This window comes from Scaptodrosophila lebanonensis, unplaced genomic scaffold (genome assembly GCF_003285725.1).
Source record: "Scaptodrosophila lebanonensis strain 11010-0011.00,11010-0021.00 unplaced genomic scaffold, SlebRS2 tig00000080-arrow-pilon, whole genome shotgun sequence".
Taxonomy (NCBI): domain Eukaryota; kingdom Metazoa; phylum Arthropoda; class Insecta; order Diptera; family Drosophilidae; genus Scaptodrosophila; species Scaptodrosophila lebanonensis.
Genome location: NW_022060561.1, coordinates 1,509,432 through 1,617,800, shown reverse-complemented (window position 1 = coordinate 1,617,800; position 108,369 = coordinate 1,509,432). Strand labels below are relative to the sequence as shown.

Here is a 108,369-nt window from a genome sequence, read left to right as displayed (position 1 = left end):
GCTTATACGAACTTATGTAGGTAGCCTATTCAGATTCTTGAGATTTATACGAGTTAAGGGTTTAAGCTTTACATCTTTTAAGAGTATATAACTTCATTGTTGCATTTTACAGTCTCAATTTTGGGTTTTGTTATTTTGGTTATTTTGTGTGTTTTTCTCTTTTTTTTCATTGTTTTTCCCATTTTTGTCTATTATTAAACTACATACGTACAAATTATTACTTTTGTTTACTATCTCTGGTTTATTTACGCGTTACATACATTTTAAAATTACCATATACATACATACCTTGTGTTTTAGAATTTATATGTATGCTTAAAAACCGAAGTAAAGGTGGAAAGTACAAAAACAATTTGCAGGCGTAACAATCCATTAAACGACTTGACTTATGCATGTAGATGTTTTTTGTCTTCCTTAATCAATGCTATTTTAAGTATTTTACTTTAGATTACTCCCCAACGAAACGTCTCTAATTGTAATTGTATGTATGTATGTTGTACGGCTTAAAAATTGTATATCATCATTAGTTACATAAAAAACAAGTAAAAAACATGCGCACACGCCATGTCACCATACATATGTCCTAACTCTTACCCCTCTCTCGGTCATTTGCCCTTATTGTGTTTACTTTGGTTTGGTTTGTATGCCTTGCCTATAAATTTTTTACGATTATTCGTATTCATTACAAAAGGTGTCTTAGGTGGAATCGTTTTGTCTTAGGAATTTAGCTTAGTTATCTGTTAATTTTTATTTCTTATTTCAAATCATTCTAGTCTTTAGAGGCTAATGCACTACGTTACCTAAAATTTTTGGGGAAACTGCTGGTTTCATTATCCAACAAGCAAACAAAATTCAATGTCTTAAGTTTTAACCTTTTAGAAAGTCTATGTGGTGTGAGTGTATCGTGTGTCGTGTAATGTCTTATAGCTTAACTATGGTACCAGTCATTTGAAACAAATCATCATAAATGAATGTTAATGCAAATCAAAATTCGGTTTACTTGTTCTCTGTCTACATTTAGTTATTCAGTGTACACAGCTTATAAGTATTTAAAACGCTATTGAATTCTCATTGGTTTCAGCTATTTTTCTTCTTTCGTTTTTTTCTTTTTAACAATTTTCATTTTATTCGTCTCATAGCTTAGTGTTTATGCTTTTGCCTAAGTGTATATATAAATGTATATTTATTAATTGTTATTAAGAAACCCCATAAAGATAATCAGCGAAACAAATCCTAATTAATACAAAATAAAATTCAAAGTAGAGAAATTTCATTGTAGGCTAACTGAAATGTGAATAAGTTATGCTACATTTCTGTGATCATGTTTTGTAAAGTGTAAAAAATGAAAATGTTTCCAGATATTAGCCGAAAACACATTTGAAAAGGTAGTTTACTGTTTCTAAATTGTAATCAAATAAAAAATGAAAAACAAAAACAACTTAAGAAAATAGAAAGTATATTTTTGAAACCAAATAAAAAAGACAAAGTTATACATGGAAACTTATGACTACAAATAGCTACATTAAATCCACAATTTTTGCAAATATTTAGTAATAAAAGAACATTTTTTGTTGTCGTGCAATCAGTTGACAATTAACTGTAATCATTGAATTATTGTTAAAGCATCTCAATGCGGAAAAGTTAATAACTAAACATATTACCTGTAACTGAAAAATGGATAAAAACATATAAAAAGAAGCCATAAAACACCCGAAATGACATCAAACCAAATAAAAACTGTGTTGCTGCTCTTCCGCTCCGTACATACATATATGTTTGTATGTATGTATGTGAGTGTGTCTGGACAATATTCGGTACAATGTTGCATGTGGACTTTCTCCAATTTACCTCATTTTTAAATATTGTTTATTATGTGCATTTGCATCGTCTTGTTTTGTTTCTTGTTCAAAGTGCAACACTTCATTTGTTTGTTTTTATTTTTTGTTTTTAGTACAATATTAAGATTTATTCTTTACTGTTAAATTGATATATGTATGTATATATATATATAGTGTATATATAATTGTATATAGTATAGTATTCATATATTACGTTTAGATACATTTATGTAATTCATTTAATAGGTTCCAGTTCAGAAATTTAACTTTAAATAATAATTCGTACGGCATTAAAAAGAAATTGTTTTACAATTAACAGTCAGTGTGTTTGTTTTAAATAATTTTTTGTTTACGTTTACTTGCCATTACTTTAAACCTTGTTTTAACTATTAGACTTCGCTTGAATTAGTAATTACGTTTACTTATTTCAATTTGTGTTTATGATTAAACGAATTTGTTATGGATTTTTTAATTTTTGATTTTTCGTTTAAGTTTCTTGTTATAATTTTGTTTCTGTTTTATGCAAAAATGTAGTGTTATAACCAAAAGTATTTACGTTTGTCATATTTTCATAATTTCAGCTTATAAAATTACATCAGGTGTTTTGTTTAACCAACATTTACTTTTAATGCATATTTAATATATATTTATAGACCGACCTTACATGTTCTTTTCATTTTTCACTGCTGTCTGACATTAATTGTTTATTGTTTAATGTTGTTCCTGTTGTTGCTGTTAAACATATAAGTTATACAAATATAACCATTGTAGTTGTTTTTTCATTTTTTTAGCATATATACTATATATATATATAGTTTGATTTAATTATAAGCTAACATTTTACAGTGCCTGGAAACTGAATTATCAAAGCAGCGCACAGTTGGTTCTTGTAGTTGTTGCTATTGTTACGTTTTTTGTTATTGTTGAAAATGTTTAATACATTCTCGCACAAAATAACGCTGAATTACAAGCGGCCATGGACAACGGGCTATGGATCAGTTTTGATGCCCCCCACCAACAAATTTTCGATGTTCGGATCGACAAAAATATGCACAAGTGCTGCAAAAAATAAACCACAACACGCACGCAAAGAAAAACTGAATGAAATTTAAGGCAGAAACAGATAGTTCTTGACACAAATAAAAAACAATAATAAATAAATTCGCAGTTTTTTTTTCAAATTTGAAACGCTTTTGATACGTTCACGCTTTACTTTTTACTTGTTCTCTATGTGTATTTTGTATGGTTTGTTGTTTCTTTTTAGTTTTTAAATAAGTATATAAATTTTAAGCATATTTGTAATTTTAAACAAAATTAAATTAGGCATTTATTTTTTAGGATCATTGTTTTTGTATTGTAAGTATTAATAAAAATTATACGAAGAGCACTATGTAATAAATCACCGAAAAATAAAGTATATTGTAATTAAATGTATTGTAAAATTCTTTAATAAACAAATTAAAAATTAGTGTATTTAATAGAAAAAATTACTTCATATTTATATTTATTTATGTTTATGTATGGTAAATGTATTAGTGTAAAAATAAATGGTAAAATCGCAATCTAATCATCATCATCATTTAAAATAGTTTTTTGTGGGGTTTCTTTTTAGTTTTTGCTTTAACTTTACATATGATTCTTGCGAGCCATGTGAAGGAGTAATATAATGTAAAAGTAATTAAAGAGATATATATAGAGTATATATATATATATATATATATATGTATAATGTATGTATATAAATCGTTTTAAATTGTTGCTGCTTCTCCCGCTTTGCTTGTCGATGTGCGTGTTGTGGTTTATGGTGTTTACACGCATGCTGATCAATTGTAGATGTTGTTGTTGGCATTGTTGGTATGATTGGTTGTCTGCTTGGCAAACGATGAAAATTTGAAAAAAAATGTGCAACGCAATTCTAAGCATCGTTTTTTTTTCCTTTCCTTTACATTAGACAGTAGTTAAATTTACGTTTTGTTGTTTCTCGCATATATGTATATGTATGTGTAAATTTATATATATGTATAAATAAGTATGTATATAGCTTTATTTATATTTGTTAAGAGTGTTTCGTATTTTTTGTGGTTTTATCGTTTTTTTGTTTTTCACATAATCATTTCTTGCTTTAACTAAATAATAAATCCAACGCACTATATAATTCTAGTTTCAAGTTCAACTTTCGCTTACAGGCAAACGACGACATACGCTTATTATTTAGGTTTCTTTATATATGTAGTTTAACTTTTAGCTAGTTGTTTACTTTAAATGGTAAATTTTTAATTTTGTAACGCTTTTTCGCATTTGTTGCAACTGCTCAGCGCTCGCACGCTGCCGGCTTTCTGACTAAGGCAAGCAGTCCCAGATATTTTGGGATCCAGAGGTCTGGCCTTCGGCTGCTGTGTCTTGTCGCCAGTGCTTTCTTGCTTGCTTTGTTTCTGGCAATGCGGCATGCGCTGTAACAACTTATCTTTTTTACTTTAAATGTACAATTTCGAATTTGTATTTACTAATTTTAGTAATTAAGGGATTTGCATCTTTTACGTTTTAAATAAAGTATAATTTCTTATGTTCTTGCTTGTTTGATTTGTTTTTTTTTTTTTTTATGTTTTCGCACTCTTTTTCTTGTCTCTAATTAGCTAAACATTATACTTGTAAAACTTTACGTTTAATCTTCACAAAACTATTTTGTTAATGCGTGTGTGTGTGTGGGTTTGTGTTTAACTACTTTTTAGTTGAATAGGGGGCTAGCATACAGTACAATGTCTGAGGCTCATGAAAATGTTCTTGTTGTTGCTGTGTGTTAGTGTCGATGTTGCCTATAAATTACATACTCATTGCTATAGTATTTATATGTATACATCTATGTAACTGCCTTGCCGCTAGGGATTTTGTTGCTGTTTTTTTTGTGAACAATTTTTTTGGGGCGGTTTTTTTTTTTAATTATAGTAGTACACAAACATTTGTTTATATATTAATTTCAACAACAGATCAGTGAGAAAAAAATTACGAACAGACGACGCTTTAGCTTACAATTACCACCATCTTTTGTCTTCTTCATCATTCACCACTTGGCCGCTGGACAACGCTTCATTTTTAAACTGCCTGCGAGGCAGCATATGGCGGCTGTGTGGAGCTGTCATTTCCATATGCCGATCTGGGCCCGGCACCATAATTCGATGTGCCCTCCTGCTTTACATAGTTGCTATAGTCATAGTCATAGCCAGAGCCATAACCGCCATAATCGTATTCGGAACCCGATTTCGATGCCGAATTGCCGGGACCGGTTCGGGGCATACCACCGACGGGGCCTGTTGTCGAGGGACCACCCGCAGCCCAGGTCTGAGCTCGTGAGTACATATCCGTTGCTGTACCTGCACCAGCGCCTGGTGCGCCCGTAGGCCCAGCAGAATTGGGCGGCATGTTCCATGAGTTCCAGCTACCACCACCCGATGGACCAGATGGTGCACCCGTCGATGTAGAATTGTACATATCATAACCGCCATAACCTTGAGTTTGTTGGGGTCCCGCATAGTTGGACCATTGCGGTGGTGGACCCTGGGGGCCTGGTGGTGCACCCCATCCTTGATATGAACCGGGTCCACTGTTGCCATAGCCATAACCCTGCTGCTGCGGTGAAGTGCCCCAGCCTTGGTAACCCGGCATCATGTTGGGCGCACCTATAGGCATGTTCAATGGCGGTCCACCCATTTGACCATTCTGGCCCTGCATCATGTTAATGGGAGCATGATGTGGTCCCCAATGGCTGCACTCGTTGCCCAATTTGCCGTAGGCACCACCCACTGCGCTGTTGTTAGAGTTCTGTCCACCAGAGCCATCGCGTGGTTCGGCCTTCTTGATTTCCACCTGAAAATGATCAATAATCACTATGATTAATGACAATTCCGTCTTATTATGTCTTTATTTTAACAGGATACGGCCTTGTTATAGACAATTTTGTAAACAATCATCTATGAGAAAGTATTCATAACAAAATAGTAAAGATTAACAAACCAATTATTTTAGTAAGGCTTTACACAAATCTATCTTTGAAACAATCAATTAAATATTTAAACGACAATCCAATATGGATAAAAAGAGGAAAAACAAAGAAGTCTTTAGTAATTCTTAGACATTTTTTGTCATATTAATGTTGACTTCTTTGTTTCACGGCACTTTTATAAACGGTTCTAAGCCCAATTTCAGTGTCCGTACTCACCTGCTTGCCATTCAGATTTATGTAGCGCTCATTGGTGACATGCTCCACGGACGATTCTTCCTCGAACGATAAGAAACCGAATCCACGTGATTTCTTTTTTTCCTGATCGTACATGATTACTACTTCGGTGACCTTGCCATAACGACCAAAGAACGTGCGCAAATCCGTTTCAGTGACATTCGAGGGCAAACCACCAAGGAATACCTTATAGCCACCACCCTTTTTAGGTTTCTGAAGCGTGCGCGGATTGCACGGCTTGGGATCGATGGTTCGACCATCCAAGGTGTGCGGCCCGTTTTGCAGCACATGATTGACGTTCGTGGGATCGGCAAAGGTGACAAAGCCGAAACCGCGCGATCTGCCGCTCTCGTTATTCTTCATTACCACACAATCGATGATATCGCCGAAACGGCAGAAATAACGCGACAGATTCTCCTGCGTGGTCTCCCACGACAGGCCGCCGACGAAGAGTTTGCCCCTCTCATCTTCCTCCATAATGTTGTTTTGGTGATTATGAGCTATTGCGCCGGACAGGTTATCAATAATTGACGTAATTTTGCTGCTGTTGTTGGTTTCACTTTTGTAAGTTTAAATGTTTGCTTGTTTTTGTGTGTTTGTTTGGGAGGGGGATTGTTTACACTTTTGTTTTACACTTTCAGATTAACTGTTGGCTGATCAAAATTATTGTATTTTGTTTATGTTGTTGATTTAAGTTGCCAAAGTTTTTTGTTTAATTGTATTGTATTTTATTTTTTGCTTGAACAAAATTAAACAAAAGCCACGACGTTAACACGTAACTTTCTAAATATTTTTGAATATTAGTTGAGTTTAATTGGTTAATTAAAACCAGGGTGAACGCGGCCATTAACACGACAGGATTTGCATTGAGTTGGTGGCATCATCGGAATGTTTATGAAAAAGAAGTTAGAAATATACAATGTGAATAAAATATCGTCAAGAACTTAAGCTAAAACGTATGTATGTATGGCTGTGGTACACATGTAATTATGAAAGACAGGTATGAAGACACCAACCGGCCGGTATACATACATATGTATACATATACCATATGTGAACCTTTTTTATGTGTATTTGTGGTGTATGTATGCATGTGTATGTTGTCTAACTTCTTTTTTATACATTCACAAGTTTAGGTGGCGTTTGCAACGCTCTGTTAGCGCTCGTTTATACATACACACATATGTATGTATTTGTCTTTTCTACACTTTGCTACGAGAAAGTAAGCACGTATGTACATACATACAAATTGTTTTCTTTTTGCAGCGTCATAACATGGGAGCTACGTTTACAGCGTTGGCGTATAGCTGTCCACTGCCAGCCATTCAGTTCATGCACGACTACAAACATAATATAGGCACGTATGTATATATGTATGTATATCTATAAATGTTGAGAACAACGAACTTTTCCCAAGGCAATTTCTTTGGTTGGAAATGGTGAAAACACAAATACTATGGCGAGGAGAATCACAGCATAAAACAAAGTGCCGGTTCACCACATTTTCGCGCCATTTGCCAACATTGCCAGACAGTTAAGCTAATAAAATATAAGCAAATTTTTCTAAATAACATTTGCAAGAGGAAACGTGGTCTACATAATTATTGTCCTAACCTATGATAATTGAGTTTTTAAAATATTTTTCAATAAACATTTTCATCATTTTATCTTAGATAAAATATATAGTAACTACTGTGATAAGCTAATCTCAATCACTAGTTTTTAATTGATTTCCATTCCGGTATTACTACCTACTAAAAACTGCTTACGTGAGTCAGACAGCAGGCGGCACACAAGCAATAATTAGGCAAAAGGCGCGTTTTATATACATATGGCAACGCTTGTGATATGTGAAAGCGAATGTAAGAGTAAAGAGAAGATGAAAAAAGCAATGCCCCCAAAACGTATGCAAAAATAGCGCAATATAGAACGCAAATTCCTTAATTTTCCAACAGATTTATAATTGTTGGACACTTTTGTAATTTAATAAAGAATAAAATATGCACAATCAACATAAATAGAAATTAACAATAAAATGCACTTATTGTAGAAAATTCACCACAGCAGACGTGCCGACGTCAATGGCAGCTACAAATGAAAAACAAAATGGAAGACGTGCCGACGACGATGGCCAAAATGCGTTCAAGAAACCCCATTCATTTCTTTTTATGCGGACGACTGATTTGTTACACAATTACATATTTTAAATTCTGTAGTGCACAGATATACTTTTATTACATATTGTATGAACAAGCATGCACACATATGAACGTTGTAGTTATTAACAACCCCATGTAAGCCGGCAAAAAAGCGACACGCAGCCAAATTCAATGCTACGCCTATTTGTTTCACTGAATAAGCAACAATTGCTATAATTTCTAACTACGCAATTTTTAAATTTCGCACGTTTCCTTCTTTTTGTATTTTGCACCGCAATCTCAAGTATATACACGCAGTCACATTCACAAACGCACATGTGATTGTATGCGTGCGAATGGCCGACCGACCGTATGGATGTGCACACATATGTATGTATCTGTGGTTATGCATGTGTTGGTGTAGTGTTATACATAGCTTTTTTTGTATGTATAAAATATGAAATTTTCCACTTTAATAGGAGAAAAGCAATTTTTAACTATCACAAACTGTAAAATTACATTTTTGGCGCACAAATTAAAAGTGAAACAAACACGATCGTTTATATGTTTGTGTTGTCCTCGACCGCCGCAATTTCACAAAGCAAATAAAAAATTACACCAAGCTGCTGCTGCTGCTATCGAGCATTTTTCGAAAGGCAAGCATTTTTAAAAGCACCGTAATTGTTATGTAAAATGAAAATTTAATTTGTTTTTCATTCTTACCGTTTGCGCCAAGTGTTCGTCTGTGGTTATTAAAGATTTCGCACTGCAAATTCACTAAATATAAGTGTTTTTTCCTTAAAAAACTAGCTTATAAATAATTGTATGATTTGATGCATACGATATAACCTAACTTATGATAAATGTGTACCGAAAAACTCGCCACGTTTAATGGTGGCCATTCACCGCGACATAATCCACCATAGGTTTATACATCATTCCCAGGCCGCCATTAATTTTCAACGGCGTTGTAGCTCATCTGGTGATGCCACATATTTGTTTGCAGCTTTCAGTTTTCGAAAAGCCATTGAAGGGAAAAATATACATTAATTCATTTTGCTTATTTTAATTAAAAATGTGGCAAGAATTACTTTAATTTGTGATAATTTTGTGAAGGTGATTTGGTTGGCGCTGCCAGACTGTTTCAAGATTGGCAAAACATCGAAAACCTTTATTAAAGGGCCATCTCTATGGGCAAGTAAAAACTCTACCCGGTAAAATAAATATCTTATGTTTGTGCTGATGCAAAAATAGTGCATGTGTAACTAGGATATTTTCTTCATTACGTCAAATAATGACCAGTGAGACTCAACAACAAGATATTTAACCCAGTGCGCTATTAATAAAGCCATTGCACGGGATTTTCGCTACGCAAATCGATTTTTTCTGCGCTGCGGAGCTGCCACATTTGCAACGACAGCGACGCCACCACAACCATGTCGCGCCATCCGAGCGATCGAAAGGTTTATGTTGGAGATTTGGGCAATAATGCACGTAAGAATGATTTAGAGTATGTTTTCGGGGCCTATGGAAGCCTAAGGAGTGTATGGATCGCTCGTAATCCACCTGGTTTCGCATTCGTGGAGTTCGACAATGCCCGGGATGCACAAGACGCTGTGCGTGCCCTAGACGGACGGACAGTATGTGGTCGTAGAGCACGAGTAGAATTGTCAACAGGAAAAAATGCTCGGTCTGGCGGAGGTGGTGGAGGAGGAGGAGGACCAAGGGATCGTTCACGCGGTGGGCGGGGCGACGATAAATGCTATGAGTGTGGCGGCCGTGGCCACTTTGCCCGCCACTGCCGGGAGCGCAAGGCCAGGCAACGACGCAGGTTAGTATTCATCCGTATTATATATCTTAATTGATGTTATAAAATGGAGGGAACCAGTATATTGTCCATATCTAGCTTTAAATTGAAAGTGTGTACATATAATTGTGCCGGTGTGTACACATACGCAAAATCGCGCTTGCTAAAGTGGCAACGCCTGCCATACGTGCACGTGTTTTCGCTTCACTTTGGATTTTTCTTTCTCAACGCGGCATAGACACTGAAAGGTTAAGTTTCGCTGGATAGGCGCGTTTTGAGTTAATAAAATATATTTTTATAAATTCTCGCACGCATTGTTAGTGCAAATTGAATAAATTAGAGTGCAGAAATGTTTGTGCTCTATGAAACGCCTGCGGGCTACGCAATTTTCAAACTACTGGACGAAAAAAAATTGGAACAGGTCGATAATCTGTACAAGGAGTTTGAGACACCGGAAAAGGCAAATAAACTGCTTAAATTGAAACATTTTGAAAAGTTCAATGATACCACCGAAGCGTTAGCCGCCGCCACAGCGGCAGTTGAGGGCTCGGTGTCGAAGCCTCTGAAGAAAACATTGAAGAAACTGCTTGTTGACGATGTACAGGCGTCGCTGTTGGTCGCGGATGCTAAATTGGGCAGCGCCATCAAGGATAAGTTGTCGGTGCAATGTGTCTATAATACGGGCGTGCAGGAGTTGATGCGTTGCATACGCCAGCAGGCGGACAGTTTGCTGGGTGGTCTGCCCACTCGTGAGATGACTGCTATGGCATTGGGTCTGGCACACTCGCTGTCACGTTATAAGTTGAAGTTCTCACCGGACAAAATCGACACAATGATTGTGCAGGCGCAATGTTTACTTGATGATCTGGACAAAGAGCTCAACAACTACATAATGCGTGCACGCGAATGGTATGGCTGGCATTTTCCCGAGCTTGGAAAAATCATCACCGACAATATAGCGTTTGTAAAGACTCTGAAATTGGTTGGCACACGCGAGAATATGGGAGCATCTGATTTGTCCGACATTTTGCCCGAGGAAGTCGAGGAGAAAGTGAAAGAGGCCGCTGAGATTTCAATGGGCACTGAAATATCCGACGAGGATGTACTAAATATTCAATGCTTGTGCGATGAAATCATAGCTATCAATGATTATCGTGCTCATTTATATGATTACTTGAAGGCGCGAATGATGGCCATGGCACCCAATTTGTCGGTTTTGGTTGGCGACACAATCGGCGCTCGACTGATTGCTCACGCCGGCTCTCTGATCAACTTGGCCAAGCATCCTTCCTCGACAGTGCAAATATTGGGTGCTGAAAAAGCATTGTTTCGAGCACTGAAAACCAAAAAGGATACACCGAAATATGGTCTCATCTATCATGCTGAGCTGGTGGGTCAGGCAAGCCAAAAGAACAAGGGCAAAATGTCGCGTTCGTTGGCCGCTAAGGCGTCCCTGGCAACGCGCGTGGATGCGTTTGGCGAAGAGGCTACGTTTGAATTGGGCGCCACGCACAAGGTGAAGTTGGAATCAAGGTTGCGGCTCCTGGAGGAGGGAAACCTACGAAAATTGTCTGGCACTGGCAAGGCAAAGGCCAAATTTGAAAAATATCAGGCCAAGAGGTATGTGTTTATTTGGAACTCGGGGAATTTTGGTGTGTAAAGCTCATAATATGATGATAAACAAAGGTTTCGCAATTTTCCGATTTAATATTGTGAAGAAAAACCTTGGCTGTCTGATTGAGCTCATCATCACCATAACTCCAGAGTTTCTTCAGCTTATAGTTTTCCCTGTTCTTAATAAAATTTCTGATTTCAGTGAGGTGTTTACGTATCAACCTGATGCTGATAATACGCTTAATGTAAAAAAAAAACGAAAGCACTCGGAGGCTGAAACGCCGGTCAAAGTAGAGCCAGTGGATGTTAAAGAAGAAGTCAAAGACGAAGAAGAGACCGAAATTAAGTCAGAAAAGAAAAAGAAGAAGAATAAAAATAAGAATAAGCATGGGGATGAGGAGGCCCCACAGCAGTCTGTAGAGGTCAAACAAGAAGATCCTGAAGATACGCAGCCACCGAAAAAGAAGAAGAAAAAGTCGAAACATCAAGAATGAGCACCCACAACTATCAAGTTTTAAATATAGTTTTAGATTTATGTATTTTAGGAATTGTAAAAAATTACAATACAGTTTCCGGAAAAGCTTACATCGGTTACGTTGTAGCCTTTTATTTTATTTTTTAGAAATAAAATATACCTAATATCCAACTCAAAAGGCCTTTTGATTCCAATCGCTACTTAATCTTCTCGATTCTAATACTGTATATATACTGTCCGTTTATAGTAATTTTATTTTTTCTAACAAGTACCGGTACATTTTGCTTAAAATCACTTTTTCCAGCATTACATTTATTAAGATTTTAAGTCTTAAAGACTAACGGTTGCTTTGGAGTCTAGTGTAAGTTGTAAGAAGTTCAATTGCATCGTGCGATAAAGCAAAACAACAAAAAGTACAAGTGAAATGAAGCAGAAAATTTTCTCACCCCAAAGACTTGCATCATAGATGGAGCCAAAGATTTTGCGGTCAAATCGAGTGCCACAATATAAAAGCGAATCGAGCAGCTGGTAACTACGCCCAGTCGTAAAATGAGAGGGCAACTAAAGGTGTTGTTGGTTTTGGCGTTGCTGCTGACATACGTGGCGGCCAAGAAAAAGGAGGAGTCCTCGGAGGAGGGTGAGGATGGTGGGGAGGAGCATGAGAAGAAGAAATATGGCCATGAGGAGCATAAGGGCGAGCATGGCAAGAAGGAAGAAAAGGAATGGGACGAAGGTGAAAAGAAGCATCATGAGCTGGAGGATCACGAACATCACCATGGCGATAAGGGGGAGAAGAAAAAGAAGCACTACAGTGAAAAGGAAGAATATGGTGAGAAGCATGAGCATGGAGCACACAAAAAGGGGGGCAAACATCATCATAAGAAGAAACACAAGAAAGGCCACAAGGAAATGGAATACCACAAAAAATTCAACAAAGATGAATACCACAAGGAGAAAAAATTCTACGATGATGAGCACAAGAGTGGACATCATAAGAAATTCGGTAAGGAGCACAAACACCATGGAGAGGAGCATGGCGAGCACAAGAAAGGAGAGAAACACGAAAGTGGCAAAAAGAAGGGACACAAAAAGAAGTCTGGCCACTACAAAAAGGGTCATCATGATGAAGATCACAAGAAATATAAAAAGGAGCACAAATTTGGCGATAGCTATGAGGAGAAGGAAGAGCATGGCAAAAAGGGTGGCAAGAAACATGAACACAAGCACCATAAGAAGAGTGGAAAACATGGCTAAAACACACTTGTTTGGTTGTTTTTAATAAAGTTGCTTGGTAGTTGTAGAATATTTGTCTCTATAAATACATCAAACTTGTAATAATTCATAAAAACACAATAAAAATATTTCAAATTTATTTCAATATTTGATTTATTTGATTAAAGTACACGAGAAACAACATAATTTCTATTTGCAACTCCTTAAGGATCAACTGCACAGGCCTGTTCCAGATAATGTTTGTGGCCTACACTAATTTAAATTTTTTCTTTCTTACTATTTCTAGAAGTAATTCACTGAGCAGATCACGCAGTACGTCGCGGCGTCGTCGTACTCGCTCGAAATCAGCAACACGCTCTCGTAGCCGATCGGTGGGCTCTATCGGGCGCCGTTCTGCTGGATCTGTGGGCCGTCGCTCGGCACGTTCGCGTGAAAACGGACGTGGCGTGAATGGCTCAGTGTCACGTTATAGTGATCATGAACGGAATGGTGGTGGACCAGTGGATTCGCCGCCACCGGTGAAGAGGCGCTATGACGACGAGGACGATGACAGGGTCAGAGGCAGGGTTGGATCACCATCGCCACCACATCGTGGATCACAGTCTCGGCGTCGCGGCGGCTCATCGGTTTCACAATCACGCCGCCGTGGTGACTCATCGGTTTCACGTTCAATGTCCAGAGACTAGCGACAGAGTTCACATTAGCGGCACTAAAATAACTCCTCCATTCCCAACCGATAACCCAACTAAGTTTATCATGCAGTTCATATGTACTTCCTGGTTGGTCACAATTATATAGTTTAGTGTATTTTTTTCCCGTATTTTTAGTTTCATATGAATGGGTCTAATTTTAATTTCTAACCGCCACGGCGCTTCGCAGAATAAATCGCGTATTGAAATTAAAATTTGATTTGAGGGAGATTTATAATTATTAGCGACCGCCTCGAACTATAGTATATAGCACATTTTTAAATCTCATTTGCTTGCATTATATGTCTCGTGTAACCTTCAATTTACATTTAAACTGTGCAGAAGATTTATTTTTTTGTCGCCATAACATTTGGAATATTACAAAGGTGTTCCCGATTCGTTTAAAAATTTCTGTCCTAAAAAATATTGGATGATTAATCATGTGGGCACTCAATAAACATCGCATCATAGAAATTATAGTGGTAACATAAAACATTTTTCATAAATCTTCACGTGCACGGCAGTTACCGGCTTTAGGCCGTTAATTTTGTCCCCCTTCATTTGGGTCCCAAAACTTTAAATACTTTCTCGAGTTCGCCAAATTCTAAAACTTATTTATTAACCCAAAGCTGCTCCATTTTGAGAACCATTTAACGTAAAATGCTCGTCATTTGAATTTCTATTATTTATAAGCTAAGTAACAATTTTGGATTATACCTATGCCCTAATTTCATAGTTAAGTACATATAATTTCTTATGAATGAAATGCGTATTTTACCGTCAAAATGCGCTGAAAAAAACTACAACACAAAAGATATTCAATCAATAAATTTAATGCCAAAAGTTTTTACTTTGCAAATTTTCAACGATAATACACAGATAAATGTATGTCCTCTAAAATATTAAGTCCGTAGATGCAGCTCATAATAAGATCAATATTTAGTTAAGGTATAATGTGAAAACTAAATAAATCCAACTCTAATCTGAAGCGCAGAAAGCGAGACAAATTCTTACAAAAACGTGACTAAGTTGATCAACATGTTGATGCACTTAGTTAAGGTAACTATTCTTCGATGTAGTAGAATCAGATAGAGTATGCTTCTTGAAAGTTTGGTATGGGCTTTTGGCGCTCTACTGGCTATCCCAGGAGCTGCGTATGCTGGCCCAGTCGTTTATAATGTGATCGGATCCAGACAGCGGCTATTTTCTGTTTATGGCACAGACTACGCACTTGGTACTGAGGTAAAGATTGGCTTGAGTGTATTTTTCTATAAAACGTGTTAGCTCGTGTGTTCTGTTATAGATGAACTGGTTTGAAGCATATCGAATTTGTGAGAAATTTCACATGAAGCTGGCCACCATAAAGAAACCTAGTCATTATGCGGCCCTTATAATATTTCTCGGAACAAATATGTGTAAGTGGTTTAGAGCTGACATTTAAAAATTAGCATAATATTGGCTTTCAGCTTCTATAAGGAGCGACGTTTGGGTTGGTGCTACGAATTTGGGTTTTAATATAACAACATGGTATTGGATGAAAGATGGGTCATCTGTATCTTACTCAAATTGGATGCCAAATGAGCCATGTCGAATCGGATGCATGCGATTGAGTCACAAACACAATTTTACGTGGAATGATGCCGAATGCAGCAGTAATAAATTTCAATTTGTGTGTGAGCATACAAAGTTTTGAAAAAAGGGTGGAAATACAAATATTTATCGCCTTATCGTTATTTTATGGAGTAATGTTAGCCTTTTGGGAGCCATGCCTGGTTTTGGTACAGCAAGCAGGCCGTTAATGTAAATTCAATTTTGCAGGTCGATTACTATTAGTGGATGGGCAAAAGTTGGCACAGTATAGCCGATTATTGGTCAATCGAGTAGTTATTCGATTGTCGATAGCACAAGATGCGCTTGTTGCGTGTATAACTATTTAGGGTGACCATATTGTTTACAGTTCGCTTCGTATTGCTACTCATTTTCAATTTTGATTTACGCTCGTAATTTCAAGAAACAACAACAATATAATATATTAAATAAAAAAGAAAAACGGCGAAAGAGTGCAACGCACAAACAACGGTAGTGGCAATGGCCTTTCGCACGTCTAAGCACGATTTAAGTGCGGGAGACACTTCAATGGAACAGGAGCATGAAATGGAAACAAGCTCACCGACGCCAACATTTAATCCGCGCAAGTTGCGCTTCGCCGACGATGATTTTGACAAGGATGACCTGCAGGATAGTCCGCAACAAAAAAAGAAATGGAAGGATGCCCCAGCAATTTCACCGCCTTATCAAAAGGTGCGCGCTTTGCGTCTCTTCGATACACCAGCCACACCAAAAACCATATTGAAAACGTCTACAACGTCCAACTGCAATCATTTATCTGCAGCGGCTGCAGCCGTAAATGCAACGCTAAGAGATGAAGTCTTCAGGACGACAGAACGGCCGCGTTCCCTGCCACTGCACAATCGAAGCATGCAGCCGCAGGACACGGCCAATGTGAATCCATTCACTCCCGACAGTAAGTGTGCAAAAATGTTATTAAAATGTATCTATTTCACTAACTTAAATGCTTGCAGGTCTAATGGCACACAACAAAAAACGCTGTCGTACCCAAATTGGACGTGAGAATCTCACTGTACACTCTGTGCAAAAGTTTTTGCTTAGTGATAGGAGTGACGACGATGCTGTCTGGCTGCCAAATGAAGGCGATCCTATGCGTGAGATACATCAGCAAGCGCCCAAGCGCCTGGCACTGCACGATACAAATATCAGTCGTTTTAAGCGCGAATTCATGCAGGTCAGCCTCATTGGTGTAGGCGAGTTTGGTGTGGTTTTCCAATGCGTAAATCGACTTGATGGCTGTATTTATGCGATTAAAAAGAGTAAGAAGCCCGTGGCCGGCAGCTCCTTTGAGTAAGTTTTACGATTAGTTTCCATAAACGTTACTATTGATATTAATAATATTTGGCTACTTGCAGGAAACGCGCTCTGAATGAGGTTTGGGCGCATGCTGTGCTCGGTAAACACGATAATGTGGTGCGCTATTACTCAGCCTGGGCGGAGGATGATCATATGCTGATACAAAACGAATTCTGCGATGGTGGCAGCTTGCAGGCACGCATTAAAGACAAATGTCTAACCGAATCTGAATTAAAGATTCTGCTTATGCATGTGATAGAAGGCCTACGATATATACATTCCAATGATCTGGTGCATATGGATATAAAGCCGGAAAATATATTCTCAACGATGAATCTAGTGGCAAATAAACTAGCAACGGATGAACAGCAGCAATGCAAAGACGAGGATGGCATGGCCAGCGTCTATGAGGAGCTGCAAAATTCGGAAAATCTTGTTACATATAAAATTGGTGATTTGGGACATGTAACATCAGTTAAGGAACCGCACGTAGAGGAGGGCGATTGTCGGTATTTGCCCAAGGAGATATTGCAAGAGGACTACAGTAATCTCTTCAAGGCTGACATATTTTCGCTTGGCATCACTCTGTACGAGGTAGCAGGCGGTGGACCCCTGCCAAAGAATGGACCCGAATGGCATAAGCTGCGCAATGGTGAGGTGCCCGTAATAGCATCTCTTAGTAAGGACTTTAATGAACTCATTTCCCAAATGATGCACCCTGATCCAAATGAAAGGCCCACTTCGATGTCCATATTTAATCACAAGTAGGTGTCAAAATCTGATTCCAAGTGTCGCCACAACTATATCTTTAAACTTTGTTATAGCATCTTAAGCGCTGTGGATTCTAAAAGCAAATTGCAATTGGGTTTGGAGTTGACAGTGGAAAAGCGTAAAAATGAGATACTTATCAACAAATTGCGCGACGCAAAGAAACAAATCAAATTGCTCGAGCAACAAAGTATGTATAAAAAATTATATTACTTTTGTGGTGGTCAAATTTTAATAGTCGTTTGTACATTTCAGTTTCCGTGCTTGCTTCTACAAACACATCCGAACTTAACGATGGTAAACGCTGCCTTCGCTCGTTTACACGGCGAATGCGTACCCCATTTCCATCCCATTCAAAATTCGAAGGCTTACGGGATCGGAACAAAAATGTCATTGCCAATATATAAGAAATATCGATTTTTTGTCGAACGTGAACCAAGCTCACAGCGTGTTAAATTAAGTGTGTATTTTTTTAAGATATCGTTTCTATTTTTTCTACTATTGTTATCTTTTCGAATTGAAGACCGCAATTTTTTTTTATCTGTGGATGTTTTTCAGTTCAAACAACTGAGCAGCGTCTATGTTTTGAACGCACACTTTTTCTAAACTAAATTTTTGTACATACATATTGAGTATTATCTGTATAATAATGTTAACGGTTTTGTTAACGCCAATAAACTATTTATTGTGTTACTTTTAAAGATAGATTTTCAAATAGTTTATATGCCAATAAATTAAGGTGATTTTTGATTTATTTACACATTGTTTTAAATTAATATAACTGTTAAGGAAACCCACCTCAAAACAGAAATCAATTTTACAGGACTTTACAGACTTTTAAGGAATGTGTAAACAAATTACGGGTGCAATCGGTGGGTTGCATACTTCGGGTTTGTTCTGTCTAATATATTCTGTGCCAGTAAAAATCTTTCAAAGCATAACGCTCTGAACAGCCAGGCAAAAATAAGACTCTTTAACGACCGTTATCACCATTCATTGGTACGGTAACTATCTGATTGATACGCCGGTTACTATTAGAAAAACCTGCAGTACAAACTTATATTGGAGCTGCAGCTCGTATAAGTTAGCATTTGATTTAAATGCTAACGTGCACGCATGATTGTTTTTGCAGTCGATAAGTCTATCGTAAACGGTAAAAATCGATTGTACGCACGTACTTTTGCTCATCTTTATAGCATGTGGTTGAATTCGTAGCCGCACCAAAATTGTGTTTTTGAATAAAAAATGGCTAATATTGTTCAAAAATACATAAACTTCTCTAAGAAGGAGCTAGAACAGTTTGCATCAAACTCGGATTCGTGCGTGCGACACGTCAACACAGACATGCACCTCTCCATGGGGCCTTACGGCATGGCCGATTTCAAGCATGCGTTGCACGAGCTACTTATCCGCACCAAAGTGGGCATATACGATGCCAACCTAAATGGGATTGTGCTGGGTATTAAGAACATCAAGTTACTAGGTAACTCAGCTGCTTTGCGCGCCGACGATCCCTCCATCCACCTGTTAATCAATGCCGACTTCTACGTGTTTCGGCCCGAGGCGGGCGCTGTGCTCAGTGGAATTGTGCGGCACATATCGAAGCATCAAGTCAGCGCCGTTCTCTACAGAGTGTTTAATACTAAAATTCGGTTTACGAACCGAAAAATGCATGAAGGCATTACTATGGAACAGGATATTAAATTTCGCATTAAAGATTTCGATATAAGCAATGTTATGCCCTACATTGAAGGCGAGCTGTTGATGGAGGAAAATGAGCTCCTGGTAAGCATGTTAAATGTTTGGAGATGATATACAAATATTAATCTCACTCTCCCTTTTCGAAGAACAACTGCGTAAAGTCTGAGAGTCCAGAACAAGCCGAAGAAAATCCTAATCTGGAGTTGAACGGACTGGTTGAATTAATTAAGGCAGAACCACTACCCAAGGATACAGAGAAGGCGAACAAAAAGAAGCGATCATCAAAGCGAACAAAAGCAGAAACGACGGTGCTTGAATCGCCAAACAAAATGAAACGAATAAAAATAGAGCCGATTTAGTCTCAAACAAAAAAAAGAAGATCATTCAAAGTACAAATCCAAGTATGTTTCTAAAATGCAAAGCAATGTTTTCAATTCAATTGATGTCTTCCAAATGTGGAAAAACTCACTTAAACCGAGTATGATTTGTTTTTAAGTTCGTCGGTATAAACACAAAATTGTCTAATTTCAAAATCAAGGACTTAATGGCGCCATGATCCCTCACACTATCCACTAAATATTCCAGTCTGGATAACTCCAAGAAAACTGATTCCCCCGATGCATCTTAGAAGATTATTTTTAGCCCAATTGACTCCAAGCTGGAGTCGGAGTCTCAATCCCATGCAGTCACTATGCAAGTCATTGGCATTGCTTATGCTTTTAATACTTAACATATTGGCGCGCACTACACAACATAGTGGTGGTCTGGCGAACACCCAAATGTACATTCCCAATGAGCAACCGGACAACAAATACCCATTGGGCATATACACGAGGGCAATTGTATCAGAACCGGCACCGTATTTTGAAGGCACAGCCGTGATCAACAAGGAATTAGCCCGCATAACGCTTTCTCAATATATCGGACGTTATGTTGTGCTTGTGTTCTACGCCCTGGACTTCACAACAGTGTGTCCCAGCGAAATTGCGGCATTCTCCGATCGAATTGAAGACTTTCGAAGACAGAATGCCGAGCTGATAGCCTGTAGCGTCGATTCGCCACACGCCCACTTGGCCTGGATGCAATTTTCGCGCAGGGAGGGTGGTCTGGGCGATGTAAGCATACCTCTGCTTTCCGATTTAAATCATCAGATCAGTCGGGACTATGGCGTCTATATGCCTGACCTGGGTCACAGCGTTCGTGGACTTTTTATCATCGATTCTCGCGGCATATTGCGCCACTCGACCATTAATAGTTTGAATGTGGCACGTTCAGTGGATGAGACATTGCGGTTACTGCACGCCTTTCGGCATGTCGATAAAACCGGCGGAACTTGTGGTGCAGATTGGAAACCAGCGGAAAAAATTAAAGCACCCGCCGCTGAGAAAAATCGAAAATATCCAGCAGCAAGAACAGGTTGGTGCTAAGTTTATAATTTTTAGCTAGCATTTTTGGCAATAATAAATGTGGATTTGCAAATATACTTCATTTAAATAACTGTTATTTCTAATGTTTACTGCTGTGGCGTTGTATATAACAGCCACAAATGAACTTAATATAATTCCTGCCAAGAGGAATTCAAATCTATGTCTATCTGCCTGTTTCAAGCCTTCTTTTTTGACATATGTCGAGACTACAAAGGGCAGACACTATATTAAACACTATATTAAAAAGACACTATATTAAAAAAATATAGCTGTCATAGAAGAAGGAATTTTTGCATAAAACAGATAGATAAGATATATATAATTCGCTGCCCATGATATTGAACGAATAAAGTTATTGTTGTAAGGCACATTAAGGTAAATACTATATCCTAGTCCTATAATATGTTCGCCATAATCCTAAGTTTATTAAAATTGGCTTGCCATATTTAGTTCCAGACTCTAAAGTTGGGTATTGAGAACAATCTAATAAGGTCTTTGTATGAAAAACATACTTTTAATAACAAGAGAGTTATTCGGCGCTTCCTATAAGAATCGTTACCCTTCAATATCGAGGAGAAAGAGTCATTTGTCTGTATATTATTATATATGTATGTATTTCATACAAATAGAGTCAATATTTTACAATACATTAAGTACAATATATGTATAATAGGTGTTATAAATAATTAAAAACTTGTTACATTATTTTGATTTCGCTAATTATTAAATAACAAGCAAATTTAGTTATTTTTGAAATCTTATTCATACATACAATATTAAAGAACATAAAACTATACACACGCAAGAAAATAAATGACCTGTAAAACAATTTCAATGAATTGAATACTCAGATACATACATATATGTCTCTCTATAATTGTCTTTATAAACGCGACATATACGACTACAAGGAACATTTACATAATGTACAAACATACACCTTTAACACATTTGAATTATCTAACTTTAACAGAGGTTTTTCATTTTCCATAAATGAAGTATTAAATAAATTAAAGGGAAATTGAAATATATATAATATTATTCGGCAATAGTCGATATCGGATAGAAATGTGTCATTAAAGAAAAAACTAACGAAAATGGTAAAAAAGGTTCAACTGTTGATTAGGAACACATAATTTCGGTTTTAAAGAGAGAGCGTTTTTTTATAAATTAAAATTATGTATCCCCGATGGTTTACGGATAAACAGACGACATATGTACAAAGAGAGAGCAGACATTAATGAGAGTTTTGAAAGCATTTTCCTATTCAAACCTAACGACACATTGAAAAACAGCGCGAAGAACATAAAGTTCACAGTTCGTAAAGCCTGAAAATTAAATAGAGAAGGGAATTACACGCTAGACAGAGATTTCCTGAATATGTACACGTTTTTTGCCACTTGTCGAGGAGGTCGCACCACCGGGTCCGCTTGTTTGACGAAGTATGCCGCCCATTTGTTGTTGTTGTTGCTGGGCAGCCAAGAAGGAGCGAGGTGGTGGCGGGGGCTCTGGTATATCATCGTCTCTCATTATCTCGGAGTCTACAGTCACAGAGGCAGCCTTTACTGCCTCCTCAATGGCCTTGAAGGACATTTGATCGGACGATTGCACGGCATAATCAAACTGCTGGTTCAACTGGGTGCCACTGTTGTCCACAAAGGAGCCCCGCTTGCTGGACGCTGCCGAGGTGCTGGCCTCCAGCACGGTGGTCAGGGGTAGAGCAGTGTACGAGACCATTTCCTGTTCAACTCCTCCACCACCACCGCCACCGCTAACTCCACTGTTGTAGTGTGTTAGGCTTTCAGTCCCATGATGCTTGGTCTTGAGCAGGTCCAGTGTGCTGGTGGAACAGGCCGCCCAGGTGCCCACACTGTCCATAATGAGTGTGGTTTGTGTCGAGGACGGTGGTGGCAGTTCCACCAGTAGTTTCTCCTCCTTTATCTGCTTCGTCTTCTCATCATAGCAACTGTATTCGCCAAAGAGGACGCCCGCCTTGCCGCTGTTGCCGCTCAGGGTATACGCATCGCTGCTATTGCCTGCACCACCAGCACCACTGCCCCCATCCATTCCCAGCGCGTTCAGCTTGAGCATGCTCGAGTTCTTGCTGTTATCACCCTCCTGTAGCTCCTCTTTGGTCTTGGCATCGCGTGCGCGTTTCTCCCGCTGGTGATAAATGCCCGCGAAGATCAATACGTTGAGTATGAGGAGAAAGCAACCGACAGCCACTGTGGCTATCAATGCTGTGGTATAACTCTGAAATTGTTTGCCACTCAGTCGACGCAACAGCTCCAGGTTGCCTATGATGCCCGTCGAAGCGGTGGCCAAGTCCTTTTGGGTCTCGACGTGGATCTGTGTGCGATTATCCTTGGGCGCTTGCGTGGTGGTCAGCTCAGACACGGACATGGCTCCATCGATTCCGCACTCTGCAGAAAAATAACAATGAAATGAGGTGTTCTGTTTGGCTAATCTGGCAATGTTTTGGATCAGACTATTCCCATTGCTTTATAGGACGTAGTATTAAGTGTTAGTGTGAGGTTACCTGTTGTCGTGGTTCCTGTGGTGGCTGCATTCAAAGCAATCGTTGAGTTCTGACTATCGTTCTTATTGGGAGCAACTGTAGCTCTGGCTGTTTGCACCAAGATCGCACTATCATCGTCTGGTGGTTTCGTTTGCAGCTGGGGACGCACCACTCCTGGATTTTGAAGAAAATCGGTTGGAGGAAAAATTGCATACAATTGTATTGTGGTTCGCTCCTACCTTCATACAGATCCCTGTTGTTGATGTCATCCTGAAACTGGTGATGGCGCATGGACTGATCATTTATGTTGAAATGCCTATGGAGCTGTGGTATCAGATTCAGCCACATGGATAGCTTATGGCCTCGATAATGACTCTGAATGTTCGCCTTGTTACCTGATGGTGGGGCATGAGAATGAGCTTAGGATAGAGTGGGAATTACGAATGATCTTACCCAGTTCGATGTACAGCTGGTTGACCACATCGTAGGCATCCCAAAAGGGCAACTCGTCGCCGTCGTAGCTGCCCACCTCGTGCTCATTGCCCAGGCCCAGTTGTGTGTAGGCGGCGGCATCGTTGCTGCGCAGACGTCTCCGGTAAAGGGAGCGCTTCTCGTGCATCGCATTGCTGCGTCTCTGGTTATAGAGCACGGCCAGACTTAGGGCATCATTGTAGGTCTCAGTTGCTCGCTTCGCTTGTGGATGAGTTGGCAATGTGGCTGCTCTGGCACTAGCTGTGGGCGATGTGGCCTTAATTGTCGATTGGTTCGGATTGCTGTTTGAAATGTGGGTGGATTGTGAAAGCTGCAGTTAAAGTTTTGGGCTAAGTGCAATTAAAAGTTTACCCAGTTTTGGCAAAGTTGGCCAGATAACGGAGCATTAGACGACCGATTTGCCTCTCCTGAGTGGTATAGTTGTGTGGGAATAGCGGTGAAACGGGTAAACCTAACCAAAAAGGCACATCTTCGCCATGCACGGAACCAGTGCGCTGCAATTTCAAACAATTTTAAACTCCTTAGACCACATTTTGCTCTGCAGTTGACTGACTACCTGTGGATATTCCTCTTCTACAGTTCTGTGTTTAAAGTGCAGAAAATAGGTGCGTCCTCCACGCAGACTATGCATATAGCCCAACTTAATAAGCGCAGAGGCCGTGTGCCCGTCACTTAAAAATTGTAAAGTTGCATCTCTGGAGCTCAATGGATTGCGTATGGCTTTCTCCCAGTCTGTGTACTCGTTCTGTGAGTTCGAAATGAGAGCAATTCAGTAAAATACAATAGAAAATGGGTGTTGCACCGGAAATTTGAATGGGCTAATAAATGGGCTATATAAACGTTAAATGTACTTAACAGGCAAAAGGAGGTGTGGTTGACCCCATGTTATAGGTAGAATTATTATAAGAATAGAGAGTCAAGACAAGCAAGTCTGTCCGACTGCGAATTTTTGAACCGTAAAAGCTAAAGGAAACCAACTAAAAATATACACTTTAAAAAGCCTTTTAAAAGTTATGAGTTATGTATATTTATGGAAGACAGTTTTAAAGTCAACATTGTAGTAGCAGTTTCAAAGCCTCTCTCCTTTCCAAAAGCTTCCTTTTCCAGCCATCTCCGGATTCTCTGACCACATACGGTTAAGAGACGGGGAATAGCTTGCCGGACTAGCTTAAAATTCCCCCTTCTTAGCTTCTAATTAATTTCACCTAATTTTTCCTTTTATTTCGAAAATTTTAAGAATAAAACCGGCTTTCCTATAAGGCTTTATTTTTATAACTTTTATATTGATTAAAAAAAACAAATTAAAAATATATAAAAAAGTGGGAATTAGCTTCTAATTAATTTCACCTAATTTTTCCTTTTATTTTGAAATTTTAAAGAATAAAACCGGCTTTCTAAGCTTATAAAACTTTTTTATAACTTTTACATTGTTAAAAAAAAAACAAAGATAAAATATTAAAAAAAATATATATGAAAAAGTAGGAATTAGCTTCTAATTAATTTCTCTTAATTTTTCTTTTTATTTTGAAAATTTTAAGAATAAAACCGGCTTTCCAAACCTATAAGGCTTTATTTTTATAACTTTTATATTGATTAAAAAAAGTTTATATGAAAAAGGGGGAATTAGATTTTAATTAATTTTCCTTTTTCTTTTTATTTCAAAATCCAACATAGGCTTTCCTAGCCTTTTAACATTTATATTGTTTTTATTGACAATGTTTGTAAAAAAAAACTATATATACAAAAGTGTATTCAAAAATTAGCACATCGATTTATAGATTTTATATAAAGAAAGAGTATTCAAAAATCTGGTTTATAATAAAAGAAATTATAGAATAGCTGCTTCGTCAATATGAAAACCCTACCTTTAAGACCGCAAAAATTTCATTTAAATGGTAATGAAAATTGTTGCGCACAAATGTCCGTAAAATGCGATCCCTTCTTGTCTCATTGAAGCCAAATTCCAAGTCTTGTGCGCTCAAATCCAGATACGACTCCACAGATGTAAGGCAGAATATGAGGTCACGTTTTGGAAAGTTTGCATATTCAATTCCTGAAGTACTGCAGAAGGAAATTAGCGAATATTTTCATGTTTTAGTTAAAGTCTTACCTAACAATAGCTGAACCCATGGGCAATGCAGTGGGGCCAATGGATTCCACGCTGGGCGATATAACAGTGCCATCGACAAAAGGTGCAAAGCCCACGAGGAAACTGGAAGATAATAATAGTGGATTATTTTCAGTTAATCTCAAAAAATACTAATATTAGAGCTCTAAAAGTCTACCCATTCTCTATTTATAATATATTTAGTTTTGATCCCCAATTAAGTCGTTATAAGGTTTAAAAACATATTCATAATATAGTCTTGATCTTCATTTAAGTCGTTATTAAAATATTAATATTCGAGCTCTAAAGGTCATTCATAATATAGTTTTGATCTCCATTTAAGTCGTTAAGTTTTAATTACTTGGATATAGGTGTCTTAAAATAATCTGCACAATAACCTAGTTGTGGATTAAATTAATTGTGACAATGAAACGTGCAACAAGGACGCATTCTAACCACAGATTGTTAAGGAGGCTACCTCGTAGACATTCCATGGATTTAGGCATGTCCTTTCGTTTGTTTGAATGGTAATAAAGGACTTGCAAATAGCTTGAACAATTGATCTTATCTTGGAACTAATAATAATTGAATTCTCATTTTAATGTTCGGCCAATCTTTCTGCTTGATCTTAGTGTGCATTACTAAGATATAGAATTTATTTATTTTAAAGAAAATCTTTCTGATTATTTATGCTTACCGCGGATGATCGATTTTCACGGCCAGCAGGTCGGCCACAGTTTTGGTTCGCAAACAAGGGGCCAGATCATCGTAGAGCATATCACCATGGCAGCCGGTTTGTTCGGCTACGCGTCGTTTCACAAACAAAGGATTCTTCTGAATGGCCCAGGGTGATAGGGCGGCTCCGCTTATCAGAACCGTACGCTGTATAAGATCTGTAATTAAGTCCATCTTTAAACGCTTCAAAATAATTCCAAGCATCAAGTAAATTCTAACCACTGGCCACGGGGGATACCACCAATATGTTGGCTAAGACGGCGCCTGTCCCATAACCCATTAGCGTTATGCTTTGCGGATCTCCTCCAAATGCGGGCAGATTCTCTTTGAGCCAATGCAGACCGGCCACCAAGTCCATTAGACCAAAATTGCCTTGGGCGCTTTCCTTGCCGCCGGTTTTCAGGAAACCAAAAATGCCCAAGCGAAAGTTGATTGTCACTACAATGACATTACCGTGTGTGGCCAGTTCGGACCCATCGTAGGGGTTCCCTGAGTTCCAGTCGTATGATTCACCGTGAATAAAGACCACGGTTGAGAGCTTCGGACCAGTATCAGCATTTGTCGCTTCGCCGCTATTAGGGGTGTAACCTGCAATTAATAAGGGGCATAAATAAAGCCAATCAAAAATTTAGAGCTTATATTATTGGTTTACTTTTCACAGAGTCTAGTATACTTGTATAATACCTATATATGATTATTTCACTTCGAATTAAACTGTTAAGAGAATATACTTGTGGTTATGTTTGTTGGGGATTCTTTTATGAAACATATTTTTGTTTACTCATAATTTATTTTAATGATTTTAATTATTTTTTGTTTAAAAAGTTGATCGTATTATTATTCTATAGAAAAAAAAATTTGTATAATATTTTTTCTTCAAATTTATTTTATTATTATAGAATTTTTGTTTAATAACTTGCAACGATCGGGATACCATTCTATTATTGATTTTGGCTTAAATATTTTTTATAAATTAAAAGGAGCTTATTTTTTTGGATTAGGGCTCGTCTAATTCTTTGTAGATTAGGATAGCATTCGGATAGGATATTAATTTCCAAGTGTTTATTTTGATATTCTAAATTGTATAAATAAATTGGAGACACTTGATTTGCTTGAGTTCTGTGAGTTATTTTCGAATTTCCGAACCATATACAAACTTTTAACGTCGGGTTATTTCAATTCCGAACTATTTCCGGGTTTAATATGATCGCTCATTGAAATAGGTGTATAAAAAGCGTTGTCAAAACCCAGAACAGTGTTGGGATTGCATTTTAGTTTTAAGATGATTTTTGAAATACTAGCACGACACGAAACATATTGATGGAGACAATCAAACGAAATTTTTGGTTTGTTGCTCATTCTACAGTTCAATTATCAAACAACTTTACAAGTTTTTTTAAAAAAATATATTACATCTTTGGCAGATATTCACAAATCCAAAAATTCTTAAACTATCACGAATTAGTAAACAATATTTATCCAACAAATCTTTCAGTTGCCCATATTTTTTTTTCATTCACTTATCAGGATCAGTATAATAATAAACCAACTTCAATAACTAGTTACAAATTATTTAATTGAAGTTAATTGCTGTTGGGGGCTGTATAGATGCCGATTCCGCAGCGCTTGCAGTGCTTTTTAAATTTCAACTGCAATGCACTACGGAATTGAAAGCTGTGCAGCCAGCTGTGTTCCAGGAAAACTCAGATGTTTTGTGAAAGATTGTAAGGGACTTACGTCTGAAGCGCCGCATTTCGTATGGCACATAGATATTTAGATATAAGCAGTCTTCCGATTGGTTCTTGAGCAACGGCAGCAGACGTCGCAGTTGGGCGAGACGTGCCCGTGGCACCTCCAGGAGGGCCTCTGGTCCATTTGGCGGGATGGGCACGGTCTGTGGGCAGACGGGCGAGAATCGATCCGCATTGCGAACGTTTTTCCATGTGGATGGCGTTATGGGTGGCATAAATCTGAAAAAAAGTCAACACAAGCACAAAATCAACAAGCATTCACACCAAACATATCTACACAAGTTCATATACTATACATAGTATATATATACTATATATTTAGGTGCAATGAAAGGAGCTGTAAGGGAAAAAGGATTTGATTCGAGCTGAGAAGATTTGTGCGTCCTGTGCGCTCGTAAAACACAACAAAAAAGGGAGGAAAACTAAGTGCAGCCCATCAATCAAAATCGGTACTGTTTTTGATTAATTGTGCATTTTATTGTTTTACGTCGAAATCCATCGATCAAAAGAATCGACGCGACGTCGCTCCAAGGCTCGTATGTTGATTTTATGACTCGATAATTGACGCGAAACGTTTTTATTGTTTTCCGATTTTACGCTCACTCGTCTGCTCGGCTCCCAGTTTGCTTTCAGCCTGAAACAATGGACCGGTTGACAAAAAGCTTACATTTTGTGGCATAGCAACAACAACAACAACAACAACAAAAATGGTAGCAATTTTTCAGCATTATGCTGCCACTCCGCCCAGCCCCAAAAATACCTCAAATCAGTTCCAGGCCTGCCGACAGTCGCTGTGTGAAGCACAATGGCGGCAAATAGGATTTATTGTCAAATAAATCAGCAGGTTTTGCATTGAAAAAAAAAAAGAACGGGCTTAGATAATATTACACCCCTGCCTATGTATGTGTGTGTGTGTGTATTTGTTTATAAGTGTTGGTGACAGACTATCTTGGGCTTAAATCTGAAAGAGGGTAATCGATGAGGCTATTGAAGATATCAGTAAATGGATATGGTATAAAAAATATCTGTTGATACCTAATACATATATGTACACTTGTAATGCTCCACAAAAAGGGGGAAATGAGATATGGATTTGATTATGCTGATCGATGCCTCTTAGTTGTAGTGTTTAAGGATATCATTTAAGTTGGAAATGTGTGTGTTAGTTTTTATCATAAATCAGCATTCAAATTACTAAGCAGCTGAGGAGTTTGACAAATTTGCAGGGACAGCAAATGATGATAATTTTGTTTCTTTTTTTAAGAAAAAATAATTTATATATTTTAAATTTGAGAGGCCAGGAACTTATTCTTTTTTAAGACTATCTATGCATTTTCACCATGATTTAATGTTCATTTTTATTCATTGCCTCAAAATGTAATGATTAATTTTGAATTCTACTTAACAACTTAACTAATAATCAAGCAAATAAAAGTAATTAAATAATGATAATAATCATTATTTTTGTGCAAAAAAATAAAAGTAATAAAATAATGATTAATAATATTTTTGTGCAAAAAAATAAAAGTAATAAAAAAATGATTATTCTTTGAGCTTTATTTTGTCTGAAAATATTTGCTTAGTGATGTGTTTTTTAGCTTTACCATAGGGGTTTGTCTTGGCATATTGTTTACGGATATATATATGTTTTGTAATTATTCCTTATGAAAAAGGCAAGGATAAATACAGCTTGAGGTTTATTTGTGATCAAATAAATAAAACTTAAAGAGTAATCACTATTTTATGAGTTTTATGTTTTTGCTCGAAAATAATGATTATTGAAATTAGAAAAATGCAATATTAATCATTATATTAGCATCCATTATATATAATGATTATTGAGTTTACTATAGTTGTAAAGAAAAACTCAAAGTTAATCATTATATTATGAGCTAATGAATTAAGTTAAAAAAAAACACATTATTTTGTAATTTTTATAATAACTCTTGAGTTATAATGATAACAGTCCCTGCAATTTGTGTTGAAATTATTGTGTCTGACCATGGCTTTGAAGCAATCTATTCAAAACATATTCCCTATTCTCTATTCCCAAGTGACGAGCTTAATTGTTAATCAACGAATTATATCCCTTTATTCACTTCACTTGAAAGCTTAAGGTTTAAACCAAACTACGAAATCTAATTCTTTTTAGAGCTAATGTTTTTAATTGTGCCCGTGGCGTTCCAATGTTAACCAATTCGGCAAGCACAGTTCTACTCCAGGTATTGCGGGGCCTTTTTCTCTACTACCCTGGGGATTCCAATCTAATGCAGCAAGATATGTTCAATCCATCTCCATCGTCATATTCTGATTAACAGTTACAGCAACAGGCTCTTGATTAAATAGCAATATAATAGCAATATAAAAACGCTCTTGACGAGCTAAGAATTAAATATTTAGTAATTACGATTCTTTGTAGACCGTTCTCTTCTTCCTCTACTACCCTGGGGATTCCAATCTAATGCAGCTCGGCTTTTATCATTGTGGCTTCTGCTTATGATATGTCCAATTCATCTCCATCGTCATATTCTGATTAACAGTTACAGCAACAGGCTCTTGATTTAATAGCAATATAAAACAAGATAGAACGCTACAGTCGAGCAAGCCCGACAGTAAAATAGCCTGTACTCTCCACAAAAAAGAAATATTAAAAAAAAAAAAATTTTAAAAAAAAAATTAAAAAAAAAAATTAAAAAAAAAATTAAATTATTAAAAAAATGAATGAATGAATTAATTAATTAAATTAGAATACATGTTTATGTTCAGTTTTAACAGCATACATTTACATCACGTACCTATGCGTGTTCATATGCGTGTATGTATTCAGCACAAAGTTGAACCAAAGCAGCAACAACAACAACAGCTGCGGGCAGTGCTGCCGACAGAGGCAGCGCATGAGCAGCGATTTTACTTATGGCTATAACTTTCTACAGAATTGACCTATCATGATGAAATTGGCACACGGACACATTAGTACTAACTGGATGTACCTACCAAAATTGATTTCAAAATTCCGAGAATTACGGAAGTTATAAGAAAAAACACGAATTGCGGGGGAGTGGGGGGGTGCATCGAAAAAAAACTCAAACTCGTACTTTCTCGGCCTTAGGAGAATATGGAAACCAAGTTTGGTTATTCTAGCTCTTATACTTTCTGAGATCCTTGCGTTCATACGGACAGACAGACGGACAGACGGACGGACGGACAAGGCTATATCGACTCGGCTTCTCATCCTGATCAATAATATATATACTTTGTGGGGTCTGCCACGCCTCCTTCTGTGTGTTACATACATGCGCACAAAACTAGTATAGCCTTTCACCCTTTGGGTACAGGCTATAAAAAGCTCTTGTGAAGCTAAGAATTAAATATTTTGTGACATCAATGCTGTGTCGAAAGAGCCGAGTTTGTTTTTTAGTTATACGTCAGTACTACTACTACGATAGAGTCGTTTTCAATTAGCACAGACTAATTCGAATTGATGCCATTGTAGCTTTTGTATCAATAATTTGTGATTTTTTGATTAGGAACTTTGGCGACAGATGCGCTTGGCCAAAATGATTAATTGGCTTTCGTCAGAGCCAACAACAGCAGCAGCCAGAGGAGCAGCATCAGCACCAGCACCAGCATTAGCACAAGTGTCAGCACCAGAGTAAATAAATTTAGTCAAAAATCACGTTTTATGCTGCCTGCCCCTGCCCCTGCCTCGTCCCTCCTCTTTCCACTCTGTGTCAACCATATCGAATGCCAACTGAATGTGAATCATTCGAAAGCCAGCCAGTCAGTCAACTAAGTGGATGACGACGAGGACTGCGACGTGTCTTGTGGCTAAGTCGACTGGCATTTGATTAAGTTCGGTTGCTGGAGTTGTCGTTGTCGTTGTCGTTATTGGTATTATTATTGTGGTTGTTGGTGTTGTGGTTGTTGTTGTTGCTCACTTTGCACATCTGTTGCTGCATGATAATGAGGTATTCATAAGAGTCTCTCTGCCTGATGCCTGATGGCAGCACACAAAAACATTTTGCTAGAGGAAGTAATTAAAGAGCAATTTTCATCAATTGTTGCAAAAAGGTGGTGGCAAGGTGTGGAGGAAAGGTGTGTAAATATGAAGTGGTGAGTGGGTTTGGGCCATACATTTTCCAATCACTTCATCAAATACACTTGTTGTGCATGCCGAGCACATAAAACTAAGAGCAAAAGCCGCCAGCTGCATACACAGATATATACAGATACATATACTATACGTACAAGTAGATCTGAACATACTACGTACTACTTATATGTACACAATACACATTTACATACATAGCTCAGATACATGCGTACAGACATGTGCATAAGTGCCTGTGAGAAACTTTTGATAATATAACTGAGAAACTTTACTTTACTTGAGTCGTCTGACATTTAATGGGACAAACTGCTGAAATGGCTTAGCAAAGTTTTCTTCCTTTATTTCCACGGTGAGCGCAACAAGGATGGCAGCGATAGAGCGATAGCGAGGACGACTGTGCGATTTGCGTTTGTTTAACGAGTCAAGTTTTAGTTTGGTTCGGTGCGGTGGGAAAGTAGCGTAAGACATGCTCCTGGCATATCTAAATGGCGGTCATGCCTTGTCTGTATGCGGTTCGAGAACCGTGCGAGCAATTTGTCGCGCCTTTTGCCAAGTTGCTGGGGAGTTCCTCCCGAGCGCAAACAATGGTTTAGCTTGCCTTATAAGAGCAACAGATCAGGTGTTAGGTGTGAAAGCAGGGCAATCAGCAAGATATGAACTTTTACTTTTAGTAGTTACGTAGAGTCAGGGTTGTCAACTTTTCTCATTTTATTTGAGTTACAAGTTGAATCGAAGGATTTATTGAACACCTTTTCTCCTATCAATTCTTTACTAATTGGAAATCCATCATAAAATTAAGGCAAATAATCAATCAAAACTTAGTTACTGTAGTTAAATCACCTAATTCTGTTTTTACACGATTTTAATATAACACGTCTTGAAATTTTAAAAATTGTATATATATTTAGAGATAAGAAACCAATCACCTATTTTTGCCTATGATCAAAGTCTTTTTTTCCACTGTTGTTTCTGCCACCAATCCGTGTAAAAACAGAATTAGCTGTAATGAGTTTTAAATTAAATAAATTCTGTCTGGCGGCATTTATTTATTTGGTTTTGTATTCAAAATTTGTTCACCGCTACACAAGCAGTTTTTTTTTAATAAATGGCCCAAGAATTTTATTTTCTTTTTCCCTTTAAGTAACTGCTTTCAACACATTAAAGCATACATAGTTATTTTTTAACTATATTTTGAATTAAAATCGTGGACTGTTTTTAGTCTGGAACATACTATATAGCTGCTATAGGAAGAATCGATTAAAAGCGCCGCTTAATTGAGCATTAAATTTGAGTTACAGCATTGATTCCTTATAACTTTTGTTGGCGACAAAACTACCTAACTCTTATTGTTGGTTAATGTTTATTAAACACTTTTAATTAGCACTAATAAAGTATCGATCAGCCGGCAACCAGAAGTTTTAATATAATTGGTTTCGATTCTGTTTCTGAAGGATTGTGATCTTTTCAACCAAAACAGCAATTAAAAGTTGAGTTTAAGAATTAAAACTTTAAGACGTAAGCTCTTTGCTATTTTATAAAGTCCATGCCTAATTAAATATTATTTCCAATACCCAGGTTGGTAAAAATAAATGCCAAACGAAATTATTCAATAATTGAATCATCAATGACATGTTTTCTGATTTCTTTTGTATTATTTGTTTTTAACGAGAAATGCTTGGGAAAAACAACCAGTAGCTTTAATGTTTATAATTCAGGCAATACCCAAACCCCCAAATTTAAATAAATATGGATTGAACTGTTTAATATATTATTATTAACGGAGAGCAGACCACTACTTATAACTTTAAAATGGCACAAAAGCGAGTTGAGTTAAGAAAGTCTGCGTATGAAGAAGTAGGTTTCAACAGTTGATTACGAAGTTTTAATACCCGTTTACCAATTTAATTTATAAGTCTATAGAATATTTAATGCGTTAAATAATTGACAAAGAACGTTTAATTCATGTTATGTTTGGGCAAATAAAAAAAATTGTTAGCTATACCCTTTCAGACAATTTAACAAATACCTAAGTAAAAAACCAATCAATAAATTTATAGGTCTACAGGATATTAAAGGATTTAAATATTTGAACAAAAAACTACATTAAATTCTCGTTATGTTTTGTTTATGCAAATAAAAACCCTGTTTGCTATGACCTTTCAGTCAATTAAACAACAAGCTATTTTAACAAAAAACCAATTTGAAATTGTATGTATGTATTTATGTGTTTTAGATTTGAAAGCGGTTTAAAAAGATAAATGTACTTGTAGTTACTAACTATTAAATCTTTTTTTGTGGTATAATTTGTTTTAAGAGGGAATGTTGCATTTCGCTTCGCAGAAATAACATAATCTCAAGTTTAAAAAAGAAAACATAAACATTGTTGTAGTAAGTTTGTTGTAATTAAGTATAAAATTTACTTTGTGTTTTTATGCACAAAACTTTCAATTTATGCTGTACACGCTGACCCGCAGAACTCATGTTTTAGTCATAGGTATGGTGTGGGTGTGTGATGTTATTTTTTCCCAGTATTAAAATCTAATAACTAACTGCTAATTGTTGCCGAGAGGCGTATTGTGCAGAAATTCACCTTTATAGCTTCATCAGGAGCCGTGCATAGGACAAAGGCTTAGAGTTTGCTCTTGTTAAACAATGCTCGGACTTAACTAATGCTTGGAAATGGTGCCACTTGCACGCTCCGGCCAAGTAAGGGACACATACATATAGCATTTATAAAGATATATATATATATATTTCATGAAAATAATTATTAAAATTGCTTGCCAGACCACGACAAAGTTTTCACAGCGCGTTCATAAGTTCTAAAGTTACACGCCCACAGCCACACGTACACACGTACACACATATACACATACACACGCACACATGCAACGCCTCCGGCCCTGTGTTGGGCGCCACTAAGCTGCAAGTGCACGATATTACCGGCAGCCGGTGACAAGGCATCGGGTGTAACGAATGGGCCAGCACTCAGCAGCAGCCACGACCCATGGCGCGACCCATGACACGTAATCTTGTAAATATAGCACCACTGAGCTTTCTCTGTACATACACTGCGAGGATGAAGTAGGTCACTTTTCATCGTTTTTTCTATCAACTCGCTCAAATTTGGGGTGGGACGTAAAATACAATTTAATTAAAAATTATACTTCAATTTTGTATTTTCTCTATATAATATTTCATTTCCTGCACGAAAGCAGGAAATTATTTCTCGAATTGCAGGACTGGTATTTAATGTTGCACTTGGTTTAAATATGCCAGACTTTACGGTAAGGACCTATGTTAACCTATGTAATTCAGATTTTTGAATTAGTTTTGAATGCGAATTTGGAGAAGTTAGATTGATTTTCCCATTATGGCTCAGTACTTTATTTCTGATTTTTGAATTAGTTTTGAATGCGAATTTGAACAACTTAGATTGATTTCCCGATTACGGCTCAGTACTTTATGGATGGCTTAATATGCCATACTTTAAGCATAAAATTAAAATTAATGAGCATATGCTATTTAATTTTAAGATATTCTAAAAATATTTCTGATTTTTTAATTAGTTTTGAATGCGCATTTAAGCAAATTGGATTGATTTTCCAATCACGTCTTATATGAATAAACCCTAGGCAGATTTTAAATCTTGGAAAATATATTTAAATCGATTTTGAAAATTTATTTGATAGCAAACACGTTTAAAGTAGCAGAACAAAATTTTTTAAATACCTATTCCAATTATGCTATGCTTTAAGAAAAGAAGGGGACATTTCTTCTTGACATTAAAAATCTTTTAAAAGTCTTCAGAATTAAAAAAATTTGTTATTTACAATCTAGACATATGGTTTTTCATTTGAAGATATTCTAAACACATTTCCGATTTGTAAATCAGGTATGAATGCGTATTTAAACAAATTGGATTGATTTTCCAATAACGGCTTAGTACTTTGTGTGCAGCTGAATATATGTATAAGCCTAAAGCAGATTTTAAATCTTGGAAAATATATTTTAATCGATTTTGAACATTCTTTTCATAGCAAACAAGTTTAAAGTTGCAGAACAAAATTTTTTAAAATATCTAATCCAATTACATTATGCTGTAAGAGGAGGAGGAGACATTTCTTCTTGACATAAAAAATCTTATAAAATTCTTTAGATTAAAAAAAATTGCCATCTATTGTTTTTTTTTTATTATCTTGATTTTTATAACTAATAATTATTATTATGTTTTCTTTTATGAAAGTTGTTTGCATTTATTTCCATTAATAGTGAAATAGAGCCTTGTTAATTATCTCTAATTATTCCCATCTTAACAGAAGAATGGAAGAAGTTAGAACTGCTTTCTGCTTGGGCTTTCTTTTTTTAGTTTAGCTGCCTATTTATCATCAATATTAATCAGTGATTATTTAAATAAACAATTAGGCTGTGTTGTAAAACACATAAACACATAAACTAATTAAAGTACACCTAATACTGTTGTTACACGTACTTTATTTACACGGTTTTGATTTAACACGGTTTGAAAATTAAATATTTGATATATACTATATTTCTTTAGAGATAAGGAACCAATCACCGCTTTTTCCAGGAATCAACGACTTTTTTAGGAATCAATCTACCGTGTAAAAACAGAATTAGGTGTAATTGTAAAACATGAATTTTTCTATTGTGCGATCTATAGAAGTTTGCCTGTAAGCGGATGTTCGATAAGTAACAAGAATATTGGCCGGCCAGATAAAGACAATAACTCGTGTTTAACTTGGCATGCGTTTGTCGACTTTTGTTTTTGTTTATTTAGCATAAGTTTTCGCACAGTGTACTCACCTGAGACTGCCCACCGGTGGCGATGCATACGGTATGCCAAGATAAGCCTCGACCAGTGGCGTGGAGCGCACAACAATGCCGCGCAGAAGGCCGTATTTGGTTTTCACCGTGTTGCTGCTCAGCTTGACGCTTCCGTGGAAGCATTCACAGTTGTGCCACAAGGAGGAGAGGAGCAGCAACAGCAGCAAAGTGCGTTGCAGCATCGACGAAGGAGTCGGGCCGAAATGGTGGCCACGAGTCGAATGAAAAGAAGCGACGCTTAATATGGGACGCAGAGAACTTGAAGCGTCGTCGCTACCAGCAACAACCACCTGTGCTTCCCAGCCAGGTGCAGAGCTTTGGATTGCTGCTGATGTTGTTGTTGTTGCTGCTGTTGTTGCTGCTTCCTGTCGGAAATGCGATAACTGTGAAAAATACGTTTGGCAGCGTTGCTTCCGATGCGTTGATTGCTGCTGATTGTGTTTTGTATGCGTGGCCTTGTTACCCGCTGTAGTTGCTGTTGCTGTTGTTGTTGTTGGCCATGTGCTAAAAGTTGTTGTTGTCAGAAAATCTAGAATGCTCTTTAATGTTATCAGTCTTATAATGCAAATTCCTGAGCGAACTGGCGACATCTCTTGTTGTTGTTGTTGCTGTTGCTGCTGCATTTGGTTGTTGTTGTTGTTGTTGTTGCTGCTGCGACTGCGACTGTTGCTGCTGCCATTCGCTGCAATTTGCTGCACAATTCTTGTACAAATACGTGTAGTTCTAATGTGGCTCATCAAGCAAGCGTGCAAAAAGTATAATATATGTAGAAAACGCTTCTGTATTAGCATTAGCTTAGTTTTTGCCGTTGCTCCTCTATCTACGAGTATAGTTGCTCTATTTGTAGTTGCTGTTTTGCTTCTCGGATTTGTCATTGTCAATTGGCTGCTGGCTGCTGGCGTATTGCCTGTACTTTTGATTTGGCTGTGGACATCTCGACAGCTTCTCCTTGTCGTTGTCGTCGTTGTCGTTGGCTTCGCTGCCGGCTCTGTTGCTTTCGATTCTCTTTCATTTTGACGGCTGTTGTGCGCATGTTTTGCTTCTGCTTCACATGCAATCCAGACATTGTCATGCCCTAGCGCTTTGATTTCAAATATTATACAATAATCGTTGTTGGCTTGCCACTAAGATGCCCTCTTGTTATCCTATATACTATTGTATGTGCTTCCTCCCAATAGACTTGGCGCTGACCAAATTATCTGCAAAGTAGACAAATAAAAGCGAACTGTTTATTTAGCATCATTATATGTTTGGCATCGAGGCGAACACCTAAGGGGATGGCTTAATGAAAATCACTACTAGCCTTGGGAAAACTAAATTGTTTAAATTGTCTCGTTACTGTTGCTTGATTGTTATGGAATTCTGATTTAATCCGTGTTAGTATATTTCTGTGCGTTACTCGCAATCAATTAAGACAAAGCTAAGAAGACAGGCTAATAAAACGCCTCCAACAAAAGAACTCCCCTTTTTAGCTATTAAAGCAGTTTTCATCAATTTATTTTTCTTTATCTTTAAAATGCTGTAAAGAGTTCTTTCGTTTATTTAAACTTTTTCAAATAAGTTTATAACACGTCACAACCATCATGACAGAACGCATGATTAAACAAACCATTACCATATAATTTAATAATTGTCCTCCTTAGGACAGATCTTAAATAAAGAATAAAGATTAAAAAAATAAAAATAAGTTTAACTTTTTAAAACCATATCCGAAAAAAACTGTGGTAACAAATGTAAAGGGGCTTTTCCATATTTTAAAAAAGCCTTTGCTGTGTTCTATTTTAGAAATCGAACACCAATTTCTATAACGAACAGTTATCCGTTTTTTTGTTCGATTTTCACTTTTGGGGATATGTTTAAGCAACTTCTACTGTACGAGTATATAAGTAGATGGCTTGTATCGTGTGTTAACCTCTTCGGACACCTTTGCTTTTGCGCGTTCAAGTCTTAACTGTGCAGCGCATCAGAGCGCAGCATCCTTAAATAGCTTTGGGTTTGCGGCCATCCTTTACGATGCTGGCGCCTGCGTTTACCGTAAAGGTAGGTTGCCTGTGCACAATCCGCATTTTACGACCCTCCTCCACCCGCCACCCCTCCACAAAGATGCGATTGCAATGCAATTTCGAATATTGCAAAGATGTGGCGGCATTCACAGTTAAAGGCATAAAAGGAGTGAGAATAAATGTTTTTAAATTCGATCTGATACACATTTGTAGGTGGGTGGATGGATGACTGAGAGCTTTTGTGGGCAACAAACCAAAGGATTCCCTTTAGTTGAGGCAATTCAGTACAGAATTTAAAAATAAATCTCGTAAATGTACGCTTTTTTAATAAATAGCTCTGATCGCCAGATATAAAAAAGACAAAAAATTTTGAAAACATTTACATTAGAAATGCCATAAATACAATTTAATGCCAGTACTGTAAATGAATTTTTGTGCAAAAACAAGTTAAATAATCAGCAATATATCAACATATTTTAGATTAAATTTCATGCATGCAAATCCTTAGCAGCTAAGTGTGCACAAACATATTGTATATGTATATAAACATCGTATTGAATTAATAGTGGTCGGGGCTTGTATACAAAAAATGTGAAATATTATATATTTGTTGACTGTCAACAGAAAATATTCTGTTTCTGCCTACTCATTTAATTTGCAAGTGCAACTGTCAAAAGTATTTATTAACATATTTCACTGAAAGCCACAGTCATTGTGTTATTTAATTTATATATCCAAATGAAATCCGAAAAGCTACATATGAGTACATTTGCAATAAAGTCAAACAGAAATGCTGATTGCGATTTAAATTTGGAACTAAAGCTGTCGAAAGAGGTCGACTTAATAATTTTTTTAACAAATGAAGACAGTTATGTCGCAAGTTAAACTTATTTAAAAAGAAAAAACAGAAAAAACTGGCGATTCTATTTGCCTTTTCTTGGGCATTAAGTATTTTGAAAAAGGCTCCTTCATTTAGGAAATGACTCACTGCTAAATTTTTTAATGTAAAATCTGAAAGAAGTGGGTAAGATTTGATTAAAGCAATGCAACTGAGCTGATCTTAGGCCATGGTTCTACCGAATCACAAAGAAATCTTAAATCTCTCTCAAATCAGTTGATTTTTCTTCTACTATCATGCTAAGGAAAAGATTTAGTTCCATAATATTATATTTATTTACTCATGGCCTTGTTGAAGCTCCCTAAGAAGAGCTATGGACTTTGAGGAAGTTTTTGGTTTTATTTCGACTCCAATAAATATGATGAGGCACTATAAGCATCGAGAACTTTTGAACCATAACAGCTAGAAACAAAACTAATCTTCACTAATCCAAAGCCAGATCAAGTTTATTAGAAACCATATATAGAATCTCCATTTTATATAGTTACAAAACTATATACCATATTTAAGATAGTAAATAATTTCATTTAAAACTTGATATTATAATGTCATAATCATCGGTGCATAAAGGCAGATCATTTCTTTTGATGATGGATCAGATGAGGACTATTCAAGCAGCAGTCTCTTTGCAGAAAATGGGGAACCTAATTCTAGAAATATTCTCTATTACAAATGAAGTCTGCTCTTAAGCCTTTGAAATAGAAATGGCTTTTAATAATTCGTAAACGATCTGTGTTTTAATAGTTGTAGGTTAGCCGTTAACTAAAACACATGCTTAAAATAAATAGCCGAGGTGCTAAGCTAAGCGTGAAAAAGTGTCTGTAAGCCCTACAAACCACATACGAGTATTTGAAAAGAAAACCCCAGTAAATGGATAGGGTCCCAAGCTCATTGTTAAAGTCACATTGTTAATTCACACACACACACACACACGCACACACACACAAGCATATACTTTCTCGTTTTCATAGACTGCTGTCCAACATATTACTCTGCCATGTAATATATCTCGGACTAAACGCAGTACTTTAAATCGTATATATCTGGCACTAAACATTTTACGAAAAAATAAAACGTCGCATTTTCGCAGACAGCGTCGGCAGAAAAACAAAAAAAACACACACACACACACACAGAGAGAGAGAGACAGACGCACACATACAACATTTCTCTAAATTGCAGCCATAAAACTAAAGTTTAACTATGGACGACTGTTCCAAGGCCCCTGCCCATAGCTTCCTTCTCTATATAACGTTGCTGCTTTCTAAATTTCCCAGTCTCTTCGACTGATAGGCAGCTTAGTGAGTATATATGCTATGTATGTATATATTGATGCGTGCGTCTGTTTGTGTGTGTGTGTGTGCTGACAACAAAATGTCGGCACGTTTTTAACGCAAAATTTTTTCGTGTCTTACTTAATTCTGTGAGTCATGTGCTGGTGCTTGCAAGCTTGCCACGAGGTCGTGCAACAAAATGAACAGAACAGCAAATGCTGGCTGGGATTTTATTATAAATTTCAACTTTTAAATTAACTAAAAGCTTCCAAAATGACAGTCTGCTGCAACGGCTGCTGGCTATTAGTTTTGCCACGCATGTGCTTCTGTTTGTGTGTGTGTGTGTGTGCGTCTGTTTGTGTGTGTGTGTGTTTGCGCCTGTATTTGGCCAAGAATTCTGGAGTATGTAAATTGATGTAGCAGCAACGCATGTTTCCGGTATGATAAATATTTACATTTGTGCTTGGCAAATGTCTTTCAGGCTATGCTATTTTTCTTTCGTTTTTCTCCGCTTTCATCTTACTCGCTCTCTGTCGTGTTATTCTTTTTTTTCATTCACCGCATTTCACTTTGCTTTTTATGTTAAATCTGTAAAGACCGATAAAATTGCATATTTTTGCGTGAAAGGCAGCAAGCACCCAGATACAGATGCAGAGACAAAACAAAAATAAAATTGACATGGTGATGAGCGAGGTGTGTACGAAACAATTTTGAACAATTTTTTGAAATGAAATTGATAAAAATTATGGAAAATGTTGAAATAAAATTTGTAACAATTATGGGAAATGTTTTCCATACTATATATATCTTTTCCATAATTTTAATCAATCTCTTCCATCGTACCTTTTCACAATTTCCAAACGTTTCTGTTATCGAAAAAGAATCATTTGAAAATAAGCGATCAATATTTTTGGAAATCCCTTCTATCGTTTCCACCTTTTTAACATTTCTGTTATCGTAAAAGAATCATTTGAAAATAATCACTTAATATTTTTGGAAATCTCTTCTATCGTTTCCACCTTTTTAAATTTTACAAACATTTACATCATTCTATACAACAATAATTTGCCAAAAAGAACCATTTGGAAGTAATCCTTAAATATTTTTGGTAATATCTGCTATCCTTTCCAGCTAATATTTTCATAGAATCCACTTCTAAGTATTAATTATTGAAGAAGTTCATTATTTTTGTATTTTATTCGCTCCTTATTCCTATCTATTATGCAGTAGTTGCTATATATAGCAGTATATATCAAACTATTATGATTCCCACGTAATATTTTTTTTCCAAAACCATGAAACCTGTCTTAAAACATAGTTGCTTTTCTTTATAAAGTTATATGCTCGACAAAAAAGAAAAGTTTGCTTGAACGAATCCCACATAACTTTACGTAACTCCAATTTGGGGATATTATAGAAAGGTTTCCAGTTTTTGTGATTATTGTAAATAATATCCTTTAGAAGGTTTGTTGCTCAATGAGTAATCATTTGACCACCAATTGAATGAATCATGTCTCATGAAAATAATATTTGGTAGTTTTTCGAATACAATAAATATCTTGCGATTTACTTTTTAAGAACTACATACATACATTGTAAATCGCAAACTGGTGTCTGAAGGCATTTTTCAGTATTAATTTTCACGTTATTCGTCTATTCCTGGCAGCATTTCCTTAGCTATTGTATGCTGAAAATGTTTTATGAATATTTAGTTAGGCTAAACATTTAAGAAAAGGCTCTCCAACCCTTTGTAGTCTTAAGTGCTCATATTAAGTGCACCCTACAGGCACAGGGAGCGGTTGTCTCCCCTAGGGATGCGTAATTTGCGCTGAGAATAACAAACTGCTAAAGGCTCTAAAGTCGCAAAAACGATGCGCTGTAGGTTCGTCGGAGGCAGAAAAATTCCCTTCGTAGTCAATCAAGTAGGCCACCAGAAGAGCCAGAAAATAAACGATGAATTCTTTTTATGAATTTTCAATTGTTTTAATTTGCTTGAAAGCTTTTCCGAACTTATCATACCACTCTCGCAGACAAATATTTATACAGGAATCACACGTTCATTCACACGGGCAAATAGATGCGTTTACACACACACACACACACACACACACACACACACACACACACACACACACACACACACATTTGCAAACAGAAGAAGAAAAAACACTCACACAGAGTCGAAGAGATTGTCATTGTGTGTGTGTGCGGTTGAAAATCATGGCAATGCAAACAGGAAAAGCGTCGTTTCAACTTACGAGCATCAAAGTAAAAGAAAATGCAGCATAAAAAGAAAAATAAGAGAAAAGCATGTCGAAAAAAGTGGCAAGAAATATTGCCCCACTACGTACTGGTACTCGTACTCGTGGCAGTTGCAACTTTTGTGCATTAAAAACGCAAGCAAAAGTTGCAAGCGCATAAAAACTGTTGCAATTTTGTAGTTGCCACAGGATAATACGACATGCACATCCTTCTGCAGCATACAGCATGCAGCATACAGCATGCAGCATACAGCATGCCGTCTGCAGCTTAATAAGTTTGCAATGAATTCCAGATAAACGAACTTGCAACGTAATTCATCTGAGAATGCTGGCGCTTGACGCTCTTGGCTGCAGGTTGGCGCCTTTTGAAGTGCTGTCAAATGGTAAGCGAGCGAGGCATCGTGGCGTATACGTATTATTGATATTACAGAAATTGTCAACGCCATTGCAATATACGTGCCATTCAAGAAGAAGAAGAAGAAGCAGCACCACAGATTTGGCAAGCATACAATTGCCTCACAAAAAGTATTCGAACATACTCGTACCCGTACTTGAATATGCAATTGGGTTAATGTATTTGGCAGAAAGATGTCTGGAAAATTGATTGCAAGTGTGTGTGTGTGTGTGTGTGTGTGCTATCAAAGAATGAAAGGTAGTAGATAGATATTCGATATTTTGTCAATGTACGAGCATGTACGGTAGGGTGAACTGCCAAAAGTAAAATGATTTCGTTTTGCATTTGCACGCAAAAGGAAAACATATTATTTGGTCGGATGATTATATATCGAAGTCACTTCTAAAGATATTTTTGTTAGATTAAACTGAGGAGAAGCTATAGAAATTCTGCATAACTTGTATTTTATTGACTCTATCCATTTTTATTTGTTTATTTATTTATTTCTTTCATCGCAAACAAAGCTGCGGATGTAAGAAAAAAAATTTTACAATAAATATTAAATTAAATAAAATAAAGAATAAAAAAAGCTTATATAAATTACAAATACTTATATTTATTAACAAAACCGACGAGGTGGGTGAATTTTATTTGCCAGGCGGCCATCCATTTTTTATTCGTTTATTTATTTCTTTCATCGACGAACAAAGCTGCCAATGTAAGATAAAAAAATTTTACAATAAATATTAAACTAAATAAAACTAAAGAATAAAAAAAGCTTATATAAATTACAAATACTTATATTTAGGTGGGTGAATTTTATTTGCCAGGCGGCCAGCCATTTTTTCATCTACAAACAAAGCTGCCGATGTAAGAACAAAGAAAAAAAATCATTACAATAAATATTAAACTAAAAAAAAACTAAAGAATTAAAAAAGCCTATATAAATTACAAATATATTTAATAACGAAACCGACTAGGTAATGGAATTTTATTTGCCAAACGGCCAGCTATGCCTCGATTCACAGCAGAGGATAGTCCTCACAAAGAAGAAATGAAGATGAAGAAATAGAAATTAAAATAAAGAAGAAGTATGATTACATTAAAGTAACAAATTAAAATTAAAGTACTTAAGATAAAATGTAATTAAAAACTTAGGGTGAAAAATCACTGGCCCCTTGGGGGAAGGCTTATTAGTCAGTCCGGCAAGCTATAGCCCGGAGATGAGGATCTCAGTAATGCCACGAAATTGTTTCTGGAGCCACTCAACTTAACTTGTTGCTGTACAGATATCTGGCCACAAATTCTTGGGTATATTTTAGTTTAATTTATTCCAAAGCTAATACCATCAAATGGCCAACCAACCACCTTCGAACATTTGGGAGTTTTCGCTTATAACATTTTCTGCCAAACCCATTCACACCCCTTGCAAAGATATATTGTTTTTTATATTTACACTTTTCTAAATGCAGCAGGAAAAAAATTAATTAACTAATTTAATTTGGAATATTTTGGCTAAATACATATATTTTTAAATATAATATAAATAAATATATTTTAATTTCTTTTATTCGAAAGCTAATACAATCAAATGGCCAGAAGACTTTCGACCACCTTCGAACGTTTGGGAGTTAACGCTTATAACCCATTTCCACCCCCTTAACCCACTCACACCCCTTGCTAATATTATACAAATATTGAAACACATTTTTTTTCCTAAAGCAAATATTAGCTAAAAATATTTGAAGCATTGCCAATCAAAAATGTTGTTCTTTTTGCTTATTAGATAAAAATAAGTTCAATTATTGAATAAATAGGCTTTTGTGGTTAAATATTCGGTTCATTTATATCAACACATTTCAAAATGCTGCATACAAAAAAAAAAACCTTTTTAAAGTTGTTTTAAATTTGGAGTTTTTAGGCTAAATGCGGACGTGTTTTTTTTATTCCATTTCCATTCGAGTGCAATTTGATGCAGTGTTAATGCAGTGTTCAAGTCAGTTGATTAGAAATAAATAATAGTAGAATTGCTCCAATAAAAGCAAATTGAAAATATTTTGCCACACACAAAAATTTGCATGTTGGCTAAATCATTTAGTAAGTCATAGATATTCAAATAAAAGTTTTTTGTGCACATTTTTATTGCGCATACGTCATGCTGGAAAAGCAATTTTTATTTACATATGTACGTGGAACTTGTAATTTGTTGACGCAATATCTAACAAATTGTTAAGTTTTTTGTGAATTTATAAAACATTAATAGTGTGTAGAAGGGGGGAGAAAATTTATAATTTTTGCGCCTGAAAGCATGCAACAACATTTTACAAGTCACAAGTTTACAAGAGTCCAACGAATCCAAACATAAAGCCTATTAAAAAGCAATTTCCCTGGCGTAGAAAACTTTTTTGCGGAACCTTCAACATGTTTGTACAACTTGTTTTCGATTTCCGCTCAGGGTGCACACACATATGTAGGAAAATGTGTTTTTTTTTTTATATATATACGATGGTGCGTATAGTATAGTATGTGGGTTACACATTTAAGCCAACTTCTAACCGCATATTCGGAATTGTAGAATTTATGTTTGTTTACACAGAGCAATAAATTCATTTGTCAACAACTTGGCTCAACTTTAGTTGAATGCAAAACATACAGAACATATACATACATACATACATATATCTACAATCCATATTTTTTCTTTCTAATTACTACTAAAATGACCTTAATATTTCCCTAGCCTGCAGAGCAAAAATAATCATAAAAAACAAAAACAAAAATGGCAACTTTTACATTTCTGCTATGTCATCGCTGTCATTATAAGTGTGCGCATGTGTGTGTGTGAGCGTGCGTGTGTGTGTGTGAGTGTTTGTGTGCTGTCTGAGCAAGTTTATTTAAAATGCTTTATTGACAAATTTGCTACCAAAAAATGCATTTCCGAATGAAATTTCTGCCAACTCAGCGCAACTTGAAAATTCCTGTACGAGATAGAGAAGACAAAAAAAGTATAGAGGAGCAAAATGAAAGGGAGATGCTGCAAAATAAAGTTGAAAAATGAACGTAAAAAGGACACAGCCGGATGACAAGCACTGACTGTCTCATTCAGTTGCTAGATTCAAGCAGCCATGTAACCTCGTTTATTTTGCAGCATAATGAAAGGGGAAAGTTCTGCAATTTCACCGCCCATGGTTCCGGCAATGGCAACCAACAATTACATACACACACACACAAACACATCTCTCTCTCTGTGTGTGTGTTTGTCTCTGTGCTTGTGTGTTAGGTGCAACGACAGCTCGCACTAAATGGCATTTCAAATGCTTTGTAGTTGCCATGCCTTTGCTGCCTGACTCCGGCGCTTGTTTCGCCTTTTGCCATTTTGAACAGGCGATGCTCACACTCACACCCATACACAACCTCACACACACACAATCACACACACACACACAGGAGCACAAAAGCAAATCAGAAACAACGGCATAATTAGGCAAGTTCGTCTTTAAGATACTCTTTAATAGGTTCCACAAAATGGTTGCAAGAACTGAATGCAGTTGAAGAATACAGCAGAAAAGGCAACTAGATAATCAAAAAGATATATGTACAAGCATACAGATAATAGCTGCTGCTATATATTACTTAGGTTTGTAATTTAAATCCATATCCATTTGTAAAAAAGCCAGTAGATAAAAAAATGTTATGATTATGAATATAGGTATAATTATAGTTATATATAAAAAGTTGCATGACAAAGCGCCGTTGAAATATAAATAATTAACAAAAGTTAACGACACTTTAATTAAGGCTATCATTTTTTTAATTTCTGTTTTATTAAATCTTTTAAATTGAAATTATAACGTTGTATTATTAAATATCTTTATTTTATTTTATAATATTATATTATAATTTATATCATATATATATGTATATGTATCGACAGCACTATTTGTTGATGTACTAAATAAATAAATAAATAAATAAAAACAAAATGGGCTGTTGATACAAATTACAATATTTATATAACAAACATAATGTAATATAAAATAAAATTGCGTTACAATTTCAAGTTAAAAGCTATAATGCCGCTTAACTCCTCCGATACGTTTGGGGAATTTCCAATAAAGGGCTTATTACAATTATTAAGAAAATAACGAGATATAGGAAAACACCCAACTGTGTGGGGGAAATTTAATTGCCAGTCCGGCAAGCTATGGGCCGATTACATAAGGGTGTGAGGGCCATATTTATTATAAATATTATATTCCATTTACATATACTTTCTTTTTATATGAATGTGAACGATTTCAGAATTGTATGAATCTTATCTTATTATTATTAGTTTTGATATTTTTATTTAGCCTCCAGTTGCTTGTAAATATATAGTATATTTTTAAAAACATATACATCTGTATAAATATTTAGTGCCTAATCCATGGTTTTATTTATAAACGAAGGCTGCAGTTACTATAAATATGCCTTGAAATTTAAACTTGAACTGGCAACTAACCTACGGCACAAACAACTGCCGGTCACACAAAACCCCAACTCTTTAGCAGCCTTTGGCATGTAGGGTATAAATGCTGACAGGAAGGCAGCCACAAAGACGGGCACTCGTCCAAAAAACAAAACAAAATAAAAATAGAGTAAAAAGCAAACACGGCACACAGGCAAAACAAATCATGTTAGTGCTTGGGATGGTGAAAAAAGGTCAAAAGTAAATTATAATTTTAAAAATGTAATGCCTTTCAATGAAAATTGAAACTGCTACAGCCTTTGTGAAGGCACTCCTGGATGTAAGTAAGACTAGACCCTTGACCCTTGAATAGACAGACCCTTGAGGTAGTATTTCTTGTTCTTTTTTTTTTTTTTTTTGTTAAATAGCTTACGCATTGCAGCTTTATGGCTTCTCGTTTTGTTCAAATTAAATGGCCAAGACATTATTATTGGTTCATTGTGCACTCGTTGGGCCAAAGTCAAAGTTTTTATGGCAATTCGCAGGAAGTGTGATTTCGATTTGTTGTTGTTGTTGTTGTTGTTTTTTTACATTGCGACATTGTTTGTATGATTGCGAACATACCGAATCAATCAACATTAAATTTAAGGTATTGATTAATATGAAAAGTTTGCCATCTTATTCTATTTGCGAGTACACAAATGTGTTGGGCGAAAAGCACTTAAGGCAAAGAAATATAACGGCAATTTTTAGGTCAAGTGGACAATTTGGTAGCATTCAGGCAGAAGAAACGAGATACAAATTGATTACAGTTGAAGAAGAAAGACTTTTGTAAATGAAAAGGGGAACAAAAATCTTGTAGTCGGCTAAATGTTTTACTTATTTACACATTTACTGACGATAATAAAAACGTTTTCTGCTAAGAGGGCGGCCTTTCTCTTCAGAGCGACTAAACCAAAGCTTAATTCTAGACCTCTTTCAATACGAACTCGGTCTAAGACGATTAAAAATTTGCTATCTTTTCTTTTTTGAAAACCTCGATAGAAAAACTTCAAGAAGGATTCGCATATGCTAGCAGCTTGGAAAAATCAGTCAATAAGAGTGTTACAAAAAATAATTTTACTTTAAAAGGCGTGGTACAAAAAATCCGTTAAAAGCTAATAAACAATCGCAAATCCTTTCTTTTGCAAGCAAAAAGACCACAGAAAGCAAAAAAAAAAAGAAAGAAAAATGCCACGAAAACGGCTTTTCCTTTTTAATAAGATACATCTGTTAATGATAAATATTCAACATTTGGAGTAAATTATTGTTAATTTTGAAAATATTTGGACCAGAAATTTAAACAAGAAGCATTTGTTTTGGGCATGTGTCGAAATCTAGTAAATCTAGGAATCTAGTAACCTAGTTTTCTAGGAACGTAACCCCAGGTTTGAAACACGCGTCGTTGCTCATACGCCATGTGGCCACAGGATTTGTGCTAAGCCTATCTTGAGGCCATGAAAAAGTCGCAATATTTATCGGCTTCTCGGCTTACCAATGCATACTCGTACAGTGTCCCCGTGAAGAATCCCTAATTGCTGCCCAAGGACAGCAAACACATAATGAGAGCAAATCCATATGCAAATGAGCGAAACGCTCGCAATTGAAACATGTGCCGCACACTCGATTCGCACTATGTAAACACATGGCCCAACATTGAGGGATTGAGGACATTGGGGGATAAACGAGTGCACATACATAGTCATTGCCACACGAAACGATTAACATGGAAATGAAGATGAAGATATCAACTGGGATGATGACAGTAGCAATGACTGGCTAGTGGCGACTGCGACTGCGACAGCCAGGAATTGACCAAAATCACGCAGCCATAAATAATTTATGACTGCGTCAAATCAACAAGCCGACATGCATGTAAATACGTACTGTGTGTACACACACACTTTGTAGCACAGTGTAGTGCGTAATAATGCGAAGTGTAGTGTACTTTGCGCTGTGTTTTATGTGTGCGCCTCTCTGCAGAGATGGCTGCGTGAGCGTATCTGCAATACAAAGTTACGATGTTTTTGCACAGCATCCTATTTAAAATGGGAATGGAATTGTTTTCAGGGGCTGGAATCATTAAAAGTGTTATTTAAAAATTACCAAAGTATGTTTACTTTTTAATTTTATTCATTCGCTGAGAGTATATGGATTAATTTTGAGTTTTACTTTTCAACTTAACTAATAATCCTTATTTTTTTGAGCAAAAAAAAAACTCCTGAAATAATAATTAATTATAATAATTAATAATTTTCATAGGGAATACGGACAAAATTTAAACAATAAGCCAAGACGAACCCATATACTTGTAGTACAGTTTTGGGCTTCAAAAAACGTCTTTAAAAAAAATTTGCATGTAAAATTGCAGATTGTTTTATTTTTGATAAAAAAAGTAAAATAAAACTCAAAGAATAATTATTATTTTATGAGTTCTATATTTTGGCTCAAAAACAATGATTATTAGTTAAGTTGTAAAGTAAAACTCATAATTAATCATTAAATTTTGAGAGAATGAATAAAAATTACAATTTTTAAATCATGGTGAAAAGCCACTAATAATCTTATAAAGAAGATAATGATTTCTCTTAAAAAAAAAATACAGTGTAAACTCCCTTAATGGACACCTCTTTTATCCGAACTTTCTCTTCGGTGGACACTTTTTCTAAAACATTCGATCGGAGTATAAAGTATTTAAGTATCCCTTAACTCATAGTTTTTAAATATGTATCGACAGTACTATTTGTTGATTTATTAAATAAACTAATAAATGAAATGCAATGAACTTAAATAATACAAGTAGTTTGAAACAAGTTCTCCAAAGTTTTCATTTAAAATGGGAATGCATTTTTTTTTATGTATCGAAGTATTCAAAATAAAAAGCAATAATAGTTTGGATTTAATTCTCTTTTATTCTTAAAATAAATTATTGCTTTATTTAAGTTCTGACCTAAAAGAACAATTATTAAATTAGTTCATGTGCATTAAGTAGTGGCATCTTACAAAATAAGAGATATGGAGAAATGGGGCTTCGAAAATTAAAAGTTATTTGGAAGGTCAAGCGGATGGTGTCTTCTGAGAAGTCTGTGATGCTCTATTATTGCTATTATTGAGAAGATTTATGGCAAAAACGTTTGCGTAGCTATGCACTAAAGGAGAAAGCCTTAGCTTTATCTGGCTATAGATTCTGGAGATGAGGATTGTCGGGTAGAGTTGCATTTTTCAATAAATTAATTATGAATTTAACTTGTATTGGATATTTGTAATAAGAACGATTTAAAGAAATGTAATTAAACATTGAAGAGTAAAGTCAATAAACAAGCATTTATTTATTTATGAAAAAGATAACAAATTTCAAATAAAGTGTCTGTCAAAGAAAATCCCCACATCGGATTCGTTATAAGATATTTTTGTAATGTCTATGGGCTTTTTTTGGTTAAAAAATTCTCTATTGTATTCATTTTTTTCTTACATCGACAGCTTTGTTTGTCGATGAAGTAAATTAAATAGTATTGACATTTTTCTTAGATTTCAGTCATTCGCTCACGATCTTTGTTTGGTTATAATTCATTTATGATTACTAATGTCTTTAATAATTTTTGTTATGTTTGTTTTAAAACGGGAATGAATTAATTTCGTAATATTTTCTGACCTATTTATTATTCTTTTGTTAAACTAACTTCAGCTAGTAGTGGAGTAGTGTTATTTTTTCAAAAAGTGCAATTGTTTTCATGTGTGGCTTTAAACATATGCGCGTGTATTGTGATTTATCGTGAGTTTTCGAAACATTAAACATTTCGCCCATCATCTTAGGAGGTTCGAGGACATCCCTAGTCCCCATATGAGCAAGTATGTGTCTTTCCATGTCCGTTGCCTTCGCACTCCGGGCATGCGCTTGGTGTGTAAACATAAACACGCAACTACTCTGGCGTATTTACTATGTACTTAGTATAATTAAATGGGCTTAATGCAAATGCGACGCCCAAATGCTGCTCTACAAGTTTATTCATCATCCTCAATGGCGGCCCAGCTGTGACCCAGAGCTTGGGCACAGGACGTCCAATGGCTTCGGGAATCCTCCGCCATGTCGCCTTCGTGTAGTAACGCTTGTTTTTCACAATTTGTGACTCTCTCTCCTTCTGTCTCTGTTCAGTGTTCAGCGTTCGGTGCGGAAATTGCGATCGTTTGTAATTTAATGAATATGTAAATTAAAGGATGCACTTAATGCCCAACTATAATGTAAAGCAGCAAACGAACACACACACACACGCCGGCACGCATGAATATACAATCACACGATATTTGTACAGGCATGCATGTATGTATGTGCCTCGTTTACTATACAATATATTGTAAATATATCCACTTGTAATTTATTGCTGCTGTGGAGCGAAAAGTTTCAATCGGTGCCAATGGAATTAATCCGAATGTGCACAGACACACACACACGCACGCACACATAAAATACACGGCTGGGTATACTCTGGGTATACTCGTATATATGATTATGTATCTCTGTACTTTTGTACGAGCCAACAACAACAAATGTGGAGTGTTTTGCCAAATTCGTTTGCCTTTAAGCTGAAAATGTGCACAACGGGCGTTGTTAAGTTATCCTCGTATTTTCTATGCTGTTTGTTTGAAACAATAAAACATTTTGTACGGCAAAATGTGCACATCATGTACAAAAATATGTAGATCCGTACATATGCAGTGTGTTGTCAGCAATTCCATGGAGGAGCATGAAACATCAAAATACAATACTCTTGCGCATATTTAGAGCATACCTAACATGCCCCGAAGTGTACAACCGAATGATTTGCAGATGAATGCCTACAAATTTCGAAAAATGTCGGTCTAATAAAAGCTTTTATTGATATTGTGTCGGTATCAGGCCACAACTCGTTCAATAGGCATAGATATATCAAGGAGACCTTTAATATTCAGCGTACATTTCTGAATTCAAAAATATTTGTAATCTAGATAAATGGCTTTTCTGCCTTAGGGAGAGTTTTCTTCATTGCAATGAAATGAAGTCTTTAATATGTACAAAACATACTACTCCTTAATTGAGAATTCTTTTGAAGTACATTCAAAATAAAACCCATCAGCATTTTATTTATTTATTTATGTCAACAAACATTGACTGTCGATATAGGAGAAAAATAGAAAATATATAAAATATAGAAAAGCCTATGAAGGAGAATCCAATCCAAAAAACTATTTTTATACCAAGATAAGCAGCTTTCATGGACTGGCTTAGCCACTCATTAATTATCCAAATGTTTCGAGCTATGTATGTTAGTCACTGAGATTACATCTCGAATTCTAAATAAATACTTGAAAATATATACTTTAACTTGTTTTGTGACACGATTATTTATTTTTTAAATAGCCCGTTTTTCTTGTTCGATAAACCAATGCGGAGTGGAAATTGATAATTGTTTTGGGCAACGAAACTATTTGATTGGATCGGTTTGAAAATGGGTAGTGGAGCATAAAAAATCAAATAAATAGATATAGTAATACATATTACTTGTTAATAAAGAAAGCAAAGAACATTTGGGTTCTGCAACAACAATAATAATAATGTTCTAAGTATTAAGACTAAACAAAGAAATTTCAAGATAATTTTTAACTCAAAATCTATGTGTATTAAAGGACAGTGTTGTAGTGTAATAACTTTCTTTATTTTATATATATTTTTTATTTAATAATTATTTGGTTTATTTAATTAATTATTTTGTTTATTTAATTAATTATTTTTCAATTTAATTTAATTCCCAACATAATTGATCTACAACTTTTCTTTATTGCTTTATTTTACTTTACTTTCTTTATAAATTTGCCCACAAGAATCGTAAATATGAACTATTTTTCTGCGAGTTCTAACGATCTTTCTCATTTACTATCAACAAAGCTCTCTCTCTCTCTCTCTCTCTCTCTGTCTGTTCTATAACAAGTGTTCTCTACAATCATATCCAGGAAAACCTTTAACCACTTGCGGCTGTGAGGCAGAGCTTGCCGTACTGGCAACTAAATTTCCCCATTGAGTTGGAGGATTTCCTTTCCTTCCTTTTCTTATGAAGTCATCTAATTGGCTATTTTTAGAATTCCTTAGAATAAGAAGTAAATGTGTCCTTTATACTTATCAGTTTTTGGCACCAATTTCATTTCCCTTTTTTTGCTTATTGGGTCTGTTAATGTATTTTAATCAGAGTCGGAGGCATTACCATCATTTGAGGCTTGCCTTTCAAGCCGGATTTATAACGTATGTAATCGTTTTCGACAGCCGATATTTTGTTGATAAACGGAATAAAATATAAGTATAATAAAGTTTGATTGCTCTTGAAGTATATTTTAAATGATTTGTGTTAATATTGAACTTTTTATGAACATCATATACAAATTAAATCAACAATATTTTTGCGCAACGTTGCATTTTCCCCCGTTTTTAAGTTTGCGATCTACAAACAATATAGGAGTACGTGCAGGGCTCGGCTCGCTCGTTCATATTGAAAATGAAAACAATTTAATTATCATGTAATCAGTGTTGTAATGACTTCATGGAGTATGCGAACAGCATATAATTGCTAAAATTGCTGAAATTGGATGCTGGCTGGGGGGATAAATTCAATTTGCAAGTCGGCCCCCTTACACACGTTCCTTGTGCTGCCGCATTTAAAGAAAATAATTGTGTAATAAAAAACAATAAAGTTGAAACTGTGAAATGAACTGCATAAATCAGCGTGCCTGATAACGTGTCGTTCCATTACATTCACACACACACACCCACACACACACACACACCCACACACAGAAAATTGCATATCAATACGTGATTACGTATACGACGTGTGTGCGTACATATAATATAGTATATGCTCAACAAATTGTTGCCATTGGCTACTCTGTCAGCTGAGTAGAAGGATGAGAGCGATGGCAAGAGCGAGGGGCATGGAGCGTGGGTGGCCGTGGCGGGGGGAGCACGCTTCATTATGCTGAATGCCTACGTGCACTACTTATTTATCAAGTGATGGCGATGCTGCTTTTATTTATGGTACAGCAGCCAAGCGCGGTTACAGCAGCCCCCGCACATTGGAACCAATTATATAGAAACTTCGGATTAAATCGTGCAATGCTCTTATTGTCCTTCGCTTCATGTGTTATTATCTGAGTAAAAAGATGTGCTCAACACCTTTTTAAGACTATGGAAAATGTTAATTAAATAAAAATGTATATTAAATAAATACCCATACATATGCAAACTACTTATGATTGCAATGGCTATGTAAGAATTCCAATTAACAATTTTTACATTATTAAATTATATTTTTATATAAAGACATAGAATAACAGAACATCATTTTATAGATTTCATATCCATTAATTTTGAGCGACTCAAAAATGCTGAAAATTTTTATTTTAAAAGCTAGGCAGAAAATTATAAGCGTCCGTATTTTAAAATAAAATTTCTTTTAAAATTTCAAACATAAAGTTTTCAATAGCTAAGAATATTTTGAAAAGTGTTATTTTCACTTTAATGCGAACAATTTCTTATGCTGTTAGTCGATTTTAATTGACAAAATTGAAAAGAGATTTTGGATTTTCTAAAAAGTGCCTTAACAACTCACCCGATTATGGAGCGACACATAAACATTTCATAGAATTTATAATTGCCTTTCACAAAGCACAGAGCCTTTCCTCATTTTTGTAGACGGCTCCAATTAAAAAATGCGGAGTTAGGAAATTAATCAAAATTACATACTTGCTGCAGACGTATTGTTATTAAGCGGTTGGAAAAAATAAATACATGCTTTTGGTTGCTTGTTTGGTTTTTCTCCAAAAAGTTCTCTGTCAATACTTGATTCGTCGATTTCTTTGTGACATAAATTGTGTTAAACATTCTGCATATTGTATAATTTGTTTTTGAGAAATTCAGCTAAGGTAGCTGAAATTTTGAACAATGTTTATGGCCCCGATACTAGTTCAGCTTATTTAGCGTAAGTTTCGTCGATTCTGTTACAAAAATTTCCATTAGCAAGATGTACTTTACAGAGGCGTATCGACAAAAATTGCGGAACTATTTTTTCTGACTATTATTTCTCAACATACTTTATTTCTATTGGGAGTCCTTTTTAGTTCGCATTTCTATTTCCGATTCCGCTGTCGTTTTAAAAAAGGAATTGAAAAACAAAAGAAAGCGTTCACATTAAGCAAAAGTTTTATGTTTTAAAAGCTTAAAATAGGCAGCAAAATCAAAAAGCATAAATTAATTTAAATTTGGTTTAAATTCAAGTTAGCGGGCAATCTATAGAGAAACTAATCAAAAGAGTATCAAATGCGTGCTCACCAGTAAACGAGCAGAAAAGTTAATACAAAGATAATAATCTAACATATTTTAGGCCAATTATAGTTGTTGTTATTAAGTGCACTGATGAAGAAATTGAAGAGCAATTGAGTGTTTCATTGCGATTTTACAAGCATACTCTAAATGAGATGAAAATTAATCAACTGTATGCGAGGTAGTTATGTGATAAAATAAAAAAATTATGTTTATAACATAACTTGGTTATTGTTGTTGCCCTTAGAGCTCAGTGTGCATTGTTTCGATGTCTGTGCGGGACAGCGAGCGAATAAAATATATAAATAAGTGCACGCATCTGTGTATGTAACAGTGAGTGCACACTCATGTGAGTGTGCGTGTGGGTGTGAGTGTGCGTGTGAGTGTGGGTGTGAGTGTGCGTGTGAGTGTGGGTGTGGGTGTGCGTGTGTGTTTCTTTATTTGTTGTTCTGTATGCCTGCTGTTGATAATGAGAAGGACGCTGCTGCTTTTCAGCCTGCTTCCTGCCTTCGCTGCTGCTTGTCTGCCAGCCTGCCTGCCTTATGCCTCCTTGCCTGCCTGTCTGTCTGCCTGCTGAGTGCTGTTGGCGTCAACGCCATCGTCATCGTCATCGCCAATGCTAAAGCCAAAGCCAAAGCCAGTGCGGTACTGCTGATGATGTTTACGTTTGAATAATTTATGACACAATAAAAGAGAACCAGCGCACGAATGGAATGGAAGGAAGTAAGAAAGCGGTCCATGTTGTCGGGAAAACGGCATTGCAATAGCCGCAAGGTGCGGGCGCGTATCATTTAGAGATGATGCTACGTGCGCCAAAAGGTTTTCCCACTTTGGCCAAAGTCAAAAGCGTTTTTATTCATTTCAAAAAATGATAATTGGCTGCACGTTGCCAAGTTGACAGCCGACAGCCGCCACGGTGTGGGCTCGGGTAGAGAGGTGGATATATATATTATGTGTTGGGTCGACACGCAATCGGAATTTGCAGCTTAGGCCTCGTTCATTTCTCCTTTGTACAGTGGAAATTGTTAATGCCATTTTTTAGATACAATCGAGTACTCGTATATACCAATTTGTTTATAAATAACGAAATAGGAAAACAAATTCTCAGCAAATGAGAATTTAAAGAGTTTTTAAAATAAAATAACAATTGCAATAACCCTCGATTAGATAGAGTGCGGTAAAATCGCGAAAATTGCCATTTTAATGGCGTAAAAGTTTCATTATAATTTGACAATGGAAGTTTGATATAACGATAAAAATGTATGAGGTCAAGAGATGAGGGAGAGCTTTAAGAGAACAATGGAAAGGAGGTTTCTTTTCACGCTGGACTTTACGAAACGTTACGTAGTATTTACTTTGATTTTATTGAAAGATTCAGATTACTTGATATTTTTTAAGTGTTTAATTCGACATATTTATTTATATATATAGAATGCTTTAAAGAAAGATTCAAACTGAAAGCAATTTTAAAATACACCTAATTCTGTTTTTACACGGTCTGAAAATTAAAAATTTCATATATATTTCTTTGGAGATAATCACGTATATTTTTGCATATGATCAATGTGTTTTTTACACGGTTATTTCTGGAATCAATCTACCGTGTAAAAACAGAATTAGGTGTGTATTTAATTTTAATTCCTAAGTCCAGCTGCTTTGCAAAGAACTCCGCTATTTCTCGAATTATTAATGTTAGTTCTTAAAATAAATGCAGAAGCCTTAAATAGCTTTTAAAGAAAGTATTTAATCAACGAAATGTGACAATCGCGTATCTAGATAATGCTTATAAATCGATAAGCTTGTAGACGGCAGCAGCATTCAAAGTGAGTTGCACATTTCGGGGTAGCAATAGGCAGAAAAGTGAATTCATTGGACATCCTTTGGACTTACATGATTACACGCTTTCGACCCTTATGAGTAAAGAAAACAATAAACCTATAGGCAATGTACAAGTTAGGGAATAATGGCTAAGAATAATGGCTTTCACATAACTCCTATAAGTGGCACAAAAGTAAGTTCAATTGTTATCCTTTCGAGAATGAAGTTGCACAAATGATTGAATGTTGTGTAACTTACATAGAAGTTCAGTTCGATAAACCATATTTGTTTGCTAAGAGGCGTTTATAGGGTATCATCTGCTGAATAAAAAGCTAGGAAACACATTTGTGTCTGCCTTTTGCAAGTTGTTCTTAAACGATATCTACTATACGAGTATGTGTTTGGACTAGTGGGCGTGCTACTCGCATCAACATTAGCAAAAGGTTTTTGTACTGATGATGTTGTGCCATCGTCATCAGGCAGCCAAGCCAGAAACAGGCGCTGAAAACCTAAACGGAAACTGTAGCTGAAGTCTTCTCTGAATGCTGCTGGCCAGCGTGGAGCGCAAAGCAAAAAAAGGGAATATAAATTGCCTCTTAAATATGGAATAAGTGCGGAAAAGTGTACAACAACAGATACAACAGCAGCAGTACACACACACACACACACACAGACACACAGACACACCCATACTTCTATATAGACAACAAACATGCACATAGATAAACTATATTGCTCCTGGCCAAGATAAACACCCACAAAACAGTGCGACACACAAAAGTCAAATGGTCGCCTGTCTACATATACACACATATATATATATATAAATGTGTGCGCATGTATTTAAATATGTATGTATGTGTGTAGGCAGCAGCATCAAAAAGTCGAGCTGTAACAGTAACAGTAGCAGAGATAAAGTAAAATGGGCGTGTAATTGTGAGTGTGTATGCGCCTGCCTTTGATTCCCTCTTTCTTGCTCCTTCTTTTTTCTTCCAGCCTTCATAGTATTCGTATATTCCAGTGTCTGTCTGTGCCTTAAGAAAATGCGAAAATGCGAAAATGCTCTGCCATACAAACTTTTCAAATGGGCATACATTTCCCAACATCAATTCCATTTCAAATTTTTACTAAAGCGCATAAAGAAAACCCATTTTGAGCTAGACAGACGGCTATGACTAGATATATGTATGTATGTATGTATGTAAAGCATCGCCTTCAGCTCATGTGCACCTTTATGTTATGCCATTAACAATCATTTTTGTGGCCGACTCTGCGGAGAATATGTTCGTGTTGAACAAAAGACCGAATATGTATTTTTAAATTTGGAATCATTAGGGCGTTGAATAGAAAATATAAATCATCGCAGCACAAGGGGCTACGATTATTAAATAACATTATTAACATTTTCCTTGTCCATAATCATAGCAGCATTGAAAATAGAGGAGGCCTAAGAGAAGAACATAACTCTTAGGACTTAAAAATTGTGCGTGAAAGTAAAACATTGTATTGAGGAGTACTTTTGTGCAAAGAAATTATATTTAAATAAAGTGGATCCATATAAGCTTTGACCTTAAACATAAATATTATTCCATTTGGAATTATTTCAAATCCAGCTATCCTGCACTTGCTAAATTCTAGGGGCTCCATTTTCAGTGTAATATTAAACCGAAATATTCAAAGTTTACAATAAGGGGAGGCATTTCCTCTTCTAGCTATGAGTGTTGTTCAGCTTGTTGGAGTTGAAATAAATGTTTCCTTTGTAAATTTAGAATGCCTTTTGCTAATGATATGACTTTATAAACATAGAGTGTGTGAGGGAAGAGATTAGTTCTAATGTTTAACATCAAGCTGGCAAATGAAATTATAAATACATTCAACAAAGCGGCAAATTATGTTCACTGTTTGTGTGTTTGAAAACAAGCAACGAACTGAGACAGGCAGCTGAAGAGTATATTAATCATACGCCTAGTGGGACTCCTCACTATGAAGATGCCTGCCTGACCTTTGGCCTTCATACAAGAGTTATTTCAACATGACTTAAAGCTAGACCGTGTCCATTTTGAATATTATTCATGTGTCCAGTGGGATGCATTAGGATAAAAGCTCTTCAAATATTACTCATACGCCACGTGGGTCAACTTAAACTTAAAGTTGATTTAATTCAATTGAGAAGCCATGTACTTAGTTAGCGGTTGAAGTTTCTCAAAGCACCCTAATATGCATACTTTGCGCAAGCACTTCGGATTAAATGCATACAAGTTAAGCAAATTTGGTACAGTTCATGGAGCAGCTGTGTGTACATTCTGGTAATTGCTTTAGAGCATCCATATCTACCACTTAGTTTAAAGGCTTTCTATCTAAACGCCTTTACACAAACACACACACACTCACAGATATACATAGACACACACATGGTTGCCAACGCACTCGCTTGTAAGTAACGCAAGTGCAAAAAAGAAGGAAAAAAATTTAGGAAAAAATATCTTATGGAAATACACAAAGAAACATTAGCCAAAGGCTTCCTTTTGCCCACGACTTTTGCCACGGCTAGCAAACAAAGTTGTTGCTAACAACTCAAGCACGCACACACACACACATGCTAACACATGAAGTGGCTTACAGGTACACTAGCAATCAAGTGAATAGGTATTCTATTAATATCTAGGCAATACAAGTACAACTTGCTTATAACTACAGCTTGGAAATCAGATACAGTACTTCTTATTTTTATTATATTTTTATTTATAATCCAAATTATCATATTTAATTCAATGTGCCAACACTTTTTATATAATTGAGAGAAATAAAGAGATTATTTTTCTGTTTAAAATTAACGCTACATATCTCCAGAGAATTATTTGAAAATGAACAGATTCTTTTCTGCAACTAATATTATTTTTATTTCAATATCACACAAAACAATATTCAGAAATTAATATAATTATTCAAATGTGTCTTTTGTAGCACCATTTCGAAATAATAAAAAAACATTTGTCTTACAATAACAATAAAAAGTTAAACAAGACTTTGTGGAATGAAATGAACTTTGTGTGAATTTATTTATAATTTAATAAAACTTATAATTTATGATTTATTCATTATGAATTGGTTGGAGTAGTTCCAGACAATCGCTCTGCAACAATTGAGCTTTTAATAGCTTACGTATTTAAATATCCAATAAATAGGAATATAATTTTATTCTAACTACAAGAAACTCTAAGAAGCTGTTGAATATTTATAGCCTTTTCATGATTCGCAGAAGCAAAGAATATTGTTGGAAATTTTTTTTTTTTTTCAAAATAATTATACAAGTATAAAATTGATTAAACCAGTATTCTGCTACCATTAAGCCTAAGCTAGTTGAAAATTGGAAACTCCTCTAAAAACTAAATTCAATTTAATTAATTCATGTTGTACCTATTTAAGTAACTGCTGCTGTACTCCTAGAGAGCCTTCACACACACACACACCCACACACAGAGCCGGAGCCAAAACCACTTGGACACGCACTACACACATACTCGTATATGGTATTTATTGAATAGATTATATATTCGCTGAAAAGGGAAGGGCTCAGTAGGAGTAAAGTAAAAGACAATAGTCGCGGACCGCCGTGCGTCTGTTCGCTTTAGAGTTTTATTGGAGACTGACACTTTTGCTATACATATTCTTTATGCTTACATTCGTATGCAACAGTGACAGATAACTTGTAGATAACATAAGATTATTATCTGCTTATATTAACATGCGTGCATTGGTACTTATGTTTGTATTGATTTTCAACACCCTTCCTCAATGCAAACATGTTTTACAAAAATTTTCAAATCAAATTTAACAGCTTTGTAAAATGAACATGCTTCGCTTTAGGGAGATTTTTCGTTAAAATATCAGCTATCATTTCATTGGTTGATGTATACTGTAAAACAATTTGTTCTTCGTTTACAACCTGTCTTGCAAAATGATATCTAATATCAATATGCTTTGTTCTTTCATGGTGTACAGGATTCTTAGCTAATTGTTGAGCACTTAAATTATCGCCATGAAGAATAGTTGGAGTACTCGAGTCACCGCAGCCAATCTCCACTATAAGACGCCGTAGGTATATGGCCTCCTTACACGCAGTTGAAAGAGCCATATACTCCGCCTCCGTGCTGCTAAGTGCCACGCTGCGTTGCTTTTCAGATCGCCAGGATATGGGTCCTCCAGCCAAGTAGTATACATAGCCAGTATACGACTTGCGATCGATGCGGTCGCCACCCCAGTCTGCATCCACATAGCCGGTAAGGGGTTGTCCACACTCTTTGTAGTGCAACTTCAGGTCCACAGTTGACGCCAGGTATCGAAGCACATGTTTTACACCCACTAGGTGCTCTGCATGCGGATCTTGATTCCGTTGAGCTAACTTGGCAACGGAATGCAATATGTCTGGCCTTGTTGTAAGCGCCAGCCACATTAACTCGCCAATTGAAGACTGGTAGGATGCAATGTCAACCTTTTGACAATGCTCGCTGGTACATATCACTTGGAAACCAGCATCCAGTGGGGTCGCTGTAGGTCTACAGGTCTCGCATCCATGTTCACGCAATATGTCTTTGATGTATTGCGAATTGCTTAGCGAAATTTCGCCAAGCTCACCGTCGCGCTGCACTTCCATGCCAAGGAACAAATGCAGCTCTCCCTTGTCAACACATTCAAACGATGTTGTAATGGCTGACTTGATGTTGGCCAAGTCCTCTTTTGATCGGCATGCTATAATTATATCATCAACATAAACAAGGATTAATGATAAGTCACCTCTTCCGTTCCTTTTGTAAAGACACGGTTCATTTTCACATGCTACAAAATCTATGCCTTGTAGTACACAATCGAGCTTGGAGTTCCACTCGCGCCCCGACTGCTTCAATCCATATATTGCCTTTTTAAGCAATAAAGCCTTACTTGGATTATTGGGATCTGTGTATCCCTGTGGCTGCTTCATATAAACAGTTTCATGCAGGTCGCTATTCAAATAGGCGGTACACACATCTATCTGGTGAAGGTACAGCTTCAATTCCGCTGCTAACGCCAAAATAAACCGCACGGTTTCCAATCTGCAAACGGGTGAGAACGTCTCTACATAGTTCACGCCATACTTCTGGGAGCACCCTTTAGCAACGAGTCGTGCCTTGAAACGTTCGACTTTTCCATCAGAGTCACGTTTCAGGCTGTATACCCACTTGCAACCAACTGCTCGCTGATCTTTTGGTAAATCAGCCATCTGCCAGGTTTCGTTTGATTGTAGTGCCTGATATTCCTTTTGCATCGCCTCTTGCCAGAATACTGCATGTGTGCTACCAACGGCCTGATCATAGGATGTCGGAACCATTACGTCACTAGCAACCAATGCTCCAAGCACATTGTATTGCTTTCTTGGACGACCAGGTTTACCATTTCGAACAATTTTAGGCCGGCCTGGCCCAATCTTCACAGTATCCTCGTCAGAGTCTTCTTTTTCGACTGCACTCTCATATGCGTTGGAGCTGCTGTCGTCAGAACTGTGCTCACTGTCATCGTCGTCGATGCTTCTGTCACCATCCGTGTGAGTGACATGCTCTTGAACCTCGCATGCAGGAAAATCTACCGTAACGGTATCTTCATTGGTATGACCACCACAACGCTCATCAAATAGAATGTCTCGTTTTTCGACAATCGTCCTCGTCTCTGGGTCGTATAACCGATAGCCTTTGGCTGCTACCGAATACCCAACCATACGGTACTCATGCCCTTTGGGTTTGAATTTGCCTTTACGGGGACCCTTTGCAAGTGCAACTGCAATGGAACCAAAAACTTTTAGATGGCTAACACAGGGTTTCTTACCTGTCCACGCTTCCATTGGAGTCAGGTTGTTCAGTGCACTGGTAGGTGATCTGTTTCTTATGTATACTGCTGTGTTGACTGCTTCGGCCCACAAAGACTCGCCTAGGCCCGACTGCACCAATAAGCATCTGGACATCTCCGTTAATGTCCGGTTTGCTCTTTCCGCCACGCCGTTCTGCTGCGGAGTATAAGCCACGGTCAATTGCCTTGCAATACCATGGTGTTTCAGGAAACCGTTGAATGTTGTGTTGACAAACTCGCCTCCATTGTCGGTTCGAATACATTTGAGCTTTTTATCTGTTTGCCGTTCAACCAAGTTTTTAAATTCGACGAACTTACTGAACACTTCATCTTTCTTCCGCAAAAAATAAACAAATATACGCCTGGACTTGTCATCGATGAAGGTCAGAAAGTATTTGGATCCAGCAAGTGACTTCGTGTCGAATGGGCCGCATACATCAGCATGAACCAGTTCCAACAGCTCTTCGGCACGGTTAGTGCTTACCTTTGGGAATGGCTGTACATGTATTTTGCTTAGCATACACGTTTTGCAATTCAAGTTGTCTGGGAAAAAAACCTTTCCAATACCACGCACTAGCTCTTTGCTGATCACTTCCTTCAGACTGGTAAAATTTAAATGGCCATAACGCTTATGCCACAATGTACCATCTGATTCAGTTGCGGAATAACACCTATTTTGTTTGCCTTGAAACATATAAAGGTTCCCAACTTTATTCGCTTTCAGTATACACTCGCCGTTTTGTATAACTTTAGCAAAATGTGGCCCAAAATGTATAACATTGTTCTTTTGCACTGACCGGCTGACGGACATAAAGTTGCCATTCATTTTCGGTACATACAGTACATCTGACAACACCAAGGTACAAAGTTCTGTCTGTAACTTCACCTCTCCTCTGCCTTCGGCCTTCAGGAAACCAGCGTCAGCTAAACCGATCATTTCAGTGTGCGCAATAAATTTTGAAAATAACGTCTTATCGCAACACATATGGCTTGTTGCTCCGCTGTCCAGACACCACATGTTGTTCTCTATCTTTCCAACGTCCAACGCATTTAACAAGCTGCTCTGCTTTTCCATCTCTTTCTTTGTCGATTGCTTTTTCCCTTCACCGCGAATTTTCTCACGCTTGCACTGTGCCTTGTAGTGCCCTTTTTCGCCGCAGTTGTAGCAAACGACGATTTTTGAATTCCTTTTTGAATTCGCTTTGGAATGCGCGACGATCTGCTGCGTAGCTATAAATGCTCTTGCATTCTCGCTCTCTCCATCTGCATTGCCTCTGCGCTCTCCCTCTTCCATCAGCTTGATACATAACACATCAAATGACGGTAAATTGTCACGCGTCTCAATGGCGACGACAAAATTTTCGTATGGTTCGGGCAAGCTTGACAACAACACGATTGTTTTTAACTCATCATTTAATTCGATGCCAACTGTACACAAACCATCCAGAATTTCGTTAAATTCGTGTATGTAACTTGAAATGCTTTGGCCTTGAAACATGCGTTTGCCTAGCAATTTCTTGTACAGCGACACTTTCCGTACAGGTCCACTCGGCTGATGAACGTCCTTTAACTTTTTCCATGCCTCGTACGAAGTGTTGCAATTTTTAATGAAGCCCAATTGTGAAGCTTTTACACTTAGCGTTATAATTGCTAATGCCTTTTCATCTTTTGGCCTTGAACTCTCAGTATTACTAGGTTCAGCACCTGATGCCACACTCCACAATTCCGCGTGCACTAAGACAGATCGCATCTGTATGCTCCATGAGTCATAGTTATGCTCTTCCAATTTGTCTATTTGATATAGCGCACTCATTTTTTAAATGTTATATTTCTTGAGTCACCAAACGATTACTATTTCACAATACTTTGAACTTCTCCTATGAGCCTATATGCCCTGGGCCCATAACCTATTGAATAGATTATATATTCGCTGAAAAGGGAAGGGCTCAGTAGGAGTAAAGTAAAAGACAATAGTCGCGGACCGCCGTGCGTCTGTTCGCTTTAGAGTTTTATTGGAGACTGACACTTTTGCTATACATATTCTTTATGCTTACATTCGTATGCAACAGTGACAGATAACTTGTAGATAACATAAGATTATTATCTGCTTATATTAACATGCGTGCATTGGTACTTATGTTTGTATTGATTTTCAACAGTATTTCCGTTACCGCCACCATTTTGTATGCCTGCTTTTTCCTGAGCCGCCTTCTCAGGCCGTGCCGTCAATTCCTGTCGTTTGGCTCGCTTTCATTTACGTGGCACAACAACAATAACAACAACAACAACAGCAGATGAAAAGTAGCAGAAAAAAAGTAGCGTAAAACGTTCTAAACACATTTCAAGCAAAAATTTCAATTAAGACTTTTGCCATGAATTCATTTTGTTGGGTTTTTTTTTCTCCTGCTCTCTGGCCTTCACTATTTTTTTGTTGTTGCTGGCTTGCTTTTCTTTTTGTTTGAAGCTTTGCCAGAGCTTCTCACCGCTCTAAGCTAAACGGTTCTTTGGGGCTTAGTGTGCTAGTGTGTGTGTGTGCGTGTGTCTGTGTTGGTAATTCTGTTTTATCAACGAACGCACAATACTTGTGTCGTTTGTTAGCCGGATGCAATTTTAATCTGCCGGAATGCGATACACGCACACACAGACAGAGACATACACACACACACACACTCATACAAACACTGACAGACACATAAATATAGTCGTACACGCACACACACACACATATACAGAGGGGTGAGTGAGCGAGAGGGAGGGACATGGACATACAGGTTGGCACGACTTGGCATGCCATGAAATAATGACTACAAGCCACATACACAACTACAACAATAGCAATAACAGCGGCAATAGCAACACCATCAGCAACAACAGCAAAAACAAAAACAAAAACACCACTCACGCACACACACACCGACACCCAAAGGGACACACACACACAACTGCCTGCACATAATATTTTAGTTTTTGACCCAAAAATGTCAGCAGGACATGAGTTATCGTTGCCGCCAACAGCTTTTGCCGTCGCCGCCATCATTGTCGTCGTCTGCGCTGCTATTGTTGTTGTTGTTTTTGTTGTTAATGCTGCTGCTACTATTCTTATTGTTGTTGTTTTTGTTGTCGCCCAGGTTTGGGTTTGCCTTTGCTCTTTGGCATTTTCTTTTTTGTGTTGCCTGTTTGCTTATGTTTGTTTTTAACACGACAGCCTGGGAAATAGAAACAGCAACAACAACATAAGCGAAAGGTGCTACAACAACAGGTATCTTACAACAACACTATCAACACGAACGATTAAATCCAACGGCATATTAGAAAAAACAATCCACTACGTCAACAAGAATAATTTGACAAAAAATATCAGATAGGAACCTTTGTTTTAGGATAGCGTCCTGTTTCATATTTTTTTGGTGACTAACGAACAAGAATTAAGAAAAATGCTATAAACACAAAAATATGGCGTAACATTACTATAAATTTTTTTAGGATCAGTGATTTGAAAATTGAGTTTTAGAATTGAGTTAATGACTATGGCAGGAAGCCTGCCTTTATAATTATAAAACAAAAGGATGGAACAAAAGGATTCAAACAATATTTTAATAATATTAAAATATAGTTAATTATAGTGACTTTGAAGTTCTTTTCCATTTGATTAATTTTTAAGGAACTTTTTTTATACCCAGATTGTTGAATGGTTGACATGGCAACAATTTATTGAATTAACAAATATATTTTAGAATATTTAGAATATATAGCTTTTAGAAAGCAACAATGTCATTCTTTCATAGCCTAAATTTTACATTAAAGCTGCGATTTAGAAATGTTGAACTGAGGTACAATGATACGATTATAGGTAACTTATTTTAAACATGAAAATAGAATAAAGAATAGAATAGAATGGCAGAACATTTACAAATATCTTATTTTTTCAGGCAAGCAATTTGAAATGCCAAACAAATAGGTCGATTAGTCTATCTTGAATTGAAGAGTTTAATTAAGAAGTACAACGTATTAGTGACTCACATTACATTCATTTATATCTCGATTATATAAACTCTCTACTCTCTAAAACATATACTTCTGCCCCCTATAATATTATAAAATAATTTGAGTTTTATTTAGTTATTTTTATTTATCGAAATATCGACTGTCGGCATAGGAGAAAAATATATAAAAATTATAAAAATCATCTTAGAAGCCAGAAAAGCCTAAGTAGGAGACATTTAATCAAATTACAATAATGTCTAATTAACGCCTCCGACCCGGTGGGGGAATATTATTTGCCCTTCGGCTAGCTGTGTTATACATCTTAGCGTAAAGCCACCGTGCTATACCCTTTTCCCACTGCTCGTATGCAGATTTTACAACGCATAGGAGGTCTTTTAAATAAATAATTAATTAAATTGAAAAAATGTTAATAGGATCTGAAGCAGTGATGTGGAACAATGGCGGAGTTACAGCAGCAATTACGAAAAATAAGAAACCTTTAATTATAGCACAACAGCAAAACAGGTAGCATGAAAGCACAATTTCTTATACAGAGAAGAGTGTAGAGCGGGGTGCTGCAGCAACAATAACAACAAGCAACTTAACAAGAAACAGGAGCAACAACAGCTAGCAAACACGGTCAAAACATAGCAAGAACAACATTAACAAGCTTGTTTCGAGATATGTGTGTATGTACTACTTATATAGTATGTATGAACGATTACTTGTGTGTGTTTGTGTGTGTGCGTGTGCCTAAGTATAACAGCTCGTCGTGCCCTGCTCGCGCTTTTTGCCGACAATGAGCTTGACAGCAGCAATGGCTGCGATGCTCACGAGACGCCTACGCAGCCTCTCAAGGCGTCGCGACGACGACAACACCAACGGCATAGGCCACCCACAACAACAACAACAAGAGCAGACACAGCAACAGCGACCCAACGACGATGACGACGGCTACGACTGTCACTTTTCAAGAAAAATCTGTTTGGGGCGTTTTTCTTGTGGGCGCCCTCTAACAAAAAATAAAATACAAAAAAAGAAGAAAAAAAAAAACACGAACAAGCGTAGTGCCTGCCTTTTGCTTCTAATTCGTTGCTTTGCTTTGCCTGCCTTCTTTTTTGCATGACTTATTTGCACTCACCTTTTTACGTGGCGTTCGTAGTGCCGCCGTCGCTTTTGCCGCTTCCTCCGCGCGTCCCGCACTTCCAATAAAATCTGCTTAATCGCCTTTGTCCTTTTTAACTTTTACGCCGCCAATTTTTGTGGTCTTCGCTTTCGCTGTGCGATTCGCAGTTAGTTTTTTTTTTTTATTTTAAATTATCTATGTATGCCTAATTTACACTTTCGATTTTTTATAATTTATTTACGCTGCATACATATGGATATATAGTATAGTACATGGACTTGCTTTAATTTTATTTTGTGTCTCTGGTTTTTTTTTTAGTCACCTTGCCCGAAGTATATTCAACAATTTGTTTGCACCTTGCGTTTTCTTTTTGCAGCGTATTTTCCGCCTAATTGAGCAGCAACCTACCACTAGCACTACCTTTACCTTTTTCCCTATTTTCGAGGTACTAATTTATTGTTGTTGTTGTTGTAGTTGGTGCGCTTGACACTTTTTTGTTTGGATGGTAAAAAATTCACGCGCACTCACTTCACTTCTTGATCTTTTTTGGAATGAAATGTATAATTTTCAAGCAGAGAAACTTTTTTGCTGCGTGTGCTGTTTTTTTTTCTTCTTTTTGTATTATTTGTGGTGTGTTCTCCTATTTGCTTTTGCTTTCTATCCGCGCTGCGTGTCCGTTTGCTTGCGCGTTCGTTCCTGCTCTGGCACCGAATCCGAATGCTGTGCTGCTGTCTCTAATTGCGTTAAAATATTATGCTCCCAAGTAACAGTAATAGCAGCAGCAGCAACAGCAACAACAACAACAACAGCAACCACTACTGCTACTAATACAGAGGCAGTGCGTGTGCTCTCCAATTTGTTTGACTGGTGGCTGGCAGCTGCTTCTTCTTTCAATTTGCACAGTTCAATTTCAACTTGTCTGTTTGTCTGTTTTTCCTTTCCTCCTTGCTAGCCACTTTTTATTTCTTCTGGCATCAGCATTTGGTATCTTTCGGGCAGGAAAACTTTAGAGTTTGGACTTTGACAGGGATGCGCAAAAATGATGTGGCCGCCTGGTCGGTTTCACCGTTCAATGCGACTGATTGCCAGACGCCAGGACGCTCTTCGGGTCCTGCTGTTGCTCTGCCATCGAGTTTAGCTGTGTGTGTATGTATATGTGATTTTGTTGTTGTTCCCATCGACTCGCTATTGTTGTCTCCGCGTGAGAGTCGGCAGCGCGCTTTTCCCCACATCTCGTATTTGGCGCAAGCTCAGTTTATTGTTGGCTTTTCACATAGTTCCTGCTGCTGCTGTTGTTATTGTTGTTGCTGCTGCTGTTGGCATTCTGGTCCTTGTCGCGCTCAGCATCACACGCTTGCCTCTGCTGCTGTTGTTGTTGTTGTTGTTGTTATTTCGGTTCGTTTGCGCGCGCTCTCATTTTGCCGTCGCGCAGCATTCAGAACTATTTGAAGGGCATTTATTTTTGGGCGCCTGGGGCGCAAGCAACAAAAAATTGTAGCATATTTATGAGGGCAACATAATTGTGTGAAGAATCAACGGAATGAACTGCAAACTGTTGCAAGTATACGCACTTCTGTGCTTAAATATGTTGCAAAATATTATTATTTATGAATATATAAGCCTCGCAACTTCGGATTAATCACACAAATAATCATCCGCTCCCGATTTTAGTTAAGGAACACTACGATATTATTTTCTCACCTATCATGCAGAAGAAAATGGTTCAAAAGTTTTTTTAAGGGCCTTGTGTAACGAATTTATAAAATAGTCATAGTCTGATAATCTAGGATTTAAGTTGAAGAAAACTACGAAATTTGTTTCTGACCATATTATGCGGAAGAAAAGGATCAAAAATATTTTAAGGGACTTTGTTGTAACCAATTTATGAATTTAATAAATAAAAAAGTATTTACTGTTATATTATTTAAAGATTTTATATATATATTTATATATTTATATTTATATATATATGTACATATGTATTATAGCAAATATTTGACTGCCTTTTGAGAAATATTTTAACAATAATACAAACAAATAAAGTTAACAACTTTATATAAATTGGTAAACAAATTATATAAGGAGAAGGAAAAATTAATCAATTTTATATTCTTCCTCCAATAATTCTCATAAATAATAAACCAAATATCCCTCGTAATATAGTTCAACCTTTATCGTTTAATATATTTAATCTACTACAATTTAAATCTCCTCTTATAGTATAAATATGATCTTTACTGAATATTAAATAACTATGTAAGTATTTAATAAGATTTATATATGTATGTAAGATTTATATATGTAGCCAGTATTCCCCTGCAGTTTGAGTAAAATTTTTACTTATCTTTACTGAATATTTAATATGCTAGTATTATTTCATCTTAAAGAACTAAAAACATATATTTTTAGTTTCGTTATTGGGAAAGGCTCCTATCCCATTCCATTAATCTTTTCATGTGGCTTTGAATGTGTCTTTAACATACGAGCATGAATATGAAACACTTGCTTTATGTGAATAGGCTAACTGCCAGGCAAAGGCTTCTACACAGTCTTTTAGAAATCTGTCTGGGAGATAACCTTTTTTCATTATGTAGTTTTGTTAGGTTCGCTTTTAGTCTGAGCCGTCTATGCAAACTGGCTATATGTATAAATAGCCTTTTGAAAGGCAGTGGATGTTGCTGCTGCTCCATTCAAATCCGCTCCTGCACAACTTTATGCTACTCACTGGCTTTGTTGTCGTGTTCCATATTATATTTCACATACTTTTCTGGCTGTTTGGTCGGTCGGTTCACTGGCGTTGTTATGCGTCCGCATGCTCCCGCCCACCATTGTTGATGCTGTCGACTGACGAGTACCTGAGCTCGTGCTCTTGTTGTGGGTTTCCAGAATTGTGGGCATGTTGTTGTCGCTGTTGCTGGTGCTGTTGTTGTTGCTGGTGCTGTTGTTGTTGCTGGTGCTGTTGTTGTTGCTGTTGCTGGTGCTGTTGGTTGTTGTTTTCCACGGTTGACTGTCTGAAGTGCAAATTTGCTTTAATTATTCCGTGGCAGCTGCATCTGCATCAGCATTGGCCATGGGCCACCAACAGCGCCGGTGACAACAACATTTACTTATGCCCGTGAGCGCATTTTGGCGCACTCAGGACAATGCCATGCTGCGTGGGTTGTTCGACAGTGTGTGTGTACGTGTGTGTGTGTGTGTGTGTGTGTGTGTGTGTGTAAATAAGCGAGTAAGTGAGCGAGTGTGAATGGCAGCCACTCTTTGTACTTGCCCGGTGGGCATCCTTGTTGGTGTGTCAATCAGATTTTGCTCTTAGAGTAACAATTGCTATGCTTTTTTGCTCAGTGTAGCTATTGTATGTACTGGTATTTGCATACTCTTGTTAGTGTACGGTAATAGTACAAAACTGTTGGCAATATATACACATTATTGATTTATTCTACTACCATATATTGAGGAGTTCATCTAGCCATGGCGCTTTTTCCAGACTTACAGATTAACCATTCACCATCAAGTTTGAACAAAACTAAGTTATCATTTATAAATATTTAATAATATATATTTAATTATTTTTAGGTTTCTTAAAATTATTATTTATATATTATTTTATTTGTTAGCTTTCCCGTAATTGCTCACACAAACAATATTCAAATGAACTACAAATGTAAAATAATATAATAAAAACTTCAGTTATTTGAAATGAAAATTAAATAACAAATTAAATTATATCACAGAAATCAAAGCTACTTCTTTCTGTTTAGTTAAATTCTTCGCCATCTTAGACATTTATTAACACTTTGCAGATTTGAGCAAGAAAAGAATTAATATTAAATTAAGGGTGTTAACAATTTAGAAAAGTACAGCAATTATTTTAAAATGTTTAGCTTCTTAAATTGTAGAGCAATAAAAGGTTTAAAAAAGCTACGTTTCCTCTAAATGGTCAGTTGAAAAACTAAATTTTAGCTTTAAAGCTTAAAAAACAAAGCCTAGTTTCTTCTATATAGGTTAAAAAACGTACTTTAAAAATTTAAAATATGAAAGAATATATCTTAGTCATCCATCATATAAGCCTCTTCATGATTGGTGGTTCAGATCAGATCTTCCCTTGGCCTAATATTTTGAATGCAGCAGCAGTTGGTTAGTGTATGCAGTCTTCGTTATTTCAATTAACATATTTTCTTATTTTTCCGTCAAACTGTATCTGTGCCATCGACATCGGCAACGGCAACGGCTCGCTCATCCACTCAACCACTCACTGACTTACTGACTATCTCACCCATGTAACCACCCAACCAGCCACCTAACCACCCACCTTCGATGGCATCGCTAGCGTTGTCCACGATACTGGCATTGTCGCATTTGACGCTTGACATTGTTGGCAGTCGATATTGGTTGTAATTAGCTTTAATTGAAATTGCTTCTTTTCCCATTTACTATCCCCGTGATTTGGGTTTTAATGTGCAACTGTGTGTAATTTTGTCAAACTTAATTTATGTGGGACCCTCCGCCACCACCACCGCCATCTCCATTTACTTTGCTTCCGATTTTGCATTTCGCATTGTTTGCCTAATAGTAATTACCAGAGTTTTTTGATTCCATTAAATGCAGGTACTATACCACTCGTCTATAGTGGCTTTAATTTAACAAAATGTTTGCAAAAAAATCATAAAGTTTTTTGTTTTCAATTTTGCCAAATTGGCTGAATAAGCAAATGTGTAGTTTTTGTTTTTAATAAAAGTTGCATGGCAATGTTTGTTTGTTTGATTGTTTTGAGGTTGAAATTTAGAAAAACTAATTCCAGATTGTTTGTTTCATGACTAAGTTGAACATTGATTGCTTTAATACATTTGTTTATTTCAACAAATGATTAGAAACTGCTATGCAAAAGAAGCATAATATCGAAACTTTTTAGGTAATTAAGCTGTGCATGAGTCGCAGTCGCAGTCGCAGTTACGGGGAATTTAAGGAAGAGCCATCTTTTAGGAATAAACCAAAAATTTGACAAAGGGAATTTATGTAACTTACGCATTGTACACAGTATTAATGAAATTATTCATCTGGAAAAGGGGAGTAAAGTAAAAAAATTCAAATAAACTCGTTTCTCTGAGCACTCATCGAGACGAATGGACGTCGATTTGTATCGTTTTGATATCAAGAATATATATACTTTATGGGTTCGAAAAAGTCAGAAACCTATTAGGTTGAAAACTTAAGAGCTTTGACAATTTGTTCTATTCCATTTTATTAAATGGATATTCAAATGCATTTTTTATCAGGAAAGAAAACTTAATTAAGATGAGTTAAGAAATAATGAAAACTATTAAGATTATTTATATTGGGATTATACAAAACTACTTATAATAAACATCTGGTATAACAAAACATATTTATTGTTTGTGGGAGTGGACTCTCTCTCTCACTCAACTCTCTTGAATGTTGGGCCCGCTCGACTCTAGTATTATATTCTTGTTAATTAATGAATAATAATAACATAATGTCCATCATTGGAATTATTAACTTTTTAGAGCAAGAAATCTCATCATGCCTCGCACATAATTTCAGCCTTTCTCGAATGCTTTAAAAAAAGATTCAAATTCCTTTATTGGTATTAATTAGAGAAGGCGTTATGAATCTTTTTTATTATCGTTAAAGAGATTTCATACTTTACAAATCGGACTAAAATTTAGATGTTTAATGTTTTAATTTTTGTCTTTTTTCTTTTATATCGACTGCATTGTTTGTCGATGAAATAAATAAATAATAATATTTGAACAGCATGTGGCATAGAAAGTTGTGATTTTTTCCATCCTACCGACAGTTTTTACTAGTGTCGGAAAAGTTTAAGCAATTTAATGAAAATTGAAATAATATACTCTATTTGAAAAAACCATTTACTTGCCAGCAGATGTAGGAGCTTTTTTCTTTCGTTATTCGGGCCAGATCTATTAAATTTTCTATATTTTATAACCACACTTCTGGTGCTATAAAAAAAGCTTTCTCTGACACTCTAAGTAGGTATTATTAATAAAACCTAAACAATATTTACACAATTATTCATTGGCAGCCGAAAATACCTACGTAGTATTTCCATCATAAAATAGTGATAATAATTCGCAAGTCGACAACAATCGAAACCTTTGCGTAAACTCTCACAGGTATTGTCGTCATTATAGGTGTAAATGCAAAAGATGAGCTCAATTTTAAGCCGTTTGCTCACCAAATTGAAGTGGAAATTTTTAACATTTATTTTTTTATTGCTGGAGGTTCATTTTGTAAACAACATTCTGCGATATTCGTTAACGATTTATATAGCCCACATTAGCAGATAGATTTGTTTTGTTCGTCGCCTTAGCACCGTCGCTTTGTCTGGCGGTCTCTCCATGGCTTTGTCTAATCTAACAGATTTCGATTTTATGAGCACTTTTTGGCGATAAGGTTACAATATTTGTTTAATATACAATATCTTTGAAGGCAAGATAAATTGTTGCATTTTCGATTGTTATCATATAAAGACTTATAGTATATACGTATAACTATTGTAAATTTGTTAACATCTAATTGAAAAGACAAATGTTTGTCATGTTCAAGCTCAAACCTGTTATATGATCATCCAAAAACACTAATTAATATAATTATTTGAGTATATAAGTTAATAAATGTATTAGCTTAAGTATATGGCAGCATGATTTGTTTGTTTATTTTTTCATCACGCAAAACTCTTGCTATTTTAAGCTGTTTAACGATTTCGAATGAAATTTAAATATTAATTGAGCTACACTCCGTTTTAAATATACATTTTAGGTCAGTTTAAAACAATTGCACGAACTTGTTTTTATCGTTGCATGTCCATGCACAAATTTGCATTCGGAATGAGCATCAAATATTCTTGAATATGGTGCCATAATCGTGAACTAGCTGCATGATGTTTGTTTTCATTTATAAATAAACAAACAAACAGAAATGTGGCCCCTTTCAATGCTATTGAATTCTGTTCTGGTGCAGACTTAAAGACTTAATTATTGTTATACACATTGGGGAATGGTATTGGTTGAAATTTCGGATATGCGATTTACTTCTTTAAAATAAAATTGAAATTTTAAATGAAGAATGAATGAACAAATAGTATAAAATCGAAAAATTACAAAATCTGTAATACAGCCACATATTGAACAACCGATTATTATTCATTGGACATTGGAATTTTGTGATTTGTGATCTTTATAACTGGCCCGTCTTTTGACTTAAAAACCTCTTTGGCCATCTTTTTGTTAGAATGTGGGAAACTAATAATATTACTAATAAGACTTTTACGAATTCAACAAACTTCCTATAAAGCGCCCAAGATGCAAAAGCGCCGAAACACTTTGAAAATAGGTTTTTCGTCTCTGCAAATATTTCTACAGGCTTTACGAAGGCTTATTCCCATAATTATGGTCTGTAATAGCTTTACCTTTTTCAGTGCTTTTTTAGGCGCTATCCTTTATGCTTCATTTTAATGATATTTCTAAAAGGAAAATCTGTACAACGAAATTCTATTGAACTGTAATGCCAAAATAAAAAACACTTAAAGAAAACACTTGAAGGGGATTTCTTAAAATACTATATCATTGACAGTTATAGAATAACATTTGGGAGTGCCCCACAGGATTGAAAACTTTACGTTTAGTGGGATTTATGGGTTGCGGTTAGAAAAGCAAACATAAAATTACATTTGTAATTCTAATTAAAATTCTAAGGGAAAATTATTATTTTAAACATTTAACACCATGTTATTTTTTTAAGTAAAAAGTTTATTAAGAGAATTTGAATACAATATAATCAAATCAAGAATGAATAAATTATACAATGTTCAGATTTAAGCGTTTTATTATTTAAAATTATGTTTATTTACAGAGGGGGAGAAAGAGAGAGAGAAAGAGCGACAGATGAGGAGAGAACCAGCATTCGAAAGCCGTGTCGATAAATAGGCCAGATCGCTTAACCTTTAAATTTTATATTCAAAATCTCACATATCTAAGCATGTATTATGCCCAGATAAAAACCGGCACATAAAACCCCACATAGATAAGCAGAACGTGCGATACATTGAAAACGTTAACATTTTAAACGAAACGGCCTAGGATTTAGTGAAGCATTGCGAATGTCTAATAAACAACTTTTTATAGATGTATATATTTATGTACATATATAATGCGATGAGTAATTCATCAGCCACATTTATTGCATACTTTTAAGCTTAATGCCTGTTCAAATATTTGACTCTCTGACTTTCTGACAAGCAATACCATTTATACCAAGTTTATTAAGGGCTCATAAAAATAAAAATGATGAGCTGCGGCTGCGGCTGCGGCTGGAGCTGCTGTCTTTAGCGAATGGTTGTTGATTGTTGTGTTTACACTATTAAATGAAAATAAAAGCGAACAGAGCTGAGGTGCAGCCATTATTTAGCGATTATTTATGGCTCTTATGGGTCGGTCGCAGTCTCGCGTTTCTTATCAAATGCAGTGCCAGGCTAAGCCGTCCGCCAATTGTTCAGAGTTAAGCGATCGCCGCACACGCGACACCCGCCCGCCACGAATGATAATAATTCCAGAAACTGAATTCGACACTTCGGGAATGTTTTGGGCGCTCGGGCCCGGCACACTCGACGATCGTCGCAAATCGCGACGATTCAATTCGGTCCGATTCTTCTTTTAATTTCTTTCTAGTCTGGCGTGAGATTGTTAAGGTATGCATGTGTGTGTGTGTGTGTGTGTGTGTTATGTATGTTTGTGTGAGTGCATGTAATTGTGGCTATAAAACGACGAACGGCATTCGCAGCGTGCTTAGTCTGATTAAAAACGGGACAACGGGTTGTTGTGCGTATGTCTCGTCTCGTAAATCGCGGATCACAAGCTCTTTGTTGGGAATCGCGCCAATGTGAGAGTGAAAGTCTCAGAATAAGAAGCTTTACCTCACAATTGAAACATAATTAACTATACTCGTATATAATTAACCGGTAACTACAATTTCCTGCTTGGAGTGGGAGAGAGAGATCGATTCACACAAAAGTACGTTTCTGCGTTTTTTCTTTTTTTTTTTGTGGCACGCTCTGAATTAAAGTTCAAGCTGTTCACATTTAATTAAAATGCTTTATTTACATACGAGTACATACATACATACATTCTATACGTTTTCCGTACGTGCCTTTCAACCAATTAAATAATGCAAATTGCGCTTCATTTATGATAAACGCTTCAAAATTGTCATTTGCATAATATTCGAAATTAATGCAGAGTGAATGATTTTTTAATTGTAATTTTGTTTAACAACAAATTCTCCAAATACTTGCAAAACATTTTAATTAAAGTATACACACAGTTGCGAACAATTATAAAAAATGTTGAAAACTAAACAATTAATTGTTAGCTTACTGTCATTTAATTAGAGTTGGTGCAAGAGAATAATAAAAAATTATAGTCCGCTAAAATGCCAAATCTTTAAAAAAAATTATGATTTTTTTAAACAAATTCTTTCAATTTCCGCACATAATTTATAACATGTTTCTGCCTTTTCCTTGATGTAACCCTTCCTATATTTATATAGTTTTTGGCAGCATATCTTGGCAAACTAAAAAGGTTTAACTTTGGCCTTGTGATAAAAAAGACATGACATTTCTAAACAAATTCTTTCAATTTCTGCACATAATTTGTAACATGTTTCTGCCTTTTCTTTTATGTAAGCCTCTCTATATTAATGCTAGCTTTTGGCAGCATTTCTTGGCAAACTAAAAAGGTTCCATTTTTATTTTCAATATGGCGGAAAAAAACATGACTTCTCTAAACAAATTCTTTCAATTACTCGGCCTATTGTTAAAAATGTTGGGTTTCCACTCTAACCCGATTAATCTAATCTAGTTTTACGGCAATTTATTGCCTTTAATTTGATGAATGGTTAGCAAAACACTTCATAAAATGTTATAATTCTATACCATCAATATAATCTCAACACAGAAAGCAAGCGAATGGAAAGCTTTTATATTAAAACAGCTGCTAGTTAATGTCAGATTTTAGGCAATGGTAGCAATGTCGTAATTTTATTTAATTATCAAAAGAACTTGGGCTTTGAACGCCCGCGATGATGTAAGGATGGGCCAAGAAATATATACATATTCTTCATAGCATTATCTCTTATGAAGCCTATAACCAACCCAAAATAAAACTGTATTGGCGTATGGCAGTAATTTATCAGGCATCACAGGTTTGATTAGCGTTTAGCAAACCCGCATGTGACAAAGCTTACGAGTATTGCCGGATAATAGTAATTATGGGGAGACCCTATCACAACGATTGGGCGCAAGTCATTGCGTCATCGCTCCATAAAACCAGCGATGGTAAATAATTAAACAGAATCTAATCTGTGAATGTTTCGGGCAGAAAGCAACAGAAAGAAGATAAATCAAACAATAAAGAACATGGCTAAAGACAAGAGATTCTCCACAACGACAGACACAGAGAACCATATGACATATACAAGTATATGTTATACTATACTATATACATACAAACTCATATATACATATGTAGTTTGTACGGACTATCTGGGCTATAAACAACAGTTCGTTCATGGTTGATTGTTATTCAAGTGGTGAGTGTTTTTTATTGAAACACTTATAAGTGGAGTAATCAAGTGTACGCGATCCGATCAGTAGCCAATCGGCTTCGGAATCAATCACAATTTACAGTAATAACAACATCGGTTAGTTCAATACGCATTGCAATACAAGCCAATTAACTGGTTGTCGGGCATACGAGATAAGAAAACAGACTGGGGATTGCCATTAACCCACATTTTGTACCCAAGTTCTAAAATGGGAAATCATTTTAATTAACTTTCGTTATATTTTTGTGCACATCTATAAAAAGGAATTAAATGTGTACTTGTATGTTAACACTCTTAAGCATAAAGATAAGAAAACATTGTCATTAGCAATAGTTATATTATTTCATAATTATGAAGAGAAACAAATAACAAGCGGAAAATGTTTAAATTTAGAAGATTAATGTGTAGTGATGATTTGTTTTCAATTTTCTTAAAATGTCATTCCTCACAAGGTTTTAATATTTTGATTAATATCTAATTATAATTTTAATATCTGCATCCTCATTTTGACTCGACAAAAGTAATGTATGGAGTTATACAAATGAGCAGCTTATTTATATTTATATATTTCAAACCGGAACTGCAAGCTAAAGGAAATATTTTTTAATGTTAAACCAAAACTTCAATCGATATTACATTTTTCAACACAGAAATTAGAATTATAACAAATTACTTACATGGTGGAAACCTGATTGCATTTCTTTTAAGAGAAATATTTCTTTGATTGCTAATTATACTTACAGCTGTTAACCAAAAATTACAAAAAGTTTTGCAAACTAAAAAAAAACACTAGGATAAAAATTAAAAAAATTTAAATACATAAAAACAAAAAATGAATGAGAAAAAAATAAACCCTTCTTGCTTATCATATTCAATGAAATTATTATGGCAGCGTTGTAGGATGAAGATATCAATCATTAAAATCAATATATAGTATACTCGTATTTTACTTGCGAGCTTATCTGTTATGGGCTTTTGTGGGTTAAATATTTTGATAACTCACTTTAAGGGCTGTATAGATTTTTATGCTTAAATCTTCTGTCTTAGCACTCGGTATTTCTTATCGAATTAAGAGAATTTCTTATCGAGTTCAGAATGTATAGCTGCAATAAATTATTGAAAATATATGACTAGTGATAAAATATTGACAGGTTTCCTTGAAACACGCCGCGAAATGTGGCTCGATTGGGCAAAATAAACAATTTTCGCGCCTGAAAGCGATTTGTGGTTTTTAAAAAACTTTTACCTAAAATATGAATGAATGATGTTGAAGTTGTTGTCCAATTTGTGTTCTACACTGGCATGATTGAGCTTTATATGTTAAATTGAAGCGCTTTGACGTCATTCTGAAGTTGTTTGTAAACCATATATGGTGCAGTAGAGTAAAAACATGAAATCAATTGAATTAATAGAGTCATAAAGGCAAACTTATACATATAGGAATTGCAGTAAAAAAAGGGAGGAATCGTCATTGAGTTTAAATGCCCGAAGTTCGTTGCCCTTTTAACAAAGTGTAATGTTTTTTGTGCCGGGATCACTGATCTAACCCAACATTGAGTTTTGAAAACAATGTGTATGCTTACAACGAAAATAAAAGAAATTCTCAATTAAAGAATAAAGAAGCGAAGAAGGAGTTGAGTTAAATGGATAGAAAGTTTTTCTCAAGGAAATTTTAGTTTAGGTTTTAAATGTGATTATCTTGAGAGCATATTTTTATTAAGTTTAGTAAAGGAAATGGAAAAAATGCAATAACCAAAGCAGCCCATTTTCTATTTCTTAAGGTACTCTTTAGCACCACTTAATAATTAGAAGGGTTAAAAGATATATAAAAACGTCGGAATGTGTCTGATATATATATATATATATATATATATATATATATATATATATATATATATATATATATATATATATATATATATATATATATATATATATATATATATATATATATATATCTTATTTATTAAACTTATTATTATTTTATATAGGAACCATTTCTTCACAAATCTTTCTTTTTGAAATACCATTATTGTTAATATTACAGCGCAGTGGAATTTTGAAACTTAAAAGTTGTTTATGCCTCGCCTTATGCTGAAGCTTCCTTAAGATCCGAGCAATATACATATCTTATAGCTATTATATAGTAGCTATGAACTGGAGTCGGGCTGGCGAGACTTTAGCATTATATGTATTTATTGGGTGTCGTATTTGTGCCCGATTATCGTTCCAAATTGAAAATTTTCCAAATCGACATCATTTGTTCAACTGATCCGGTTTTTCTGAACCATAATTAAAATATTTTTGTCATATTTCAAATTAGACTGGGCTGGATTTTATTTGCATAATCATTAAATAGGTTGGTATAACAATTTGAGCACAAATTAATGTTTCATTGCCGCTTTTTTTTAAGTCTATAAATATTGGAGCCTCAGTAAATGCCAGTGGATTTGTATATTTCATTCACGCTTCGATTGAGTTACTAAATAATGAGGTATTCATTGCACATGTCTGTGCACATGAGAAATGCAAATTATCTGTCAACGCTCGCTGTAATTGGTCGAACACGTTCGGTACTTTGTTAATTTTCATTTTCGATTAACGCCTTTATCGAAGTAAAGTCAACATATATACGAGTATATATAGTATAAGTATATATAATTTCCGTAGCCAATATTTATGCTACAACTCTCACAACAGCCACAAAATGAGGCTGACTATCAAAGTCGTTGGACTTTCGCAGAAGCATAAAACTGGGGGGTTCGCTTCAATGTCAACATGATTTTAGGCCACAAGCCTTTTAATAATACTTATATAAATACACAATATATACTCGTACATGTATTTGAACAGATCTAGGCGCTTGCCAGGCAACTAGTTGTTAACGACCCGACAGTCTGGATACAGAACCAAGTCTAAATTAAAGCGTGTCTGGCTACATATTGGTTTGTTTACCGACTGACAAAAAATGTGATCGGCCAGTGAATACTTGGTACCCTCTACTCATCATACTACTAGTATGCAATTCATTATTTAAATGAAAAATTATACATTTTTTAGTTGTCATGCAGTTCCAATTCAAGAACAATAATAAAAAAAAATATATAAAAACAAATAAATAAATAATTGGAGTTGTTATCTGTTCAGAAACTCTCTCTACTCTTTGTTTTTTGTTTTCATGGTTAGACATATATTTTAATCCTTTGAATAAATCGAACATATTGAACATATTTAAATTTTAAACAAGAAAGTTGAACAAAATTTAAGTATGAGTTTTAACATATATATTTCTTAGCTTATCATGAAACCTTCTTTTCAGTTTGTTTTCTATGACAGCCTAATGCGTTTTGCACTAATTATTAGTTGTTCCAACAACTAGCATTATTTAGAAATGCACAGAAAACATTGATTTCAATTGATACCCCATTTTGTAAATACATTTTGCAAAAAGATCGTCTTCCATATAAAATTATGATTTTGTGAATTTAGTTTTAGTTTTGATAAATTGCATGATAAATTTTGTTACTTTTATTTATTTAAAATGTTTTAATGGAAATATATTTTGCAAAAAGATTGTCTATGGAAAACGATAAAATTATGATTTTGTGAATTTAGTTTTTGTTTTGATAAATGGAATGATACATTTTTGTAATGCACATTTATTTAAAATGTTGTAATGGAAACAAAAATGTTAAGAAGACATTATTGTCTCTGCGCAGAAACTAAAAGGAAACCCAAATCACCGTCTAATTGTTGTCAATCCTTATCTTAGATTATTCAAGAGTAAAGCACAAAATATGAAGTTATTAAAAATGATTAAATAGAGATAACTATGAAGTACATATGTAGTTTTGAAAACACTTTGGTTACACAAGCTGCCACAGAAGGGACATACTCCCCTTTCACACATATGGAGAGGGTATGTGACTGTCTACTCGCACCATACATGACACTTGCCATCACGTGCTCGCAGGCGCGAGAAACGCGAACAAAGCTGATTAATTAGCATTCGTCAGTGTTATGTGTTTCCCTTTTATTTGTATTCACATGAAAAACGAAAAAAAAAAAAAAAACAGATTGCTTACAGCAAGGGCATTTTATTATTCACTCATTACACTACTTATTGTTTCCTCTTTGCTTTACAACAAATTAATCATTTGAATTAGTGTGTAAAGTAAAGCAAACTCATTTTTAAATTACGATGTATTTTAGTGACAATTGATTTCCAATTGTGTTGGGTTTTAGTGAAAATTAGCTCTTTTCTTCGGAAAAATTGAATGAACATAAGGCGAATTCTGTTTGTAAAGTTTAACAAAAAAGCAGAAATTTAAACTTAAACAAAGCTGCTGAAACAATAAATCAACCAAAACAAAAACCAATTTTTAGTAGACTTTAAAAAAATGAAACAAAACTTAAAAAACATAGCAAACATATACAGCTAGGTTGTATTATCGGCAGCCCTTGGAATATTGTTGAAAATGTATTTAAATAGTTGTAAGACATGGAAGATAATGAAATGCAGCTTGTATCGGTTAGTTTTTCAACAATTTGTTCCTCATATATAAAATGGAAATAAATAAGCCTGCTGCTTCGATACAAATCAATTTCCTAACTAATATCTCAAGTTGACAACAATATAATTAATATAGTTTCCTTTACATGCGAAATTATCAACTTAATATTTATAATATATAGATTATTAATTTCAAAAGGAAAATTGAAATGAAATTGTGAGTCATGCATTAATTTATAAGAATATTTGTTGGCGCACTAGCATGTAATAAATAAATAAAAATAATAACAATAAATATTTGCATCCAGAAAGAAATTATAGTAATTATTTTGCTTCAATTTCACACTTTTCTTAATAAATAAATAAATAAACTTATAACCATGCTATTATTATACAAAACTGAATTGTTTTTGTCGACATTAAATTATTATTTCAACTTTTAAAACAAATTTGATATTCTTTATGCTGTGATCTATAAAAATATGTCAATATTTTAAATAATTTCCAAATTGTAAATTAGAACTTAATACAAGCTGTAACTATTTTAATAAATAATTTTGTATTGTTTAAAGGAAGTTTCGATAACTACTGATTATCGCCAAAGTGTTATTTTTTTAACATCTTAATTCTTCTTAAACGACTAAAAATAATTCATCAAATCTTACTCTAATTTATTTTACAATTTATTATTTCATTGTTATTTTTTTTAAGTGCTCTTTAACAGAAATTAATTTGGAAGTCTTTTCAGAAATGCTGACTTAAAAGGTCATAAATTTTCGTGTTTTGTTTTGTGCTGAAAATCTCTTGAAAATGGCAATTATTTGCTTGATTTATAATTAAGCGTAATTTGCACAATTTACAAATTTGGTTTGGCGCGGGGGTCAGGCTTTTGGAGCTAATTTCCCTATAAATTTGCATTTGGTTTTTGTTTTCAGGCCGTCCATAAATCGCGGCACCACTTGCTTGACCTTGTTGGAGGTTGCACACACACACACATACATACATATATACATACTTATAAGCGCCTCACATTGGCAGCGAAACGAAAAATGACTTTACGTGACAAGCCTGCAGATCGAGTTGAGTTGAGAATGAAAATGTTTAGCATGTTGGTGTTGGGGCATAAACAAATTTCAAAAAGCTGCACCGTTTTCTTTGGGTCAACTGTGACTGCCACTGGCTCTACTGGTGTTGCCTCTACTGGTGCTCCTTCTACTGCTACTGGTGGCCCAGCTGCTGACCAAGGCACTTAGGCTTGGACACATCCGTTACAAAACAATTTTGGGCTTTTTTCTATTCTTCGTTTTGTTTTGGTTTGGTTTGGTTTTATGCCTCGTTTCACAATTCAATGGCCTGTGCGTTCACTTTTGAGCAATGGCCAAGGGGAAATAAGTGCTAAAGTCTGCATTATGCTGCGCTTGTGCATTCAAATATTAACATTTTTCATTTTGGGGGCTGCTACTAAATGTGAGGTTTATTCAAAGTCGTCCGAAGGCGACGATTTATGGCACTTGAAAGACATGCAAATAATCCGAGAAAAACTTAACTGAATAAAAGTACAGCACAAGCAACTTTGCAAGGCATTGCGAAAAGATGTCACCCTGCTATGGTTCCATAAATGTATGTACTAATATGCTGAAGACTAAGACAAATATAATATCTCAGAGAAAGAGATTAAATGGACCTAAAAGTGAGCGTTGAAGCGAAATGACTTTCCGAATGTTAACAATAATTATTTGAAAGAATCCTTTTAAAAACATTTTCTTTTTTTTTTTCTGAGAAGGACAAGTTTTCTTCTGTATGTACAATTTTTAAGACTAATACAAATATAATACTACAGAGAAAGACTCTAAATGGTTCAAAGCATGAACTAAAAAAAGCTAAATAAAGTCCCCAATGGAAAAAAAGTTTAGAAACCATTTATTTATATTATTTATATTTATTTATATTTTTATTATTATTATTTTTATTTTTTGTTTGTTTTTTTTTTTGCTGGTTAAGGACAAGTTCTCTTTTGGGGCCACAATATAGATTTTTATGGGAACTGTTTGTATATTTTTTGTTTTTGTTTGTTTGTTTTTTCAAACTCAACTAAAAATGTATCTATAGCTTTCGCGATTAAGGTTGCACTTGAATGATGCTGATCTGAATATTTTAAAATTTAAATTAAATAAATAAAAGAGCCGTTTATTTGGTCAAGAGTTTGAAAACCATTGCGTAGATTTAAAGCCTGGGCAGAATGTTTATAAATAAATGACATTAGTGATTTACAAATTAATAATTACAAAATAAATTACAAAATAAATTAAAAAAAAAAAATCCTTTCGAAACAACTTCAACAACAATTGATAACAGTGTGAACTTAAGGATCTTTTCATTGTTTAAACGGTCTTAATGTTAAGTTGAAATTACTAAGGTCAGCATTTATTAAAAAAAAAAAAACAAGGAAATTTTAAATTACTGGCCGAAAGAAAATAATGCAAGAAAACTCACATTACACAGACAAGCACAGAGCTTTTTTATTTAAAAATAGACTTAGAATATTTAGAGCAATTCTTAATGCCAAATTCGACTTTATTTCATTTATTTGTTTCAAATATTTTACCTAGAAGCTAGTAACCTATTTAAGCTTCACTAACCACTTTCAATTTATTTCATATGAAAAGGGGAACAGGCCTGTTTATTACATTTAAACTAAATCTCCCACTCCCAGTTAACAGTGTCAGCTCTAATTGATCTTTGAAGTAATTGTAAATGCAATCAGGCCTCTTAAAATGTTAATCCATCACTATAATTGAGTGTGAGCGGCAATTGTTTGCAATCATCATCATTACCAGACACTATTTAAGCACGACTTAGAACAAAATTACTGTGATGAGCTCGTACTCGACCGATGTCAGATTAAATAACACATATAGTGCGAGCAAGAGTAGACAAAAAATAAATGAAATCAACAGCCTGACAACCGGGACTGGAACCACCTATGTTTGATTTAAGGTAACGAACCGCATGACTTGATATCACATTTACTGCTAAACAGACAAACAAAAGCTTACAAACTGAATTAAATAACAAACAACTTTTTCTGTTAGCAGCAAAAAGTGATGACACGAATAATTTGGTGTCATTATTAAAAGTATTGTTTCTTTTTTTTTTTTGTTTTTTTGTAGCCATGAGACGCCGTTAAAATGTGTAAAATAATTAGAAAAAAGCCGTAGCATCGAATCACGTGAATTTGTTTAGATCATATGCGTCATAATTAGATGATACACAATAGAGATCATCAAAGTGTTGGCCGACACAAGAGCACAGCTGTTGGTGACGGCTTGTGCCAATAGCCGAATAGGAATAGAGCTATATGTGTACTCGTACTCGTATATACCTTCGTATAGCCAGTTCTTAGCCTTATCGCAGTATGCAAATGGGCTGGGCTGGGCCATGTGCTCCCATTGTTGTTGTCGTCGTCTGCCTGAATGTTATAATTGAAGCTAATTATTGTTAATTTTTAATAAATTTTTTATTACGGCTGTTACGTTTTTTTTTTTTTCCTTTCATTCAATTTACATTTTTTACCTTTTTTTCTGTGCAGCAATAATTCAATAAATATTTGCGTTATTCTTTAACATTTTCACAAGTTCACAAAATTCCACACACACATATATACATATATATACATGTCTATATAGTAGCTTCATATATCATGTGGCGGCAGAATCGGTAGTCGCAACAGGTAATGAATTTATTTCAACGCTAAACGCTGAACGAGATAGTAGTAAAAATTGTACGTTAACGCTTAGTGGCTTTAATCAATCGATTCGCGTCGGTTGAACGATGTTCAAAGTAAGCGATCGTGCAGATATCATATAGCGAATAAAACCAGTGCGAATTAAATAAATAATAAATACGACTAATCTGATTGCAGTAGAGTGTTGAATGGAAATGTGTTTTTGAATAATAATTCACTTCTTCAACTAGCTACTAAATATTAATGTTTAACTAAAGTAGCATTTACGTCTATATTGAAGAAATAATATTAAGCTGTTATGAGTAGTGCTTTCGAAAAAATATATCAAAATGAATGAAATGTGATAAAGGCAGAAAATTCAACCCACTCTTAAGGATAAAAAAGCTCTTGATTCCTGCTTAGGTTCCGCCTGGTTAAGCAATAAAAAGGAGTTAGCTTGAATTTAATGGAATGAAATCTGATAAAGGCAGAAAATTCAACCCGCTCTTAAGGAAATATAAGCATTTGATTTCTGCTTAGATTTCGCCTACTTAAGCAATAATAATTAATAATTATTATAGTAATAATTATGCAATAATAATTGGTAATAATTATATTTATCAGCATTTTCCAAAGCGAGCAAGAGAGAAAATTCATGATAATAGCGCTCAAGAAAAGTCAACCAATATTAAAATTCCTCCCCTTTTAATTCCCAAGCCTTTGTTTATTAAAGTTTTCTATCTTAATCGGTTTTAGAATCAAATAACAATGACGGCCAATGCTGATTTGAATACCAGTGCATCTAATGAGGATAATGCACAGACAACAACAACAACGACGACGTCAACAACAACAACACCAACAACAGCGATTACAATTCCAGTGCCCACAGTGCCCAGCGATGTTAATATATCGCCAATGCCAAATGGGAATCACAAGAGCACAATTGTGATTGATAGTCAGCCAAAGCGACGCGTCAGCATTATCTCCGATCCGCCAGTGATCGGCGTCAATGGCGCCTACGACAATCCCGGCTACGAGCAAAATCCTAAACGCAAAATATCACAGGTACGAGCAATGAAAAGAAAAAGCAATCCGTAATGGTTATAGTCAACAAATTGCTGCCCGTAAATTTTGGATTTATATGAGCGTTGATTGTAAATTTCAATTTCAATTTCAAATACACAAGTCTATATTGCCTGTCGGCAATATTCTGATAACTCCTTTATGAAAACGAAAATGCAATAAAAATAATAATAAACATGAGCTTGCAACACAAGCGAGAAATTGCCAGCCATTATTGCTATTATGCCCTAAATATTTGTTGATTGCTGATTTGTTCAGCGTTCACCTGATACAAATAATATTAATAACTATAATGAATTGCTTTTTCACACACACAGACCTCAACACATTCGCACACCGACATAGGACCGGCGCGAAGGAAGAGCATATTGAAGGATCCTGTTATCCATGACAATGAAAGCGATCGTGCGTCTACAAACAGCTATGGTGAGTAAACGGTTACCTATTAACTATTAACAGGGTATACATGGATATAATTCATATCCATATTTGGGGTTTTGATACCCACATCCATAGCTTGAAGATGTAGAACTCGTTTAATTTTCATTTAACGCGTTTCATTTGAAGCTGCATCGAGTGGCGAGCAATTTCCTACTTTACAAACTGAATTTTGCTGAATTCCATATGCTAGAGTATCTGTTATATTATTTATTATATTATTTTTTTTGTTATACTTTAAAAACATAATTTGAAAATGTTTTATAGTCGTTCAGTTATGCTTGTATGTATATTCTTTAATCCCAATTGAAATTTTCCATATGACGAAGCATTATTATGTCCGTCTGTCTGTTCCTTTCTATATAAGAGCCCAATAAAGATAGAGCAAGCGCACTTGTCCTAAGCAGGAATGTCAAGTATTTCATTAATCAAGTTTGTTTTGAATAGCTTATAAATCGCTTTGCACTTAAAAGTAATGCCCATAAAATGAAGTTGCTTTTGGAAAGCCAGACGAGTCATGCTTTTGATAACTACAGGAAACGTATTTCCTCTATACACCTGATCAGGTATCGCTAAATAACGAACTGATGCGCACTCCGAGTATATGGGGAATGTGTAACACATAAATTTGATTAATTTGGTAGCAGTTAGTCGCATTATCTCTGACTTGAAGCGAGCGCTGGCTGATTTCAAAGGTCTACCGAAGTCAATGAATATTTGTTGGCAAATACAAGGGTCTCTGTTTGAGCATTCGTGCCACTATTTCCAATTCAATTTGCCAGCCCGCGGTTAACATTATCAATTAGCAGCAAAATGGAAATGTGTGTGTGTATGTCTGCGTGTGTATTTTTTAATTTCATTTCGCTGGAGCTGTTATTTTTTTTCTCATTCTTGTATTTGTATTTGACGCACCTGTACTCGTATGCATGTTATTCCGTTGCCCATATTTATCACCCCAATTAGAGTTGAATGCTAAATGACGAGTTAATTTGTTTCCCCGGGAATCGCAATTGTTTACAATTTCAGACTACAGGCAGAATGCGCTGGACGTGCTCAATGCCAAGTACAATAGTCAACAACAATCGCAGGGCGGCAGCGGCGGCGGCAACAACTATGTGGAGGAGTCATGGATCTACACATTCTGTTTAAAGTGTCGCGGGGAGGAGCCTTCATCGTCGTGGGAGCCACCATTTTGGCAAAAATGCTTTCCATATCCCCTCTGTCCCACGTTCCGCACATTCTCACGTCTGGTAGTTCTCATATTGATTGGTGAGTGTGCAATACGTTCTAGTATACTAGAATAATACAAATGAAGAACTTTATTGAATCAAGCTTTAAAGCAAGCTTTAAATTCAGGTATAAAACTAATTAAAACTCTATAAGAGAGGTGTTGCAAAAATCCGAAACGCCATTCTAATTTTTAGTGAAGAAGAGAGATTATTAGAATGAAAATCATTTTCCTATTAAGAATGCCACAATCTAATTTTAAGTGAAGAAAGGAGATTTGTTAGATTAAAAACAATTTTCCTAATGAGAATGCCACTAATTCCTTAAAAAATACAGGACTCTATAAAAGAGGTGTTGCAAAAATCCGAAACGCCATTCTAATTTTTAGTGAAGAAGAGAGATTATTAGAATGAAAATCATTTTCCTATTAAGAATGCCACAATCTAATTTTAAGTGAAGAAAGGAGATTTGTTAGATTAAAAACAATTTTCCTAATGAGAATGCCACTAATTCCTTAAAAAATACAGGACTCTATAAAAGAGGTGTTGCAAAAATCCGAAACGCCATTCTAATTTTTAGTGAAGAAGAGAGATTATTAGAATGAAAATCATTTTCCTATTAAGAATGCCACAATCTAATTTTAAGTGAAGAAAGGAGATTTGTTAGAATAAAAACAATTTTCCTAATCAGAATGCCACTAATTCCTTAAAAAATACAGGACTCTATAAGAGAGGTGTTGCAAAAATCCGAAACGCCATTCTAATTTTTAGTGAAGAAGAGAGATTATTAGAATGAAAATCATTTTCCTATTAAGAATGCCACAAATTCCTTAAAAAAAAAACATTTGCAATTATTCTATTAATATTGATTGTATCTAAGAATGAAAATAGAGTATGTAGGAGTGTTAAAGAAACCTCCTTCGACCTATTCCCATCTATAGAAAACACGTTCCTGCTCGTTTTTATATCAAGCTATCAAGAATTATTGCCAAGGATCATTTAAATAAAACATATAATGAAGTATGTACATCTATACATAATCCTAGCCATCAGAACTGGTCCTAAAATAATATTATAAATATTTCAAGAATTATCAACCAATAATTGTTGAAGAATCATTTTAAAAAAGTAGTAGAATGAAGTCCCAAAATTATTTTTCCAAAATTTCAAGAACTATCAAATATTATTGCCAAAAAGGATTAAAAATAAAAGAGAAGTATCTCTATATATAATCCTAGCCATCAAAACTGGTCGTAAGATTATTTTTATAATTTATTAATAATTTCTAATTAGAAATTGCACATCCATGGATGTTGTTAGTTGGCAGAGCAGTGTTTCTTACGAAGGAGAGTAATGCTTTTATGTGGATTTTTAATTTATTAATCATTTGTAGAGTTGTCATATAAAATGGTTAAGTTTTATATTATTTTGATTTATATGTGAAGGCTCTTTGCTAACTGATTCCGAATCGGGACTACAAAGACCCATCAATTTTTAGAAACCAATTGAAGGCTTAATCTCAAGATCGATTTGCAGAATTACCTTTAAATTCGAAAAGTTATTAAGTATATTGAATAATTTCTATCTCTGTTGCGAACTTTTTAAATTAACTAATTTGTCATGTAATGGTTAAGTTGAGTATTATTTTCTTCAAATATTACGATCACAATAGAATAACTTTTCTGTTTTTTCTGATTTCTATTTGATGGCCCTTCATGTGCTCATTGAAACTGAATCCGGAACACAAATAATATCTTCCAAAACTTTGCGCCATAATTTCTACAGAATTTCCTAAAGAACTACTGATAAAATCGAGATGTTTTTTTTTTTTTTTTTTTTTTTTGAGTAATTTGTAACTCTGTTGCTGACCTTTTTAAGTCAAAAAAAAAAACCCCCCCTTCAATAATTTAACTATAAATCTGCCTCTGAAAATGGTGCAGCGTTTATTGAAGCGGTTGGAAAACATTTTGCCAGCGCGTGAAACCTTAAGAATCTTTTCGCTTGTGGTGGCATCCTACCAAGAGTTTCTACCATGCTCATACGATGATCTGCTTGCAGGGGTTCTGATCTGGGTCACTGCCTATGTCATCATTGGGAAGTCGGCTGCCCCTGGAGGGCAGCTCTTTGGCTTGGTCGTACTGACAGTGGCTGCGAATTTTGGCGGCTATTTGGTATCGTTGGCGACGCTGCCGCGTTTGCTGGGCATGCTGCTCACAGGCATACTCTTTCAGGTGAGTTAGAGAGCTTATTTTATTTTTAATTTGTCCCCAATACTATATTGAATTCCATTATAGAACCTGGGCTGGGTTGATCTGGATGGAGAATTTTCGACGGTTACAGCGCATTTGCGGAAATTCGCTCTAACCATCATCTTGACTCGAGCTGGCCTCGAAATGGAACCCGCTGCCTTTAAGAAGGTATACAAAACTATACTTAAGCTGGGCCTGGTGCCCTGGTTGATAGAGGGACTGGCTATGGCAGTTTTGTCACACTTTCTGCTCGACTTGCCCTGGATGTGGGGCTTACTGCTGGGCGCTATTATTGCCGCTGTCTCTCCGGCCGTCGTGGTGCCCTGTCTGTTTCGGTTGCGAACCAAGGGCTATGGCGTCGCCAAAGGCATTCCCACGCTGGTTGTGGCCGTTGCCGGTGTCGATGATTCGGTATCAGTGGCCTTGTTCGGCATCATCAGCACTGTTATGTTCTCGGACAAGGGTCTGGGCTATCAGATTGCACAGGCACCGGTCTGCATTATTGGCGGATTGGGCTTCGGTGTGCTCTGGGGCTGTATGGCCCGCATATTCCCGGAAAAGGGCGATGCCTATGTGGTGCCATTGCGAACGCTGCTGCTCTTCACCGGCAACTTGATGGCCATCTATGGTAGCGAGACACTGGGCTTTGAAGGCGCCGGTCCGTTGGCCGTCGTCTTCTCCTCGTTCGTTTCAAATCTATTCTGGTGCAAAGATGGCTGGGATGTGGAAGATAATCCCGTTTCGACGGGCTTCGAAATATTCTGGATGATATTCGAGCCCATTCTGTTTGGACTGACGGGCGCCACGGTGAAAATTAATGAGCTGGACTCACACACGGTTTCCCTTGGAGCCGCCTGCATTTATGCAAGCGCATTGCTTCGCATCTTCACCACAGTGGGCATCGCCTTTGGTGATCATCTCAACTTGAAGGAGAAGTTCTTTGTCTCCTTGTCGTGGATGGCCAAGGCTACGGTGCAAGCTGCTCTGGGGCCCGTGGCTCTGAAGCACATGGGAGCTAATTCAACGGATGAGGAGCGCAGTTGGGCCACCACCGTGCAAACGATTTGTGTGCTCAGTATAGTTCTGACCGCGCCACTCGGCGCCATCCTCATCTCCATAACCGGTCCGAAGTTGCTGACAAAGACAAAGCAGCCGCAGATTCTTGAAGGTAAGTGCTTTTTCATTTTTCTGAAAAACTATTCGCACTATAATCTGTGGCTCTCTTTATTATACAACAGGTTGGCGTCGCAGTCATCGTCCGTCCATACGCGACATTAGTATCATCGATGAGGAGGAGGAGCGCGAGGATCCCGAGTTGCCAGCTGACAAGGAAACTCAGGATAATACTCAGAGCAATGCGCATATACCGAACATTTCCTATACCTATAACAAGTAATCGACTAAAAACACGAGTCGTGCAGCATTTTCGCTGTTGTTGATTTAAATTCGAAATAAATTAGTCAATTTTTAATATTCGAAGCCTTCTTAGCCTGTGAACCGAAGCAGCGAGAAAACTGAGAGAAAACAATGTATAGGTACAGCGTTTTATTGTTTATAATTATTTTAACACAAATCAAGAAGTCAGTTTCTACAAATATTTCTGCACTGGCTCCCCCAGTATGGACTCCAGTTGCTGGACAGCGCTACGGGTGTTTTTCTCCACACGATCGTGCTCATCCTCGAGCAGTTCGGCTATGAAGGGCACCGTCTCCGGCAGCAACGGAGCAAAGCTTTCACCCAATTTTTGGGCAATTGCGACACAGGTATTGAAGGCCAATATCTTTACATCGGGCTTCTGAATGCGCGTCTTCAGCAGCACCTGAGTGTTCAGCTGTTTCCAGTGTACATCATTGGAGACCGCCACCGCCAATTGGGCAATGCAAGTGGTCAGCGACTGTTGCAGGGATTCGCGACTCAATACCAGTTCATTCTCCAGCTGATCCACAATGGGCTGCATTAAGGTGTTGAAACGATGCGAGTTAAGGAAATCATTGGTGCTGTGCTGGAACACGAGCTGCAGGGTACTTAAAATTGCGGACACCAGCTGTTCGTTCAGGGATTCATCCTCGTTATTGTGGCTCTCTCTCAGCATGTTGTGTTCGTGCAGTAGTCGCGCCGCGTCCTGAATAAAGTTGTCGGCAAATATCACAAACAGCGACTTCAAGGCCTCGGCTATTTTGTTGGTTAACAAAAAGTATGTGAGCATTGGCTCGCGTTGCTCATTTTGCTGCAAGGCCCATTTATAGACCTTGCTGTACATGGGTCTGAAGCTGGTCTCCGACAGCTTCAATATCCAATGGACGAAGGCCTCAATGACGGCTGCTTCAATCTGATCAACGCGCTCGCGACTCAGACCACGTCCACGCACGTGCAGTCTAAACTCCAGCGCCTGCAGAAACAGCTCTCCAAGTTCCGATTGGACAGGTTGCAGCTGCGCATTGTTGTTATGCTTCAGACACTGCAGCAAAAGCTTCATTAGAGTGGACAGCTCATCGTAGCTCTGCGCATCCAGAAGATTGGCGTAGACCTTAGCACAGCTGGGCACAAGAACGCGCACTTCTGTGCCCTTCGCAATGCTCAGCCAAACGTCGTCAATTCGCAACTGAAGCGCCTGGGCGCGCTTATCCTGTGCCAACTGGTCCTGACTTAGTTGCGTGGAGAGGTGAGCCAGAGGGGTGATTATATCAACCAGATATGGTGCCAGAAATAGAGGCAGGGCAACAAACAGTTTCTGAATAGCTGCGTAAGAGAGAATAATGTTATAAAAGAAATTCAAAAACTTGCAAATTTGAAAACAAAAATGTAAGTACAACCGCCACAGCAAAGTTTCCTAAGTCAGCCTGTTTATTCCAGAGAAACATGGTCAAGTAAATAACCTGAGGATAGTTTCGTGAACTAAGCTTGTTAAAAGTTCTTAAATCAATCGAGATCGATCAGTACCAGACCCTAAACGTTTCGGAAACTGAAATAAATGCTTCTTGAAGTGAGGGTTTTGAATGCTGCATGGGCAACTTTTTCTGTGACGAAACCCATAGCTTGGAAACAGGCGCAGATAAATGAACAGCGGTCAAATTATTATTATGAATTTAAACAAAAATCAGCTGTGTTACGAAGATGATTACATGAATCTAACGATGTTAGATAAGTTAGGTAAGTACAATAAAATAAACACACTATCTTCAGTAGTTAATTTGCCTTCTATCTACTAACTACATAATTAAAAATTAATTCTTAAATGGAAATAGAACTGGGTTTGCTGAGGCAAAGCTCGGCAGCCATCGGTGACGGCTGATTTTCTATCAATTTTTAGGGGTTCGTAAAATGCGAGCAAAACTCATTCGGACACACGAGAAATTCTGCCGCGGGTCGCCGTGCTTTGCTGCCAACTGAAGCAGAGTGTCGTCTGAGCCGTCCGTGCTTCGCTGCCGACAGCAGCAGAGTGTCGTACAAGCCGGGCTGCAGAAGCCGAGCGCTCGTTCGTGCTCTGCCGACAGCGACTCACTACTACCCGCGACAGAACTTCTTCTGGTAGCTGCTTATAATTGTTTTTACATTTTCTAGCGAGGTTTCTTTCTATTTTTAGTGGGTTTTCCATTTTTTAGCGAGCTTCTAGCTATTCTAGCTAGCGTTTTTTAAAACTATTTACTAGCCATTCTTTTCATCAGCCAACAATCATTAATGAATAATTATAAAGGTCCGCCAATATAAAATGTTAGAATGAACTTGGTATGTTTATGGACTAGGGAAGAATAAGCTGAGAAGGACATGTCTAATCGTGTCATTTACACTTCTAATAATAATTGATACTGCTCTCGAGCTAATCAATGGAACGAACACTTACCTGTGATTAGAGCGGAGCATAGATAGTCTGGCGCTGGTTGCAGCAGCTGCTCCTTCAGCATTTCCGTCAATTGTGGCATGAACTTGGGCAACTGAGCCAGTGCATGAGCTTTAAGGCTGGCGCAGATTTCGACCAGAGTGAGCAGTACATTGCCCACCACTGCCTTGGGCACCATCGAGCGCATTTTCGTGATTCGCGTGAGTGTAGCCAGCAGCGAACGACATTCCGTAATGTATTCACGGCCATAGCGTTGGGCCAACAGCTGGATGGCATGCAGTGCTGATTGTTGCAACTGCGCCTGCTGGGCATTGTTGGCATTCTGATTCAGGACGACGTCGACAATGTCAACCAAGGGTGCGAACAATATGCCAAAATGCTTGGAATCGCAGTTACTAAAGTATTCATTATTCGCCTGCAACTTGTCAGCCAACAGCTCCAGGACTTTGATGCGCACATGGATTATTTCATGTTGCAGCAATTCGGTGATGACGCTGAGGAAATATTCAGGTGAGAGCAGTCCGATGGCATTGTTCAGAATGTCGTGCGCATGATTGCCAATGACCCGCCAGTACTTCTCCAGCGAGAGCGTGCCAGCGGCACTCAGTAACGCATTGTTCGCCACAGTGACATAGCCGAGCGTTTTTAGTATGAAGTCCTGATAGAAGGGCTTGAGGTTCTGCAGCGCGACAGCCGTTGGCGCGTCCAGTTTCGTCTTGAATTCCGTACTGCCGCTTAAGCTGCACAGATAGTCGGTGATGAGGTACATATAGTGACGCAATTGCTTGAAGCTGTGCGTTCGCACATCAAAAAGTTGCTGTTCCGTTTCCAGAATCGATGAGTTGCTTTGCTTCGTATTACCGTCGTTCGACTTGCTGGTTGGCAGTTGGGCGAGATAGTCCAGCAAGCACACACAGGTTTCCAATATGAGCTCTGGGTCATCGAACATCAGTGTCAGTTCGCGTGCAAACTCCAGACGTGTGTTGTTCGTGTCCACCTGGGCTGGCTGCTGCTCCATCACCGTCTGTGCTTCCAGCACAATGCAGAGAAACTGCCAGAGATGACGTTTGGGTTCCAGCACGCTGAAGAGCGTGGCATAAAGTGGCAGGCGACGATGCAACGGCACATCAATGCATATGTCCGAGAACACTTTTAGGACCGGCACAACAAGGGGCTTGCCTTGGGCGGGCTGTTGCAGCAATGTTGGTATAATGGAGAGCACCACATTGTTAATAATGTGCAGACTAAAGGCGTCGTCGTTTCGCGCCACTGTGGAGCCCACAAACGTGAAGATCTCCACAATCTTATGCAGCACCTGTTGAGGATACAGGTCAGCACAGCGGGTGAGGAAGAGCAGAGCATGTTGTTGTGTTTGTGGATTCTGTGTGTTGCGCAAGCATTGCACGACCAGCTCAATACGAAAGCAGGACTCTGGTAGCACCTTCTTCACGTTCACGCCAGCCGTTTCAGCCGTTTGACAACAATGCAGCAGACAGGAGAGTATCAACTGTTTGGGATGCTCAGCTGCACTGTGCTCCTCTAGCTCCAGACAGGCCTGCAGCAGTCCGAATAAAGCAGGTATCAGGAGCTCAGCGTTCAGAAGGTGCTTCTTGTGCTCTAGCAATTCCAGCAGTGTCATGCCCTGCTTCCAGCTCAAGGAACTCAAATCTAATTGTGCGTTGATGCCGGTGCGACGGCTCCGAGTCAGCGGCTTTTGCAGCTGCATGCTCTGACTGCACACCTCAGACAACATAGGGACCAATGGCTGGCACTCAATAATACAACGTTTGAGCAGTTTGTGAGCAGCTAGAAAGATGCTATCATTATCAGATTGTGTTGCTGCCTGAATGATCAGCTTTATCAAGCCCACTTTATGCTTGGCTTGCATTCGCTCAAAGGTCTCAGGTGTTAGGGTGTTTAGGAGCACACACGGCAAAGGCTGCAGCTTCTGTTCCGTCTGTATATAAACATCATGCTTGGCAAAGCTCAGCTCAAATAGGTTCCACGCCTCCGGGTTGCGTTGTAAAACACTCACCGCCACATTTCCCTCGAAGCGTTCCACTATGGACTGATATATGTTGCTGTAAGGTGATTCCAGTTTCTTCAGTCCCTCCGACGAGGTGGCGTCAATTTTCTCCAGAGCCGAGTGGGCTAGAGGCAGCAAGATGCCCAGCATTTCCTCATTATTGACATGTTTTAGTGGCCGCAGCAGGGCGGCAGTGCAACTTGGCAGCTTTTGGGCATCGGAAATCAAAGCAAAATACTCCCGGCGCAGCTTTGCCAACAGCAATTTTTGCTTCGCTATTTGCTTGCCCGGCTCCAAAATGGTGAACATAATCAGCGCATATTGTTCATGGTCCATGGTAAGTTCGCTGCGGCGCGCCAGCAGCGATTCCACAAAATAAGCCACATGTGGCTCCAACCGGGGAAGTAGAGCCAAAGTTTGCACAGCTTGTGTGCGCAGCGTCGGAAGAGGGGAGGCACAGGCCTGCGATAAACGCAGCACATGTTCCAGCTTGCAGTCTATTTGCAAGTTGTTCTTTAGCACGGCCTGGAGCAGCATGAAGCCGCGCACACGCAACAGCGCATAGTCTGCTGAATTCTTATAGATTTGCGGCAGCTCATCGTACACATAAAAATTGCTCAAGAAGTCGAATTTTTGTTGGGCCTGCGGCAGCATGAAGTTCAAAACTTGCTTCATTGTGTCCAGCCACAATTGACGATCTGACGCGGACGCACGCTTGTCATAGATACGCGCTGTTATGTCGTCCAAGAGGAGCAGGCACAAGCGTAGCTCATCAGTTGGCTGTGTCCAGTTCGTGTTTTCCAATTCCTCAAATTTCACATGGCCTGTGAGCGTTTCCATAAAGTCTGCAAATAACTCTAGAGACACATATTTGGTGTTGTGATTATTATGGCTGGTAGTGCCCGCCATTCGCAGCTCAAATCCATGACTGTAATTGCGCACTTTCTCAAGCATGTTCAAGGCCTCACTGGCATTTAATTTGCGTTTTGCGTAGGCAGTGAGCAACAGCAACAAGTGCGTGAGATTGGCTGCCTCCTTCAGAAATTTGACGCCTCCATGCGCTTCAACGCTTTGTAGCAATGTTTCAGCGCTTAATGATTGCTGCTCCTTTGACGATTTTTCGCTGGCTATGATGTCCAAAAAATGTTGCCGATGCTCGCCCACATTAAATTTTTCAAAGCTCTGGTTCACTTGCAAATTTTTCAACAGCTGCACCTTCGCACAAAACTCACTGTTGACAATAATTAATAGAACCTCGTGCTCGCGGGCATGCAGCGTAGCTTCGCTGGGAAAGAGGTACGGCATCAGGGCCAATAACAACAGATTGTTATCAAAGCTCTCGCTTACAATGCCGCTTGTCAAGTGTTGCACAGCCTGCGGCACAAACTCTAACCATTCCTCGCGCTGTAGTTGCGCTCTCTTAACAAGTTCGCATAGAGTTTGGGCAAATTGCTTAGGGCCAAGCATTTGCACAAAATCCGCAGTGGACAGTTCGCTTAGTAATGCGCCAACGACAGCGGCGCTGTCGTCCTTGATGCGATCCGCCAGACACTGCTGTAAAAGCGTGTAACTGCGTTCACGTTTCTTGGGCACCTGCAAACTTTTTAACAGACTTTTTACAGCACTCAAACGCCAGTCGGCATTATAGTGATAAAGCTTCTCGTAGGCCACCTTTGCACGGTCGTCTGTGGTGTTTAAACGGAAGCCTGAAATAAATGAAAGTGTTAAGTAAAGCAACCAAACACATTTATGGGAATGGAAGCGAAATTTGAATATGCACTGAAGATGATGATTTCTTCTCATTTCCATGCCCTCATCTATTAGTAGTAGTTTATTTACCCAAAGCTAGTCGCAAGGCCTGTTGTCGAGTGCTTGTTTTTTGTTTACTGGCTAGTGCTTCCTTCACACACATATCAAAAGCAACTGGATAGCTTCGCTCCAGCTTTGCCAAGTAATCAGTATACCAGGTTCGAAAATTAGACTTTATGCCTTCCATTTCGTCATCCGAATCTAAGAGTATTGTACCATTATCGCTTTCCTGTAGAGGTTTTTTCAAATTTGGGTGCCCATCTGTGTTGACGTAGTTGTCCAGAAAGCAACTGCAAATCGAAAATCCGTAGCTATTAGAATATGTTCTAGCTTGAGCATCATTTGATTCTCTGGACTTACTTAATAATTTGTTCAGCGCTTGATTGGGACAATGGCACTTCCACCAACAGCTGATTGAGAAACTGTTGATAGGTTTCTGAGGATGGTTGCTCCTTACGCACAGCCAACACGGCGCCACTTACCAGAGGCATGCAAATGGCTTGAATGGCAATGTTCTCCTTGGTCAAACTGACCAGCGATGGGATCAGCCAGCGTTGGCGCACGAGATTGAGCATCGTTTCCGGTTGAAATTTAAGTCTCGCCGACTGCTGCTTGTCCAGTATGAGAATGAGCAACTGCAGTGCCGATTTATGTAGACGTTCGAAGGTGCAGTTCGCGACACGTTCCAGAAAAACATTGCATATTTTCATCTTAAGTTTGGTGCGCAAGACGAGCTGGGCCAAAATCACAAATGAGGCGGCTACAAAGTCCAGCGTGCCCGAGCGTAAGCCGCGCAGCAGTGACTCCAGTATGCTGGTAATGTGCCAGTCCTTCACTGGTTCTGCCACCTGCAGTACTCCCACAACAACAGTGGAATAGAAATTCAATTGGGTCTGCAATTGATGGGCGCGTGGTCCCATTTCCTTAACAGCTCTTTGTGTGGACCGACAAATGAAGTTGAGAAACTCTTTTTCGCTAGAGGCACGATTGATGATTGCTGATTTAGCTAGCGTCACGCCGGGTCGTTGCAAGCGACCGAGCCAGTCCCAATTCGGGCAGTCCCTCAGCTTCATCGTTTGCAGCACCTGCACAAAAGTATTTGTCTCATGGTAGGGCAAAATGAGTGCCATGACATCATCACGATTGTACACATGCACCTGGAAGCGGCGCAACAGCCACTCGAAGCACATGTGCGCAGGCCTCAGCAAAAAATATGGTGATAAATGTTGCAGAAACTTTGCAATATTTAAGTCGAGCAGCTTATTCACTTCAGCAGTCTCCACGGCCCGTTCCATAGTGATGCTCGCCTCATCAAAGAGCGTTAACTCGAATTGCTTGAAGGCCGGATTAAACGTCTGGAGCTCCAGCAAGCCACTAGAAGCAATGTCGAAAATTTCACGCCTGTCCTTGTTGGCTGCTTCTTTTGGATCGAACAGAATAGAGGCGCGACTATGTGCGTCTGCCAATTGTATTGATGTTTGCGGAGCTTGCAGCTTCCGCAACTGTTGTGCCAAAGACGTGGCCATTTTTGTCGTTTTTAAACTAAATCTTAATACAACCAAAAATTCTTCATAGAAAGTTAGCGGCTTAAAAACGTGCTTAGAGATGCAACAACGTGAACGATTTGCAATTGTCGATAAGATTCTATCGAATGTCGATTCTTTTTGCAGGTGGCGTTGCCAGATGATGTTTAGCAAGTGCATTCATTTATTTCAATAGGTGTTGCAACTGTCGTTGCGGCAAAGATATTTGTTTTAAATTCCACAGGAAAGAATTTTGAAGAATGCAAATTGCAATCATGCTTCGGCACAAAATATATATCTGAATTCGCTACTAGGTTGATAAACAGATAATAGATATTCTAAAAGGGGTACATTCTTCAGATCTAACGTTAACAGTGACCATATGAAGGCTGTTGGTGTCTAGGTATAGCATTATATCTTTATTTAATGTTAAAAGTTTCTTAAAATAAGTTTAATCTCAAAGGTACAAATTTCCTTAGAATGTTGTGAGCAGTAAAAACGGTGGTAATGAATGACGAATGAACATTTAAAATAAAAACTCAATGACATTAAGCGAACTTCAATACTATTCTAAATACTTTAAAATAAAACTGGAATCGGTGATTCATACATACATACGTTTAAATAAGAACAAGTTTGAATATTAAAAGCACAAACGCTTGAGTGATTTTTTGCGACTGAGCTTGGCATCGTTCTTTGTGGCGCGTTTGGGCGGCGTCCCGTTCTCGGGCAGTTGCACAATCTTCGAAGGTGTATCAAGTTCGGTGACTAGGCACTTCTCTCCAGGATGAGACTGGCAAAAGCAGTGCAGGCAGAAACGGAATTTGCAACATATGCCAGTGCACTCGGCGAACGTCTCCACAGCATCGGTGGTGGGCTCCTCCGGCGATCGGTGCATCTCGTCCAGCGAGTAGAAGCGCGTAAAAGGCGCTTTGCGCTCGCAAGTGGAGGGCTGTGTAATAGGCATTGTGCGGGAGAGGACAGCGGTGGAATCTTCAATGTTGTTCTCCTTTATCATTTCTTTGCGATACACCTTACTGCTTTTACCGCAGCGCGGGCACTTGACGCGTTGCGATTGCTCTACCAGCATAGGACCATGTCCTTTGTCCAAGTCCTTCATTTGGATGTCATTTGAGGTAGCCTTCTCGAACAGTGGCGAGTTTGGGCTTGCGTTTGTAATGGCATTGAATGGTTTTAATGGCACAGTTTGATTGTTGAGCATTGCACGCGTACGGCGCCGCTTGACTTTCACATTGCGGGGATTCTCTTTGGTCAGATTCATCTTCAGACGATGGTTCTCCAGTCTTTCGACAGCACGCGGACTTTTGTAGACAGCTTGCGCCCACTGTCTCGATACCTGCGTCATTTTGTCCAGCGTAGCTGCATTCACGTGGCTCAGTATGCATTCCAGGGCCGGAATATTGTTGGCCATCATACCGACAATGTCCAGGTGCTCCACTCCGTTATAGTGTAAGCGACGCTGTTTGGAGTCCTGCTGGAAAAGCGTCTTCTTGGACTTCTTGGGACTGTTGTGGGATGCCTGGAAGTGCATCTTTCGTCGCTTGCTGGCTAAGTGATTCTGATTGGGTAGCGGTGATGTGTGCGATGTGTCCGCACTAGTCCCTGCGGCGCTGCTGTTTGTTGCCGTCAGCGGACTCACTTGCTTGCAACATTGCGATGCAGAGCCCGTGTAGCAGCTGCATGGCGTTTGGAATTGCGTCGAAGTTAAATTCTTGTACAGATTGTGTGTGCAGTTTGTGATGTTGCCTGCATTTTGGCAGTTTTCTGTGTCGTCAGTCAAAAATGGCGCCTCCACGGTTGAATTGAGCAGTGAGTGTGCAATTTGGAAGGACGCGTAGCCGGACTCGTCCATTGCACTATCAAATGCATCCTTCCCTTTTGCTAATGGTCGGTTATTGGCACTCATGTTGATGCCAGGCCATATGCAAATATGTTTATTATTAAATTATCATTTGTTGCTTGTTGTTTTTAGTCTTTTGTTTAATAAATCACAAATGTGGCCGTACTGCGAATATGGCCAATGCCTAATGGGTCAGTAGAGCGTCGATTACATTGCTTACGATAACAAGCAATCGTTATCAGTTGGAAGTGCCTAAATAAGGCTGATTGCTGTGAAACGCAGCTACCGGCGTTGGTGTTTGTTTGTTTTATATTAAAAATTATACGCTCCGGCGCATATAAGCCTTATTTGTGGTAACTTCACTCACTTCCAACATTTCGGCAATGTTTATAATCCAGATTAATGCTAGGTTTTGTCTAATTTTTTAAAATCAACTTAAATTCAAAGAAATGTAATATTTCAGACAATTTTCTTGGCTTTAAACACACGTGAATCACAATATTTTGACATATTATACTTTACAATGATAATAGAGAAATTCAGGCCATCGGATACACTTGGCTTAAAAATAAATGATTAAAAATAACCAAATCGCAATCATAGCAATTGTTGCTGTTGTTTCTGTTTCAATAAAATTTGTAGCAATTTGTAACAAACAGATAAAGCAGTATAACTGCATAGAGCAGTTCAAAGTAAAATATAATATTTTGACATATTATACTTTACAATGATAATAGAGAAAAAATGCTCGCCATTGTATACACTTGGCTTAAAAATATATAAATAAAAATAAACTTATCAAATGCAAAGCAGCTGTTGCTGTTGTTTCTGTTTCAATAAAATGTGAAGCGGACAAGCAGCGTAAAGCAGTATAACTGCATAGAGCAGTTTAAAGCAAAATACAATATTTTGACATATACATATACTTTACAATGATAATAAAGAACAAATTCTGTCCATCGGACACACTTGGCTTGAAAAATAAATAATCAAAAATAAAAAAAACAAAATCATAGCAATTGTTGCTGTTGTTTCTGTTTCAATAAAATTTGTAGCAATTTGTAACAAACAGATAAAGCAGTATAACTGCATAGAGCAGTTCAAAGCAGTTGCAGTCTCATGTAGCCTGCTTTATCTGTTGCTCCTACAGTTAATATCCGCATTGAGTCCTGATGAGGAAAAGGAGGGGGAATACAAAGCTATTTAATAAAGCTGCTATGTGTTTTTTGGTGTTGTATGCGATAAGCTATCCAGGAACATCAAAAACTAGCCAACAAATAAAATACATTTTCAAATATTTAGTAATGGCTTTTAAGCTTGTATTCACAATCTTATTTGAGTAATGTTTTGTTATTAAATTTTAATCATAACCTTTTATTCATTTGCTAACTTTTCTACAAGAAAATTGTGATTCCCGCACATCAAGGCATAAAGCAACTCTTGTTGCTTTTAATTACGATTTTTAAATATGTTTGAAGTCCCCTTGTTTGGTTTCAAACCTCAAAGACTTCAGTTAGAATAGGCTCGTCTCTAAGGAGCTGCTCGTTGTAAATTGTAATTTGGCTTTTTGGAATGGTCTCCTTTATAGGACATTCGTGGTTATTACTTTGCGGACTATACCATAAAGAAAGAAGCCAAGTCTTGCGATCTTCCTAGTGCCGATGTTCTCTCCTTTATGTTGTTCTATAATGCTTTTTAAAAAATTATAATACGTCTGCTGTTATTAATAATTTCGTTTAAATATATGTTTCAAAATCGAACAAATATATTAAACTGTGGGCTTGCTCTTTAAATGTATAGAGTATCGCTTTCTATTTTTTTTTTATTCCTTTTACTTTTACTTCATCATTGGTTAAGCTCCTAGCTTCTAGGATGTATTATAATAATTCTCAGATGCATTATCAAATCTGCAAAATCTGCACAAAGAACTGTTTTAATCAAATCCGTACTTATTTATTATTTATTTAGATTTAATTATAAATAATATGAAGGAAGATTTTGCATAATTTATAGAAGAAGAAAAATATGAAACAAAATATTAAAATTAAAATATTAAATTATAAATGATATTTGTTGCATAATTTATAGAAGAAGGAACAAATGCAACAAAATAAATATTTTTTGAAACTACTTTTTTCCCGATAATTTTTATTACTTTGAATTAAATCTGTATTAGGACTTATAATTAAAAATATTATTGATATAACAAATATTAAAACTAATATGATAAAACGCTTACTATTTTCATCTCTTCTTAATATTTTCATCTCTCCTTAATTATTATTTTCTATAAAAAATAACAAATGAAGCAATTATTAATACAAAAGATATAAACAATAAACTTATACAATAAAAAAAGGGTTATAACAATATTTATTGAATTTAAAGAAAAACTTGTCAACTTCTCTAAAACAAATTTATTGATATTTTCTCACATTTTAATGGATTTAAAGGTGTTTAAAACGCACCTATTTATGATAAATAAATAAATGTACATCTTTTATATTTATAATTTATAAGATTATTTTCTTCTACCCCTAGAATATAATAATAACAAATAAATAAATGATCACAGAGGCCGCTTTTGAGCTCATTAATTGTCACTTGCAGATTGTTGTTGTCTTTGGGCAAAAAGGCAAACAAACAAGATGTAGAATTTACAAACAGACATACATACAAACATATATCAAGGATATCACACATACATATGGCCATTTAGAAAAGGACACTCGGGATAATCTGTTCGTGGCATCAGTGTCATCAAATTAAGAAAAGCCCTCAATAATTTATCATTTGTTCTGTTTCAGGTTTTCTCGACCCCAACTGCCTCCGCCTCTCCCTCTCTGACTTCTCCCTTCCACCCGTGCGCCACGTTGTTGCTGCGCTTTTCCAGCCCACAGGTTTTTGCGGCTCAAGTTTGTGGAAATCATGACGGGGCTTAGATTTCGAATTCATGTGAAAGCAACCCTCTTGCCATGATAGTTTCATCAGATGTCCTTGCTGGCTGCCACTTCATCCACTTGCTGGAAGGTGGATGAGGAGGAGAGGCAGAAATCAATGAATGATATTTCTTTATGAGGCTCAATTATTTGTTGCGGGGATTTGCTCTTTCTTTCCATGCTGTCATCAGCGTTCGTGCTTTATTGTCCTTTTAAATACTTTGGCAAAATATTTTGGGCATTTGTCTGTAGTCCTTTGTGCGTCCCAGGCATCAGGAACCAAGCCAAACCTTCCTCCCATCGCCTGTGGTAATAATTTATGAATATTTGCTCATTTATTGTTTTGCATTATTTATGCTTTTATTACTGCTGTCTGATGGACGGAAGGCAGGCGGCAAAGATTTTGTTTTGATTTTAATTAAATCGACAGGCGACGGCGAACAGAAGCTTAATTTAAAATCGTTTCGAGGCCCTAATCGTTATTAAACGCTCGTCAGATTAGAGGGAATTAAAGCTGAATTTATTGAAATGAATATGGAAGAGGTCGTACGAACTATTCTCAACAATTCTAACAAAAGAAAGAATGCACGAAAAGTGTCTTTTTAGCTTGAGAGCTATATTTTACT

The 108,369-nt window shown here is 36.7% G+C and overlaps 10 protein-coding genes and 1 pseudogene across 12 annotated transcripts; 7 read left to right on the top strand and 4 right to left on the bottom strand.

Moving 5' to 3' along the window:
* Window positions 1-1,439: 1,439 nt before the first annotated feature.
* Window positions 1,440-9,081, bottom strand: LOC115625993 (heterogeneous nuclear ribonucleoprotein 27C). Its single transcript, XM_030521237.1, has 3 exons — window positions 8,931-9,081; window positions 6,052-6,852; window positions 1,440-5,699 (listed from the first exon to the last, which is right to left on the bottom strand). Exons 2-3 carry the CDS (start codon window positions 6,544-6,546, stop codon window positions 4,929-4,931), a joined length of 1,266 nt encoding a protein of 421 aa, XP_030377097.1. The 5' UTR covers window positions 6,547-6,852; window positions 8,931-9,081; the 3' UTR covers window positions 1,440-4,928.
* A 294-nt stretch (window positions 9,082-9,375) lies between these two features.
* On the top strand, window positions 9,376-15,013 carry LOC115625994 (probable splicing factor, arginine/serine-rich 6). The gene is made up of 2 exons (XM_030521238.1): window positions 9,376-10,038; window positions 13,623-15,013. The coding sequence occupies exons 1-2, from the start codon at window positions 9,644-9,646 to the stop codon at window positions 14,020-14,022; spliced, it is 795 nt and encodes a 264-aa protein (XP_030377098.1). The 5' UTR covers window positions 9,376-9,643; the 3' UTR covers window positions 14,023-15,013.
* On the top strand, window positions 10,265-12,274 carry LOC115625992 (nucleolar protein 58). Its single transcript, XM_030521236.1, has 2 exons — window positions 10,265-11,634; window positions 11,831-12,274. The coding sequence occupies exons 1-2, from the start codon at window positions 10,364-10,366 to the stop codon at window positions 12,120-12,122; spliced, it is 1,563 nt and encodes a 520-aa protein (XP_030377096.1). The 5' UTR covers window positions 10,265-10,363; the 3' UTR covers window positions 12,123-12,274.
* A 101-nt stretch (window positions 15,014-15,114) lies between the features above and the next one.
* Window positions 15,115-15,752, top strand: LOC115626143 (perlucin-like protein). The gene is made up of 3 exons (XM_030521406.1): window positions 15,115-15,267; window positions 15,329-15,440; window positions 15,492-15,752. The coding sequence occupies exons 1-3, from the start codon at window positions 15,121-15,123 to the stop codon at window positions 15,716-15,718; spliced, it is 486 nt and encodes a 161-aa protein (XP_030377266.1). The 5' UTR covers window positions 15,115-15,120; the 3' UTR covers window positions 15,719-15,752.
* A 276-nt stretch (window positions 15,753-16,028) lies between these two features.
* On the top strand, window positions 16,029-18,258 carry LOC115625882 (wee1-like protein kinase). Its single transcript, XM_030521100.1, has 5 exons — window positions 16,029-16,549; window positions 16,608-16,944; window positions 17,010-17,714; window positions 17,775-17,908; window positions 17,974-18,258. Exons 1-5 carry the CDS (start codon window positions 16,114-16,116, stop codon window positions 18,123-18,125), a joined length of 1,764 nt encoding a protein of 587 aa, XP_030376960.1. The 5' UTR covers window positions 16,029-16,113; the 3' UTR covers window positions 18,126-18,258.
* A 668-nt stretch (window positions 18,259-18,926) lies between these two features.
* On the top strand, window positions 18,927-19,887 carry LOC115625776 (DNA-directed RNA polymerase I subunit RPA43). The gene is made up of 2 exons (XM_030520945.1): window positions 18,927-19,503; window positions 19,566-19,887. The coding sequence occupies exons 1-2, from the start codon at window positions 18,964-18,966 to the stop codon at window positions 19,776-19,778; spliced, it is 753 nt and encodes a 250-aa protein (XP_030376805.1). The 5' UTR covers window positions 18,927-18,963; the 3' UTR covers window positions 19,779-19,887.
* Window positions 19,864-20,902, top strand: LOC115625774 (annotated as a pseudogene).
* A 948-nt stretch (window positions 20,903-21,850) lies between these two features.
* On the bottom strand, window positions 21,851-70,109 carry LOC115625759. Of its 2 annotated transcripts, XM_030520917.1 has the most exons (13): window positions 69,889-70,109; window positions 37,388-38,607; window positions 28,436-28,668; window positions 26,918-27,286; window positions 26,661-26,856; window positions 25,967-26,068; window positions 25,722-25,917; window positions 24,413-24,601; window positions 24,208-24,350; window positions 23,818-24,137; window positions 23,604-23,759; window positions 23,386-23,538; window positions 21,851-23,269 (listed from the first exon to the last, which is right to left on the bottom strand). In XM_030520917.1, exons 2-13 carry the CDS (start codon window positions 38,281-38,283, stop codon window positions 22,206-22,208), a joined length of 4,017 nt encoding a protein of 1,338 aa, XP_030376777.1. In that variant the 5' UTR covers window positions 38,284-38,607; window positions 69,889-70,109; the 3' UTR covers window positions 21,851-22,205. The 2 variants fall into 2 exon arrangements, with proteins under 2 accessions (XP_030376777.1, XP_030376778.1); XM_030520918.1 differs by lacking the exons at window positions 26,918-27,286; window positions 28,436-28,668; window positions 37,388-38,607; window positions 69,889-70,109 and having other exon boundaries at window positions 25,972-26,068; window positions 26,661-26,800.
* Window positions 70,110-78,724: 8,615 nt separating this feature from the next.
* LOC115625839 (sodium/hydrogen exchanger 9B2) lies at window positions 78,725-95,226 on the top strand. Of its 2 annotated transcripts, none has more exons than XM_030521042.1 (7): window positions 78,725-78,920; window positions 89,505-89,816; window positions 90,152-90,260; window positions 91,299-91,541; window positions 93,557-93,729; window positions 93,793-94,915; window positions 94,986-95,226. In XM_030521042.1, the coding sequence occupies exons 2-7, from the start codon at window positions 89,517-89,519 to the stop codon at window positions 95,141-95,143; spliced, it is 2,106 nt and encodes a 701-aa protein (XP_030376902.1). In that variant the 5' UTR covers window positions 78,725-78,920; window positions 89,505-89,516; the 3' UTR covers window positions 95,144-95,226. The 2 variants fall into 2 exon arrangements, with proteins under 2 accessions (XP_030376902.1, XP_030376901.1); XM_030521041.1 differs by lacking the exon at window positions 78,725-78,920 and adding an exon at window positions 88,768-88,864.
* Window positions 95,227-95,277: 51 nt separating this feature from the next.
* LOC115625783 (HEAT repeat-containing protein 1 homolog) lies at window positions 95,278-102,990 on the bottom strand. The gene is made up of 4 exons (XM_030520955.1): window positions 101,781-102,990; window positions 101,451-101,710; window positions 97,589-101,317; window positions 95,278-96,486 (listed from the first exon to the last, which is right to left on the bottom strand). The coding sequence occupies exons 1-4, from the start codon at window positions 102,944-102,946 to the stop codon at window positions 95,336-95,338; spliced, it is 6,306 nt and encodes a 2,101-aa protein (XP_030376815.1). The 5' UTR covers window positions 102,947-102,990; the 3' UTR covers window positions 95,278-95,335.
* A 351-nt stretch (window positions 102,991-103,341) lies between these two features.
* LOC115625922 lies at window positions 103,342-105,139 on the bottom strand. The gene has a single exon (XM_030521157.1). The coding sequence runs from the start codon at window positions 104,868-104,870 to the stop codon at window positions 103,587-103,589; it is 1,284 nt and encodes a 427-aa protein (XP_030377017.1). The 5' UTR covers window positions 104,871-105,139; the 3' UTR covers window positions 103,342-103,586.
* Window positions 105,140-108,369: the final 3,230 nt, after the last annotated feature.

Bases quoted from the DNA above. Each gene is read 5' to 3' on its own strand.
- LOC115625839 (XM_030521041.1), top strand. The intron at 93,730-93,792 runs GTGAGTTAGAGA...ATTCCATTATAG, and splicing joins TCACAGGCATACTCTTTCAG to AACCTGGGCTGGGTTGATCT. The intron at 94,916-94,985 runs GTAAGTGCTTTT...ATTATACAACAG, and splicing joins GCAGCCGCAGATTCTTGAAG to GTTGGCGTCGCAGTCATCGT.
- LOC115625759 (XM_030520917.1), bottom strand. From the start codon at position 38,283: ATGACAAATCCGAGAAGCAAAACAGCAACTACAAATAGAGCAACTATA. The intron at 28,669-37,387 runs GTGAGTACACTG...ACTTTTTTTCAG, and splicing joins CCACCGGTGGGCAGTCTCAG to ATTTATGCCACCCATAACGC. The intron at 26,857-26,917 runs GTTAGAATTTAC...ACTTAATTACAG, and splicing joins GGTATCCCCCGTGGCCAGTG to ATCTTATACAGCGTACGGTT.
- LOC115625993 (XM_030521237.1), bottom strand. From the start codon at position 6,546: ATGGAGGAAGATGAGAGGGGCAAACTCTTCGTCGGCGGCCTGTCGTGG. The intron at 5,700-6,051 runs GTGAGTACGGAC...GATCATTTTCAG, and splicing joins TAAATCTGAATGGCAAGCAG to GTGGAAATCAAGAAGGCCGA.
- LOC115625992 (XM_030521236.1), top strand. From the start codon at position 10,364: ATGTTTGTGCTCTATGAAACGCCTGCGGGCTACGCAATTTTCAAACTA. The intron at 11,635-11,830 runs GTATGTGTTTAT...TTCTGATTTCAG, and splicing joins GAAAAATATCAGGCCAAGAG to TGAGGTGTTTACGTATCAAC.
- LOC115625783 (XM_030520955.1), bottom strand. From the start codon at position 102,946: ATGGCCACGTCTTTGGCACAACAGTTGCGGAAGCTGCAAGCTCCGCAA. The intron at 101,318-101,450 runs GTAAATAAACTA...CATTTATTTCAG, and splicing joins GGCCTTGCGACTAGCTTTGG to GCTTCCGTTTAAACACCACA. The intron at 96,487-97,588 runs GTAAGTGTTCGT...TCTCTTACGCAG, and splicing joins ATGCTCCGCTCTAATCACAG to CTATTCAGAAACTGTTTGTT.
- LOC115625882 (XM_030521100.1), top strand. From the start codon at position 16,114: ATGGCCTTTCGCACGTCTAAGCACGATTTAAGTGCGGGAGACACTTCA. The intron at 16,550-16,607 runs GTAAGTGTGCAA...AAATGCTTGCAG, and splicing joins GAATCCATTCACTCCCGACA to GTCTAATGGCACACAACAAA. The intron at 16,945-17,009 runs GTAAGTTTTACG...GGCTACTTGCAG, and splicing joins GTGGCCGGCAGCTCCTTTGA to GAAACGCGCTCTGAATGAGG.
- LOC115625776 (XM_030520945.1), top strand. From the start codon at position 18,964: ATGGCTAATATTGTTCAAAAATACATAAACTTCTCTAAGAAGGAGCTA. The intron at 19,504-19,565 runs GTAAGCATGTTA...CCCTTTTCGAAG, and splicing joins TGGAGGAAAATGAGCTCCTG to AACAACTGCGTAAAGTCTGA.
- LOC115625994 (XM_030521238.1), top strand. From the start codon at position 9,644: ATGTCGCGCCATCCGAGCGATCGAAAGGTTTATGTTGGAGATTTGGGC. The intron at 10,039-13,622 runs GTTAGTATTCAT...TACTATTTCTAG, and splicing joins AAGGCCAGGCAACGACGCAG to AAGTAATTCACTGAGCAGAT.
- LOC115626143 (XM_030521406.1), top strand. From the start codon at position 15,121: ATGCTTCTTGAAAGTTTGGTATGGGCTTTTGGCGCTCTACTGGCTATC. The intron at 15,268-15,328 runs GTAAAGATTGGC...GTTCTGTTATAG, and splicing joins ACTACGCACTTGGTACTGAG to ATGAACTGGTTTGAAGCATA. The intron at 15,441-15,491 runs GTAAGTGGTTTA...ATTGGCTTTCAG, and splicing joins ATTTCTCGGAACAAATATGT to CTTCTATAAGGAGCGACGTT.
- LOC115625922 (XM_030521157.1), bottom strand. From the start codon at position 104,870: ATGAGTGCCAATAACCGACCATTAGCAAAAGGGAAGGATGCATTTGAT.